This window comes from Salmo trutta, chromosome 21 (assembly GCF_901001165.1).
Source record: "Salmo trutta chromosome 21, fSalTru1.1, whole genome shotgun sequence".
Lineage (NCBI taxonomy): Eukaryota > Metazoa > Chordata > Actinopteri > Salmoniformes > Salmonidae > Salmo > Salmo trutta.
In genome coordinates this window covers 52,523,042-52,651,003 of record NC_042977.1, presented here as the reverse complement: position 1 = coordinate 52,651,003, position 127,962 = coordinate 52,523,042, and the positions used below count along the sequence as shown (strand labels likewise).

The window sequence follows — 127,962 nt, the reverse complement described above, 5'->3', positions numbered from 1 at the left end:
TATTTTGGAGATTTCGTTTTCAAATAACCTAAAGTGAGCGAGAAAAAGGCCATTCTTGAACATGGGGTGAGACATTCTTACTAATTTGTAAGTAAAGTCAGTTTGTTATTTAGAATTATTGATTCCTGTTTTTAGAGGGAGAGAAACCAAAAGCCCACCGTCGCCTCATGGGTCTCCTGGTCGCAGCCGACACGGGTATCGAACCAGCGGCTGTAGCAATACAGTGTCTTAGACCACTGCACCACTCTGGAGGCCCCATCCACAAAGTTTTTAATGCTGATCAACTGCCTTGCACAAAGTATCTATTGTCCTGCTAATAGCCCATAATGGTGCTATACAACGTGACCGGTCGGGAGTAGGCTACAGTATGAGCAAAATAATCCTAACATTTCCACACTCTAATTAGTCTAACCAATACCCAAACAGAGATTGTGAAAATAAAAATCTAATTGATTTATCAAGACCAGTCCCCATGCTTGTCTCAGAGCAGTGCAGTCTTGACCTCTGAATGCTGTCTCTTCCATTAATTTTGAAAGAGTATTTTCCAGTAAGCAACAATTAAATAAAAGACTCCACTTTGCCAGGTGATTAGGGTTAACCCTAACCCACGAAGCTAGCGAGGTGTCTGACGATGATTACGTAAAATAATGCTAAAATATTTGTCTGGAATGTCTCATCATCAGTAGAACACACCTGACTCTCCATCACCAGTCATACAAGGAGAATGTTCTAATGCGTCCCATCAAAAAGAGCTGGCCCAAGCAAGCACAGGTTACACCTGAAACATGAGGACTTGCAGCGAGTTGTGAACTTCAACAACTACGCAGAGGATAATGCAATAGTATTACCAGGACGCCACCCAGGACACAAACACTTTGGTGGAAAGTTTCTGCCACCTCACGTGACAAAAGCAGTGGTGTTGACGCCAAGGAGTGCTCGGACTCAGTCGGGACCAGGTTTCAGCTGCTGCATAACGCTGGCATCCTTCCTCCCATAGATGGTCTGCCTGTACAGGCATCACCTGGACTGGACACAACTAGACATCCTTCCTCCCATAGAAGGTCTGCCTGTACATGCACCACCTGGACTGGACACAGCTAGACATCCTTCCTCCCATAGATGGTCTGCCTGTACAGGCACCACCTGGACTGGACACAACTAGACACCCTTCCTCCCATAGATGGTCTGCCTGTACAGGCACCACCTGGACTGGACACAGCTAGACATCCTTCCTCCCATAGATGGTCTGCCTGTACAAGCAGCACCTGGACTGGACACAGCTAGACATCCTTCCTCCCATAGATGGTCTGCCTGTACAAGCAGCACCTGGACTGGACACAACTAGACATCCTTCCTCCCATAGATGGTCTGCCTGTACAAGCAGCACCTGGACTGGACACAACTAGACATCCTTGCTCCCATAGATGGTCTGCCTGTACAAGCACCACCTGGACTGGACACAACTAGACAAGCACATCTTTTTGAGAAAATCAAGGAGTTTTGTGACAAAGAGGCTATGGACATCACATGCCCTGCACCAAAGTCAAGGGCAGGACAGAAACAGGCTCTCCGAACATAGATTTTCTTGTTCATGCGGTGTTCGGATGGATCAGTTCATCACTGGGGGAGAGTTCCCAGTCATCTGGACTATCTACAGTACCTCTATGCACATTCACATGACTCTCTCCTACCACACACACCATACATTGCTACTATTTTTTTTTTATTTATCCTGCTGCTCATCCACTTTACCCCTGATTGTATGCATATAACTACCTCATCTATCAGCAGTATCAATGATATTGTTATTGTTCTTATACATACTGTATATTATTTTGTTATTTCTCTAATGGCATTGCCACTTGTTATATTTTCTTTATATTGACACTATCTATTTTTGATATTGCTACTATGCAAGTAACCATTTCGCTGTACCGTTTACACCTTCTGTAGAGACCCATCCACTTGGCAAGATGTGGATGGGGGTTATAGCATTTCTTTCACAATTTAGGAAAGTGTTTCTGGGTAAACATCATCTAATATTTATAAAATATTACACTTCCTGTTTATGTGGAATTTTTCCTTATTATAGGCTACTACTTTTACCACTTTTAGTCTTAATCTTTACCACACTACGTTACCTTTAGCACGACCTCACATGTGAATCCTTAAAGAGATGGGTGGGGCTGGCTTAACCATTATGCGGAGGGAATGGCTACACTTTGTATTCGGTCATGTTTCCGGTCACCTTGCCCTGATTAAAAGCAGTGGTTCACGCTTTCAGTTTTGCACGAATGCTGCCATCAAGCCACGGTTTCTGGTTTGGGAATGTTTTAATAGACGCTGTGGGTACAACATCACCGATGCACTTGCTAATAAACTCGCTCACCGAATCAGCGTATTCATTAATGTTGTTGTTCGACGTTATGCGGAACATGTCCCAGTCCACGTGATCGAAGCAATCTTGAAGCATGGAATCCGATTGGTCGGACCAGCGTTGAACAGACCTGAGCACGGGAGCTTCCTGTTTTAGTTTCTGTCTATAGGCTGGAAGCAACAAAATGGAGTCGTGGTCAGCTTTTCCGAAGGGAGGGCAGGGGAGGGCCTTATATGCGTTGCGGAAGTTAGAATAACAGTGATCCAGGGTTTTGCCTGCCCTGGTAGCACAATCGATATGCTGATAGAATTTAGGGAGCCTTGTTTTCAGATTAGCCTTGTTAAAATCCCCAGCTAAAAAAAATGCAGCCTCAGGATATGTGGTTTCCAGTTTACATAGAGTCAAATGAAGCTCTTTCAGGGCCGTCGATGTGTCTGCTTGGGGGAATATACACAACTGTGATTATGATCGAAGAGAATTGTCTTGGTAGATAATGCGGTCGGCATTTGATTGTAAGGAATTCTAAGTCAGGTGAACAAAAGGACTTGAGTTCCTGTATGTTGTTATGATCACACCACGTCTCGTTAATCATAAGGCATCTCCCCCACCCTAATTCTTACCAGAGAGATGTTTGTTTCTGTCGGTGCGATGCATGAAGAAACCAGGTGGCTGTACCTACTCAGATAGCGTGTCTCGAGTGAGCCATGTTTCCGTGAAACAAAGAACGTTACAGTCTCTGATGTCTCTCTGGAAGGCAGCTCTTGCTCAGATTTCGTCTACCTTGTTGTCAAGAGACTGGACATTGGCGAGTAGTATGCTCGGGAGCGGTGCGCCTGTCTACGGAGCCTGACCAGAAGACCGCTCCATCTGCCCCTTCTTCTACGGTGTCGTTGTTTTGGGTCGCCGGCTGGGATCCAATTCATTGTCCTGGGTGGTAGGCCAAACAGAGGATCCGCTTCGGGAAAGTCGTATTCCTGGTCGTAATGTTGGCGAGTTGACGTTGCTCTTATATCCAATTGTTCCTCCCGACTGTATGTAATAAAACCTAAGATTTTCTGGGGTAACAATGTAAGAAATAACACAAAAAAAACAAAATACAGCATAGTTTCCTAGGAGCGCGAAGCGAGGCGGCCATCTCTATCGGCGCCGGAAGTTCCTCATAGACCGAACCAAGGAGGTCAGTCACATACCACAAACCCCCGAGGTGCCTTTTTGCTATTATAAACTGGTTACCACTGTAATTAGAGCAGTAAAAATAAATATTTTGTCATACCCGTGGTATACGGTATTATATACCACGGGTGTCAGCCAATCAGCATTCAGGGCTCGAACCACTCAGATCATAAATTACATTATAAACTGGGTGGTTTGAGCCCTGAATGCTGATTGCCTGATAGCTGTGGTATATCAGACCGTATACCACGGGTATGACAAAGCATTTCTTTTTACTGCTCTAAATAGGTTGGTAACCAGCTTATTATAGCAATAAGGCACCTCGGGGCTTTGTGGTATATGGCCAATATACCACGGCTAAGGTCTGTATCCGCATTGTGTCGTGCCATGAACAGCCCTTGGCCGTGGTATATTGGCCATATACCACACCCACCCGTGCCTTATTGCTTAATTATACATTACACATGACATTACTCTAGTACAGTGATCTGACCATCTGTTTCCACATTTTAAAACATTTTTTATAAACCTTTATTTAACTAGGCAAGTCAGTTAAAAACAAATTCAAGAAGTACGACATTGCTGTAAAGACATCTCTGAGGATCAATTTGTAGACATTGATGTAATATTTAAAATAGTACAATAAAGTAAATCCTATTTTCAATAGATTTGGCCATACAAGCAGAACTTATTGGGCAGCTGCTGCTTAGCACTGGATTTCTTCAAATGCTACTTCCGAAGAAATGACATGCACCTGCATGTTAACTTGCTTGGAACCAAAAACCCACAAAAATAAACCAGCAGATCAGTTGAACTTCCACTTTTATTGAGTCAAACGAGTTAGATATCAGACAGCTGCGTCTAGGTTCTCTACTCTTGGCCCAATGAAATATCGATGTATCAGGAACATTGAAAATAGCAAGGCTGGTAGTTAATCAAAAATATTTATCATAAGAATATAGACCTAGTGAATTGTAAGAAACTTGAGTACAGTAAACTCTAGTATAGTTCAGAACAGTATAGTTCCATGCCGTCCCTAGGAGGGGTGCGTCACTTGAGTGGGTTGAGTCACTAACATGGTCTTCCTGTCCTTGGGACTGGTGTTTTGTGGGTACTATTTAATGAAGCTGCCAGTTGAGGACTGTTGAGGCATCTGTTTCTCAAACTAGACACTCTAATGTACTTGTCCTCGTGCTCAGCTGGGCAGAACAAGAATAGACTGACGAGTTTCAGAAGAAAGTCCTTTGTTTCTGGCCATTTTGAGCCTGTAATCGAACCCACAAATGCTCATGCTCCAGATACTCAACTAGTCTAAAGAAGGCCAGTTGTATTGCTTCTTTAATCAGAACAACAGTTTTCAGCTGTGCTAACATAATTGCAAAAGTGTTTTCTAATGATCAATTAGCCTTTTAAAATGATAAACTTGGATCAGCTAACACAACGTGCCATTGGAACACAGGAGTGATGGATGCTGATAATGGGCCTCTGTACGCCTCTGTAGATATTCCAATTTAAAAAAAATCTGCCGTTTCCAGCTACAATAGTCTACAATAGTCATTTACAACATTAACAATGTCTACGCTGTATTTCTGATTAATTTGATGTTATTTTAAATGGACAAAAAATGTGCTTTCCTTTCAAGAACAAGGACATTTCTAAGTGACCCCAAACTTTTGAATGGTAGACTATATCATACTTCAGACAAAAATGATGACTGTTGATGTAAATCATTGTACAACACCACGGGTAAGATCTGGCCATCATCGTTCAGCTTGAATAAGTGGATTTCTGTGGATGTGGGTGTTTTAACATGGACATCAGCTTTAAGGAGCGGTAATATAGTGGCCAATTGTGATTGAAATTGAGATCAGCTGGGCGGGTAATCTTAGCGCATATTATTGGTTTAACGAGAGATCACCTGGTGTTGAGTGTTGGTTGTAATTGACCCACAAAGTCCTTTTGGAAAAATGTTAACATCCTTGAAGTCTCTCTCCAGTCATGTAATATGAACAAATATGGAGTACGACGGAATAGGAATAAATACTTAACTTACATCTAAAAAGTGATGACTCACTGTATTGTAGTTTGTAGCTATATGGGCTAACCCTAGGGGGTATGCAATACCTTATACAAGAAACAAGCTGTAAAATACCTGGGAAAGACGTGTCTGTGATACATTATGGGGATATCATTGTTTCATTTCTTTGACATTCAGAGGCTGACTTTGCTTGGGAAGTAATCTAATTCTGTCACTATCAATTGATTAAGCTAGTCACTATCTGTACAATAGAAGATGTTTAACCCAGACCATTTTTAGGGAAACACGTATTACCTTCTCTCATTAGGTTAAGCCACGGAAGAAGAGTAGCCAGCAGTTAAAGCTTACATTTTCTGCGTCGGTAGGTCTACTCTGTCAGGGGCGGAAAGGTAGGCTTAACTTTTGAAAGTACCATGCTCAGATTCCTAATGACGTCTCAGATGTAACTATTTTCAAATGGGGATCATTTTGTTGCAAACAAGACACTTTGGCATTGGAGAAATATGTTAAGAACACATAGGCCTATCTCTGTCCATTCTCAGTCTGTAATTTCAGTAATTTGTGGTATTACAAAAAGATTATGCTAATATGTTAAATTACATAGAATTGCATGAAATGTTAATGAAACGCAATTCTTTCTCGGTGCTGCAAATACGATGATAGATTCATCTGATAGCTTCTACTATAAATTAAATCTCTCCCCCCCACTTGTCTACGGTGGCCTGCAACCCCATCAAAATGATCGCCATGCCATGTAATGCTTACAGGACAAAGAACAGTTTTTAAAACGACATATCTAAGGTTTTGGTCTGTCCAGGAAGTAAATTGTAGACATGTTCTCTGCTTTCCATTTCATTTTAATTATTATTCTGGGTATAGGGGAGGGTTCAGGCAGAGCCATCCATTTTCATTTCAGAGATGTCCAATTTTCCCATGTAACCCTTATTATAAATAATGTCCACTCCCTAGCACTAGGGGACATGGGCTAGCCCTAATGTCTTCCTCAACTATGGTATAAAAACCAATAACTCAGTGAATCCTGATGATGTAATCTCTTTAGAACATGCTTAACCTTGTCCTCAGGCTCGATTTCCTGACATATAGAGCCTGGTAACACTGTGCTACAAAGACTTGAAAGGGGTGTAGTTAAAATCGAGGCGTGAGTGGGAGCGAGCCGGCTACAGCTGTATTATGGGAATTTGAGAAATGGCGACGTGTTCGATCACATTAACCATATTATTTTTGGGAAGCTCAACTGATTCTGTGTTCGGGCATATACAGTTTATATGTGAAGAAAGATACTTTCAGATTTTCCTAACTCACTTCGTTGTTTAAATCACTTGCTCTGCTTGGCACATTGAACTCCACAATGTAGGGGGGAGGTTCTAAGGGTTCTGCTAGATGGTGATGGACTGAGCGATCAGCCAATTAAAACTGACTGTTTTCCAGTGGTGGAAAAAGTACCCAATTTTCATCCTTGAGCAAAAGTAAAAAGGTACCTTAATAGAAAATGACTCAAGTAAAAGTGAAAGTCAACCAATAAAATACTACTTGAGTAAAAGTCTAAAATTATTTGGTATTAAATGTACTTAAGTATCAAAAGTATAAATAATAGAAAATTCCTTATATTAAGCAAACCAGACACGATTTTCTTGTTTTTTTAAATTTACAGATAGCCAGGTGTACAGTTCAACACTCAGATATAATTTGCAAACGAAGCATTTGTATTTCGTGATTCTGCCAGATCAGAGGCAGTAGGGATGATCAGGGATGTTCTCTTGATAAGTGTGTGAATTAGACAATTATCCTGTGCAGCTAAGCATTCAAAATGTGATGTGTACTTTTGGGTGTCAGGGAAAATGTAAGGAGTAAAAAGTACATTATTTTCTTTAGGAATGTAGTGGAGCAAAAGTTGTCAAAAATATAAATATTAAAGAAAAGTACAGATACCCAAAAAGTACTTTACACCACTCCTGTTTTCACTGCTCCTGCCATAGACTCCCAGTCAAGTCCAGTTCTGAGGAGCTGTGAAACCAGACGTCGAGAGAGAAAGAGAGAAAGAGAAAGAGAAAGAGAAAGAGAAAGAGAAAGAGAAAGAGAAAGAGAAAGAGAAAGAGAAAGAGAAAGAGAAAGAGAGAGAGAGAGAGAGAGAGAGAGAGAGAGAGAGAGAGAGAGAGATGGCTGGTGGGCAAGACTAGAACATGCTCTCTCTGCGGAAGAGGCGGAGCTTGGTCAGGAAGTTAAAGTAGGTGAATGTCAGGCAGACCAACAGGTTCTTCATTGGGTAAAGCAGCGGTGTGATGTAGCCGTGGACAGAGATCAGAGCGAGCCGCAGCAGCAGGAAAGGCAGGTCCTGCAGGAAAAAGCCAGCTGATGGCAGTAGAGCGCTGTGAGGCGTCACTGCCAGACGGAGACAAGACAGAAATGCCAGGATGTAGACAGCAAACACCCAGCCAGAGTAAAACACGTCTGGAATCCCCGCCACGCGCACCAGCTCCACCACATCCATCCAGAACAGGAAGCTGTGAACAAACACCTCTGACCTCATATCCTGGGACCACAGGACACGGAGCGGGCCAGAGTGGGAGTGTGACGAGGAGTACAGGTAGGCCGCGCTGGCTGGTCGTGAGCCGACTGCTTCCTGGTCCCTCCACCTCCCTGTAGCCGAGCCGTTCCCCAACACCTCGTTCTGCCCCCTCTCATAGTACAGCTGGCCCGACACGCTGTTCACCTGCTCCAGGTGGGTCAGAACAGGACCCGGCATGTCCAGATCCATTTCCATACGGTCTGCTGGAGGAGACAACAGGACATCATTATATAGTAGTATCAGTGGTGCCCACATTGATCGTGTCCCTGCTTAGAAGAATACTTATTTTATAGAAATAGGTCATGCCTTTCATCAAATAGCAGAAAACAGATCATTCAGTCGACACTCTTACCGGTTACAGACTATGGCAATATTGTCTACATCAGGGATGTCAAACTCATTTTGCCCAGGGACCGCATTTGGTCTTCAATGAGGTCTGGAGGGCCACATTGAAAATGTGTTATATTTCCTCGTTGACAAAGTGTGGAAAAAAATCATCTCAATCCATTATTTTGGGAATTCTCGATGCTCTCTGACTGTTTAGCTTTTTCAGCGAGCTGGACCCAGTCAAGAAACAATATGAATGTAGGTCCATCATCATTACCGTAAATTCCGGACTATAAGCCGGAACTTTTTTCCCAGGCTTTGAACCTCGCGGCTTAAACAATGACGCGGCTAATATATGGATTTTTCCCGCTTTCAATTTTTTTTTCTCCAAAAAAACACATTCTGTGACGTGCTCAGTTTTTTGGCGGCATGAAGCTTTCATTAGACCAATGAAATTGCCGAACGGATGAAGGTCAAACAACCTTTTTGTTTACTGTTTAGATTAAATCGAGCGCTCTCAAACTTCCCATCATTCTGATTACGGTAGTCATTTTGTCACCCTTATCATGGCAAAGACAGAGAAATGCATATGATGCAGCTTTCAAGTTGAAGGCGATTGATCTGGCTGTTGGAAAAAGAAATAGAGCTGCTGCACGGGAGCTTGGTCTTAATGAGTCGATGATAAGACGTTGGAAACAGCAGCGTGAGGAATTGACTCAGTGCAAAAAGACAACTAAAGCTTACTGCTAATTTTTTATTTTTTGTTACAAGCCGTGTTTCGTTAAAGCCTATTTATTTTTGTTACAAGCCGTGTTTCGTTAAAGCCTATTTATTTTTGTTACAAGCCGTGTTTCATTAAAGCCTGTGTAAAGTTAATTTGTTTCAATGTACCGGTAGGCACCTGCGCTTATAGACATGTGCGGCTTATTTATGTTCAAAATATATATATATTTTTTAAATTCAGTGGGTGCGGTTTATATTCAGGTGCGCTTAATAGTCCGGAAATTACGGTACTACAGTTTCCATTTGGATTTAGTCATTTCTAAAAGGTCCAATGCAGCTGTCTTTTTATCTCTATCAAATAATATTTGATTCTGTATAATTCTGGCCCCTCTTTGGACACTGTGTTAACTAACCTCCAGACAAGCTTCAATGCCATACAACTCTCCTTCCGTGGCCTACAATTGCTCTTAAATGCAAGTAAAACTAAATGCATGCTCTTCAACCGATCGCTGCCCGCACCTGCCCGCTCGTCCAGCATCACTACCAATGTCCCATATATTACCCACCACTGTGACCTGTATGCTCTCGTTGGCTGGCCCTCGTTTCGTATTCGTCGCCGAACCCACTGGCTCCAGGTCATCTATAAGTCTTTGCTAGGTAAAGCCCCACCTTATCTCAGCTCACTGGTCACCATAGCAGCAATCACCCGTAGCACGCGCTCCAGCAGGTATATTTCACTGCTCATCCCCAAAGCCTATTCCTCCATTGGCCGCCTTTCCTTCCAGTTCTCTGCTGCCAATAACAGGAACGAATTGCAAAAATCACTGAAGTTGGAGACATCTCCCTCACTAACTTTAAGCATCAGCTGTCAGAGCAGCTCACAAATCATTGCACCTATACATAGCCCATCTGTAAATAGCCCATCCAACTAACTCATCCCCATATTGTTATTTATTTATTTTTGCTCCTTCGCACCCCAGTATCTCTACTTGCACATTCATCTTCTGCACATCTATCACTCCAGTGTTTAATTGCTAAATTCTAATTACTTCGCCACTACGGCCTATTTATTGCCTTACCTCATTTGCACACACTGTATATAGATTTTTTTTTCTGTTGTGTTATTGACTGTATGTTTGCTTATTCCATGTGTTGTTGTTTGTGTCGCACTGCTTTGCTTTATCTTGGCCAGGTTGCAGTTGTAAATGAGAACTTGTTCTCAACTGGCCTACCTGGTTAAATAAAGGTGAAATAAAAATATCTGGGTAAGAATTTAGTATCTTACTGTGATTGTTTTCAATCAAAATGGTCAAATATAGTTCTTAGCAACAAGCAATTTCCCAAGCTTGAATTTTGCTAGGACTGTCTGGGAGTGGTATGAGTGGGGAGAGGAAAACTAGCTGTTATTGGCAAAGGCTTGGAACCATCTTTGTTATTGGTCTATTAACTAATGTACCGCCTGGTGATGACACCAGGCAGGCCAAAACTCCATCCCACAAAAACAGAGCTGTTTGAAAAGACCGCCTAACAGTAAAGGGGAATTATCATCAATTTCACACTATCATTCCAACCTCAAAGTGGAAATATACACTACCTTTCAAAAATGTGGGGTCACTTAGATATGTCCTTGTTTTTGAAAGAAAAGCCAATTTTTTTTGTCCATTAAAATATCAAATTTATCAGAAATTCAGTGTAGACATTGTTAATGTTGTAAATGACTATTGTAGCTGGTAATGGCTGATTTTGAATGGAATATCTACAGAGGCCCATTATCAACAACCATCCCTCCCGTGTTCCAATGGCACGTTGTGTTAGCTAATACAAGTTGATCATTTTAAAAGGCTAATTGATCATTAGAAAACCCTTATGCAATTATGTTAGCACAGCTGAAAACTGTTGTCCTGATTAAAGAAGCAATAAAAAAAACTGGCCTTCTTTAGACTAGTTGAGTATCTGGAGCATCAGCATTTGTGGGTTTGATTACAGGCTCAAAATGGCCAGAAACAAAGCACTTTCTTCTGAAACTAGTCAGTCTACACCTCACAAGTCCTTCATTAAATAGTACCCGCAAAACACCAGTGTCAACAGTGAAGAGGTGACTCCGGGATGCTGGCCTTCTAGGCAGAGTTACAAAGAAAAAGCCATATCTCCGACTGGCCAATAAAAATAAAAAATTAAGATGGGCAAAAGAACACAGACACTGGACAGAGGAACTCTGCCTAGAAGGCCAGCATCCCAGAGTAGCCTCTTCACTGTTGACGTTGAGACTGGTGTTTTGCGGGTACAATTTAATGAAGCTGCCAGTTGAGGACTTGTGAGGCATCTGTTTCTCAAACTAGACATTCTAATGTACTTGTCCTCGTGCTAAGTTGGGCACCGGGGCCTCCCACTCTTTCTATTCTGGTTAGAGCCAGTTTGCTCTGTTCTGTGAAGGGAGTAGTACACAGCGTTGTACGAGATCTTCAGTTTCTTGGCAATTTCTTGCATGCAATAGCCTTCATTTCTCAGAACAAGAATAGACTGACGAGTTTCAGAAGAAAGGTCTTTGTTTCTGGCCATTTTGAGCCTGTAATCGAACCCACAAATGCTGATGCTACAGATACTCAGCTAGTCTAAAGGCAGACAGTTGTATAGCTTCTTTAATCAGGACAACAGTTTAACAGTTTTCATCCAGATACTCAACTAGTCTAAAGGCCAGTTTTGCTGCTTCTTTAATCAGAACAGTTTTCAGCTGTGCTAAAATAATTGAATAAGGGTTTTCTAATGATCAATTAGCCTTTTAAAATGATCAACTTCGATTAGCTAACACAACGTGCCATTGGAACACAGGAGTGATGGTTGCTGATATTGGGCCTCTGTACGCATATGTAGATATTCCATTCAAAATCAGCCGTTACCAGTTACAATAGTCATTTACAACATTAACAATGTCTACACCAAGTTTCTGATCAATTTGTGAGGCAGTGAGGCAGTAACAACGGTACCATGCCCAGTGAGGCAGTAACAACGGTACCATGCCCAGTGAGGCAGTAACAACGGTACCATGCCCAGTGAGGCAGTAACAACGGTACCATGCCCAGTCAGGCAGTAACAACGGTACCATGCCCAGCGAGGCAGTAACAACAATACCATGCCCAGTGAGGTAGTAACAACGGTACCATGCCCAGTCAGGCAGTAACAACGGTACCATGCCCAGTGAGGTAGTAACAATGGTACCTTGCCCTGTGAGGCTGCACGGCCGGATCCTCTCGATGATATCAACACAGATGAGAGAGAAGAGCACAAGAGAGATGGGCAGCTCAGAGAAGTGGTCCTGTCTGTACTGTGGTCCCTTATCCACCTGCACCTGAATGGACCAACGTAGAGCGAGATTGAGTTAGGGTTTAGGGCTAGGGGTTAAGGTTAGATGTCAGGGGTTAAGTTTAGGGCTAGGGGTTAAGGTTAGGGTTAGATGTCAGGGGTTAAGGCAGTTCAGAGAAGTGGTCCTATCTGTACTCTGATCCTTTATCCACCTGCACCTGCATGGAGCAACTTAGAGACAGTTAAGGGTTAAGGTTAGGGTTAGGGGTTAGGGATAGAGTTCAAGGGTTAAGGAAGCTCAAGAGTATCTGTCCACTGGCATCAGAGAAAATGTCTTCTGTAACCACGTTTCAAATCAAATCTTATTTGTCACATGCGCCAAATACAACAGGTATTCAGCGCTTACTTAGAAGCCCTTAAACAACAATGCAGTTAAGAGATAAGAACAACAAATAATTAAAGAGCAGCAGTAAATAACAATAGCGGGGCTATATACAGGGGGTACCGATACAGAGTATGTGCGGGGGCACCGGTGTCGAGGTAATTGAGGTAATATGCATATGTACAGTCGTGGCCAAACGTTTTGAGAATGACACAAATATTAATTTCCACAAAGTTTGCTGCTTCAGTGTCTAGATATTTTTGTCAGATGTTACTATGGAATACTGAAGTATAATTACAAGCATTTCATAAGTGTCAAAGGCTTTTATTGACAATTACATGAAGTTGATGCAAAGAGTCAATATTTGCAGTGTTGACCCTTTTTCAAGACCTCTGCAATCCACCCTGGCATGCTGTCAATTAACTTCTGGGCCACATCCTGACTGATGGCAGCCCATTCTTGCATAATCAATGCTTGGAGTTTGTCAGAATTTGTGGGTTTTTGTTTGTCCACCCACCTCTTGAGGATTGACCACAAGTTCTCAATGGGATTAAGGTTTGGGGAGTTTCCTGCCCATGGACACAAAATATTGATGTTTTGTTGCCCGAGCCACTTAGTTATCACTTTTGCCTTATGGCAAGGTGCTCCATCATGCTGGAAAATGCATTGTTCGTCACCAAACTGTTTCTGGATGGTTGGGAGAAGTTGCTCTCGGAGGGTGTGATGGAACCATTCTTTATTCATGGCTGTGTTCTTAGGCAAAATTGTGAGTGAGCCCACTCCCTTGGCTGAGAAGCAACCCCACACATGAATGGTCTCAGGATGCTTTACTGTTGGCATGACACAGGACTGATGGTAGCGCTCACCTTGTCTTCTCCGGACAAGCTTTTTTCCGGATACCCCAAACAATCGGAAAGGGGATTCATCAGAGAAAATGACTTTACTCCAGTCCTCAGCAGTCCAATCCCTGTACCTTTTGCAGAATATCAGTCTGTCCCTGATGTTTTTCCTGGAGAGAAGTGGCTTCTTTACTGCCCTTCTTGACACCAGGCCATCCTCCAAAAGTCTTCGCCTCACTGTGCGTGCAGATGCACTCACACCTGCTTGCTGCCATTCCTGAGCAAGCTCTGTACTGTTGGTGCCCCGATCCCGCAACTGAATCAACTTTAGGAGATGGTCTTGGCACTTGCTGGACTTTCTTGGGCGCCCTGAAGCCTTCTTCACAACAATTGAACTGCTCTCCTTTAAGTTCTTGATGATCCGATAAATGGTTGATTTAGGCGCAATCTTACTGGCATCAATATCCTTGCCTGTGAAGCCCTTTTTGTGCAAAGCAATGATGACGGCACGTGTTTCCTTGAAGGTAACCATGGTTGACAGAGGAAGAACAATGATTCCAAGCACCACCCTCCTTTTGATGCTTCCAGTCTGTTACTCGAACTCAATCAGCATGACAGAGTGATCTCCAGCCTTGTCCTCATCAACACTCACACCTGTGTTAATGAGAGAATCACTGACATGATGTCAGCTGGTCCTTTTGTGGCAGGGCTGAAATGCAGTGGAAATGCTTTTGGGGATTCAGTTCAATTGCATGGCAAAGAGGGACTTTGCAATTAATCTGAACACTCTTCATAACATTCTGGAGTATATGCATATTGCCATCATACAAACTGAGGTAGCAGACTTTGTGAAAATTAATATTTGTGTAATTCTCAAAACTTTTGGCCACGACTACAGTTGAAGTCGGGAGTTTACATACACCTTAGCCAAATACCTTTAAACACAGTTTTTTCCACAATTCCACATCCCAGTAAAAATTCTCTGTCTTTGGTCAGTTAGGATCAACACTTTATTTTAAGAATGTGAAATGTCAGAATAATAGTAGAGAGAATGATTTATTTCAGATTTTATTTCTTTCATCACATTCCCAGTGGGTCAGAAGTTTACATACACTCAATTAGTATTTGGTCAAACGTTTCAGGTAGCCTTCTACAAGCTTCCCACAATAATTTGGGTGAATTTTGGCCCATTCCTCCTGACAGAGCTGGTGTAACTGAGTCAGGTTTGTACATTAGGCCTCCTTGCTCGCACACGCTTTTTCAGTTCTGCCGGCAAATTTTCTATAGGACTGAGGTCAGGGCTTTGTGATGGCCACTCCAATACCTTGACTTTGTTGTCCTTAAGCCATTTTGCCACAACTTTGGAAGTATGCTTGGGGTCATTGTCAATTTGGAAGATCCATTTGCGACCAAGCTTTAACTTCCTGACTGATGTCTTGAGATGTTGCTTCAATATATCCATATAATTTTCCTCCCTCATGATGCCATCTATTTTGTGAAGTACACCAGTCCCTCCTGCAGCAAAGCACCCCCACAACATGATGCTGCCACCCCCGTGCTTCATGGTTGGGATGGTGTTCTTAGGCTTGCAAGCCTCCCCCTTTTTCCTCCAAACATAATGATGGTCATTATGGCCAAACAGTTCTATTTTTGTTTCATCCGACCAGAGGACATTTCTCCAACAAGTACGATCTTTGTCCCCATGTGCAGTTGCAAACCGTAGTCTGGCTTTTTTTATGGCGGTTTTGGAGCAGTGGCTTCTTCCTTGCTGAGCGGCCTTTCAGGTTATGTCGATACAGGACTCGTTTTACTGTGGATATAGATACTTCTGAACCCGTTTCTTCCAGCATCTTCACAAGGTCCTTTGCTGTTGTTCTGGGATTGATTTGCACTTTTTGCACCAAATTACGTTCATCTCAAGCAGACCGAACACGTCTCCTTCCTGAGCGGTATGACGGCTGCGTGGTCCCATGGAGTTTATACTTGCGTACTATTGTTTGTACATATAAACGTGGTACCTTCAGGCGTTTGGAAATTGCTCCCAAGGATTAAGCAGATTTATGGAGGTCTACAATTAGTTTTCTGAGGTCTTGGATGATTTATTTAGATTTTCCCATGATGTCAAGCAAAGAGGCGCTGAGTTTGAAGGTAGGCCTTGAAATACATCCACGGGTACACCTCCAATTGACTAAAATTATGTCAATTAGCCTATCAGAAGCTTCTAAAGCCATGACATGATTTTCTGGAATTTTCCAAGCTGTTTAAAGGCAGTCAATGTAGTGTATGTAAACTTCTGACCCGCTGGAATTATGATACAGTGAATTATATGTGAAATAATCTGTCTTAACAATTGTTGGAAAAATAACTTGTCATGCACAAAGTAGATGTTGTCATGACGTTGGCCTCTTTGGGTACAGGGAGGACAGTTGGCCCCCTCCCCTTTGTACCATCCCCCAACCTACCTTCCCCCCAACCCAGGCCCTGTGTGAAAGGGTTATAAAAACTCTAAGAGGAGAATCTCCTACCACATGTTTCATAGAGAGACAAAGGAAATTCTTCCAACTCATAGAATTGGAGAACCGAGCGACATGTGTGTTCTGGAGAAGGTATGGAAGATTGGTGAAGAATCCAGCTACGAACTGGTCCGCTTGGTACAATTTTGTGATACTCAAAGAGACAATATAGCCATATTACCATAAAACTGTTTATATAATAGCCTCAGCGATGAGACCTGCATCATAATGGTTGTATAAAATGTATTAATAAGGATAAAGCTATTTGTAATACATTGAGATGCTATGTACTGATGTTAATGTGATAGAATTGGATTTCTGTACCAAGCTTCACTCAGCCATCGGCACGCCCCCCAAGGGACACAGACAGGACCAGGCGTCATTTGACAAGCCTGTTCAAGGGTCACTATAAAACTATACCCTGAGCTACATTTCTCCAGACCAGGCCTCCACTCCATGGCCAATAGGTTTACCATCCAATTCCTCTACTGAAAGTGAACTATACCACGTGGTTAACTTTTAGACTATTGATAGAGACAGAATAAGAACAAGTCTTTGATATTAATTATTAGTCTGCAGCTAAGTAAATTATATCGTCGAACGCGAAGACCAACGAAACATCCATTCTATAACGACATTAATGAATGTCGCTTTGAAAGATCCATTCTAACCAAGAGAGAGAGAGAGAGAGAGAGAGAACTCTCCATCAGAACGACGCTCGAACAAGGATCCCGACGACACATGAGCGTAAATATATATTGATTGCAATTGTTCCCGAATGAGTGAGCCTTCAATTGTCAATTGTTAATATTAATGAACTCTGTGTACCTTCTCAGCTGACCGTTTATGACCCATTGTCTAACAGACCAGCCATGCCTGTTAGCCATTAGGGCACATTACTATACCAATCCTTTGTGACGATAATTAATGTTTGTATGTTTTCTGTTAATTACTTAGTGTAGTAAATAAATGATTTTAAGACAATTGATGTATGGATGATTTTAGTAAAGACTGGGTTCGTGCAGATACAACAATTTACGAAGTTTGGAATGAGACTGGACTCGAGGTAAAATACACCATTTAAACCAGAAGATAATCGGCCTATATTATAATATAGGAAAGTTATATTAGGAAAATTATAACTTTGTAATCTGAATATTTTTCTTGGTGCCCCGATCTTCTAGTTAATTACAATTAAACGATTAATCAGTTTAATCGCGTGATAATAATTACAGGGAGTTAATTGATAATCATGTCTTCAGTTTAATGGTACCCCAAAGACACAACAATGTCCTAACCGACTTGCCAAAACTATAGTTTGTTGACAAGAAATTTGTGGAGTGGTTGAAAAATTTGTTTTAATGACTCCAACGTAAGTGTATGTAAACTTCCGACTTCAACTGTAGGTAGAGTTAATAAAGTTGCCATCCAATTTTTATTCAAGTAATGTCATACCATAAAAGTCTGATGGTAACAGAAAGTTTTGGTACAATTTTATAAATGCTGACAGATATTTTGTTCGTTCGACATGGTGGGATATTTTTGTAAATAATTATGCAAGAAATGGCAGTGGAAACACCTTCATGCGGAAATATTGATTTAATAACCATCATATGGAGTAATGTGATGATATGGTGTGTGGTCCTCCTACTACAACTCTGAAAAGCATGGAGTTTATTAGGCTACAGATTAAATAATTTATGAACTTCACAGGCTGGTGAAAGGTCATGAGCTTGGTGCTCCTTTCCAATAAATATTCAAGGGCTGATTCTGGTGACATGATGATCCATGCTTGATTGCCGTTTGACAAAGAAAAATATTCTCACTTTTATCTATTTAATGCAACAGTTTTTGTGACAAAAGCAAATGGTAGAGTTGAAAATGCAATAAACACATTGAACTTTAGATTTTTTTCGGTACATGAAAACTTACGCAAAAAAGTATATTTTGTGTGCACTACATCATCACACTGATTTTTATCTGCAACAACTCAGTTTGGTGGAAACCTATAACCTATACCTAGCTATAGAGAGACGCTGTCAGGAAAACGTCTTCATAGAGACGCTGTCAGGAAAACGTCTTCACAGAGACGCTGTCAGGAAAACGTCATCATAGAGACGCTGTCAGGAAAACGTCATCATAGAGACGCTGTCAGGAAAACGTCATCATAGAGACGCTGTCAGGAAAACGTCATCAGAGACACTGTCAGGAAAAAGTCTTCATAGAGACATTGTCAGGAAAACGTCATCATAGATACACTGTCAGGAAAACGTCTTCATAGAGACACTGTCAGGAAAACGTCATCATAGATACGCTGTCAGGAAAACGTCTTCATAGAGACACTGTCAGGAAAACGTCTTCATAGAGACACTGTCAGGAAAACGTCTTCATAGAGACACTGTCAGGAAAACGTCTTCATAGAGACACTGTCAGGAAAACGTCTTCATAGAGACACTGTCAGGAAAACGTCTTCATAGAGACACTGTCAGGAAAACGTCTTCATAGAGACACTGTCAGGAAAACATCATCATTGAGATAGAGAAATCAAAAATCTTCATTAAAGATTTTGGCAGTGCTAAAACAACATTCCATATTATATGAAGCCATCTGGTTTTATTAACTGTCATAACACCCAGTAAGATCTCATTGAATGTCCTGAACATCAGCGAAGGAGATGCTATGAAACAGGAATGTCCTGAACATTAGCAAAGGAGATGCTATGAAACAGGAATGTCCTGAACATCAGCGAAGGAGATGCTATGAAACAGGAATGTCCTGAACATCAGCGAAGGAGATGCTATGAAACAGGAATGTCCTGAACATCAGCAAAGGAGATGCTATGAAACAGGAATGTAGCTGGTATATTTTGTGACCAAGTGTTGGTTATTAGGGTGAGACGGTCTCACCCCAGCCGTCTCACCCTAATAACCAACACTTGGTCACAAAATATACCAGCTACATTCCTGTTTCATAGCATCTCCTTCGCTGAGACGGCTGGGGTGAGATGGCTGGGGTGAGACGGCTGGGGTGAGACGGCTGGGGTGAGACGGCTGGGGTGAGACGGCTGGGGTGAGACGGCTGGGGTGAGACAGTTGGGGTGAGAGTTAAGGTTAGGGTGAGAGTTAAGGTTAGGGTGAGACGGTTAGGGTGAGACGGTTAGGGTGAGACGGTTAGGGTGAGACGGTTAGGGTGAGACGGTTAGGGTGAGACGGTTAGGGTTAGTGTGAAAATGTAATGACATAACCTTGTGTTTGAATTCCTACTTCATTCCACCGTGAATCAGGTTAATAGTCAACCTGTTGTATTTAGGATTGTTAGTGAGTACCTGACTCCCCGTCACACCCTGTACCTGTGTGTGTGTGTGTGTGTGTGTGTGTGTGTGTGTGTGTGTGTGTGTGTGTGTGTGTGTGTGTGTGTGTGTGTGTGTGTGTGTGTGTGTGTGTATGCGTGTGTGTGCGTGCGTGTAACCAGGTGGCGAATTGCATCTCTGCATGTCTGGCAGACATATCAGTGTGGGTGACGGATCACCACCTCAAGCTGAACCTCGGCAAGACGGAGCTGCTCTTCCTCCTGGGGAAGGACTGCCCGTTCCATGATCTCGCCATCACGGTTGACAACTCCATTGTGTCCTCCTACCAGAGTGCTAAGAACCTTGGCGTGACCCTGGACAACACCCTGTCGTTCTCCGCTAACATCAAGGCGGTGACCCGATCCTGTAGGTTCATGCTCTACAACATTCGCAGAGTACGACCCTGCCTCACACAGGAAGCGGCGCAGGTCCTAATCCAGGCACTTGTCATCTCCCGTCTGGATTACTGCAACTCCCTGTTGGCGGGGCTCCCTGCCTGTGCCATTAAACCCCTACAACTCATCGAGAACGCCGCAGCCCGTCTGGTGTTCAACCTTCCCAAGTTCTCTCACGTCACCCCGCTCCTCCGCACACTCCACTGGCTTCCAGTTGAAGCTCGCATCCGCTACAAGACCATGGTGCTTGCCTACGGAGCTGTGAGGGGAACGGCACCTCTGTACCTTCAGGCTCTGATCAGTCCCTACACCCAAACAAGGGCACTGCGTTCATCCACCTCTGGCCTGCTCGCCTCCCTACCTCTGCGGAAGCACAGTTCCCGCTCAGCCCAGTCAAAACTGTTCGCTGCTCTGGCACCCCAATGGTGGAACAAGCTCCCTCACGACGCTAGGACAGCGGAGTCAATCACCACCTTCCGGAGACACCTGAAACCCCACCTCTTTAAGGAATACCTAGGATAGGATAAACTAACCCACCCCCCCACAAAAAAAATAAAAAAATAAAAGTAAAACTTAAAAAAGATAGATGTACTGTTGTTCCACTGGATATCATAAGGTGAATGCACCAATTTGTAAGTCGTTCTGGTTAAGAGCATCTGCTAAATGACGTAAATGTAAAATGTGTGTGTGGTCACTGTGCACACATACTCCACTCACGAGAGAGTCAAAAAGTCAAGTGACACATGCATTGACATTTATATAATAAAAAAAAAATGATGTTTTACCTTGGAACCGGCGATCAGAATAGAGAAGCATGGTAACGTGCACAGAATCACATAGGCCAATGTTGTTGGTCTCCTGAAAAACAGCATGTTAGTCAATGACATAGGCCAAACTACAACCCAAATACTATACTACATACTACAACCCAAATACTATACTACAACCCAAATACTATACTACAACCCAAATACTATACTACAACCTGAATACTATACTACAACCCAAATCCTCCAATACCGCAACCCTGGCGTTGCAAGTGCCATGCTCTACCAACTGAGCTACACAGGAAAATGTAATACATAATGTATAATGAATAATGTAATGTATAACGTAAAATATAATGTTATAAAACATCAATATTTTGTGTCCATGGGCAGGAAACTCCCCAGACCTTAATCCCATTGAGAACTTGTGGTCAATCCTCAAGAGGCGGGTGGGACAAACAAAAACCCACAAATTCTGACAAACTCCAAGCATTGACTATGCAAGAATGGGCTGCCATCAGTCAGGATGTGGCCCAGAAGTTAATTGACAGCATGCCAGGGCAGATTGCAGAGGTCTTGAAAAAGAAGGGTCAACAATGTAAATATTGACTCTTTGCATCAACTTCATGTAATTGTCAATAAAAGCTTTTGACACTTATGAAATGCTTGTAATTATACTTCAGTATTCCATAGTAACATTTGACAAAAATATCTAAAGACACTGAAGCAGCAAACTTTGTGGAAATTAAAATTTGTGTCATTCTCAAAACTTTTGGCCACCACTGTATAATGTAATGTGTACTGTATAATGTCATGGCTTACTGTATAATGTAATATGTAATGTATAATATGATATGTATAATGTATATGATTTGTAATATGTAATGTATAATATGATATGTATAACATAATGTGATATGTATAATGTAATGAATAATATGATATGTATAATATGATATGTATAATGTAATATGATATGTATAATGTAATGAATAATATATGTATAATATGATATGTATAATATGATATGTATAATGTAATGTATAATATGATATGTATAATGTAATGTATAATATGATATGTATAATGTATTGCATAATATATGCATAATGTAATGTGTACTGTATAATGTAATGTATAATATGCTATGTATAACGTAATGTGTACTGTATAATGTAATATGCAAAATAATGTATAATATGATTGTATAATGTATATGATATGTATAATGAAATGTATAATATGATATGTAATATATTGTATCATGCAAAGTGTGATGTATAATGTCATGCGTAATGTAATATATCATAAAAAGTGTGACGTATAATGTCATATGTCATGTGTAGTATAACATAATGCCATGTATAATGTAATATGTAATGTATAATATTATGTAATGTATAATATAACAATTTAATGTATAAAGTAATGTATAATGTCATGTATAACATATGTCATGTATAACGTAATATGTAATGTAAGGTATAATGTAATGTTTAATATAATGTATAAAGTCATATTTAATATAAGGTTTAATAAATAATGTAATGTCTAATATAATGTAATGTATAATATGTCATGTATAATGTAATGTCTAATATAATGTATAATATGTAATGTATAATGTGTCACGCAAAGTGTAATGTATACTATATAATGTAAAGTGTGATGTATACTCTATAATGTACGTGATGTATAATGTAAAATGTAATGTATAATGCAATGTTGTAATTTATGAATGTGATGTATAATGTATAACACAATATATAATGTAATGTATAATTACATTATGTTTTAGATTGCAGCCCAAAAAAATGCTTCAGTGTTCAAGTAACAGACACATCTTAACATCAACTGTTCAGAGGACACTGCGTGAATCAGGCTTTCATGGTCGAATTGCTGCAAAGAAACCAAGTGAACGGGTGATGCATGAACGGGTGACGCATGTGTGGTTCCCACCGTGAAGCATGGAGAAGGTGTGATGGTGCGTTGCTGGTGACACGGTTTGTGATTTATTTAGAATTCAAGGCACACTTAACCAGCATGGCATCCACAGCATTCTGCAGCGATACGCCATCCCATCTGGTATGAGCTTATTGGGACCATCATTTGTTTTTCAACAGGACAATGACTCAAAACACACTTCCAGGCTGTGTAAGGACTATTTGACCAAGAAGGAGAGTGATGGAGTGATGCATCAGATGACCTGGCCTCCACAATCACCTGACCTCAACCCAATTTAGATGGTTTGGAATGAGTTGGACCGCAGAGTGAAGGAAAATCAGCCAACAAGTGCTCAGCATGTGTGGGAACTCCATCATGTTGGAAAAGCATTCCTTATGAAGCTGGCTGAGAGAATGCCAAGAGTGTGCACTCTGTCATCAACACCAAGCCATAAGACTCCTGAACATCTCATCAATTGGCTACCCAGACTATTTGCATTGCCCCCCCCCACGCCGCTGCTACTCTCTGTTGTCATCATCTATGCATAGTAATTTTAATAACTCTACCTACATGTACATATTACCTCAACTAACCGGTGTCCCCGCACATTGACTCTGTACTGGTACCCCCTGTATATAGTCTCCACATTGACTCTGTACCGGTACCCCCTGTATATAGCCTCCACATTGACTCTGTACCGGTACCCCACAGTATATAGTAAGCATTTCATTGTAAGGCTTACACCTGTTAAATTCGGTGCATGTGACTAATACAATTTTATTTGATTAGGGGCGTCAGTTTGGATGGGGAGCGTCGCTGCACAGCTATTTTCAGGTCTCTCCTGAGATGTTTGATCGGGTTCAAGTCCGGGCACTGGCTGGGCCACTCAAGGACATCCCCACAGCATGATGCTTTCACCACAATGCTTCACCATAGGGATGGTGTCAGGTTTCCTCCAGATGTGACACTAGGCGTTCAGGCCAGAGTTCAATCTTGGTTTCATCAGACCAGAGAATCTTGTTTCTCAAGGTCTGAGAGTCCTTTAGGTGCCTTTTGGCTAACTCCAAGTGGGCTGTTGTGCCTTTTACTTTAGAGAGTGGCTTCCGTCTGGCAAATCTAACATAAAGGACTGATTGGTGGAGTGCTGCACAGCTGGTGTCCTTCTGGAAGGTTCTCCCATCTCCACGGGGGAACTCTGGAGCTCTGTCAGAGTGACCATCGGGTTCTTGGTCACCTCCCAAACCAAGGCCCTTCTCCCCCGATTGCACAGTTTGGCCAGGCGGCCAGCTCTAGGAAGAGTCTTGGTGGTTCCAAACTTATTCCATTTAAGAATGATGGAGGCAACTGTGTTCGTTGGTACCTTCAATGCTGCAGAAATGTTTTGGTACCCTTCCCAGAATCTGTGCCACAACACAATCCTGTCTCGGAGCTCTACGGACAATTCCTTCGACCTCATGGCTTGGTTTCTGCTCTGACAACTGTGGGCCCTTATATAGACAGGTGTGTGCCTTTCGAAATCATGTCCAATCAACTGCATTTACCACAGGTGGACTCCAATCAAGTTGTGGAAACACCTCAAGGATGATCAAGATGCACCTGAGCTCAATTTCGAGTCTCATAGCAAAGGGCCTGAATACTTATGTAAAAAGGTATGTTTTTTATTTTTAATACATTTGCAAAAAATCTCTAAAAACCTGCTTTCGCTTTGTCATTATGGGGTATTGTGTGTAGATTGATGAGGAAAAAATGTATTTAATACATTTTAGAATAAGGCTGTAATGTAACAAAATGTGGAAAAAGGGAAGAGGTCTGAATACTTCCCAAATGCACTGTCTAATGTAATGTACTCACCACTGCGTGATGTCTCTGATGACCGTGCGCTGCTTGAGGACAAGGTATCGGAGTGGAACCCAGACCAGCAGAGATACAGAGGTAACATAGGCTATGGAAGCTGCTACCACCAACCAATAAGCAGTCAGATCTCCTCTGACATGGAGCATCAGGGAAGCAAACCTCTCCATCACCACGAATATTGGAACACTGAGACAAGCGACCTGTAACACCTCGTACACCACCAGCTTGATCATCCGCCCTGATGGCATGTTGTCTTCAACCCTTGTCCCCCAGGGTTTAGATCCAGCCCCTTCCTTTATCAACCTCTCACTCAACACAAGTCTGGTCCGAAACCCTTTCAATTCTCAGTCTGGACTGAAACCCTTTCAATTCTCAGTCTGGTCTGAAACTACCCCTGTTTAGTCTGACTGGAGCAGAAACCAGTGAACCCTCCTGTGGACTCTGCTCACCAACACTGCTTACACATCACTGTGCAGCGTCACACGACTCGGGAAATCATATACTTTTATTACTAAGGCAATAAGGTAGTCACGCTCAACTTCTTATGGGGTCGCAAAAAGAAGCACTCCCATATTGTACTAAGGGGGGAAATATTGTTGAACATTACCAGTGTCAACTAGATTATGTATCCCAACCTAGAACATTATCAATGTCAACTGCATTACCTATCAACCTAGAACACGATCAGTGTAAAAAGAAAAGCCAGTCATACAGAAATTATATAGTAAACCACAATATTCTGGACATTTGGCTTTTAGTTTTATTGTCAATACCAATGAATAAGCATGGTTAAAATAGTAAATATTAACAGCTGGGTAGATTTAACAGAACCTTTACAACTATCATGTTTGAAAGGTAAACCCATAGAGATCCTATTAAATGACAGTTAAACCAGGCATGAAGTTTCAAGGTTGATGCTACACTATACTGTCAGTTGATCCAATGGGCTTTATATCCTCTTAAGGTCTGTTACATGCTCCGAGTATCAGGGATGTATAGGCCAGAGCTAGGGAGCAGTAGAGGATGTGGTGACAGCGTGGCCAGAGCTAGGGGGCAGTAGAGGATGTAGTGACAGCATGGACCAGAGTTAGGGGGCAGTAGAGAACGTAGTGACAGTATAGACCAGAGCTAGGGGGTAGTAGAGGGTGTAGTGACAGTATAGACCAAAGCTAGGGGGCAGTAGCGGATGTAGTGACAACATGGACCAGAGCTAGGGGCAATAGAGGATGTGGTGACAGCATGGACCAGAGCTATGGGGGCGTAGATGATGTGGTGACAGCATGGACCAGAGCTAGGGGGCAGTAGAGGATGTAGTGACAGCATGGACCAGAGCTAGGGGTAGTAGAGAATGTAGTGACTGTATAGACCAGAGCTAGGGAGCAGTAGATAATGTAGTGACAGTATGGACCAGAGCTAGGGGGAAGTAGAAGACAACACAGTAGACGACATTCCCCAGACTTGAAGTGACAGGATTCTTTAGTTGTATAAACACAACCTTCATCCACAGACCTATTGCTCGGTTCTACTTCAGATAAATACAGTCAGGGGCCAATCTATAAGGGGTAGTTAAGGTTAGATAAATACAGTCAGGGGCCAGTCTATAAGGGGTAGTTAAGGTTAGATAAATACAGTCAGGGGCCAGTCTATAAGGGGTAGTTAAGGTTAGATAAATACAGTCAGAGGCCAGTCTATAAGGGGTAGTTAAGGTTAGATAAATACAGTCACAGGCCAGTCTATAAGGGGTAGTTAAGGTTAGATAAATACAGTCACAGGCCAGTCTATAAGGGGTAGTTAAGGTTAGATAAATACATTGAGATGAACAGCAGCTCCTGGATCTAAAGGGTTAAAATGAGAGAACACTTCTTATGAGCTATTTAAATATAGACCTAAAATCAGGAAGGACATTACATTCATTTTCTATCATGACAAATTCTGTAAAGTACTGTGCATGTAAAATAGCATAACAATAATCAAATATAAATTAAAACGCACTATAAAAAAACCTAGCAATTTAACACTGGCAAGAGAAGCTTAAAGACAACAGCAGAATTAGTCAGATCCCTGGAGGCGGATCTCAAATGGAAATCTATTCCCTACATAGTTCAGTACTTTGGCCCGAGCTTCATAGGGCTGCCTCATAAGGCTCTGGTCTAGAGTAGTGTACTTCATGTCCCCAGGGACTACGCCAGTGCTCACATGTCCAGGAGAGCAGGGGCAATTGCTGCTTGTTGTTTTGTTCGGGAAACACACACACACACCCCATCAGACCTGGACAGACAAACTCAGGAAACTATACATGCTATATAATATTACTAGTACAGTACATATACTATATCATTCACTAGTACATTATATATACACACTATCAAATTACTAGTACAGTACATACCACCAGTACAGTATATATACACTATATCATATTACTAGTACAGAACATACCACCAGTACAGTATGTATACTATATCATATTACTAGTACAGTACATATCACCAGTACAGTACACACACTACATAAACAAAAATATGCAGACACCCCTTCAAACTAGTGGATTCAGCTATTTCAGCCACACCCATTGCTGACAGGTGTATAAAAATTGAGCACAGCCATGCAATCTCCATAGATTAACACTGGCAGTAGAACGGCCTTACTGAAGAGCTCAGTGACTTTCAACGTAGCACCGTCATAGGACGGCACATTTCCAACAAGTCAGTTCGTCAAATTTCTGCCCTGCTAGAGCTGCCCCGGTCAACTGTAAGTGGTGTTATTGTGAAGTGGAAACGTCTAGGAGCAACAACGGTTGCCCGAATGCATAGTGTCAACTGTAAAGTTGGTTGGAGGAGGAATAATGGTTCGGCTAGGCTCCTTAGTTCCAGTGAAGGGAAATCTTAACGTGGCAGCATACAATGACATTCTAGACGATTCTGTGCTTCCAACTTTGTGGCAACAGTTTAGGGAAGGTCCTTTCCTGTTTCAGCATGACAACGCCCACGTGGATAAAGCAAGGTCCATGCAGAAAAGGTTTGTCAAGATCGGTGTGGAAGAACTTGACTGGCCTGCACAGAGCCCTGACCTCAAACCCATCGAACACTTTTGGGATGAATTGGAACCCCAACTGTGAGCCAGGCCTAATCGCCCAACATCAGTGCCCGACCTCATTAATGCTTGTGGCTGGATTGAAGCAAGTCCCTGCAGCAATGTTCCAACATCTAGTGGAAAGCCTTCCCAGAAGAGTGGAGGCTGTTATAGCAGCAAAGGGGGACCAACTCCATATTAATGCCCAGGATCTTGGAATGAGATGTTTGAGAAACAGGTGTCCACATACCTTTGGTCATGTAGTGTGTATGTATGTATGTATATATACACTGTACTAGTCATATGATATAGTACAGCACATATGTACTATATCATATGACTAGTACAGTATGTGTCACAAGTACAGAATATATGTACTATATCATATGACTAGTACAGTATACATCACCAGTACTGTATATATGTACTATATCATGACTAGTACAGTATATCACCAGTACTGTATATATGTACTATATCATATGACTAGTATAGTATATTGTACCAGTACTGTATATATGTACTATATCATATGACTAGTATAGTATATAGTACCAGTAGAGTATAAATGTACTATACTATTTCATATGGCTAGTACAGTATATCTCACCAGTACAATATACAGCGCATTCGGAAAGTATTTAGACCCCTTCACTTTTTCCACATTTTGTTATGTTACAACCTTTTTATAAAACAGATTCAATATTTTTTTTTCTTCTCATCAATCTACACACAATACCCCCTAATAACAAAGCAAAAACGGTGTATTCAGACCTTTACTCAGTACTTTGATGAAGGACTTTTGGCAGCGATTACAGCCTCAAGTGTTCTTGGGTATGACTCTACAAGCTTGGCATACATGTATTTGGGGAATTTCTACCATTCTTCTCTGCAGATCCTCACAATCTTGGATGGGGAGCGTCACTGCACAGCCATTTTCAGGTCTCTCCAGAGATGTTCGATTGGGTTTAAGTCCGGGCTCTGGCTGGGCCACTGAAGGACATTCAGAGGCTTGCCTTGAAGCCACTCCTGCGTTGTCTTGGCTGTGTGCTTAGGGTCGTTGTCCTGTTGGAAGGTGAACCTTCACCCCAGTCTGAGGTCCCGAGCAGGTTTTCATCAAGGAGCTCTCTGTACTTTGCTCCATTCATCTTTTCCTCGATCCTGACTAGTCTCCCAGTCCCTGCTGCTGAAAATCATCACCACAGCATGATGCTGCCACCACCATGCTTCACCGTAGGCATGGTGCCAGGTTTCCTCCAGATGTGACGCTTGGCATTCAGGCAAAGAGTTCAATCTTGGTTTCATCGGACCAGAAAATCTTGTTTATCATGGTCTGAGAGCCCTTTTGTCAAATTCCAAGCGGGCTGTCATTTTACTGAGTGGCTTCCATCAGGCAACTCTACTATAAAGGCCTGATTGTTGAGTGATGCAGAGATAGTTGTTTTTCTGGAAGGTTATCCCATCTCCACAGAGGAACTCTGGAGCTCTGTCATCGGGTGGCCATCGGGTTCTTGGTCACCTCCCAGACCAAGGCCCTTCTCCCCCGACTGCTCAGTTTGGCCAGGCGGCCAGCTCTAGGAAGAGTCTTGGTGGTTCCAAACTTCTTCCATTTAAAAATGATGGAGGCCACTGTGTTCTTGGGAAGGTTCAATGCTGCCGAAATGTTTGGTACCCTTCCCAGATCTGTGCCTCGACACAATCCTGTCTCAGAGCTTCACGGACAATTCCTTCCACCTCATGGCTTGGTTTCTGCTCTGACATGCACTGTCGACTGTGGGACCTTAATATAGACAAGTGTGTGCCTTTCCAAATCATGTCCAATCAATTGAATTTACCACAGGTGGACTCCAATCAAGTTGTAGAAACATCAAGGATGATCAATGGAAACAGGATGCACCTGAGCTCAATTTCGAGTCTCATAGCAAAGAGTCTGAATACTTATGTAAATAAAGTATCTTTTTTATTTTTTATACATTTGCAAAAATCTCTAAAAACCTGTTTTTGCTTCGTCATTATGGGGTATTGTGTGTAGATTGATGAGGAAAAAAAGTAATTTAATCCATTTTAGAATGAGGCTGTGACGTAACAAAATGTGGAAAATGTCAAGGGGTCTGAATACTTTCCGAATGCACTGTAGTACATCACCAGTACAGTGTGGGTGAGTATATATCACCAGTACAGTACATTTATACAATGTCTGCATGTTTCACTATTTTCTCATCCTGAAAGTGGCTTCAGTCTTTAGTATTTCTAAAACGATGCAACGATAAGAAAGAATGAAGTAGCATAACATTTTCAGTTTCCTTTAAAAAAGAAAAGTTAAACACGTTGCTGCTTCTCTTCATGATGTGGAACATCACTCAGTCTGTTCATATGCTGGACACTCCACACGGGCTTCATGGTTCTGCTCTTTTAGGGTGAATGAGTGAGAGATTAAATGACAGAGAGAGACGAAATGAGAGAGACAGAGAGACAGAGAGAGAGAGACAGAGAGACAGAGAGAAGACAGAGAGACAGAGAGACAGAGAGACAGAGAGACAGAGAGACAGAGAGACAGGAGAGACAGAGAGACAGAGAGACAGAGAGACAGAGAGACAGAGAGACAGAGAGACAGAGAGACAGAGACAGAGAGACAGAGAGACAGAGACAGAGACAGAGAGACAGAGAGACAGAGAGACAGAGAGACAGAGAGACAGAGAGACAGAGAGACAGAGAGACAGAGAGAGAGAGAGAGAGAGAGAGAGAGAGAGAGAGAGATGAAATGACTGAGTATGCAGAATGTGTCCAAGTCTACTTGTGTATCTGTAAATGTGTACCTGTGTGTGTAGTTTGTAGTGTTTGTTGGGCGTGTGTAGTGTGGGTGTGTGGCGTGTATAGTTTGTAGTGTTTTTGTGGCGTGTGTAGTGTGGGTGTGTGGCGTGTGGCATGTGTAGTGTGAGTTTGTAGTGTGGGTGTGTGTAGTTTGTAGTGTTTGTGTGTAGTTTGTAGTGTGGGCGTGTGGCATGTGTAGTTTGTAATGTGGGTGTGTGTAGTTTGTAGTGTGGGTGTGTGTAGTTTGTAATGTGGGTGTGTGGTGTGTGTAGTTTGTAGTGTGGGTGTGTGTAGTTTGTAGTATGGGTGTGTGGTGTGTGTAGTTTGCAATGTGGGTGTGTGTAGTTTGTAGTGTGGGTGTGTGGTGTGTGTGTAGTTTGTAGTGTGGGTGTGTGTAGTTTGTAGTGTGGGTGTGTGGCGTGTGTAGTTTGTAGTGTGGGTGTGTGGCGTGTGTAGTGTGGGTGTGTGTAGTTTGTAGTGTGGGTGTGTGGTGTGTGTAGTTTGTAGTGTGGGTGTGTGGCGTGTGTAGTGTGGGTGTGTGTAGTTTGTAGTGTGGGTGTGTGTAGTTTGTAGTGTGGAGTGTGGGTGTGTGTAGTTTGTAGTGTGGGTGTGTGTAGTTTGTAGTGTGGAGTGTGGGTGTGTGTAGTTTGTAGTGTGGGTGTGTGTAGTTTGTAGTGTGGAGTGTGGGTGTGTGTAGTTTGTAGTGTGGGTGTGTGGTGTGTGTAGTTTGTAGTGTGGGTGTGTGTAGTTTGTAGTGTGGGTGTGTGTAGTTTGTAGTGTGGGTGTGTGTAGTTTGTAGTGTGGGTGTGTGGCGTGTGTAGTTTGTAGTGTGGGTGTGTGGCGTAGTGTGAAGCGTGGCATAGCGTGGTGTAGTGTGCGCATGGCGTGTAGCGTGGCGTAGCGTGTAGTGTAGCGTGGCGTAGTGTGAGCGTGGCGTGTAGCGTGTGGCGTGGTGTAGTGTGTAGTGTGGCGTAGTGTAGTGTGGTGTAGCGTGGCGTAGCGTGTGGCGTAGTGTGGCGGGGTGTAGTGTGGCGTAGCATGTAGCGTGGCGTAGCGTAGTGTGTAGCGTGGCGTAACAAAGGATGTAGCGTGGGGTAGCGTGGCGTGTAGCGTGGCGTAGCGTGGCGTAGCATTGGGTAGTGTGTAGCATAGCGCGTAGCGTGGCGTAGTGTGTTGCGTAGCGCGTAGCGGGTAGTGTGGCGTAGCGTGTAGGGTAGTGTTGGGTAGCGTTGGGTGTAGTGTGGCGTAGCGTGTAGCATAGCGCGTAGCGTAGCGTAGTGTGTAGCGTAGCGCGTAGCGTGTAGTGTGGCGTAGCGTGTAGCGTAGTGTTGGGTAGCGTTGGGTGTAGTGTGGCGTAGCGTGGCGTAGCGTGTAGCGTAGTGTTGGGTAGCGTTGGGTGTAGTGTGGCGTAGCGTGGCGTGTGGCGTAGTGCGTAGCGTGGCGTAGTGTTGGGTAGTGTTGGGTAGTGTGTAGCGTAGCGTGTAGTGTGGCGTAGCGTGCGTAGTGTTTTCTATAGAAGAGCCTTCTCAGGGTAGGGGTGCTGCTGCGTGTCAGGCGGGGGTGGAAGGCTCTGGCCAGGGATGGAGCTGTAGCTGGATGGCTGATTGGCTGGAGGCTGGTAGGACATGCCCTCTGCAGCTGGACTGTAGACTGGAGGCTGGCCCATGTACATATGGACATCACTAGAACACACACACACACACACAGTAGGTAAAAGGATCTACAAAGTCTACATAAACGGAGCTGACGGATGTCTGTTAGCGTCGCTCTCTATGTAGTTCTACGTACATTTGTGCGGTTGAATTTTTGGAACACAATGCAAACGGACTTCCATCAGCTCCATTTGTGAAGATCCCTTTAGGGTGAGGTGTGTGTGAATGGTTGTTAGGACAGTCACCTGGGCGCTGGCTGGCCAGTCTGTAGCTGCTCCAGAGAAACATGGTATCCCTGCTGTACCCCTCCTGGACCGCTCATCCCATAGGACCCTCCAGACTGACCCGGGTACACCTTGGGGAACGAACACAGAATACTACACATCTATATCTAGATATATATATATATATACACACATACATACACAGTTGAAGTCGGAAGTTTACATAGTCGGAAGTTTACCTTCGCCAAATACATTTAAGCTCCGTTTCTCACAATTCCTGACATTTAATCCTAGTAAAAATTCCCTGTCTTAGGTCAGTTAGGATCACCACTTTATTTTAAGAATGTGAAACGTCCGAATAATAGTAGAGAGAATGATTTATTTCAGATTGCATTTCTTTCATCACATTCCCAGTGGGTCAGAAGTTTACATACACTCAAATAGTATTTGTTAGCATTGCCTTTAAATTGTTCAACTTGAGTCAAACGTTTTGGGTAGCCTTCCACAAGCTTCCCACAATAAGTTGAGTGAATTTTGGCCCATTCCTCCTGACAGAGCTGGTGTAACCGAGTCAGGTTTGTAGACCTCCTTGCTCACACACGCTTTTTCAGTCCTGCCCACACATTTTCTATAGGACTGAGGTCAGGGCTTTGTGATGGCCACTCCAATACCTTGACTTTGTTGTCCTTAAGCCATTTTTCCACAACTTTGGAAGTATGCTTGGGGTCATTGTCCATTTGGAACACCCAATGCGACCAAGCTTTAACTTCCTGACTAATGTCTTGAGATGTTGCTTCACTATATCCACAATTTCCTGCCTCATGATGCCATCTATTTTGTGAAGTGCACCAGTCCCTCCTGCAGCAAAGCACCCCCACAACATGATGCTGCAAAGCAGCCCTCTCCTGTACTTCCTGTTCACCCATGACTGCATGGCCATGCACGCCTCCAACTCAATCATCAAGTTTGCAGACGACACTACAGTGGTAGGCTTGATTACGAACAATGACGAGACGGCCTACAGGGAGGTGGTGAGGGCCCTCAGATTGTGGTGTCAGGAAAATAACCTCACACTCAATGTCAACAAAACAAAGGAGATGATCGTGGACTTCAAAAAACAGCGGAGGGAGCAGCCCCCTATCCACATCGACGGGACAGTAGTGGAGAAATGGAAAGTTAAGTTTCTCGGCGTACACATCACGGACAAACTGAAATGGTCCACCCACACAGACAGTGTGGTGAAGAAGGCGCAGCAGCACCTCTTCAACCTCAGGAGGCTGAAGAAATTTGGCTTGTCACAGATGCGCAATCGGGAGCATCCTGTCGGGCTGTATCACCGCCTGGTACGGCAGCTGCTCCGCCCATAACCGGAAAGCTCTCCAGAGGGTAGTGAGGTCTGCACAACGCATCACCGGGGGCAAACTACCTGCCCTCCAGGACACCTACACCACCCGATGTCACAGGAAGACCAAAAAGATCATCAAGGACAACAACCACCCAAGCCACTGCCTGTTCACCCCGCTATCATCCAGAAGGCGAGGTCAGTACAGGTGCATCAAAGCGGGGACCGAGAGACTGAAAAACAGCTTCTATCTCAAGGCCATCAGACTGTTAAACAGCCATCACTAACATTGAGTGGCTGCTGCCAACATACTGACTCATCTCTAGCCACTTTAATAATGAAAAATGTATATAATAAATGTATCACTAGCCACTTTATATAATGTTTACATACTCTACCTTACTCATCTCATATGTATATACTGTACTCTATACCATCACTGTATCTTGCCTATGCCTTTCGGCCATCGCTCATTCATATATTTTTATGTACATATTCTTATCCATTCCTTTACACTTGTGTGTATAAGGTAGTTGTTGTGAAATTGTTAGGTTAGATTACATGTTAGATTTTACTGCATGGTCGGAATTAGAAGCACAAACATTTCATTACACTCGCATTAACATCTGCTAACCATGTGTGTATGTGACAAATAAAATTTGATTTGATTCTGCGCTTCACGGTTTGGATGGTGTTCTTTGGCTTGCAAGCCTCCCGGTTTTTCCTCCAAACATAACGATGGTCATTATGGCCCAACAATTCTATTATTGTTTCATCAGACCAGAGAACATTTCTCCAAAAAGTACGATCTTTGTCCCCATGTGCAGTTGCAAACCGTAGTCTGGATTTTCTATGCCGGTTTTGGAGCAGTTGCTTCTTCCTTGCTGAGCGGCCTTTCAGGTTATGTCGATATAGGACTCGTTTTACTGTGGATATAGATACTTTTGTACCTGTTTCCTCCAGCATCTTCACAAGGTCCTCTGCTGTTATTCTGGGATTGATTTGCACTTTTCGCACCAAAGTACGTTCATCTCTAGGAGACAGAGTCCTCTCAACCTCTCTTTCGTATCGTCTGAGATTCCCAAAGATTGGAAAGCTGCCGCGGTCATCCCCCTTTGACACTAGACCCAAACTGCTACAGACCTATATCTATCCTACCCTGTCTTTCTAAGGTCTTTGAAAGCCAAGTTAAGGAACAGATTACCGACCATTTCGAATCCCACCGTACCTTCTCCGCAATGCAATCTGGTTTCAGAGCTGGTCATTGGTGCACCTCAGCCACACTCAAGGTAGTATTTATCTTGTCTTATCCGGTGTCCTGTGTGAATTTAAATATGCCCTCTCTAATTCTCTTTCTTTCTTTCTCTCGGAGGACCTGAGCCCTAGGACCATGCCTCAGGACTACCTGGCATGATGACTCCTTGCTGTCCCCAGTCCACCTGGCCGTGCTGCTGCTCCAGTTTCAAATGTTCTGCCTGCGGCTATGGAACCCTGACCTGTTCACCGGACGTGCTTGTTGCACCCTCGACAACTACTATGATTATTATTATTTGACCATGCTGGTCATTTATGAACATTTTAACATCTTGACCATGTTCTGTTATAATATCCACCCGGCACAGCCAGAAGAGGACTGGCCACCCCTCTCTAGGTTTCTTCCTAGGTTTCTTCCTAGGTTTTGGCCTTTCTAGGGAGTTTTTCCTAGCCACCGTGCTTCTTTCACATGCAATGCTTGCTGTTTGGGGTTTTAGGCTGGGTTTCTGTACAGCACTTTGAGATATCAGCTGATGTACGAAGGGCTATATAAATAAATTTGAAGGTACTAAACGACATCATAACCTCCATCGATAAGAGACATTACTGTGCAGCCGTATTCATCGACCTGGCCAAGGCTTTCGGCTCTGTCAATCACCACATTCTTATTGGCAGACTTGATAGGCTTGGTTTCTCAAATGATTGCCTCGCCTGGTTTACCAACTACTTCTCTGATAGAGTTCAGTGTATCAAATCGGAGGGCCTGTTGTCCGGACCTCTGGCAGTCTATGGGGGTGCCACAGGGTTCAATTCTCGGGCCGACTCTCTTGTCTGTATACATCAATGATGTTGCTCTTGCTGCTGGTGATTATCTGATCCACCTCTATGCAGACGACACCATTCTGTATACATCTGGCCCCTCTTTGGACACTGTGTTAACTAACCTCCAGACGAGCTTCAATGCCATACAACTCTCCTTCCGTGGCCTCCAACTGCTCTTAAACGCAAGTAAAACTAAATGCATGCTATTCAATCGATTACTGCCCGCACCTGCTCGCCCGTCCAGCATCACTACTCTGGACGGCTCTGACTTAGATAACGTGGACAATTACAAATACCTGGGTGTCTGGTTAGACTGTAAACTCTCCTTCCAGACTCACATTAAGCATCTCCAATCCAAAATGAAATCTAGAATCGGCTTCCTATATCGCAACAAAGCATCCTTCACTCATGCTGCCAAACATACCCTCGTAAAACTGACCAGCCAACCGATCCTCGACTTCGGTGATGTCATCTATAAAATAGCCTCCAACGCTCTACTCAACAAACTGGATGCAGTCTATCACAGTGCCATCCGTTTTGTCACCAAAGCCCCATATACTACCCACCATTGCGACCTGTACGCTCTTGTTGGTTGGCCCTCGCTTCATACTCGTCGCCAAACCCACTGGCTACAGGTTATCTACAAGTCTCTGCTAGGTAAAGCCCCGCCTTATCTCAGCTCACTGGTCACCATAGCAGCACCCACTCGTAGCACGGGCTCAGGCAGGTATCTCTCACCGGTCACCCCCAAAGCCAATTCCTCGTTTGGTCAGCTGTCCTTCCAGTTCTCTGCTGCCAATGACTGGAACGAACTGCAAAAATCTCTGAAGCTCGAGACTCATATCTCCCTCACTAGTTTTAAGCACCAGCTGTCAGAGCAGATCACTGCACCTGTATAAAGCCCATCTGTAAACAGCCCATCTATCTACCTACCTCATCCCCATACTGTATTTATTTATTTATCTTGCTCCTTTGCACCCCAGTATCTCTACTTGCACATTCATCTTCTGCACATCTACCAATCCAGTGTTTAATTGCTATATTGTAATTGCTTCGCCACCATGGCCTATTTATTGCCTTAACTTACATTTGCACTCACTGTATATAGACTTTTGGTTCTTTTGTTCCACTGTATTATTGACGGTATGTTTTGTTTATTCCATGTGTAACTCTGTGTTGTTGTATGTGTCGAATTGCTATGCTTTATCTTGGCCAGGTCGCAGTTGCAAATGAGAACCTGTTCTCAACTAGCCTACATGGTTAAATAAAGGTGAAATAAAATAAAAATAAACAGAATGTGTCTCCTTCCTGAGTAGTATGATGGCTGCGTGGTCCCATGGGGTTTATACTTGCGTACTATTGTTTGTACAGATGAACGTGGTACCTTCAGGCGTTTGGAAATTGCTCCCAAGGATGAACCAGACTTGTGGAGGTCTACAATTTTTTTCTGAGGTCTTGGCTGATTTCTTGTGATTTTCCATTGATGTCAAGCAAAGAGGCACTGAGTTTGAAGGTAGGCCTTGAAATACATCCACAGGTACACCGCCAATTGACTCAAATTATGTCAATTAGCCTATCAGAAGCTTCAAAGCCATATAATTTTCTGGAATTGTCCAAGCTGTTTAAAGGCACAGTCAACTTAGTGTATGTAAACTTCTGACCCACTGAAACTGTGATAGTGAGTTATAAGTGAAATAATCTGTCTGTAAACAATTGCTGCAAAAATTACTTGTGTCATGCACAAAGTAGATGTCCTAACCGACTTGCCAAAACTATAGTTTGTTAACAAGACATTTGTGGAGTGATTGAAAAACGAGTTTTAATGACTCCAACCTAAGTGTATGTAAACTTCCTGACTTCAACTGTGTGTGTGATATATATATATATATACATACATAAGTATCAAAAGTAAAAGTAGAAATCATTTCAACTTCCTTATATTAAGCAAACCAGACAGGACAATCTTCTTGTTTTTAAAATGTATTTACGGATAGCGAGGGGCAAACTCCAACACTCAGACATCATTTACAAACAAAGCATTTGTATTTAGTGATTCTGCCAGATAAGAGGCAGTAGGGATGACCAGGGATGTTCTCTTGATAAGTGTGAGAGAATAGGACCATTTTCCTGTCAAAATGTAACAAGTAGTTTTGGGTGTCAGGGAAAATGAATTGGAGTAGAAAGTATATTATTTTCTTTAGGAATGTAGTGAAGTAAAAGTTACCAAAAATATAAATAGTAAAGTAAGGTACAGATACCCCAATAAACTACTTAGGTAGTACTTTAAAGTATTTTTATATAAGTACTTTAAACCACTGTACAGGTGTGCCAAGCTTGTAGCATCATACCCAAGAAGGCGCTTCAACAAAGTACTGAGTAAAGGGTCTGAATACTTATGTAAATGTGATATTTCAGTTTTTGTATTTTTATAAAATTGCTAAAATGTCTAAAACTTATTTTGCTTTGTCATTATGGGGTATTGTGTGTAGATTGATGAGGGGGGAAAAAAATGTAATCCATTTTAGAATAAGGCCGTGACGTAAAATGTGGAAAAAGTCAAGGGGTCTGAATAGTCTCCCAGTCCCTGCCGCTGAAAAGCATCCCCACAGCATGCTACCACCACCATGCTTCACCGTAGGGATGGTGCCAGGTTTCCTCCAGACGCTTGGCATTCAGGCCAAAGAGTTCAATCTTGGTTTCATCAGACCAGATAACCTTGTTTCTCATGGTTTGAGATTCCTTTAGGTGCCTTTAGGCAAACTCCAAGTGGGCTGTCATGTGCCTTTTACTGAGGAGTGGCTTCCGAGGCCTGATTGGTGGAGTGCTGCAGAGATGGTTGTCCCATCTCCACAGAGGAACTCTGGAGCTCTGTCAGAGTGACCATCGGGGTCTTGGTCACCTACCAGACCAAGGCCCTTCTCCCCTGATTGGTCAGTTTGGCCGGGCGGCCAGCTCTAGGAAGTCTTGGTGGTTCCAAACTTCTTTCATTTAAGAACGATGGAGGCCACAATGTTCTTTGGGACCTTCAATGCTGCCGAAATGTTTTGGTACCCGTCCCAGATCTGTGCCTCGACACAATCCTGTCTCAGAACTTCACGGACAATTCCTTAAACCTTGGTTTCTGTTCTGACATGCACTGTCAACTGTGGGACCTTATATAGACAGGTGTGTGCCTTTCCAAATCATGTCCAATCAATTGAATTTGGACTCCAATCAAGTTGTAGAAACATCTCAAGGATGGCCAATGAAAACAGGATGCATCTGAGCTCAATTTCGAGTCTCATAGCAAAGGGTCTGAAGACCTATGTAAATAAGCTGTTTTTAATAACTGTGCAAAAATGTCTAAACCTGTTTTCATTTTGTCATTATGGGGTATTGTGTGTAGATTGATGAGGATTTTTATTTAATTTTAGAATAAGGATGTAACGTAACAAAATGTGGAACAAGTCAAAGGTTCTGAATACCAAACGTATAGACCAGAAGTTACCTCGTTAAAAAGTTGAAGATGGTGATCTTGTCAAATAGCTGTATTTCATCCTTACTACTATCACAAACTGGTGGTGGTGGTCTGCTAAGTCAGTAATTACTTCCTTGTAGCTAACCAGTCACCACCAGCCTTCTAGTGCCTGGTTAAGAAACAAGCTGATTTACCAAATTAAAAACAATAGCAGCATTGAGTTTAATAGTAAAGTAACCATCTAGCTACGTTTCTCTCTCCCTTGAGGAGGCTAAAGAAAAGTAGGCCGTCTCAACCCTCCCACGTTACCACTGCCTTTCGTATACAGGTTCTGTAGCCAACTTTCCCTCTTTTCCTTAGAGAAAACTGTGTCTTCGTTCAACAATGTTTAAAATACATTTATAAAATGTGTTTTTAATTGAACCTTTATTTTAACTAGGCAAGTCAGTTAAAAACAAATTCTTATTTACAATGACGGCCTACCCCGGCCAAACCCGGAAGATGCTGGGCCAATTGTGCACCGCCCTATGGGACTCCCAATCACGGCCGGATTTGATACTGCCTGGATTCAAACCAGGGACTGAGTGACTCCTTTTGCACTGAGATGCAGTGCCTTAGACCACTGCACCACTCGGGAAGCAGCAATACATTTGTATCTTTCTACCGTGCATTGGTGGGCCGCATTTTGAGAAAGAACGAGAGAGGGCGAGAAAGAGAGAGAGAGAGATGAGTGACCTACCTGTTGTGCTGTGTTGGCAGATTGATGCATGTAGTACTGCTGGGTCTGTAGCTTTGTGTACATGGCATAGTCCTCATTCATAAGCTTAGCATAAAGAGACAGGGCCTCCATCAACTTCACATTCAGCTCTGACAGCTCTGAATGCTTCCTGAAACACAGGAGCCAGTCAGTCAGTCAGTCAACCAACCAACCAACCAACCAGTCAGCCAACCAACCAGTCAGTCAGCCAACCAACCAGTCAGCCAACCAACCAGTCAGTCAGTCAGCCAACCAGTCAGTCAGTCAGCCAACCAACCAGTCAGTCAGTCAGTCAGCCAACCAGTCAGTCAGTCAGCCAACCAGTCAGTCAGTCAGCCAACCAGTCAGTCAGTCAGTCAGCCAACCAGTCAGTCAGTCAGTCAGTCAACCAGCCAACCAGTCAGTCAGTCAGTCAGCCAGCCAGCCAGCCAGCCAGTCAACCAGTCAGTCAGTCAGTCAGCCAGCCAGCCAGCCAGCCAGCCAGCCAGCCAGTCAGTCAGGTGTAAGCTGAATACCGTACCTGTCAGTGCTCTCAAGCTTCTGATCAATGAGGGGACACATCTGGTTGCAGGCACCTTAGCAGAACAAGAAACACAATGTTATGTAATGTTTTGTAACTGTACAGCGCATTCTAAATGCAATCAGTGTTTTAATTAAGAAACGGGTTAAATAACTTATTAATGACAGTAGTTAGTCAGTCTTACCCACTAGATGCAAGAGTTAGTCAGTCAGTCAGTCAGCCTCTAGCTGTAAGAGTTAGTCAGTCAGTCAGCCTCTAGCTGTAAGAGTCAGTCAGTCAGTCTTACCCTCTAGCTGTAGGAGTCAGTCAGTCAGTCTTACCCTCTAGCTGTAGGAGTCAGTCAGTCAGTCAGTCAGTCAGTCAGTCAGTCAGTCAGTCAGTCTTACCCTCTAGCTGTAGGAGTTAGTCAGTCAGTCTTACCCTCTAGCTGTAAAAGTTAGTCAGTCTTACCATTAGTTAGTCAGTCTTACCGTCTAGCTGTAAGAGTTATAGTCAGTCTTACTAACTAACTCTTACAGCTAGTGTGTTAGTTGGGTAAGAATGACTAACTAACTAACTAACCCTCTAGCTGTAAGAGTTAGTCATTCTTACCCTTAGCCTGTGTTCGTAATGGCTGCTCAGTGAAACGACCTGTCCTGATTTGTCATAGACTATTGCTAAAAAAACTTTAATGAGCAAGCCTTCCTTCATGACCTGGTCTCTGTAAAATGGTATAGAATCAGCTTGATCCCCTCTGTCGAAGACGTTTGGAACTGCTTTTTTAATATTTTCAATGGTATTGTTAACCTGTTGGGGCTAGGGGGCAGTATTTGCACGGCCGGATAAAAAACATACCCGATTTAAACTGGTTACTACTCTTGCCCAGAAACGAGAATATGCATATAATTAGTAGATTTGGATAGAAAACACTCTAAAGTTTCTAAAACTGTTTGAATGGTGTCTGTGAGTATAACAGAACTCATATGGCAGGCCAAAACCTGAGAAGATTCCATACAGGAAGTGCCCTGTCTGACAATTTGTTCTCCTTCTAGGGCATCTCTATCAAAAATACAGCATCTCTGCTGTAACGTGACATTTTCTAAGGCTTCCATTGGCTCTCAGAAGGCGCCAGAAATTGGAATGACGTCTCTGCAGTCTCTGGGCGAAACACAGCAGGAGTTTTTGTGAGTGGTCCGGCTGAGAACAGTGACACTGGAGTGCACGTCCACGAGAGGACTCCATGTTTTTCTTTCAGTCTATGAATGAATATAATGTTTCCCGATTGGAATATTATCGCTATTTTACTAGAAAAATAGCATAAAAATTGATTTTAAACACCGTTTGACATGCTTCTAAGTACAGTAATGGAATATTTTGAATTTTTTTGTCACGAAATGCGCCCGCGCGTCACCCTTTGGATAGTTACCTGAACGCACGAGCTATTTCAATATAACTATGGATTATTTCGAACCAAAACAACATTTGTTGTTGAAGTAGGAGTCCTGGGAGTGCATTCTGACGAAGAACAGCAAAGGTAATCCAATTTTTCTTATAGTAAATCTGAGTTTCGTGAGGGCCAAACTTGGTGGGTGTCAAATTAGCTAGCCATGATGGCCGGGCTATGTACTCAGAATATTGCAAAATGTGCTTTCACCGAAAAACTATTTTAAAATCTGACACCACGATTGCATAAAGGAGTTCTGTGTCTATAATTCTTAAAATAATTGTTATGTATTTTGTGAACGTTAATCGTGAGTAATTAAGTAAATTCACCGGAAGTTTGCGGTGGGTATGCTAGTTCTGAACATCACATGCTAATGTAAAAAGCTGGTTTTTGATATATGAACTTGATTGAACAAAACATGCATGTATTGTATAACATAATGTCCTAGGAGTGTCATCTGATGAAGATCAAAGGTTAGTGCTGCATTTAGCTGTGGTTTTGGTTTTTGTGACATATATGCATGCTTTGAAAATGGCTGTGTGATTACTTTTGGCAGGGTACTCTCCTGACAATCTAATGTTTTGCTTTCGCTGTAAAGCCTTTTTGAAATCGGACAGTGTGGTTAGATTAACGAGTCTTTAAAATGGTGTAAAATAGTCATATGTTTGAGAAATTGAAGTTATAGCGTCCCACCTTGCCCAGGGAGGTTAACAAACACGCCCCCATAAAGAAAATTAGAATTAAAAACAGGTTGAGCCCCTGGTTCGACCGTGATCTTGCAGAGTTACTCCACCTCAAGAATTGCATTGGCGAAAGGCTCGGTAAACGCATACTCGGGCTGACTGGTTCTTGTCCAGGCAAATGAGAAATAAGAGCACTCAGGCTATCCGGAAGGCGAAAGTTAGTTACTTTAAGAAGCAGTTCTCTCTCTGTGGGTCTAACCTCAAGATGTTCTGGAAAACGGTTAAAGACCTGAAGAATAAACCCTCCTCACAGCTGCCCATGTCCCTTAATGTCGATGTGGTTGTTACTGACAAGAAGCATATGGCTGAGCTCTTTAATCACCACTTCATTAAGTCAGAATTCCTATTTGACTCCATGCCTCCTTGACTGTCCAACATTTCCTCATCTCCCACCCCTTCTAATGCGACTATCCCTGATGTTTCTCCCTCTTTTTCCACTGCCCCACTACAAAGTTTCTCCCTGCAGGCAGTCACTGAGTCTGGGGTGCTAAAGGAGCTCTGGAAACTTGACCCCAAAAAACCATCTGGGTCAGATGGTTTAGACCCTTTCTTCTTTAAGGTTGTTGCCCCTATCATAGCAAAGCCTGTCTCTCCTTTCTGGGGAGGTTCCCATTGCTTTGAAGGCAGCCACAGTTCATCCTTTATTTAAAGGGTATCAAGCTGATCCTAACTGTTATAGGCCTATTTCTCTTTTGCCCTGTTTATAAAGTGTTGGAAAAACTTGTCAATAATCAACTGACAGGCTTTCTTGATGCCTATAATATTCTCTCTGGTATGCAATCCGGTTTCAGCTCAGGTTATGGATGTGTCACTGCAACCTTAAAAGGTCCTCAATGATGTCACCATTGCCCTTGATTCTAAGAAATGTTGAATGCTGCTATTTTTATTGACTTGGCCAAAGCTTTCGATACGGTAGACCATTCAATTCTTGTGGGCCGTCTAAGGAGTATTGGTGTCTCTGAGGGGTCTTTGTCCTGTTTTGCTAACTACCTCAGAGTGCAGTGAATAAAGTCAGAAAATCTTCTTTCTCAGCCACTGCAGGTTACCAAGGGAGTACCCCAAGGTTCAATCCTAGGCCCCACGCTCTTCTCAATTTACATCAACAACATAGCTCAGGCAGTAAAAAGCTCTCATTCATTTATATGCAGATGATACAGTCTTATACTCAGCTGGCCCCTCCCCGGATTTTGTGTTAAATGCTCTACAACAGAGCTTTCTTAGTGTCCAACAAGCTTTCTCTACCCTTAACCTTGTTCTGAACACCTCCAAAACAAAGGTCATGTGGTTTGGTAAGAAGAATGCCCCTCTCCCCACAGGTGTGATTACTACCTCTGAGGGTTTAGAGCTTGAGGTAGTCACCTCATACAAGTACTTGGGTGTATGGCTAGACGGTACACTGTCCTTCTTTCAGCACATATCAAAGCTGCAGGCTAAAGTTAAATCTAGATTTGGTTTCCTCTATCGTGATCGCCCCTTTCACTCCAGCTGCCAAACTAAGCCTGATTCAGATGACCATCCTACCCATGCTAGATTACGGAGACATAATTTATAGATCGGCAGGTAAGGGTGCTCTCGAGCGGCTAGATGTTCTTTACCATTCGGCCATCAGATTTGCCACCAATGCTCCTTATAGGACTCTGTATACCCGTCGCAAGACCCACAAGTTGATGCTTATTTATAAAAACCCTCTTAGGCCTCACTCCCCCTTATCTGAGATATCTACTGCAGCCCTCATCCTCCACATACAACACCCACTCTGCCAGTCACATTATGTTAAAGGTCCCCAAGTCACACATCCCTGGGTCACTCCTTTTCATTTCGCTGCAGCTAGCGACTGGAACGAGCTGCAAACAACATTCAAACTGGACAATTTTATCTCAATCTCTTTATTCAAAGACTCAGTCATGGACACTCTTACTGACAGTTGAGGCTGCTTTGCATGATGTATTGTTGACTCTACCTTCTTGCCCTTTGTTGTTGTCTGTGCCCAATAATGTTTGTACCATGTGTTGCTACCATGTTGTTGTCATGTTGTGTTGCTACCATGCGGAGACTTACTTCCGGCGCCAACAGAGATGGCCGCCTCGCTTCGCGTTCCTAGGAAACTATGCAGTATTTTGTTTTTTTATGTGTTATTTCTTACATTGTTACCACAGGTGATCTTAGGTTTTATTACATAGTCGGGAGGAACAATTGGATATAAGAGCAACGTCAACAACATTACGACCAGAAATACGACTTTCCCGAAGCGGATCCTGTGTTTGGCCTACCACCCAGGACAATGGATCGGATCCCAGCCGGCAACCCAAAACAATGTCACCGTAGAAGAAGGGGCAGACGGAGTGGTCTTCTGGTCAGGCTTCGTAGACGGGCACATCGCGCACCGCTCCCGAGCATACTACTCGCCAATGTCCAGTCTCTTGACAACAAGGTAGACAAAATCTGAGCAAGGATAGCATTCCAGAGAGACATCCGAGACTAACGTTCTTTGTTTCACGGAAACATGGCTCACTCGAGACACGGCATCGGAGTCGGTACAGCCACCTGGTTTCTTCACGCATCGCGCCGACAGAAACAAGCATCTCTCTGGTAAGAAGAAGGGCGGTGGTGTATGCCTTATGATTAATGAGATGTAGTGTGATCATAACAATATACAGGAACTCAAGTCCTTTTGTTCACCTGACTTAGAATTCCTCACTATCAAAAGCCGACCGCATTATCTACCAAGAGTATTCTCTTCGATCATAATCACAGTCGTGTATATCCCCCCCAAGCAGACACCGACGGGCCTGAAAGAACTTCATTGGACTCTATGTAAACTGTAACTCTTCCCAAGTTCTCTCACGTCACCCCGCTCCTCCGCACACTCCACTGGCTTCCAGTTGAAGCTCGCATCTGCTACAAGACCATGGTGCTTGCCTACGGAGCTGTGAGGGGAACGGCACCTCCGTACCTTCAGGCTCTGATCAGTCCCGACACCCAAAGAAGGGCACTGCGTTCATCCACCTCTGGCCTGCTCGCCTCCCTACCTCTGCGGAAGCACAGTTACCGCTTAGCCCAGTCATAACTGTTCGCTGCTCTGGCACCACAATGGTGGAACAAGCTCCCTCACGACGCCAGGACAGCGGAGTCAATCACCACCTTCCAGGAGACACCTGAAACCACCTCTTTAAGGAATATCATTGCAGCGAACAACAACATTGACGAATACGCTGATTCGGTGTGCGAGTTCATTAACCTGTTAGGGTATAGGGGGCAGTATTTTCACGGCTGGATAAAAAAATGTACCCGATTTAATCTGGTTACTAATACTACCCAGTAACTACAATATGCATATACTTATTATATATGGATAGAAAACACCCTAAAGTTTCTAAAACTGTTTGAATGGTGTCTGTGAGTATAACATAACTCATTTGGCAGGCAAAACCCTGAGACAGATTCTGACAGGAAGTGGATACCTGATGTGTTGAATTGACTTTAAGCCTTTGCCATTGAAAAACAAAGGGGCTGAGGAATATTTTGGCACTTCCTATTGCTTCCACAAGATGTCCCCAACCTTTACAAAGTGTTTTGAGTCTTTTACTCTGAGATCTGACTGAAGAAGAGCCTTGGAACTGTGATGGCCCATTAGACACCTGGCGTGCGAGTTGATGGTGGGTACTCTCATTCCGAAACGTTTTAAAAGAGAACCCAATGGTCCGCCTTGAATTTTATTCATGTTCTGGTTAAAAAAGGCCCTAATGATTTATGCGATACAACGTTTGACATGTTTGAACGAACGTAAATATATTTTTTCCGTTCGTGAAGTGAAGTCCGGCTGGCTTAGATCATGTGCTAACAACACGGAGGTTTTTGGACATAAATGATGAGCTTTTTTGAACAAAACTACATTCGTTATGGACCTGGGTTTCTTTGGAAGTGACATCTGATGAAGAGAATCAAAGGTAATGGATTATTTACATAGTATTTTCGATTTTAGATCTCTCCAACATGGCGGTTAGTCTGTATCGCAATGCGTATTTTTCTGGGCGCAGTGCTCAGATTATTGCAAAGTGTGATTGCCCAGTAAGGTTAATTTTAAATCTGGCAAGTCCATTGCGTTCAAGAGATGTAAATCTATAATTCTTTGAATGACAATATAATATTTTACCAATGTTTTCTAATATTAATTAATTATTTTGTTGTCATGACTTGACTGCCGGTATTGGAGGGTAACGATTTCCTGAACATCAACGCCATAGTAAAACGCTGTTTTTAGATATAAATATGAACTTGATAGAACTAAAAATGCATGCATTGTCTAACATAATGTCCTAGGAGTGTCATCTGATGGAGATTGTAAAAGGTTAGTGCATAATTTTAGCTGATTTTATGGTTTTGGTGACGCCTGTCTTTGAATCGACAATACATTACACACAGCTATTGTCAATGTACTCTCCTAACATAACCTAACTTGATGCTTTCCCCGTAAAACCTTTTTGAAATCGGACAACGTGGTTAGATTAAGGAGATGTTTATCTTTCAAAGGCTGTAAGTTAGTTGTATGTTTGAGAAATTTGAATTTTGACATTTATTTGGTTTCAAATTTGCCGCTCTTGAAATGCACCTGCTGTTGATAGGGTGCGCCACGGGTGGCACGCTAACGTCCCACATAGCCCCAAGAAGTTAACAAGTGCATCGGTGATGTTGTACCCACAGCGTCTAATAAAACATTCGCCAACCAGAAACCGTGGATTGATGGCAGCATTCGTGCAAAACTGAACGCGCGAACTACTGATTTTAATCAGGGCAAGGTGACCGGAAACATGACCGAATACAAACAGTGTAGCTATTCCCTCCGCAAGGCAATCAAACAAGCTAAGCGTCAGTACAGAGACAAAGTGGAGTCGCAATTCAACGGCTCAGACATGAGAGGTATGTGGCAGGGTCTACAGTCAATCACGGACTACAAAAGAAAAACCAGCCCCATCGCGGATCACGATGCCTTGCACCCAGACAGACTAAACAACTTTTTTTGCTCGCTTTGAGGACAATACAGTGCCACTGACATGGCCCGCTACCAAAACCTGCGGGCTCTCCTTCTCTGTAGCCAGTGAATGAGTAAAACATTTAAACGTGTTAACCCTCGCAAGGCTGCAGGCCCAGACGGCATCCCCGGCCACGTCCTCAGAGCATGCGCAGACCAGCTGGCTGGTGTGTTTACAGACATATTCAATCAGTCCTTATCCCAGTCTGCTGTCCCCACATGCTTCAAGAGGGCCACCATTGTTCCTGTTCCCAAGAAAGCTAAGGTAACTGAGCTAAATGACTACTGTCCTGTAGCACTCACTTCCGTTATCATGAAGTGCTTTGAGAGACTAGTCAAGGACCATATCACCTCCACCCTACCTGACACCCTAGACCCACTCCAATTTGCTTACCGCCACAATAGGTCCACAGACGACGCAATTGCCATCACACTGCACTAACCCATCTGGACAAGAGGAATACCTATGTAAGAATGTTGTTCATCGATTACAGCTCAGCATTTAGCACCATAGTACCCTCCAAACTCGTCATTAAGCTCGAGACCCTGGGTCTCGACCCCACCCTGTGCAACTGGGTCCTGAACTTCCTGACGGGCCGCCCCCAGGTGGTGAAGGTAGGAAACAACACCTCTACTTCGCTGATCCTCAACACTGGGGCCCCACAAGGGTGCGTTCTCAGCCCTCTCCTGTTCTCCCTGTTCACCCATGACTGCGTGGCCATGCACGCCTCCAACTCAATCATCAAGTTTGCAGACAACACTACAGTGGTAGGCTTGATTACCAACAACGATGAGACGGCCTACAGGGAGGAGGTGAGGACCCTCGGAGTGTGGTGTCAGGAAAATAACCTCACACTCAATGTCAACAAAACAAAGGAGATGATCGTGGACTTCAGGAAACAGCAGAGGGAGCAGCCCCCTATCTACATTGACGGGACAGTAGTGGAGAGGGTGGAGAGTTTTAAGTTCCTCGGCGTACACATCACGGACAAACTGAAATGGTCCACCCACACAGACAGCGTGGTGAAGAAGGCGCAGCAGCGCCTCTTCAACCTCAGGAGGCTGAAGAAATTCGGCTTGTCACCAAAATCACAAACTTTTACAGATGTACAATCGGGAGCATCCTGTCGGGCTGTATCACCGCCTGGTACGGCAGCTGCTCCGCCCATAACCGGAAGGCTCTCCAGAGGGTAGTGAAGTCTGCACAACGCATCACCGGGGGCAAACTACCTGCCCTCCAGGACACCTACAGCCCCCGATGTCACAGGAAGGCCAAAAAGATCATCAAGGACAACAACCACCTGAGCCACTGCCTGTTCACCCCACTATCATCCAGAAGGCGAGATCAGTACAGGTGCATCAAAGCTGGGACCGAGAGACTGAAAAACAGCTTCTATCTCAAGGCCGTCAGACTGTTAAACAGCCATCACTAACATAGAGTGGCTGCTTCCAACATACTGACTCAACTCCACCCACTTTAATAATGGAAAAATGTATGTGGTCAATTTATCACTAGCCACTTTATATTATATAATGTTTACTTACCCTACATTACTCATCTCTTATGTTTATACTGTACGCTATACCATCTACTGCATCTTGCCATATGATGTAACTAAATGTATCACTAGCCACTTTAAACAATGCCACTTTATATAATGTTTTCATACCCTGCATTGCTCATCTCATGTGTATATACTGTACTCTATACCATCTACTGCATCTTGCCTATGCCGTTCGGCCATCACTCATTTATATATTTTTATGTACATATTCGTATTCATTCCTTTACACTTGTGTGTATAAGGTAGTTGTTGTGGAATTGGTAGGTTATATTACTTGTTAGATATTACTGCATGGTCGGAACTAGAAGCACAAGCATTTCACTACACTTGCATTAACACCTGGTAACCATGTGTATGTGACAAATACATTTGATTTATTGTCATGTTGTGTTGCTACCATGCTGTGTTGTCATGCGTTGCTGCCTTGCTATGTTGTTGCCTTAGGTATCCCTTTATGTAGTGTTGTCTCTTGTCGTGTTGTCCTCTATTATTTATTTATAATCCAAGCCCCCGTCCCCGCAGGACGCCTTTGCCTTGTGGTGGGCCGTCATTGTAAATAAACATTTGTTCTTAACTGACTTGCCTGGTTAAATAAAGGTTAAATAAAATACCCTCTAGCTGTAGTAAGAGTTAGTCAGTCTTACCCTCTAGATCAGGCCTGGGCAATTATTTTCCATGGAGGGCCACATTAGAATATATTTTTGCAATCGCATCGTGGGCCAGAATCATATTACAGGATTATACATGAAGTGTATGACTGTTGACAGATATATCTACTGTAAATCACATCCAAATATGCTACTTATTTTACTTTTTTAACATGCACAGAAATAAACCACATCCATGTTCTCCTTTTGGTCGGTATTTTCATTATTAAACATGCAATGAACTACACGGGGGGAAAGTACACTGTGCATTCAGCACCACGGACAGAACTCTTGTTAACGGGTTATGCACAAAAACACAAGAAAGAGAGAGAGCTCAACATTACATTTAAACTACTCAATCAATGTGAGGAGTGAAGCCTCTGATGGGCATTGTCTACAGCAGAGAAGTCAGATATAGTTTCTGACGTCGCTATGCGCAGGATTGCTGAGAGGTGAGAGTCAGTAAGAGATGATCTGTGCTTTGACTTGTTATATTTCATCACTGAAAATGTCTGTTCACATAGGTTCACCCAAACAGTACAAACATCTTCTGAACATGACTCCTAATCTTTGGAAAGTTTTGTTCATCGAGAGATGCATAGAACCTCGTCAGTGACATTGTTTTGAATAGTTCTCCAATCACTGCATCAGACTGAAGAGCGATAAGCTCAAGATGCAGGTCAGTGGGAGCGTTATCCACATTGAAGGTGAAATGAGAGGAAACCAACATGTAATTGTAATTTTCCAACACTTTGAAATCCTCAAAACTACGAGAAAAAACTCCCCGTTCAAAGCACGCATCAGCGATATATAGTTCTCACGTTGGTCATCTGATAGGGAACAGACTAGTAGTGTCGGAAGGTGGGTGAGACGGTTGGCTTCACCTTGGCAGGTCAGGAGGAGTAATTTTCCCTTAAGGCTTTGACAAGGCTGTACATCTGACGTGCAAAAAGGCCATTCCCTAGTAGTTGGGAATTCAGTTCATTCATGAGGGCCATGATGTCGATGGTGAAGGCAAAAATCAGCCAACCATTCTTTATCTTGCTGTTGAGGGAAATCCACATATTTTCCTTTCATTTGCAAAAACTCAGCAATCTCCAACTTCAGGTCCCACACCCTTTTAAGCACCTTCCCCAAACTCAGCCATCTCACGTTTGTGTGGTAGGGGAGATCTACATGATCCAACCTTGTCTCTTCCAACAGTGAGACAAACTGCCTGTGGTTTAAAGTTTACTACTTCAGTGACTGTATCCACAACATGGCTCATTTTCAGAACACCTCCTGATGAATAATGCAACGCAGGAAATTACCCTTGATCATTTTCTGATCTGGGTTCAGCTCAGCTACTTGATCTTGTATCCTTTTCAAAAGGTCAATGTTTTTTCCTGTCAAGTTTGGGCACCCATCAGTGGTCACACTGGGTAACTTATCAAAACTCAGTCCCAGCTTTGCCACACACTTATTAACCTCCTCCAATAAATATTTCCCTGTGGTTGTGCTCTTCATTGACTGCACTGAAGCAAACTCCTCTGTAATTTCAAAGTCTGGAGTTATGGAGTTATGGGGTTATGGGGTTCTGGGGTTCTGGGGTTATGCCTCGTAAGAATATCAACAACTGCGCCATGTCACGTGCATCACTGCTCTCATCCAGGGCCAAGGAGAAATCCTTTATCTTGTCTTTCAACTGTGGTTCTATAATTCTCTGCGATGTCCTCAACACGATGTGTCACTGTTCGTCTTGACAGGGAAAGAATTTTCAAACAGCTTTCTTGTCGGGGCAAAGTATTGCTGCAGAGTCAATTAAACATTCTTTAATGAATTCTCCCTCAGCGAATGGCTTGCTATGTTTAGCAATTTTGTGGGACAGTACATAGCTAGCTATCGCAATTCTGTTTGCTGAATGAAGTTTTGTGAAAACTCCTTGCTGCTTTTGCAACTGAGAAAAAAACTCTTGATGCAATTGCCCTCTGCTCAGAAGATATATTCCTATTTTTCTCTGCATGCTTCGTCTGGAAGTGTCGGGACAAGTTCTAGTCTTTCAAGACAGCGATGCTAACTTTGCACACAGCTTTCCCTGGTACCTCAAAGAAATATTTCGATGTATACTCTTGCTGGAACACCCTACATTCATGTTCTACTTTCCCCCAAAAACATTTTTGCCCAATTTCTAGCTAGCTACTATTTGTAACTGTGAAGTGTGTGTCAGCCTGTCAGTCACTGTCTGTCCTTGTGCAGTTGTTATTTATACGTGCCTTTTCATTTTATTTTTATTTCACCTTTATTTAACCAGGTAGGCTAGTTGAGAAAAAGTTCTCATTTACAACTGCGACCTGGCCAAGATAAAGCATAGCAGTGCGACACAAACAACAACACAGAGTTACACATAAACAAGCGTACAGTCAATAACACAATAAAATAACGTTTTTTCTATTTATGTACAGTGTGTGCCAATGTAGAAGAGTAGGGAGGTAGGCAATAAATAGGCCATAGAGGCGAAAATAATTACAATTTAGCATTAATACTGGAGTGATAGATGTTCAGATGATGATGTGCAAATAGAGATACTGGGGTGCAAAAGAGAAAAAATAAATAACAATATGGGGATGAGGTCGTTGGGTGGGCTATTTATAGATGGGCTGTGTACAAGTGCAGTGATCGGTAAGCTGCTCTGACAGCTGATGCTTAAAGTTAGTGAGGGAGATATAAGACTCCAGCTTCAGAGATTTTTGCAATTCGTTCCAGTCATTGGCAGCAGAGAACTGGAAGGAAAGGCGGCCAAAGTAAGTGTTGGCTTTGGGGATGACCAGTGCAATATACCTGCTGGAGCGCGTGCTACGGGTGGGTGTTGCTATGGTGACCAGTGAGCTGAGATAAGGCGGGTCTTTAACTAGCAAAATAAATGTCCCACAAGCGGTGGTAATTAAATCATTACACAAATGCAAGTATTCATTGGACTTTTAATTTGAATAACAAATACTTTTTTCAAAACTTTACTATCGCAAATTCTTTATGTGATCTGAGCATGATTCCACGGGCCGTACTGAATCAGATCGCGGGCCACATACGGCCCCCGGACCGGCCTTTGCCCAGGCCTGCTCAAGCTGTAAGAGTTAGTCAGTCTTACCGTCTACCTAGCTGTAAGAGTCAGTCTTACCGTCTCGCTAGCTGTAAGAGTCAGTCTTACCGTCTAGCTAGCTGTAAGAGTCAGTCTTACCGTCTAGCTAGCTGTAAGAGTCAGTCTTACCGTCTAGCTAGCTGTAAGAGTCAGTCTTACCGTCTAGCTAGCTGTAAGAGTCAGTCTTACCGTCTAGCTAGCTGTAAGAGTCAGTAAGGATGTGCATCTTTCCTTTTCAAGACGATTCAATACGTATCTAGATTAATACAAAAAAACTTTTGTGAAATATTTGTTTTTGTCTGAAGCCAAAAAAAACACTAATTTAACCTTTCAGCATAAGCAGCTAGAGTAATGTGGCTTCATTGATCTAGTGTACTTCAACAGATGTACTCACATTATGATTCAAACCTTCTCTAAAAAAGCCTAATACATAGAGTAGGTTTACCCCATTAATGTACTTGGTAATGTAAATACATTTAGGAACAAAATGTATATTTTTTTCAGCTTTAGAAAAAAAAAAAAATATTTCACTTAACTTTTTTTTGCATTAATAGAACAGATAGATCTCCAATGAGGACATGCTGCATTTCTCACTTTCAATGAGACTGTACTCCTAATTCAAATCAAATTACATCAGCAGATGTCACAAAGTGCTTATACAGATTATATAGTTTCTCCGTATACAAACATTTTATATTGTGACTCACCACCTGGATTTGGTCTTATGTAGCGACATTTGAATTTCTGTTTTTTTTACAATGGATAAAAGTAGAGACTCAGAGCTACAAAATGGTATATCATACACTGCATTTGAGGAAACAATGGGAAAGTAATTCTGCTTTGAAAGTTGATCAACTTGTAAACTCACTTTTGAGAAAACCATCTTTCTATACTTTGGTACAACTATTGGAGAGCCCTTCTTTGTCTACACCCATTCAGCATTGTTCACACTCTCTTAAGCCTTAGACCCACCCATCTCTTTAAGGGTTGATCCTAGCGTTCTGTACTAACTTGCTAGCTACTTCCAGACATCTAAGAGAGAGACAACAGCTCACTGAACCTTACTCGCCCTAGCAGAGCTGGTTAGGCTGTTACAGTATGTTATCCAGCTCGTTGGTGACCGCAACTGTGCTGTCAGATTGTCCGTTTGTAAATTCAGAGCACACTGGACGCTCTGACCTAACGACAGTCAAGCACCCAAGCTAACTGGCTAACATTGGCTAGCTACTTCCAGACACATAATGAGAGAACACCTCACTCTGACCGTTTTACTCCCCCTAGCAGAGCTGGTGGTCCCTAGCAGCAGAGCTGGTGGTCCCTAGCAGCAGAGCTGGTGGTCCCAAGCAGCAGAGCTGGTGGTCCCAAGCAGCAGAGCTGGTGGTCCCAAGCAGCAGAGCTGGTGGTCCCTAGCAGCAGAGCTGGTGGTCCCTAGCAGCAGAGCTGGTGGTCCCTAGCAGCAGAGCTGGTGGTCCCTAGCAGCAGAGCTGGTTAGGCTGTTTTCCAGAGCGTTGGTGACTAACAGTGCTGCTGGCAACAATTGAATTATGCTTTGTTTGCCAAAGTTTATTGACTCTAGACAAATTCAACAGGTGTTGAGCGTTCAAAAATGTATCAGTTATTCTGCACTCTGGGACACTAAAACGAAACTTAGTCGTCTAGAAAGTGGAGAGCATACACATAACGTTAGCTAGTGAGCCAGCTAGCTAACAGTACACTTTAACTTGACATTAGGTTTATGCAGTTTTACTACACGATACATTTTTTAAAAAGCCGCGTTTGACACGATTACCTAGACATACTGACCAGCTCCAAACGACAGAAGCCTGCTATATGGCAGACTAATCCAAACTCATCTCCCGGCATGTCCAGCCCACTCATTATCTCAGCCAATCATGGCTAGCAGGAAGGTTGCTCCCTTTCTCTGTGGCTAAACCAACTAGGCTCGTAACTGAATAATTGTATTCGTATTTACAGATGGCATACAAGTTTGATATTAAGGCACATGAAAGTTCACATGTTCGAGATGTCATTTCTGCCAAAAAAAACACATTTTGATAAAAATGTATTTTTTTTACAATCAAATGGCTCTCCTGTGAAGTCGTGACTTGCGACATACGCCGAGTTTACTGAATCAGGTCACTATTAGCCTCCATGTAATTAGTTAACTCTCCTTCATTGTTTGGTGAAAAAGAAGAGAAAATATTAAATTAAATCAACACCTTTCTCGAATATTGAAATGGAAGGAAGTGTTAATTATTATTTTCTGTAATTTGAGTGTCACGGTTTATAAATTCTAAAACAGAAATAACTTATTTACATAATTATTCAGACCCTTTGCTATGAGACTCGAACTTGAGCTCAGGTGCATCCTGTTTCCATTGATCATCCTTGAGATGTTTCTACAACTTGATTGGAGTCCAGGCACAGATCTGGGGAAAGGCACCAAAACATTTCTGCAGCATTGAAGGTCCCCAAGAACACAGTGGCCTCCATCATTCTTAAACGGAATAAGTTTGGAACCACCAAGACTCTTCCTAGAGCTGGCCGCCCAGCCACACTGAGTAATCAGGGGAGAAGGGCCTTGGTCAGAGAGGTGACCAAGAACCCGATGGTCACTCTGACAGAGCTCCAGAGTTCCTCTGTGGAGATGGGAGAACCTTCCAGAAGGACAACCATCTCCGCAGCACTCCACCAATCAGGCCTTTGTGGTAGAGCGGCCAGATGGAAACCACTCCTCAGTAAAAGGCACATGACAGCCCGCTTGGAGTTTGCCAAAAGGCACCTAAAGACTAAGACCATGAGAAACAAGATTCTCTGGTCTGATGAAACCAAGATTGAACTCTTTGGCCTGAATGCCAAGCATCACGTCTGGAGGAAACATGGCACCATCCCTACGGTGAAGCATGGTTGTGGCAGTATCATGCTGTGGGGATGTTTTGTCAGTGGCAGGGACTCTCCAAATACAGGTGTGACAAGCTTGTAGCATCATACCCAAGAAGACTTGATGCCAAAAGTGCTTCAACAAAGTACTGAGTAAAGAGTCTGAATACTTATGTAAATGTGATATTTCAGTTTTTTTATGTTTAATAAATTAGCAAACATTTCTAAACCCATGTTTGCTTTGTCACTATCGGGTATTGTGTGTAGATTGATGAGGAAAAAAAACAATTAAATCCATTTTAGAATAAAGCTGTAACAAAAAGTGAAGAGGTCTGAATACCTTCCCGAAGGAACTGTATGTCTAGAGTGTATTTACTATGGGTGTGTGTGTGTGTGTGTGTGTGTGTGTGTGTGTGTGTCTGTGTGTGTGTGTGTGTGTGTGTGTGTGTGTGTGTGTGTAAATGATGTATGTACTATGTAGGCACCTGAGCTGAGCCATAAGGGAGACAAGGCCTCTACCACCCCATTAGGGAGGGGGGGAATGTTTTTGTCCCCCTACCGTTTCTGAAATCACCATCACCCACTAATTAACTTGTCATTTTTGCAGATTAAATGTTTGAGCTGCTAATGAATCAATATTTATCGTTTCAATTAGCTATGACATAGCCAATGAATATATAGCACAACTTTCAATTTCATCCCCATCTCAAAACAAAATGGTTTTGACCATTTGGAAGTGTTTAGTGAGCTTCTTTTGTACTCCAGCTTTGGCCTCGCAAAAGCGATTCCTCGTTACAAAAATATGAACTTAACTCTGTATATCTAAAAATGACCATATACACCATTTTATTTTAACAAAACTATTGCTGATGGTGAACCTGAACAATGGAAATAAACTATTGTAAGCCACGTAAAACAGGTATAGCCAGATCAGTTGTGTTTCCGGTAGCTTACTTTTATTCTGGTAAAATAACATTTTTGAAAATGACATAGGTTGTCACTCAACCAATAAAGCCTAATATCGGGCAAGCCATTTTAGCATTTGAATGCTGAAGGTGCAGTGCAGGTGTGCAAGATCAGGAAGAGGCCGCCCTACTCGCTTTGGCAGCGCGAATCTGGGCACAGTGCGCAGTTTGACTAGGCTACTGATTTTCCCTAGGTTGTTCTGCATGCAAAATTACTTGTAGATCAATGTCTGTTAACACAGTTACATGCTTAGCTCGACACCAGAGGAGATCAGGTATTTTTGTAAGGAAGAAAGTAATATGAGCCAAAAATGTTGGTGAATTTGAAATTTGTATATATTTTTTTTAATGTTTTTTTTTCTTTTTTAAAAAAAAAATCCGTTTTGGGGTCCACAAACCATCTTAAACATTGAAATCAGTGACTGATGCGCATCGGTGAATTGTTACATACCTATTAGTTAGTCAGTCTTAACCTCTAGCTGTAAGAGACAGAGAGATAGATGGATGGATAGACTTAGCATTTAGCTTTAAGAGTTAGTCTTACCCCCTCTAGCTGTAAAGGTTAGTTTGTCTTACCCCCTCTAGCTGTAAAGGTTAGTTTGTCTTACCCCCTCTAGCTGTAAGAGTTAGTTAGCCTAACCCCCTCTAGCTGTAAAGGTTAGTTGGTAATAGTTGTTCAGTAAGTCAATCTTACCCTCTAGCTGTAAGAGTTAGTTAGTAATAGTTGTTTATTAACCTGTCTGGGCTAGTGGGCAGTATTTTCACAGCCAGATGAAAAACGTACCCAATTTAAACAGGTTACTACTCTGGCTCAGAAACATTTGGATAGAAAACACTCTGAAGTTTCTAAAACTGTTTGAATGGTGTCTGTGAGTATAACAGAACTCATATGGCAGGCAAAAACCTGAGGGAAAAAATCCAACCAGGAAGTGGATTGTAGTTTTTCAAGACTGGGCCTATTCAGTATACAGTGACTTAGGGTTCAATTTGCACTTCCTAAGGCTTCCACTAGATGTCAACAGTCTTTTGAACGTGTTTCAGGCTTTTGCAGTCAACAGAGGGCGAACAAGACCTCCTGGAGTCTGATGACCGAGAGAATGACAGGCCACAATTACGCACGTTCACGTGAGGAGGTAGCTGTGTTCCATAACGTTTTTCAAGACATTGGAATCGTCCGGTTGGAATATTACTGAAGTTTTACTTTAAAAAGGCCCTAAAGATTGATGTTTTACAACGTTTGACATGTTTCAACTAACGTAAATAACTTTTTGTCGTGGAATCTTCGGGGCGCTTCCTACATTTGGAGTAGCTTACTGAACGCGCAAACAACAAGGCGTTATTTGGACATAAATTATGGACTTTATCGAACAAAACAACATTTATTGTGGACCTGGGATTCCTGGAAATGCCTTCTGATGAAGATCAAAGGTAAGTGAATATTTCTAATGCTATTTATGATTTTAGATGACTCCAAAATGGCGGGTATCTGTATTGCCTTGTGTATTTTTCTGAGCTATGTACTCAGATTATTGCAAAGTGTGCTTTCCCCGTGAAGCTTTTTTGAAATCTGTCACAGCAGTTGCATAAAGGAGATGTTCATCTATAATTCTTTGAATAACAGTTTAATAGTTTATCAACGTTTATGATGAGTATTTTTGTAAATTGTTGTGCTGATTCACCGGCAGTATTAGAGGCAAAATATTTTCTGAACGTCATGCGCCAATGTAAAATGCTGTTTTTGGATATAAATATGAACTTTATCGAACAAAACATACATGTATTGTATAACATAATGTCCTAGGAATGTCATCTGATGAAGATCGTCAAAGGTTAGTGCTTCATTTAGCTGTGTTTTGAGTTTTATTGACACATGTCCTTGCTTAGAAAATGGCTGTGTGATTATTTGTGTCTATGTACTCTCCTAACATAATCTAATGTTTTGCTTTAGCTGTAAAGCCTTTTTGATATCGGACAATGTGGTTACATCAAGGAGACGTGTATCTTTAAAATGGTGTAAAATAGTCGTATGTTTGAGAAAGTTGAATTATGACATTTTGTTGTTTTTCCAATTTGCCGCCCTGATATTTCACTGGCTGTGTCCCGCAGGTCACCTAGCCCATAGAAGTTAAGTGAGTATTACCCTCTAGCTGTTAGATTAAACAGATGGTAATAATGACTAAGTAACTCTCACAGCTAGAGGGTAAGAATGACTAACTAGCTGTTAGTAATAGTTGTTCAGTAAGTCAGTATTACCCTCTAGCTGAAAGAGTTAGTAATAGTTGTTTATTAAATCAGTATTACCCTTTAGCTGTAAGAATGACTTATTTAGTAATAGTTGTTTAGTAAGCCAATCGTAAGTCAGTCTAGCTGTAAGAATTAGTAAGTTGGTCTCACCCTCTAGCTGCAGCAGCTCACAGGCATCAGACTGGTTGTCTGTTGGATCTGCACTCTGGATCATGTGCAGCAGCTGGTCCATTTTCTCCTGGAGAGGAAAAATAACCAAATAGAACTTCAGAAGAGCTTTTTTTTATAAAAGGAAGTAAAACATTACAACTATAAGAGTATACACTGAGTATACCAAAGAGTATACACTGAGTATACCAAAAGAGTATACACTGAGTATACCAAAGAGTATACACTGAGTATACCAAAGAGTATACACTGAGTATACCAAAGAGTATACACTGAGTATACCAAAGAGTATACACTGAGTATACCAAAGAGTATACACTGAGTATACCAAAGAGTATACACTGAGTATACCAAAGAGTATACACTGAGTATACCAAAGAGTATACACTGAGTATACCAAAGAGTATACACTGAGTATACCAAACATTTGGAACACCTTCCTAATAGAGTTGTGGCCTTTTGCCATCAGAATAGCCTCCATTCGTCGGGCCATGGACTCTACAAGGTGTCGAAAGCGTTCCACAGGGATACTGGCTCATGTTGACTCCAATGCTTCCTACAGTTGTGTCAAGTTGGCTGGATGTCCTTTGGGTGGTGGACCATTCTTGAGACAAAAGGGAAACTGTTGAGCATGGAAAAAACAGCAGTTCTTGACAACCCAATGCTTCTGGCACCTACTACTATACCCCGTTCAAAGGCACTTAAATATTTTGTCTTGCCCATTAACCTTCTGAATGGCACATATACACAATCCATGTCAAGACTTAAAAACATCTTTAAATTTGTCGCCCCCACTTCATTGAAGTGGATTTAACAAGTGACATCAATAAGGGCTCATAGCTTTTAGTTGAATGCATTCAGTTGTACTCGGTATCCCCCTTTTCCTTTCACCTGGATAGTCTATGTCATGGAAAGAGCAGGTGTTCTTAATGTTTTGTATACTAAGTATATACACACTACATGACCAAAAGTATGTGAATACCTTCTCATTGAACATCTCATTCCAAAATTATGGGCATTAATATAGAATTGGTCACCCCTTTGCTGCTATAACAGCCTCCACTCTTCTGGGAAGGCTTCCCCTAGATGTTGGAACATTGCTGCGGGGACATGCTTCCATTCAGCCAGAAAAGCATTAGTGAGGTTGGCACTGATGTTGGCCATTTAGGCCTGGCTCGCAGTCGGCGTTCCAATTCACCAAAAAGGGGTTCAATGGGATTGAGGTCAGGGCTCTGTGCAGGTCAGTCAAGTTCTTCCACACCGATCACGACAAACCATTTCTGTATGGACCTCGCTTTCTGCATGGGGCATTGTCATGTTGAACTAGGAAAGGGCCTTCCCCAAACTGTTGCAACAATGTTATAAGCACAGAATTGTTGAGAATGTCATTGTATGGTGTAGTGTTAAGATTTCCTTCACTGGAACTAAGGGGCCCGAACCATTGTTCCTCTTCCACCAAAGTTAACAGTTTGCACTATGCATTGAGTTCTACTGGCATCTGCCAGGTGGTGAAGCGTTATTCATCCCTCCAGAGAACGCCTTTTCAATAATCCAGAGTCCAACGGCGAGCTTTACACCACTCCAGCAGACGCTTAGCATTGTGCATGGTGATCTTAGGCTTGTGTGCGGCTGCACGGTCATGGAAACCCATTTCATGAAGCTCCCAACGAACAATTATTGCGCTAACGTTTCTTCCAAAGGCAGTATGGAACTAAGTAGTGAGTGTTGCAACCGAGGACAGACGATTTTTATACGCAATGCGCTTCAGCACTAGGAGTTCCCATTCTGTGAGCTTGTGTGGCCTACCACTTTGCGGCTGAGCCGTTGTTGCTCCTAGACGTTTCCACTTCGCACCTACTGCCGACCGGGGCAGCTCTAGCAAGGCAGAAATTTTACAAACTGACTTGTTGAAAAGTTGGCATCCTATGACGTTGCCACGTTGAAAGTCACTGAGCTCTTCAGTAAGGCCGTTCTACGGCCAATCTTTGACTATGGAGATTGCATGGCTGTGTGCTCAGTTGTATACACCTGTTACAGGTGTGGCTGAATTAGCCGAATCCACTAATTTGAAGGGGTGTCCATATACTTTTGCATATACAGTGCATTCGGAAAGTATTCACACCCCTTGACTTTTTCCACATTTTGTTACGTTACAGCCTTATTCTAAAATGTATTAAATAAATAAAACAATCCTCAATCTAAACAATACCCCATAATGACAAAGCGAAAACAGGTCTTTAGAAATGTTAACAAATTTATTACAAATAAAAAAATAGATACCATATTTACATAAGTAAGCTTCAAGGCCGTTACAACACTCCTTCCATGGCCTCCAACTGCTTTTAAATGGTAGTAAAACTAAATGCATGCTCTTCAACTGATTGCTGCCCGCACCCTCCCGCCCAACTAGCATCACTACTCTGGATGGTTCTGACTTAGAATATGTGGACAACTACAAATACCTAGGTGTCTGGTTAGACTGTAAACTCTCCTTCCAGACTCACATTAAGCGTCTCCAATGCAAAATTAAATCTAGAATCGGCTTCCTATTTCGCAACAAAGCCTCCTTCACTCATGCCGGCAAACATACCCTCGTAAAACTGACTATCCTACCGATCCTCGACTTCGGCGATGTCATTTACAAAATAGCCTCCAACACTCTAATCAGCAAACTGGATGTACTTGATCACAGTGCCATCCGTTTTATCACCAAAGCCCCATATACTACCCACCAATGCGACCTGTATGCTCTCGTTGGCTGCCCCTCACCACATATCCGTCGCCAAACCCACTGGCTCCAGGTCATCTATAAGTCTTTGCTAGGTAAAGCCTCGCCTTATCTCAGCTCACTGGTCACCATAGCAACTGGTCATCCATTGCACTGGTCATCCCCAAAGCCAACACTTACTTTTGCCGCCTTTCCTTCCAGATCTCTGCTGCCAATGACTGGAACGAATTGCAAAAATCTCTGAAGCTGGAGTCTTATATCTCCCTCACTAACTTTAAGCATCAGCTGTCAGAGCAGCTTACCGATCACTGTACCTGTACACAGCCAATCTGTAAATAGCCCACCCAACTACCTCATCCCCATATTATTACTTACCCTCTTGCTCTTTTGCACCCCAGTATCTCTACTTGCACATCATCATCTGCACATATATCACTCCAGTATTAATGCTAAATTGTAATTATTTTCACCTCTATGGCCTATTTATTGCCTACCTCCCTACATTTGCACACACTGTACAATCATCTTTCTATTTTTATTTTATTTTGTGTTATTGACTGTACGCTTGTTTATGTGTAACTCTTGTTGTTTGTGTCGCACTGCTATGCTTTATCTTGGCCAGGTCACAGTTGTAAATGAGAACTTGTTCTCAACTAGCCTAACCTGGTTAAATAAAGGTGAAATATACATATCTTTTTAAGTAGTCAGACCCTTGGCTATGAGACTCAAAATTGAGCTCAGGTGCTGTTTCCATTGATCATCCTGGAGATGTTTCTACAATTTGATTGAAGTCCGCCTGTGTTCAATTCAATTGATTGGACATTATTTGGAAAGGCACACACCTGTCTATATAAGTTGACAGTGCATGTCAGTGCAATAACTAAGCCTTGAGGTCGAAGGAATTGTCCGTAGAGCTCCGAGACAGGATTCTGTCAACGCACAGAGCAGATGTCGACCGATTAATCGGAATGGCCGATTAATTAGGGCCGATTTCAAGTTTTCATAACAATCGAAATCGGTATTTTTGGAAATCGGTATTTTTTTTTTTAGACCTTTATCTAGGCAAGTCAGTTAAGAACACATTCTTATTTTCAATGACGGCCTACGAACGGTGGGTTAACTGCCTTGTTCAGGGGCAGAACGGCAGATTTTTACCTTGTCAGCTCAGGGATTCAATCTTGCAACCTTACGGTTAATTAGTCCAACGCTCTAACCACCTGCTTTACATTGCACTCCACAAGCAGCCTGCCTGTTACACGAATGCAGTATGAAGCCCAGGTAAGTTGCTAGCTAGCATTAAACTTCTTATAAAAAAACAATCAAATCATAATCACTAGTTAACTACACATAGTTGATATTACTAGCTTATCTAGCCTGTCCTGCGTTGCATATAATCGCTTAGGTACACGTTGCTCCAACCATAAACATCAATGCCTTTCTTAAAATCAATACACAAGTATATACACTGCTCAAAAAAATAAAGGGAACACTTAAACACAATGTAACTCCAAGTCAATCACACTTCTGTAAAATTAAACTGTCCACTTAGGAAGCAACACTGATTGACAATAAATTTCACATGCTGTTGTGCAAATGGAATAGACAACAGGTGGAAATTATAGGCAATTAGCAAGACACCCCCAATAAAGGAGTGGTTCTGCAGGTGGGGACCACAGACCACTTCTCAGTTCCTATGCTTCCTGGCTGATGTTTTGGTCACTTTTGAATGCTGGCGGTGCTTTCACTCTAGTGGTAGCATGAGACGGAGTCTACAACCCACACAAGTGGCTCAGGTAGTGCAGCTCATCCAGGATGGCACATCAATGCGAGCTGTGGCAAGAAGGTTTGCTGTGTCTGTCAGCGTAGTGTCCAGAGCATGGAGGCGCTACCAGGAGACAAGCCAGTACATCAGGAGACGTGAAGGAGGCCGTAGGAGGGCAACAACCCAGCAGCAGGACCGCTACCTCCGCCTTTGTGCAAGGAGGAGCAGGAGGAGCACTGCCAGAGCCCTGCAAAATGACCTCCAGCAGGCCACAAATGTGCATGTGTCTGCTCAAACGGTCAGAAACAGACTCCATGAGGGTGGCATGAGGGCCCGACGTCCACAGGTGGGGGTTGTGCTTACAGCCCAACACCGTGCAGGACGTTTGGCATTTGCCAGAGAACACCAAGATTGGCAAATTCGCCACTGGCGCCCTGTGCTCTTCACAGATGAAAGCAGGTTCACAATGAGCACGTGACAGATGTGACAGAGTCTGGAGACGCCGTGGAGAACGTTCTGCTGCCTGCAACATCCTCCAGCATGACCGGTTTGGCGGTGGGTCAGTCATGGTGTGGGGTGGCATTTTTTGGGGGGCCGCACAGCCCTCCATGTGCTCGCCAGAGGTAGCCTGACTGCCATTAGGTACCGAGATGAGATCCTCAGACCCCTTGTGAGACCATATGCTGGTGCGGTAGGCCCTGGGTTCCTCCTAATGCAAGACAATGCTCGACCTCATGTGGCTGGAGTGTGTCAGCAGTTCCTGCAAGAGGAAGGCATTGATGCTATGGACAGGCCCGCCCGTTCCCCAGACCTGAATCCAATTGAGCACATCTGGGACATCATGTCTCGCTCCATCCACCAACGTCACGTTGCACCACAGATTGTCCAGGAGTTGGCGGATGCTTTAGTCCAGGTCTGGGAGGAGATCCCTCAGGAGACCATCCACCACCTCATCAGGAGCATGCCCAGGCATTGTAGGGAGGTCATACAGGCACGTGGAGGCCACACACACTACTGAGCCTCATTTTGACTTGTTTTATAAGGACATTACATCAAAGTTGGATCAGCCTGTAGTGTGGTTTTCCACTTTAATTTTGAGTGTGACTCCAAATCCAGACCTCCATGGGTTGATAAATTGGATTTCCATTGATTATTTTTGCGTGATTTTGTTGTCAGCACATTCAACTATGTAAAGAAAAAAGTATTTAATAAGTTTATTTATTTCATTCAGATCTAGGATGTGTTGTTTAAGTGTTCCCTTTATTTTTTTGAGCAGTATATTTTTAAACCTGCATATTTAGTTAATATTGCCTGCAAACATGAATTTCTTTTAACTAGGGAAAATGGGTCACTTCTCTTGCAACAGAGTCAGGGTATATGCAGTAGTTTGGGCCACCTGGCTTGTTGCGAACAGTGAAGACTATTTCTTCCTAACAAAGACAGTCGACTTCGCCAAACGATGATCTCACCATCACGGTTGACAACTCCATTGTGTCCTCCTCCCAGAGTGCTAAGAGCCTTGGCGTGACCCTGGACAACACCCTGTCGTTCTCCGCTAACATCAAGGCGGTGACCCGATCCTGTAGATTCATGCTCTACAACATTCGCAGAGTACGACCCTGCCTTACACAGGAAGCGGCGCAGGTCCTAATCCAGGCACTTGTCATCTCCCGTCTGGATTACTGCAACTGCCTGTTGGCGGGGCTCCCTGCCTGTGCCATTAAACCCCTACAACTCATCCAGAACGCCGCAGCCCGTCTGGTGTTCAACCTTCCCAAGTTCTCTCACGTCACCCCGCTCCTCCGCACACTCCACTGGCTTCCAGTTGAAGCTCGCATCTGCTACAAGACCATGGTGCTTGCCTACGGAGCTGTGAGGGGAACGGCACCTCCGTACCTTCAGGCTCTGATTGCAAACAAGGGCACTGCGTTCATCCACCTCTGGCCTGCTCGCCTCCCTACCTCTGCGGAAGCACAGTTCCCGCTCAGCCCAGTCAAAACTGTTCGCTGCTCTGGCACCCCAATGGTGGAACAAGCTCCCTCACGACGCCAGGACAGCGGAGTCAATCACCACCTTCCGGAGACACCTGAAACCCCACCTCATTAAGGAATACCTGGGATAGAATTAAGTAATCCTTCTAACCCCCCCTACCCTCCCCCCCAAAAATATATAGATGTAAAGTGGTTGTTTCACTGGATATCATAAGGTGAATGCACCAATTTGTAAGTTGCTCTGGATAAGAGCGTCTGCTAAATGACGTAAATGTAAATGTAATGATTTAACAAAAGCGCATTTGCGAAAAAAGCACAATCGTTGCACGACTGTACCTAACCGTAAACATCAATGCCTTTCTTAAAATCAATACACAGCTAAAAGAAATCCAGGTTAGCAGGCAATATTAACCAGGCAATATTAACCAGGTGAAATGGTGCGTTCATTGCACGCAGAGTCAGGGTATATGCAACAGTTTGGGCCGCCTGGCTCGCTGCGAACTAATTTGCCAGAATTTTACGTAATTATGACATAACATTGAAGGTTGTGCAATGAAACAGGAATATTTAGACTTAGGGATGCCACCCGTTAGATAAAATACGGAACGGTTCCGTATTTCACTGACAGGAAAAACGTTTTGTTTTCGAGATGATAGTTTCCGGATTCGACCATATTAATGACCTAAGGCTCGTATTTCTGTGTGTTATTATGTTATAATTAAGTCTATGATTTGATAGAGCAGTCTGACTGAGAGGTGGTAGGCAGCAGCAGACTCGTAAGCGTTCATTCAAACAGCACTTTAGTGCATTTGCCAGCAGCCCTTCGCAATGCATTGCGCTGTTTATGACTTCAAGCCTGTCAACTCCCAAGATTAGGCTGGTGTAAACGATGTGAAATGGCTAGCTAGTTAGCCGGGTGCGCGCTAATAGCGTTTCAAACGTCACTCGCTCTGAGACTTGGAATAGTTTTCCCCCTTGCTCTACATGAGTAACGCTGCTTCGAGGGTGGCTGTTGTTGATGTGTTCCTGGTTTGAGCCCAGGTAGGAGCGAGGAGAGGGACGTAAGCTATACTATTACACTGGCAATACTAAAGTGCCTATAAGAACATCCAATAGTCAAAGGTATATGAAATACAAATCGTATAGAGAGAAATAGTCCTATAATTCCTATAATAACTACAACCTAAAACTTCTTACCTGGGAATATTGAAGACTCATGTTAAAAGGAACCACCAGCTTTCATATGTTCTCATGTTCTGAGCAAGGAACTTAAACCTTAGCTTTCTTACATGGCACATATTGCACTTTTACTTTCTTCTCAAACACTTTGTTTTTGCATTATTTAAACCAAATTGAACGTTTATTTATTTGAGGCTAAATTGATTTTATTGATGTATTATATTAAGTTAAAATAAGTGTTCATTCAGTATTGTTGTAATTGTCATTATTACAAATAAAAACATTTTTTTTAAAAAGGGAAAAGTAAAAAAAATACCAAAAAGAAATCGCCCGATTAATCGGTATCGGCTTTTTTGGGTCCTCCAATAATCGGTATCGGCGTTGAAAAATCATAATTGGTCGACCTCTAGCACAGATGTGGGGAAGGGTACTTAAGGTACTAACCCCCAAAATATATGCAGCATTGAAGATCCCCAAGAACACAGTGACCTCCATCATTCAAACCAAGACTTAACTCTTTGGCCTGAATGCTAAGTGTCACATTTTGAGGAAACCTGGCACAAACCCTACGGTGAAGCATGGTGGTGGCAGCATCATGCTGTGGGGATGTTTCACAGCGGCAGGAACTGGGAGACTAGTCAGGATTGAGGGAAAGATGAACTAAGAAAAGTACAAAGAGATCCTTGATGAAAACCTGCTCCAAAGCGCTCAGAACCTTACACTGGGGCAAAGGTTCACCTTCCATCAGGATGACGACCCTAAGTACAGCCAAGACAACGCAGGTGCCGCTTCGGGACAAGTCTCAATGTCCTTGAGCGGCCCAGCCAGAGCCCGGACTTGAACCCAATCGAACATCTCTGGAGAGATCTGAAAATAGCAGTGCAGCAAAGATGCCCAACCAACCTGACAGAGCTTGAGAGGATCTGCAGAGAAGAATGGGAGAAACTCCCCAAATACACATGTGCAAAGCCTGTAGAGTCATACCCAAGAAGACTCGAGGCTGTAATTGCTGCCAAAGGTGCTTCAACAAAGGAAAGAGTAAACAGTGCATCTTTTATATTTTATAAATCTGCTAAAATGTATTTAAAAACTTTTGCTTTGTCATTATGGGGTAGATTGATGAGGGAAAAACCCCAATTCAATCCATTTTAGAATAAGGCTGTAACGAACAAAACGTGGAAAAAGTCAAGGGGTCTGAATACCTTCCAAATGCGCACACACAGTCAAAAGTCTTAGAACACCTAATTTAAGGACTTATCTTTATTTTTATTATTTTCTACATTGTAGAATAATAGAAGACATCCGAACTAGGAAATAACACATATGGAATCATGTAGTTACCAAAAAAGCGTTAAACAAATCAAAATATATTTTATATTTGAGATTCTTCACAGTAGCCACCCTTTGCCTTGATGACAGCTTTGCACACTCTTGGCATTCTCTGAACCAGCTTCATGAGGTAGTTACCTGGAATGCATTTCAATTAACAGGTGTGCCTTGTTGAAAGTTCATTTGTGGAATTTCTTTCCTTAATGCGCTTGAGCCAATCAGTTCTGTTGTGGCAAAGAGGGGTGGTATACATAAGACAGCCCTATTTGGTAAAAGACCAAGTCCATATTATGGCAAGAACAGCTCAAATAAGCAAAGAGAAATGACAGTGCATCATTACTTTAAGACATGAAGGTCAGTCAATATGGAACATTTGAAGAACTTTGAAAGTTTCTTCAAGTGCAGTCGCAAAAACCATCAAGCGCTATGATGAAACTTGCTCTTATGAGGACCGCCACAGGAAAGGAAGACCCAGAGTTACCTCTGCTGCAGAGGATAAGTTCATTAGAGTTACCAGCCTCAGAAATTGCAGCCAGATAAATGCTTCACAGAATTCAAGTAACAGACACATCTCAACATCAACTATAATGTGTGAATCAGACCTTCATGGTCATATTGCTGCAAAGAAACCACTACAAAAGGACACCAATAATAAGAAGAGGCTTGTTTGGGTCAAGAAACACGAGCAATGGACATTAGACCGGTGGAAATCTGTCCTTTGGTCTGGAGTCGAAATTGGAGATTTTTGGTTCCAACCACCGTGTCTTTGTAAGACATAGTGTGGGTGAAGGGATGATCTCCGCATGTGTATTTCCCACCATGGAGGAGAAGGCGTTGGGGGTGTGGGGGTGCTTTGCTGGTGACACTGTCAGTGATTTATTTAGAATTCAAGGCACACTTAACCAGCATGGCTACCACAGCATTCTGCAGCGATACACCACCCCATCTGGTTTGCACTTAGTGGGACTATCATTTTTTTTCCAACAGGACAATGACCCAACACACCTCCAGCCTGTGTAAGGACTATTTTACCAAGACAGAAAGTGATGGAGTGCTGCATCAGATGACCTGGCCTCCACAATCCCCCGACCTCAACCTAATTGAGATGGTTTGGGATGAGTCGGACCGCAGGCAGAGTGAAGGAAAAGCAGCCAACAAGTGTTCAGCATATGTGGGAACTCCTTCAAGACAGTTGGAAAAGCATTCAAGGTGAAGCTGGTTGAGAGAATGCCAAGAGTATACAAAAAACTGTCATCAAGGCAACGGGTGACTATTTGAAGAATTTCAAATATAAAACATATTTTGATTTGTTTAACACATTTTTGGTTACTACATGACTCCATATGTGTTATTTAATAGTTTTGATGTCTTCATTATTATTGTACAATGTAGAAAATAGTAAAAAATTAAGAAAAACTATTGAATGAGTAGGTGTGTCCAAACTTTTGACTGGTACTGTACATAAAGCTGTAGAATAAAGCTGCCATACCTCATCTATGTAGACCGGTTCAGGCTCAGGCTCTATGCTCTCCACCTGGACCTCCTCACTGAACTGCACTGTCTTCTTTTCTGTCTTCACTGTGGACACAGGACAGTCAGGGGGACAGTCAGGGGGACATGGAGGCAGTCATGGTTTTATTTTGATTTATTTAACCCCTATTTAAATCAGGTAAATTGTCTGAGAACATATTCTCATTACAGCAACAATCTGGGGAATAGTTACAGAGGAGACATGGAGACAGCCAGGGGGACAGTGTGTGTGTGTGTGTGTGTGTGTTTGTACAGGCACATGTGTGTGTGTCAGGTTTTCCGTTAAGTGGTAATAGGTGGCTTTTGGTAGATAAATAAAAAATTGGCTCCTGCCAATTGTCCAGGAGAAGAAAAAATATATATAATTGCGAAACACTGCTTTTTAGCCTATTAGTTGATGGAAATACCAGTTAAATACATTTCACTGGGCATGCCCATCAGTCTATAGGTTAATTTCCATAATTTAGTGGAATTAAATTGGTGCATGTGTAAATTCGTTACATGAATCTTATTCATCACACAGGCACAGCATTCAGATACAGAGCCTTTGAGTGGAAAATATGTCAGAGGGCTGCTGTTACAGCATCTCAAACTGGTAATTCGTTGGATGTTTCGAGCCAAATCATTGCGCAACCATTCTAAATGCAATCCCGTGTTGAGCGACTATTTATTTTTCTCAAGTGGTGATTGAAGTGTGCTTCCAATTCACCATTCAAATGTATAGGCAACGGAAGGCAGCCTTCATCAGCGCATCACACACCACTTTGCAATGAGCTGAAGGTAGCATGCATTTTGAAAACAATTGTTTGAAACCTGAACGTTTTTACCACATATTATGAGGCATGTCTCACCTTGCTTCAAAGTAGCCTAGCCAAAATCAGACCATATCCATGGAGGTAATTATTATTATTATTTTTAAATACTCCCATATGCCATTGAAACCAATAGTCAATTATTTTATAGACTTCCACATGCCATTGAAACCAGCATTTTTATAATGTTCTATAGGTTTTCAAATCAACGTTATTTTCGTGCAGCACCCAAAGGTATAATCCTAGTCATATTAGCAATCCATGCTAGTTGATGATAATCCTAGTCATATTAGCAATCCATGCTAGTTGATGATAATCCTAGTCATATTAGCAACCCATGCTAGTTGATGATAATCCTAGTCATATTAGCAACCCATGCTAGTTGATGATAATCCTAGTCATATTAGCAACCCATGCTAGTTGATGATAATCCTAGTCATATTATCAACCCATGCTAGTCATATTATCAACCCATGCTAGTTGATGATAATCCTAGTCATATTATCAACCCATGCTAGTTGATGATAATCCTAGTCATATTATCAACCCATGCTAGTTGATGATAATCCTAGTTATATTATCAACCCATGCTAGTTGATGATAATCCTAGTCATATTATCAACCCATGCTAGTTGATGATAATCCTAGTCATATTATCAACCCATGCTAGTTGATGATAATCCTAGTCATATTAGCAACCCATGCTAGTTGATGATAATCCTAGTCATATTAGCAACCCATGCTAGTTGATGATAATCCTAGTCATATTAGCAACCCATGCTAGTTGATGATAATCCTAGTCATATTATCAACCCATGTTAGTTGATGATAATCCTAGTCATATTATCAACCCATGCTAGTTGATGATAATCCTAGTCATATTATCAACCCATGCTAGTTGATGATAATCCTAGTCATATTATCAACCCATGCTAGTTGATGATAATCCTAGTCATATTATCAACCCATGTTAGTTGATGATAATCCTAGTCATATTATCAACCCATGTTAGTTGATGATAATCCTAGTCATATTATCAGCCCATGCTAGTTGGTGATAATCCTAATCATATTATCAACCCATCTTTAGATCATCTTTAGATGATTGATGCATCTTTAGATCTCCCCTCTTTCTACATTTCTAACAGATATTTTCATCTATGTCACATGAAACCGCTTGCGCGCTTTTGACAACTGTGTTTTCCCGCTAATTGCATTATGGAACGAACATTAGCACATAGCCTACTGCCTTGTGAACATTGCTGCAGTTATAATGTGAAGAAATAATAGTTTATCAACATTAAGCAAAACGTTATTATCTGTTGCAACAGACTCCTTGCTTGCTTTAAAATGTTTGTTTATTTTTATGTAGCCTAGGCCTACAGGTTGTATGCATTTGGGATCTCCCGTCCCACAACTGTCCCAGAGTCTGTTTGCAATAGGATATTACTTTCTCAACAAACTTTTCTACTATGGGGATAGTTAGATTGACATAGGCTTGTGATTTTGCTGTTCGTTACTTGTCTTGTTGGCTGAGGAAAAGTACATGTGGAATGTTGCTCTAACATCTTCAAAGTGCGCATCGGAATTCGGTAAGGACACCATGCTCGTTGCATTCTCGACTTGGCTGTTTTATTTAGATTAATGACCACAATGTAAATGTGATTTCTGTCATTCTGAGCACCGTGAGTGGATGCCCTAATCCGGTTACATTTGTCAAATGTCCGGTAAATTAAAATGCTGGAGTCTAATGACCGCCGCCACATTTTCCCAAACAGAAACCCTGGTGCATGTGAACTCACTCATCTCAGGCTCTGCAGTCAGATCAGCCGTTACAAAGTTTGAGGGGAAAAGTCCAACTCCCTGATACGTTTCTCCTTTCCACCAGTTGGGGTCACTGAAATCCCAAAATACAGCCTGTTAGTGAACAGTAAGGACTGGTTTCCCAGACACACTACAGCCTAGAAGAACCACTACCCCTGGGCTAAACAGGGCCCACTGCTCCTGGACTAGACAGGGCCCACCGCCCCTGGGCTAGACAGGGCCCAATACTCCCCAGTAGACACACTACTCCTGGACTAGACAGGGCCCAATACTCCCCAGTAGACACACTACTCCTGGACTAGACAGGGCCCACTACTCCTGGACTAGACAGGGCCCACTACTCCTGGACTAGACAGGGCCCACTACTCCTGGACTAGACAGGGCCCACTACTCCTGGACTAGACAGGGCCCACTACTCCTGGACTAGACAGGGCCCACTACTCCTGGACTAGACAGGGCCCACTACTCCTGGACTAGACAGGGCCCACTACTCCTGGACTAGACAGGGCCCACTACTCCTGGACTAGACAGGGCCCACTACTCCTGGACTAGACAGGGCCACTATTCCCCAGTAGACCCATTACTCCTGGACTAAACAGCACACTGTGGTATGGCAGGGAAATGGTTTAGGGTTGGTATGGTAGGGATAGGGTTCAGGGGTTAGTGGTATGGCAGGGTTAGTGGTATGGCAGGGATAGGGTTCAGGGGTTAGTGGTATGGCAAGGATAGGGTTTAGGGTTGGTATGGCAGGGATAGGGTTGAGGGTTGGTATGGCAGGGTTAGTGGTATGGTAGGGATAGGGTTTAGTGGTATGGTAGGGATAGGGTTCAGGGGTTGGTATGGCAGGGATAGGGTTGAGGGGTTAGGGTTTGTATGGCAGGGATAGTGGTATGGCAGGGATAGGGTTTAGGGTTGGTATGGCAGGGTTAGGGTTCAGGGGTTAGTGGTATGGCAAGGATAGGGTTTAGGGTTGGTATGGCAGGGATAGGGTTGGTATGGCAGGGATAGGGTTGAGGGGTTAGTGGTATGGTAGGGATAGGGTTCAGGGGTTGGTATGGCAGGGATAGGGTTGAGGGGTTAGGGTTTGTATGGCAGGGATAGTGGTATGGCAGGGATAGGGTTTAGGGTTGGTATGGCAGGGTTAGGGTTCAGGGGTTAGTGGTATGGCAAGGATAGGGTTTAGGGTTGGTATGGCAGGGATAGGGTTGAGGGTTGGTATGGCAGGGTTAGTGGTATGGTAGGGATAGGGTTCAGTGGTTGGTATGGCAGGGATAGGGTTTAGGGGTTGGTATGGCAGGGTTAGTGGTATGGCAGGGATAGGGTTGGTATGGCAGGGATAGGGTTGGTATGGCAGGGATAGGGTTGGTATGGCAGGGATAGGGTTGAGGGGTTAGTGGTATGGTAGGGATAGGGTTCAGGGGTTGGTATGGCAGGGATAGGGTTGAGGGGTTAGGGTTTGTATGGCAGGGATAGGGTTGGTATGGCAGGGATAGGGTTGAGGGGTTAGTGGTATGGCAGGGTTAGGGTTTAGGGTTGGTATGGCAGGGATATGGTTTAGTGGTATGGCAGGGTTAGGGTTTAGGGGTGAAATGGTAGGGATATGGTTTAGTGGTATGGCAGGGATATGGTTTAGTGGTATGACATGGTTAGGGTTTAGGGGTGGTGTGGTAGGGACAGGGTTTAGGGGTGGTATGGCAGGGACAGGGTTTAGGGTTGGTATGGTAGGGATAGGGTTGGTATGGCAGCGATAGTGGTATGGCAGGGACAGGGTTTAGGGTTGGTGTGGTAGGGACAGGGTTTAGAGTTGGTATGGCAGGGACAGGGTTTAGAGTTGGAATGGCAGGGACAGGGTTTAGGGTTGGTGTGGTAGGGACAGGGTTTAGAGTTGGTGTGGTAGGGACAGGGTTTAGAGTTGGTATGGCAGGGACAGGGTTTAGGGTTGGTATGGTAGGGATAGGGTTGGTATGGCAGCGATAGTGGTATGGCAGGGACAGGGTTTAGGGTTGGTGTGGTAGGGACAGGGTTTAGAGTTGGTATGGCAGGGACAGGGTTTAGAGTTGGAATGGCAGGGACAGGGTTTAGGGTTGGTGTGGTAGGGACAGGGTTTAGGGTTGGTGTGGTAGGGACAGGGTTTAGAGTTGGTGTGGTAGGGACAGGGTTTAGAGTTGGTATGGCAGGGACAGGGTTTAGGGTTGGAATGGCAAGGATAGTGATATGGCAGGGTTAGTGGAATGGTAGGTATTGGGTTTAGGGTTGGTGTGGCAGGGATAGGGTTTAGAGTTGGTGTGGTAGGGACAGGGTTTAGGGTTGGAATGGCAAGGATAGTGGTATGGTAGGGACAGGGTTGGTGTGGTAGGGACAGGGTTTAGGGTTGGTATGTTAGGGACAGGGTTTAGGGTTGGTATGTTAGGGACAGGGTTTAGGGGTTAGGGTTGGTGTGGCAGGGATAGGGTTTAGGGTTGGTGTGGCAGGGACAGGGTTTAGGGTTGGTATGTTAGGGACAGGGTTTAGGGTTGGTATGTTAGGGACAGGGTTTAGGGTTGGTATGGCAGGGACAGGGTTTAGGGTTGGTATGGCAGGGACAGGGTTTAGGGTTGGTGTGGCAGGGACAGGGTTTAGGGTTGGTGTGGCAGGGACAGGGTTTAAGGTTGGTGTGGCAGGGACAGGGTTTAGGGTTGGTATGGTAGGGACAGGGTTTAGGGTTGGTGTGGTATGGACAGGGTTTAGGGTTGGTGTGGCAGGGACAGGGTTTAGGGTTGGTGTGGCAGGGACAGGGTTTAGGGTTGGTGTGGCAGGGACAGGGTTTAGGGTTGGTGTGGCAGGGACAGGGTTTAGGGTTGGTGTGGCAGGGACAGGGTTTAGGGTTGGTGTGGCAGGGACAGGGTTTAGGGTTGGTGTGGCAGGGACAGGGTTTAGGGTTGGTGTGGCAGGGACAGGGTTTAGGGTTGGTGTGGTAGGGACAGGGTTTAGGGTTGGAATGGCAGGGTGAGCTGACCTGTCGTCCAGGATAGTGATGATCTCTCCAGACTTGAAGGTGAGCTCGTTGTCCTCTGCAGCCTCAAAGTCATAGATGGCTCTGACCTTCCTGCCCTCAGCCCTCTGGGAAGAGAGGAAAGAGGCGCTGGGGTACAAACCAGACCCAGACAGCCCTGACCCGGGCTGACTACGCTGCTCCTTTAGAGATAACTCTATGGCTGGGGGGAGGAGAGGAGAATGGAAGACAGGAGAGAAGACAGAGGGGGGGCAGAAGACAGGAGGACATGGTCAGAGATTTACAATGACATTTTGCACTAATATACATTTAGAGGAATGGCCAACTGTGGCAAATCACATAGTAATATGCTAATTCCATGATCATATCGTCACAAACTTTATTCCAGAACAAGTAGTCTATTTACCTTTGGCCAGGTCTAGTTTTAATCTAGGACCCAGTAGTCTCTTTAGCCCGGTCTAGTGGGCGCCTTTACCTTTAGCCCGGCCTAGTGGGCGCCTTTACCTTTAGCCCGGCCTAGTGGGCGCCTTTACCTTTAGCCCGGCCTAGTGGGCGCCTTTACCTTTAGCCCGGCCTAGTGGGCGCCTTTACCTTTAGCCCGGTCTAGTGGGCGCCTTTACCTTTAGCCCGGTCTAGTGGGCGCCTTTACCTTTAGCCCGGTCTAGTGGGCGCCTTTACCTTTAGCCCGGTCTAGTGGGCGCCTTTACCTTTAGCCCGGCCTAGTGGGCGCCTTTACCTTTAGCCCGGCCTAGTGGGCGCCTTTACCTTTAGCCCGGCCTAGTGGGCGCCTTTACCTTTAGCCCGGTCTAGTGGGCGCCTTTACCTTTAGCCCGGTCTAGTGGGCGCCTTTACCTTTAGCCCGGTCTAGTGGGCGCCTTTACCTTTAGCCCGGCCTAGTGGGCGCCTTTACCTTTAGCCCGGCCTAGTGGGCGCCTTTACCTTTAGCCCGGCCTAGTGGGCGCCTTTACCTTTAGCCCGGCCTAGTGGGCGCCTTTACCTTTAGCCCGGCCTAGTGGGCGCCTTTACCTTTAGCCCGGCCTAGTGGGCGCCTTTACCTTTAGCCCGGCCTAGTGGGCGCCTTTACCTTTAGCCCGGCCTAGTGGGCGCCTTTACCTTTAGCCCGGCCTAGTGGGCGCCTTTACCTTTAGCCCGGTCTAGTGGGCGCCTTTACCTTTAGCCCGGCCTAGTGGGCGCCTTTACCTTTAGCCCGGCCTAGTGGGCGCCTTTACCTTTAGCCCGGTCTAGTGGGCGCCTTTACCTTTAGCCCGGCCTAGTGGGCGCCTTTACCTTTAGCCCGGCCTAGTGGGCGCCTTTACCTTTAGCCCGGTCTAGTGGGCGCCTTTACCTTTAGCCCGGCCTAGTGGGCGTCTTTACCTTTAGCCCGGCCTAGTGGGCGTCTTTACCTTTAGCCCGGTCTAGTGGGCGCCTTTACCTTTAGCCAGGTCTTCCTCCTCCTTCTTGTTGGTTAAGGTGGATGGATCCTTTGCCACTAAAGCAGGACTTGCTTTCGCTTTCTCTGCAGCCTAAACAGACCAATATCCAAGAATGAATGCAGCCCTATTCTGCTCCAGAATGAATGTAGCCCTATTCTGCTCCAGAATGAATGCAGCCCTATTCTGCTCCAGAATGAATGCAGCCCTATTCTGCTCCAGAATGAATGCAGCCCTATTCTGCTCCAGAATGAATGCAGCCCTGTAACAGCAACATGTTTAATCTCTAATGTTTTATAATCACACAGTAGCCCCCCCCAGTGCACCCACCTGAGAGCCCACAGCAGGGAAGGTGACCCCCTGTTCCCTGAGGTTCTTGATCATGGCTGAAATCAGGCTGAGCTGAGGGTCATTCCTAAAGTCCTCTGCCCACTCTACCATCAGTGCCTTCAGCTTCTCACATACCTTAGGGTGGCCCTGGACACACACACACACACACACACACACACACACACACGTGTTTTCCACAAGTATATAAAGTAGCCAGCCAAATAGAAAGAGTAGCCAGCTACGTGCCCAGGGGCCGGGGGGTTAAAGTCTTATTTACAGTTGTTTTACTTCAAGATATGAATTGCCACAATGTTTGTTTTTCGAATTACGTACACTACCATTCAAAAGTTTAGGGTCACTTAGAAATGTCCTTGTTTTTGAAAGAAAAGCACATTTTTTTGTCCATTAAAATTACATCAAATTGATCAGAAATACAGTGTAGACATTGTTAATGTTGTAAATGACTACTGTAGCTGGAAACGGGTGATTTTTTAATGGAATATTTACTATGTAGGCGTACAGAGGCCCATTATCAGCAACCATCACTCCTGTGTTCCAATGGCACGTTGTGTTAGCTAATCCAAGTTGATCATTTTAAAAAGGCTAACTGATCATTAGAAAACCCTTTTGCAATTATGTTAGCACAGCTGAAAACTGTTGTTCTGATTAAAGAAGCAATAAAACTGGCCTTCTTAAGACTAGTTGAGTATCTGGAGCATCAGCATTTGTGGGTTCGATTACAGGCTCAAATTGGCCAGAAACAAAGGACTTTCTTCTGAAACTCGTCAGTCTATTCTTGTTCTGAGAAATGAAGGCTATTCCATGCGAGAAATTGCCAAGAAACAGAATAGAAAGAGGAGTGGGAGGTCCCGGTGCACAACTGAGCACAAGGACAAGTACATTAGAGTGTCTAGTTTGAGAAACAGACACCTCACAAGTCCTCAACTGGCAGCTTCATTAAATAGTACACACAAAACACCAGTCTCAAAGTCAACAGCAAAGAGGCAACTCCAGGACGCTGGCCATCTAGGCAGAGTTGCGAAGAAAAAGCCATATCTCAGACTGGCCAATAAAAAGAAAAGAATAAGATGGGCAAAAGAACACAGAGACAGGAATATTGGACAAAAAGTGTTATGGACAGACAAAACTAAGTTTGAGGTGTTCGGATGACAAAAAACAACATTCGTGAGACGCAGAAGAAATTAAAAGATGCTGGAGGAGTGCTTGACGCAATGTGATGGTCTGGGGGTGCTTTGGTGGTGGTAAAGTGGGAGATTTGTACAGGGTAAAAGGGATCTTGAAAAAGGAAGGCTATCACTCCTGCTCCCACAACAGTTCAATTGGGTTGAGATCCGGTGACTGTGCTGGCCACTCCATTATAGACAGAATACCAGCTGACTGCTTCTTCCCTAAATACAGTGGGGGAAAAAAGTATTTGATCCCCTGCTGATTTTGTACGTTTGCCCACTGACAAAGAAAGGATCAGTCTATCATTTTAATGGTAGGTTTATTTGAACAGTGAGAGACAGAATAACAGCTCCCTCCACAGAAAATATAGACCGATCCTTTCTTTGTCAGTGGGCAAACGTACAAAATCAGCAGGGGATCAAATACTTTTTTCCCCCACTGTATTTAGGGAAGAAGCAGTCAGCTGGTATTCTGTCTATAATGGAGTGGCCAGCACAGTCACCGGATCTCAACCCAATTGAACTGTTGTGGGAGCAGTTTGACCGTATGGTACATAAGAAGTGCCCATCAAGCCAATCCAACTTGTGGGAGGTGCTTCAGGAAGCATGGGGTGAAATCTCTTCAGATTACCGTAATTTCCGGACTATAAGCCGCTACTTTTTTCCCAGGCTTTGATCCTCGCGGCTTAAACAATGATGCGGCTAATATATAGATTTTTCCCGCTTTCAATATATATATATTTTTTTTTAAACACATTCTGTGACGTGCTCAGTTTTTTGGCGGCATGAAGCTTTCATTAGACCAATGAAATTGCCGAACGGGTTAAGGTCAAACAACTTTTTTGTTTACTGTTTAGATTAAATCGAGCGCTCTCAAACTACCCATTATTCTGATTACGGTAGTCATTTTGAAACCCTCATCATGGCAAAGACACAGAGAAATGCATATGATGCAAGTTGAAGGCGATTGATCTGGCTGTTGGAAAAGGAAATAGAGCCGCTGCACGGGAGCTTGGTCTTAATGAGTCGATGATAAGACGTTGGAAACAGCAGCGTGAGGAATTGACTCAGTGCAAAAAGACAACTAAAACTTACTGCTAATTTTGTATTTTTTGTTACAAGCCGTGTTTCGTTAAAGCCTATTTATTTTTGTTACAAGCCGTGTTTCGTTAAAGCCTATGTAAAGTTCATTTGTTTCAATGTACCGGTAGGCACCTGCGGCTTATAGACATGTGCGGCTTATTTATGTTCAAAATAATATATATTTTTTTAATTCAGTGGGTGCGGCTTATATTCAGGTGCGCTCAATAGTCTGGAAATTACGGTACATCAACAAATTGACAACTAGAATGCCAAAGGTCTGCAAGGCTGTAATTGCTGCAAATGGAGGATTCTTTGACGAAAGCGAAGTTATTATTTGAATTAAAAATCATTATTTATAACCTTGTCAACATCTTGACTATATTTCCTATTCAGTTTGCAACTCATTTCATGTGTTTTCATGGAAAACAAGGACATTTCTAAGTGATCCCAAACTTTTGAAAGGTAGTGTATTTATTCAAACAGAACAATGAAGTAAAGGTCTAATGCAGCAGTTTTTTATCTCAATATCAAATTATTTCTGGGTAACAATTAAGTACCTTCCTATGGTTGTTTTCAATTAAAAATTGTAAAAAATAAAAAAATAATAAGTAGCTTCTTAGCAGGACTGTCTGGGAGTGTTCTGCGTGGGGAGGAGAAACCTAGCTGTTATTGGCAGAGTCATGTTTGACAAATATAATGAAGGATAATTAACAACGTATAAAGGCTTGATTCTGTCGACATACTCAAGGCGCGGTCTATTATTTTATAAAAAGACTTCATATGCCATTGAAACCTGCATTTTTATAATGTTCTATAGGTTTTCAAATCAACGTTATTATTGTCCAGCAGCCAAAGGTATAATCCTAGTCATATTAGCAACCCATGCTAGTTGATGATAATCCTTGTCATATTATTCAACCCATTCTTATCGGCAGAATCAATAGCCTTGGGTTTGTCAAATGACTGCCTCGCCTGGCTTACCAACTACTTCTCAGATAGGGTTCAGTGTGTCAAATCGGAGGGCCTGTTGTCCGGACCTCTGGCAGTTTCTACGGGGGTACCACAAGGTTCAATTCCTGGGCCGACTCTTTTCTCTGTATATATCAATGATGTCGCTCTTGCTGCTGGTGATTCTCTGATCCACCTCCACGCAGACGACACCATTCTGTATACATCTGGCCCTTCTTTGGACATGGTTAACAAACCTCCAGACGAGCTTAAATGCCATACAACACTCCTTCGTGGCCTCCAACTGCTCTTAAATGCTAGTAAAACTAAGTGCACGCTCTTCAACCGATCGCTGCCCGCACCCTCCCGCCCGACTAGCATCACTACTCTGGATGGTTCTGACTTAGAATATGTGGACAACTACAAATACCTAGGTGTCTGGTTAGACTGTAAACTCTCCTTCCAGACTCACATTAAGCATCTCCAATCCAAAATTAAATCTAGAACCGGCTTCCTATATCGCAACAAAGCCTCCTTCACTCATGCTGCTAAACATACCCTTGTAAAACTGACTATCCTACCGATCCTTGACTTCGGCGATGTCATTTTCAAAATAGCCTCCAACACTCTAATCAGCAAACTGGATGTAGTCTATCACAGTGCCATCCGTTTTGTCACCAAAGCCCCATATACTACCCACCACTGCGACCTGTATGCTCTCGTTGGCTGGCCCTCGCTTCATATATTCGTCGCCAAACCCACTGGCTCCAGGTCATCTATAAGTCTTTGCTAGATAAAGCCCCGCCTTATCTCAGCTCACTGGTCACCATAGCAACACCCACCCGTAGCACGCGCTCCAGCAGGTATATTTCACAGGTCATCCCCAAAGCCAACTCCTCATTTGGCCGCCTTTCCTTCCAGTTCTGTGATGCCAATAACTGGAACAAATTGCAAAAAGCACTGAAGCTGGAGACTTACATGTCCCTCACTAACTTTAAGCATCAGCTATCAGAGCAGCTTACAGATCACTGCACTTGTACACAGCCCATCTGGAAATAGCCCACCCAATGACCTCATCCCCATATTGTTATTTATTTTTTCTCTTTTGCACCCCAGTATCTCTACTTGCACATCATCATCTGCACATCTATCACTGCAGTGTTAATGCTAAATTGTAATTATTTCGCCACTATGGCCCATTTATTGCCTTACCTCCATAATCTTACTACATTTGCACACACTGTATATAGATTTTTCTATTGAGTTATTGACTGTACGTTTGTTTATCCCATGTGTAACTCTGTTATTTCTGTTGCACTGCTTTGCTTTATCTTGGCCAGGTCTCAGTTGTAAATGAGAACTTGTTCTCAACTGGCCTACCTGGTTAAATAAAGGTGAAATAAAAAATTATTAGTAACCCATGCATCTTTAGATCTCCCCTCTTAATTTCTAACAGATATTTTCATCTACGTCGCATGTTACCGCTTGCGCATGCGGTGCGCTTTGGAGAATTGTGTTTTCCGGCTAATGGCATTTTGGAAACTTTGCCCGTAGCCTACAGCCATGTGTGCATTGTTGAGCTTATAATATGAATAAATAAAACTAAAATGGAAAAAGTAGCCAGCTGAAAATGGGCCTGTAACACACACACTTACATTAGTATGGCCTTTCAAATTTTATACAACACGTTTCATACAACAACATTCTTCGAAGTAGATATTTCTGTAACATTACATATAATGACAGTGCATATCCAGACCTTGTTTAGAACGTTGCTGACCTCACTGGCAAACTCTCTGGAGCACACTTCTAGATGAAATATCTTCCCACAGTTTGAAACACAGGCACCAAGTAGCTGGGAGGGGGAAAAACAGATTTACTTCAATAATGTAAAGACAAAGCTTTCTTAAGCTGTCATAAAGCTCTATGAAATATATTTATAGCATAAGGCAGCTTTATGAAATATACACTATATCTATAAAACTATGTGGACACACCTTGAAATGAGTGGATTTGGCTATTTCAGCCACACCTGTTAATGACAGGTGTAAAAATCGAGCACACGGCCATGCAATCTCCATAGACAAACATTGGCAATGACTTTCAACGTGGCACCGTTATAGGATACCACCTTTCCAACAACTCAGTTCATCAAATTTCTGCCTAGCTAGAGCTGTCCCAGGCCAACTATAAGTGCTGTTATTGTGAAGTGGAAACGTCTAGGAGCAACAACGACTCAGCCGCAAAGTGGTAGGCCCCACAAGCTCACAGAACAGGACCGCCGAGTACTGAAACGCGTAAAAGCTGTCTGTCCTCAGTTGTAACACTCACTACCGAGTTCCAAACTGCCTCTGGAAGCAAAGTCAGCACAAGAACTGTTCGTTGGGAGCTTCATGAAATGGGTTTCCATGGCCGAACAGCCGCACACAAGCCTAAGATCACCATGTGAAATGCAAGGCGTCGTTGGAGTGGTGTAAAGCTCACCGTCATTGGACTCTGGAGCAGAGGAAACACATTCCCTGGAGTGATGAATCACACTTCACCATCTGGCAGTTTGACGTACGAATCTGGGTTTGGCGGATGCTAGGAGGACGCTACCTGCCCCAATGCATAGTGCCAACAGTAAAGTTTGGTGGAGGAGGAATAATGGTCTGGGGCTGTTTTCCATGGTTTGAGCTAGGCTCCTTAGTGCCAGTGAAGGGAAATCTTAACGCTACAGCATACAATGACATTCTAGATGATTCTGTGATTACAACTTTATGGCAACCGTTTGGGGAAGGTCCTTTCCTGTTTCAGCATGACAATCCCCTCGTGCACGAAGGTCAATACAGAAATGGTTTGTCGAGATCGGTGTGGAAGAACTTGACTGGCCTGCACAGAGCCTCAACCCCATCGAACACATTTGGGATGAATTGGAAGGCCGACTGCAAGCCAGGCCTAATCGGCCAATATCGGTGCCCGACCTCACTAATGCTCTTGTGGCTGAATGGAAGCAAGTCCCCGCAGCAATGTTCCAACATCTAGTGGAAATCCTTCCCAGAAGAATGTAGGCTGTTATAGCAGCAAATGGGGGACCAAGTCAATATTAACGCTCATGATTTTGGAATGAGATGTTCGACGAGATGGTATCCACATATTGTTGGTCACGTAGTGTATTTATAGCATAATACAAGAGCTTTATGACAGCTTAAGACCGCTTTTTGAAATATATTTACACAACAGACAGTTTTTCCTCCAAGCACCTGTTGTAATACATAGCTGTGTTGTCTGTGTTTACCGTCAGAGCCTGCATGGCAACATGTGGATCCTTGTGGTTGACTCGTCTCATAATGGACCGAAGACATTCTTTAGGCCTTGAACAGAACACACATCAACCTTCATTATGATCATCAACAACACATAACTTCATCAACAACATACATCCTCATCAACAATGCTTTAGCGGGATTCGTTCTCTTCAGAACTGGCTACGTGATTTTTGCAGCTCAACGGGTGTAACTTTTGTTGACAATTTCGAACCTTCTGGAAACAAAACATGTTTTATAAGGTTTGAATCCACCCAAATATTTTGGGTTCCTGGATCCTTTCACAGCATAAGGCTGTGTTGAGACAATGACTTAATGACTCAAGCCCAGCTCAGTTAATCCCTACCATTGTGATGCTAGGTTATCATAATGCTTGGGAAATTGTACATTATACCAGGAGCGTTGGTAGACAATGTAAGTAACCTCATTTTACATCTCTCTAACTGCCCTGAATGCCTCTGCTGATCCTACAGCTATTGTATGCAGTAATCATGTGCCTATGAACCAGATTTATACTGTTAACACTGAGGTGGTGTGCCCTAGTAGGAAGTCCACTGTGTGCAGCTCACCCTGCAACATGAGCACATCTACTTCTGCTAAGCTTCCCAGTAAAGCAATGAAAACAGTAAGCATCCCAGAAGAAAAGTGCTCAAAATAGCCCACGTTAACATATGTAATTTAAAAAAATCTATAATATGTAGCTTAAGAAACAAGGTTCATGAAATCAATAATTTGCTCGTAACAGATGACATTCATATTCTGACTATCTCTGAAACTCACTTAGATAATACCTTTGATGATACAGTGGTAGCAATACAAGGTTATAACATTTACAGAAAATACAGAAATGCCAATAGTGGAGGTGTTGCTGTTTATAATCAGAACAACATTCCTGTAAAGCTTAGAGAGGATCTCATGTTAAATACTTTTGAAGTAATATGGCTACAGGTCCATCTGCCTCACCTAAAGCCCATTCTGGTGGGAAGCTGCTATAGACCAAGTGCTAACAGTCAGTATCTGGATGACAAGTGTGAAATGCTTGACAATGTATGTGATATCAACAGAGAGGTATATTCTCTGGGTGATTTAAATATTGACTGGCTTTCATCAAGCTGCTTCAAACTGTAACCAGTGCCTGCAACTTTAGTAGACACATCTAGGAAAACCAAAGTCCCAAAGGCTGGGCCTAATATATAGTGTATAAGAGGTCATACAATACGTTTTGTAGTGATTCCTATGTTGTTGATGTAAAGAATATTTGTTGGTCCGTGGTGTGTAATGAGGAGCAACCAGACGGTATACTAAACACTAGAGGTCGACCGATTAATCAGGGCCGATTTCAAGTTTTCACAACAATCGGTGATCGGCATTTTTGGACACCGATCATGGCCAATTACATTACACTCCACGAGGAGACTGCGTGGCAGGCTGACTACCTGTTATGCGAGTGCAGCAAGGAGCCACGGTAAGGTGCTAGCTAGCATTAAACTTATCTTATAAAAAACAATCAATCTTAACATAATCACTAGTTAACTACACATGGTTGATGATATTACTAGTTTAACTAGCTTGTCCTGCGTTGCATATAATCGATGCGGTGCCTGTTAATTTATCATTGAATCATAGCCTACTTTGCCAAACGGGTGATTTAACAAGCGCATTCGCGAAAAAAGCGCCTTTGTTAAAATCAATACACAAGCATATATTTTTAAACCTGCATATTTAGTTAATATTGCCTGCTAACATGAATTTATTTAAACAAGGGAAATTGTGTTACTTCTCTTGCGTTCTGTGCAACAGAGTCAGGGTATATGCAGCAGTTTGGGCCGCCTGGTTCGTTGCGAACTGTGTGAAGACTATTTCTTCCTAACAAAGACAGCCTACTTCGCCAAACGGGGGATGATTTAACAAAAGCGCATTTGTGAAAAAAGCACAATCGTTGCACCAATGTACCTAACATAATCAATTCCTCTCTTAAAATCAATACACAGAAGTATATTTTTTTAAACCTGCATATTTAGTTAAAATAAATTCATGTTAGCAGGCAATATTAAACTAGGGAAATTGTGTCACTTCTCTTGCATTCATTGTACGCAGTCAAGGTATATGCAACAGTTTGGGCCGCCTGGCTCGCTGCGAACTAATTTGCCAGAATTTCACGTAATTATGACATAACATTGAAGGTTGTGCAATGTAACAGGAATATTTAGACTTATGGATGCCAACCGTTAGATAAAATACGGAACGGTTCCGTATTTCACTGCAAGAATAAACTTTTATTTTCAAAATGATAGTTTCCGGATTTGACCATATTAATGACCCAAGGCTCGTATTTCTGTGTGTTATTATGTTATAATTAAGTCTATGATTTGATATTTGATTGAGCGGTCTGACTGAGCGGTGGTAGGCAGCAACAGGCTCGTAAGCGTTCATTCAAACAGCACTTTCGTGCGTTTGCCAGCAGCCCTTCGCAATGCTTCAAGCACAGCTCTGTTTATGACTTCAAGCCTATCAACTCCCGAGATTAGGCTGGTGTAACCGATGTGAAATGGCTAGCTAGTTAGCGGGGTGCGCGCTAATAGCGTTTCAAACGTCACTCGCTCTGAGACTTGGAGTAGTTGATCCCCTTGCTCTGCATGGGTAATGATGCTTCGAGGGTGGCTGTTGTCGATGTGTTCCTGGTTCGAGACCAGGTAGGGGTGAGGAGAAGGAAGGAAGCTATACTGTTACACTGGCAATACTATAGTGCCTATAAGAACATCCAACAGTCAAAGGTATATGAAATACAAATGATAGAGAGAGAAATAGTCCTATAATAACCTCAACCTAAAACTTCTTACCTGGGAATATTGAAGATTCATGTTAAAAGGAACCACCAGCTTTCATATGTTCTGAGCAAGGAACTTAAACGTTAGCTTTTTTTACATGGCACATATTGCACTTTTACTTTCTTCTCCAACGTTGTTTTTGCATTATTTAAACCAAATTGAACATGTTTCATTATTTATTTGAGGCTAAATTGATTTGATTGATGTATTATATTAAGTTAAAATAAAAGTGTTCATTCAGTATTGTTGTAATTGTCATTATTACAAATACATTAAAAAAATTATATATATATATATATATTCGGACGATTAATCGGTATCGGCTTTTTTTGGTCCTCCAATAAATCGGTATCGGCATTGAAAAATAATAATCGGTCGACCTCTACTAAACGCATTTATGAAATTGCTCATTCCAGTTACTAATAAGCACACATCCATTAAGAAAATGACTAAAAACTGTTAAATCCCTATGGATTGATGAGGAATTGAAAATTATATAGTTGGGAGGGATGAGGCAAAAGGAATGGAAAATAAGTCTGGCTGCACAACCGATTGACAAACTTTTAGCAAATTGAGAAATCATGTTACTAAACTGAATAAACAGAAAAAAACTACACTATGAAACAAAGATAAATGTGAATGATAGTAAAAATCTTTGGAGCACCTAAAATTAAATTGTGAAAAAAGGCTAAATCAGCTTCATCATTCATTGAAACAGATGGTTTTGTGTTGAATGAGCCAACTGATATTGCCAACTACTTTAATGATTTTTTCATAGGCAAGATTAGTAAATTTAGGCATGACATGCCAGCAACAAACACTGCCACTATACATCCAAGTATATCTGACCAAATTATGAAAGACATGAATTGTACGTTTGAATTCCGTAAAGTTAGTGTGGAAGAGGTGAAAAAATGATTGTTGTTTATCAACAATGACAAACCACCGGTGTCTGACAAGTTGGATGGAAAATTACTGAGGATGATAGGGGACGATATTGCCACTCCTATTTGCCATATTTTCAATTTAAGCCTACAAGAAAGTGTGTGCCCCCAGGCCTGGAGGGAACCAAAAGTCATTCTGCTACCCAAGAATAGTAAAGCCCCCATTACTGGCTCAAATAGCCGACCAATCAGCCTGTTACCAACCCGTTGTAAACTTTAAGAAAATTGTTTGACCAGATACAATGCTATTTTAGAGTAAACAATCTGACAGACTTTCAGCACACTTATAGGGAAGGAAATTCAACGAGCACAGCACTTACACAAATTACTGATTATTGGCTGAGAGAAATTGATAAAAAGATTGTGGGGGCTCTTTTGTTAGACTTCAGTGTGGCTTTTGACATTATCGATCATTGTCTACTGCTGGAAAAATATGTGTTATGGCTTTACACCCCCTGCTATATTGTGGATAAAGAGTTGCCTGTCTAACAGAACACAGAGTGTGTTCTTTAATGGAAGCCTCTCCAACATAATCCAGGTAGAATCAGGAATTCCCCAGGGCAGCTGTCTAGGCCCCTTACATTTTTATTCAATCTTTACTAATGACATGCCACTGGCTTTGAGTAGTGTGTCTATGTCTGCGGATGATTCAACACAATACACGTCAGCTACTACAGCAACTGAAATGACTGCAACACTTAACAAATAACACATGGAATTACGTAGTAAACAAAAAAAGTGTTAAGCAAATCAAAATATATTCTATATGTTAGATTCTTCAAAGTAGCCACCCTTTACAGCTTTGCACACTCTTGGCATTCTCTCAACTAGATTCATGAGGAAGTCACCTGGAATGTATTTCAATTAACAGGTGTACCTTGTTAAAAGTTAATTTGTGGAAATTCTATCGTTCTTAATGCATTTGATCCAATCAGTTGTGTTGTGACAACATAGGGTTGGTATACAGAAGATAGCCCTATTTGGTAAAATACCAAGTCCATATTATGGCAAGAACAGCTCAAATAAGCAAAAGTCAATAATCACTTTAAGACATGAAGGTCAATCAATCTGGAAAAATGTAAAGAACTTCGAAAGTTTCTTCAAGCGCAGTCGCACAAACCATCAAGCGCTATGATGAAACTGGCTCTCATGAGGACCGCCACAGGAAAGGAAGACCCAGAGTTACCTCTGCCGCAGAGAATAAATTAATTAGCGTTAACTGCACCTCAGATTGCAGCCCAAATAAATACTTCAGAGTTCAAGTAACAGACATCTCAACATCAACTGTTTTTTTTAATAACTAGGCAAGTCAGTTAAGAACAAATTCTTATTTTCAATGACGGCCTAGGAACAGTGGGTTAACTGCCTTGTTCAGGGGCAGAATGACAGATTTTTACCTTGTCAGCTTGGGGATTCGATCTTGCAACCTTTCGGTTACTAGTCCAACGCTCTAACCACTAGGCTACCCGCATCATTCATGGTCGAATTGCTGTAAAGAAAGCACTACTAAAAGGACACCAATAAGAAGAAGAGACTTGCTTAGGCCAAGAAACACAAGCAGTGGAAATCTGTCTTTTGGTCTGAGGAGTCCAAATTTGAGATTTTTGGTTCCAACCGCCCTGTCTCTGTGAGACTCAGAGTAGGTGAACAGATGATCTCTGCATGTGTGGTTCCCATCGTGAAGCTTGGAGGTGGTGTGATGGTGCTTTGCTGGTGACACGGTCTTTGATTTATTTAGAATTCAAGACACACTTAACCAGCATGACTACCACAGCATTCTGCAGCAATACGCCATCCCATCTGGTTTGCGCTTAGTGGGACTATCATTTGTTTTTCAACAGGACAGTTACCCAAAACACACTTCCAGGCTGTGTAAGGACTATTTGACCAAGAAGGAGAGTGATGGAGTGCTGCATCAGATGACCTGGCCTCCACAATGACCCGGCCTCAACCTAATTGAGATGGTTTGGGATGAGTTGGACCGCAGAGTGAAGGAAAAGCAGTCAACAAGTGCTCAGCATGTGGGAACTCCTTCAAGACTGTTGGAAAAGCAATCCAGGTGAAGCTGGTTGAGAGAATCCAAAGAAAGTGCAAAGCTGTCATCAAGGCAAAGGGTGGCCACTTTGAAGAAACTCAAATATATTTTGATTCGTTTAACACTTTTTTGGTTACTACATGAATACATGTGTTATTTCATATTTGTTGATTGATGTCTTCACTATTATACTACAATGTAGAAAATAATAAAAATAAAGAAAAACCCTTGAAAGAATAGGTGTGTCCAAACTAACATCAACACATATATCAACATCATCATCAACACATAAATCTTCATCATCACCACACACATCATCAACAACACATAAATCTTCATCAACACACACATCATCACCACACACATGCATCAACATCAACAACACATACATCATCATCAACACCACATACATCATCATCATCACCACATACATCTTCATCACCACATTAATCTTCATCAACACATTCATCTTCATCAACAACACATTATTATTACAAACATCACACCTTCATGTGGCCTACTTCTAGACATGCATATTCTAACCCTACTTCTAGACATACATACTCCTATTACAAATACTCTATTACTGACCCATCTTATTACTGACCTGTTAGGAGACTGCCCTATCTGGATATACAGTATACATATAATTGATTGACGTATTGATAGACATATGTGACTGACCCGGAGCGAGACTGTCCTATCTTATCACAAAGGTCCAGGATGAGGCCCCAGTCCTCCGCTGTGTTCATCTCACTGGTGGCTTTCTCTGAAGAACAACAAACACAAACATCAGCTCAGTGTTGAAGTAGGCTATAACACACACACATCCAGTTAGGGTAAGAATGTGGGGAACCACTTGTCACATATAGAGTCAGAGCTCTAACCGGATATGGCGCATCAGTTACCGATACTCAACGTGTATTTATTCCTTATGTTATTATTTTTCTATTTATTCCCTGGGTTATTATTTTTTACATTTGTTCAACTATTTCTCTGCATTGTTGGGAAGGGCGGTAAGAAAGCATTTCACTGTTAGTCTACACCTGTTGTTTACGAAGCACCTGCGGTGCTTAATTAGAGCCGGATCCTGCCGGAACCTCTTCGTTTCGGACTGTTTTGTTTCTAAACATATTTGGCTGGATTCCATACCTCTCCTGGCATAAGAAATCATTTTCACTTATTTGTAACGTAAAATGTTTAATAAAAGCGATCAAAGTTCATTTGAGTTCTCTTAGTTAATTCTCCAGCCACCACAAAAAAACGTAATGTGAAAAAGTCGATTTTTAGACCGAGCCTAATATTCTAAGAGTTTATTTGGGTTGGGCCGGCCGGGTTTTATGTTTGCGCAACTTTGTAACCTATGGCAAGCGGTACCGGAGCGCCAAGTCTAGGACCAAAAGGCTCCTTAACAGCTTCTACCCCCAAGCCATAAGACTGCAGAACAATTATTCAAATGGCCACCGGACTATTTACATTGACCCCCCCCCCCCCCCCCCCATTTGTTTTGTACACTGCTGCTACTCGCTGTTTATTATCTATGCATAGCCACTTCACCCCTACCTACATGTACAAATTACCTCAACTAACCTGTACCCCCACACACTGACTCGGTACCGGTGTTGTACTGAAAATCTCCCCCCTGCTGGAATTCTCCCCCCTCACGATCTTAATTTCTGCAACTTGCTTGCTTAGTTGAGATTTCTGCTCTTCACTCCATTCTCAGTTAAGCCTACATTTCACTCATCTTAGTAGCAGAAAGCATTTTTGTCTGCAGTTTTCGGTTAGGCTATTTGTTTCATGTGTATGTGGCGATTCTAGCTTGTATGGCACCCCGGGCAAATTCCCCCTTTAGCGCCTGCACCCGGTGCCCGCTTGCCCTGGCCGGCTGACCATGTCGCCGGTACATAAATCCGCTACTTATGTGTTAGTCTATAAATAAATCTCTTTGCCAAAATTCGTGATCTCTCCCATGTCTTATTCCACTAGTCTTTTTGAAAGTGTAAGGATAATAATTCAGCCATAGTTGTTCTGAAATGTTTACTGCTTTCCAACATTGCACTCCCTCCCTATGCTTAATATAACACACATACATTACATATTCATTTCGGTTGCCTATCCTGACGTGAAGTTTGTTCTATAGAAAGTATTTGACTCTTGGAAATTAGAGGGGGGGGGGGGATTTTCGGCACAACACCGGTACCCCCTGTATATAGCCTCTTATTGTGTTACTTTTTTACTTTAGTTTATTTGGTAAATATTTTCTTAACTCTTCTTGAACTGCACTGTTGGTTAAGGGCTTTTAAGTAAGCATTCCACGGTAAGGTTCACTCGTTGTATTCGGCGCATGTGACAAATAACGTTTGATTTGATTTATGTTTGAGACCAATGCGGACTGTGTGAGAAGCGCGCCAGCATGTCTCACATAACTAGAATGAGATTAATTTTCTATGACATCTCTCCCTCTTTCTACTCTGATAGACATGAGCCTGCATCTCATCTCTCTCGTTGCACTTCATTTATTTCCTTATATAATCCTAGCCACGCGAAGGGTTCTGAAAGAATTGCGGCACCCCTGACACATTTAAATATACTTGCCAAAGCCATAGAATTACTGCCGTCTGTTCAGAAATAAATGAAACCATTCAGAATAGGCTACTACACCATGACAAGGCCTATAATTTATCGACAGAGGAATATTCCTGATCCCCTTCCAGTGTTGTCAATAACATCTCTTCCAGTCTCATCTTCTCCTGTGTAGCTACGTCTTCCAAAAAGTCCTCATGTCCATCCTTTGACCTGGCGATAGTTAGCTTGCAAGCTACCATAGCTAGATAGCTACCCCCTTCACTAATCTATGCTTGATACACACAAATCCAAGTTAACGTTAGCAACGTGTTTAGCTTCTTTGCCTGCATAGTTAGTCATTGTAGTGGCTAGTGTAGCTGACGTTTTTAGCTGCAGATAAAATGCAACGTCACCTTCTCCGTCTGGCACCATGGAGCATCAGTTTGCTGCTAGTTACATCTTGACTGTCGCTTATCAAAATGGTCTAACTTTATCAACTAGCATCAACATTCCATAGGCCAGGTGTCTGGCTAACAACACTTAAGTAGTTAGCTAGTGAATGGGCTATCCCTATTGCTCTTACCAGCTAACGTTAGCTAGCCATGTTGACTGCCAGTGAGCTAACTAACAAACTAGTTAACTAAGGAAGGGTGTAGCTAGCTATGGCTACAAAACTTAGACGACGTGCTACTAACGTTAGCTAACAATGTTAGGAAAATCAACTCAGAGCTGGATAACGTTCAGGTACTATAGCTAGCAAAACACAAACAAAGGCATTAGTTTAGCTAACGTCAGCGCTCACAACTTACCAACATCTTGCTCAAATGGATTGGACGTGAAGAGAGGCATTGCCGCAATTATGTCAACCACAGTGTTGTAGTTCTCTTATTCTTTACACTCGGCTATTCACTAACGTTAGTTATTACATTAAAATGCATAGCTAGTACCAAAAGTAGGGCATATGTACTAGCTAGCCAGCTAGCCAGTCAGTCACTCCTCGATCAGCCAGCAACAAACTAGGCATTCTGGGTAACGGAGATCCGCGTGACCAACAAAAGTGGAATCGGCGGTTCGCCTTCAAACTAAAAGTTCCCCATTGAAACTGATACAAACGGATAAAAATTATGCAATCATGCCACAATTGGACTAAATAATGCTAAACAAGGTTGGAATGTTGTTATATACATTCAACAAAAGACAGTTATTAGTTGAAATTGCACAGGATGTATTTGAATTCAGAATTGCATTGGGGGCATACTCTACTATTGCAGCATTGAGGCTGAGACGGGGTCGGGCGACACTACCCCCGGACAGGGCCAACCAGGCAAGATACAACTCTACCCACTTTGCCAAAGCACAGTCCCCACACCACTAGAGGGATATCAACTGACCACCAACTGACTACCCTGAGACAAGGCTGAGTATAGCCCACTAAGATCTCCTCCACCGCACGAGCCCGACGAGGCGCAAAACCGGACAGGAAGTCGAGTAGAGCGAGTAGAGCGAAAAAAGCCTGGCACAAAGTGATGTATCCCTCCTGGGGCGGCATGGCAGAGCACTAGTCAGCCAGTTACTCAGCTCCCGTGATAGGGTCAGAGGCAGAGAATGTATTATTCTATTTATTTAACCTTTATTTAACTAGGCAAGTCAGTTAAGAACAAATGGGACCTATGGGACTCCCAAACACAGCCGGATGTGATACTGAAAGAGAGCTGGGAGCCGGCCAGGGGAACCGGCCAGGCAGAGACAGCAAGGGCGGTTCCTCACTTCAGTGCCTTGCCGTTCATCTTTGCACCCCTGGGCCAGACTACACTCAACCATAGGACCTACTGAAGAGATGAATCTTCAGCAAAGACTTAGGGCCGAGACTGAGTCTGCGTCTCTCACATGGATAGACAGACCATTACATAAAAATTGAGCTCTATAGGAGAAAGCCCTGCCTCCAGCTCTTTGCTTAGAAATTCTAGGGACAATAAGGAGACCTGCATTTTGTGACAGTGGCGAATGTGTAGGTATGTACGGCAGGACCAAATCGGAGAGATAGGTAGTAGTAAGTTCATGTATAAGAGTCATTGGACAAAGGCGTATTCTGTACGAGGGAGTTTTGCTAAGAGCCCGATGCTCAATCTGAACATTAACATGTTTAGCTAGCGGTACGGTGTTGGAAGCATAAGGACCTTATCTTTCATATCAGCAAGAAATCATTTTCTAAAAACAAAAGGTTGAATTGATACACACCTTGATAGGGTTAGAGTTCCCACACGGCCATCCATATCTCCATGTTACAGCACTTGTTTACAGAAGACAAGAGGCCACCACATTTGCTAATTTGCTCTCTAATCGTAACTCGGGAAGTGTAGCGGAAGTGTAGTTTCGTCAGATGAAGGCACCCATAGCTGTATGGATCTGTAACTACTACAGTGTAGTTTAGTAGGATGAAGGCACCCATAGCTGTATGGATCTGTAACTACTACAGTGTAGTTTAGTAGGATGGAGGCTCCATAGCTGTATGGATCTGTAACTGCTACAGTGTAGTTTAGTAGGATGGAGGCCCCATAGCTGTATGGATCTGTAACTACTACAGTGTAGTTTGGTAGGATGGAGGCTCCATAGCTGTATGGATCTGTAACTACTACAGTGTAGTTTAGTAGGATGAAGGCACCCATAGCTGTATGGATCTGTAACTGCTACAGTGTAGTTTAGTAGGATGGAGGCTCCATAGCTGTATGGATCTGTAACTACTACAGTGTAGTTTAGTAGGATGGAGGCCCCATAGCTGTATGGATCTGTAACTACTACAGTGTAGTTTAGTAGGATGAAGGCACCCATAGCTGTATGGATCTGTAACTACTACAGTGTAGTTTAGTAGGATGGAGGCTCCATAGCTGTATGGATCTGTAACTGCTACAGTGTAGTTTAGTAGGATGAAGGCCCCATAGCTGTATGGATCTGTAACTGCTACAGTGTAGTTTAGTAGGATGGAGGCTCCATAGCTGTATGGATCTATAACTGCTACAGTGTAGTTTAGTAGGATGAAGGCTGTATGGATCTGTAACTGCTACAATATAGTTTGGTAGGATGGAGGCCCCATAGCTGTATGGATCTGTAACTACTACAGTGTAGTTTAGTAGGATGAAGGCCCCATAGCTGTATGGATCTATAACTGCTACAGTAAGGGAATCTTTTTTAGTTGAAGGATTCTTTCTTATGAATGAAAGATAAGGGCTATATGCTTTAAAAGTGATGATTATTGACATTACTAAATGTTAAAACACAGCACCGGGATTGTAGTTCACATGAGGCAGTTGTGGGTGAAGCTAATGGCTAAAAACTGTAGGGAGTTTGAGAGAAAAATGATATGCACTGTACAGCTTCAGCTATGGATTGTGCACCCGTGAAATGGGGTTTCAGCCTACACTGTGACACCCACAGAACACGACTGTGTAGAGTGTACACACAATTAGTTTCTTAGCTCTTATTGCAGGACTTTGATTGTGGTAAATCACCTTTCCAGTCAGTCTATCGTGTGTACATTCATACAGGACTGTACAGCCTAACCTATTGATTCATATTGGACTGTACAGCCTAACGTATTGATTCAGTGTGTCTACTGTGTGTATTGTATATATGACGCAATAATGACAAATTACATCAGAAACAATGTTTTAATCAGTTATGGCTTTTTTCAACCTTTGCCATATCATGGATTCAGAGCTATCTATCTAATATCTAAGGGTTTCTTTAATGGAAGCTTCTCTAATGTCAAACATGTAAAGTTGGTGTACCGCAGGCCAGCTCTACTCTTTTCACCAATGACCTGCCACTGGCATTAAACAAAGCATGTGTGTCCATGTATGCTGAGGATTCACCCATATACAGTGCATTCGGAAAGTAAAAAAGTAAAGTAAAAAATGTAAAAATGTATTCAGATGCCTGGACTTTTTCCACATTATGGTACGTTGCAACCTTATTCTAAAATTGATTAAATAGTTTTTTTCCCCTTAGCTACACAGAATACCCCATAATGACAAAAAAAAACGTTTTTTAGAATTTTTTGAAAATGTATTAAAAAAACACAAGTATTCAGACCCTTTACTCAGTACTTTGTTGAAGTACCTTTGGCAGCGATTTCAGCCTCGAGTCTTCTTGGGTATGACGCTACAAGCTTGGCAAACCTGTATCTGGGGAGTCTCTTATTCCTCTCTGCAGATCCTCTCAAGCTCTGTCAGGTTGGATGGGGAGCGTTGCTGCACAGCTATTTTCCAGTCTCTCCAGAGATGTTTGATCAGGTTCAAGTCCGGGCTCTGGTTGGGTCACTCAAGGACATTAAGCGACTTGTTCTGAAGCCAAACCTGCATTGTCTTGGCTGTGTGCTTAGGGTCATTGTCATGTTGGAAGATGAACCTTCACCCCATTCTGAGGTCTTGAGCGCTATGGAGCAGGTTTTCATCAAGGATCTCTCTGTACTTTGCTTCGTTAATCTTTCCCTCGATCCTGACTAGTCTCGCAGTCCCTGACACTGAAAAACATCCCCACAGCATGATGCTGCCACCACCGTGCTTCACTGTAGAGATGGTACCAGGTTTCCTCCAGATGTGATGCTTGGCATTCATGCCAAAGAGTTCAATCTTGGTTTCATCAGACCAGATAATCTTATTTCTTATGGTCTGAGAGTCTTTAGGTGCCTTTTGGCAAACTCCAAGCGGGCTGTCATGTGCCTTTTACTGAGGAGTGGCATCTGTCTGGCCACTCTACCATAAAGGCCTGATTGGTGGAGGGCTGCAGAGATGGTTGTCCTTCTGGAAGGTTCTCCCATCTCCACAGAGGAATTCTAGAGCTCTGTCAGTGACCTTCGGGTTCTTGGTCACCTCCTTGACCAAGGCCCTTCTCCCTCGATTACTCAGTTTGGCTGTGTGGCCAGCTCTAGGAAGAGTCTTGGTGATTCCAAAGTTCTTCCATTTCTTGGGGACCTTCAATGCAGCACACAGCACACTGTGCCTCAACACAAATAACGAGGCTATATACAGGGGTTACTGGTACCGAGTCAATGTGCGGGGGTACAGGTTGGTCAAGGTAATTTGTACATGTAGGTGGGGTAAAGTGACTATGCATAGCTAATAAACAGAGAGTAGCAGCAGAGTCAAAACAAATATGGGGGGGGGTCAATGTAAATAGTCCGGGTGGCCATTTTATTAACTGTTCAGCAGTCTTATGGCTTGGGGGTAGAAGCTCCGGTACCGCTTGCTGTGCGGTAAACTGTCTTTGACTTGGATGTCACGACTTCCGCCGAAGTTGGTGCCCCTCCTTGTTCGGGTGGCGTTCGGCGGTCGACGTCACCGGCTTTCTAGCCGCCACCGATCTATGTTTCATTGTCTATTTGTTTTTTCTTGATTGTACACACCTGGTTTCCATTACGTTATTATTTATTCCCTATTTAACCCTCTGGTTCCCACATGGTTTTGTGCATGTTTGTTCGTTGTTAAGTGTTCGCTATTTTCTGTGAGCTGGAGTATTTTCACTGCGTGGAGTTATTTTGTGATTGATTCGAGTAAAGTACGTTTTTACTCAGTTCTGTGTCCTGCGCCTGACTCCGTCCTACCCGCTGCACACTGACACTAGACATTGGATGACTGGAGTCTTTTACAATTTCTTGGGCTTTCCTCTGATGCCGTCTAGTAAATAGGTCCTGGATGACAGGAAGCTTGGCCCCAGTAATTGAGCTTAGCGTTCAACAACATAGTGTCTACGATCCTGGCCTTCCTGACGGGCCGCCTCCAGGTGGTAAAGGTAGGCAACAACACATCTGCAACATGGATCTACAACACTGTACTAATACAGACAAAAGGAGCCTGTCCAAACTACTGTCATGACTGTCCTGATCAGGTCAGGGTAGAGGAGACCACCACCCTACAGATTATCTCCCAAACCCCCAACAGAGGAGGAGAGATCTAGGGGTCTGAAGATGTGGGGGTTTTATGACACCTCATGCCCATAATACAGAGAAATTCCTTTGTCCTAACAATGGAGAACTGGCCTCAGAACATTAAACATGCAATAAAGGGACTTTGGAACAATGGTTTCCGTCAGCCACAATGGTGGTTATGACGAAAAGTGGAATATTAAAATGTATGTAACTTTTGTATTTGTTTTTAAAGGTTAAGAGATGACGTTATTATGAAAACATTGTACCTTTAAGAGTTTTCCCAGTATATGCCTGATGTTTATACATTGTACGCTGTTTGGAAAATATCCAAATCAAACAGAATGTTTTGATAAAGATGAAATGTGAAGTTAGTGTCTAAAATCGGATTTTTAGCCAAATCTAAGCCTTGCCCCCTTTACTTGGTCCGCCCAGAGAATTGCCCTAAAGGCTGTTACACCCACTTCTGACCCGAGGGTATAAGACAGGAGAGTGAAGAATTAACATAGAAGACTATTGACCCCAAGCTGCAGCTAAGGTCTAACAAAGTCGACGAACCCCAAAACGAAACACAAGGTTGAAGACAAAGAAATATTTTTCTACACGAGCTACGGACGAGTAGCTGTGTCTAAGCGGGTGAATTCAAGCCGAACCACCCAGCCTCCACTCTCCATTGAATCGTGGTATCGACACCATTCGAGCCGAAGCTGTGAGCTCTGAGCTACAGAGCTGTCTGTCCTCAGAAGACCCCTTTCCGATCAAGGGTGAGGATCAGACCACTTAGCCAAGAAGGACACTGACATCGTGAGGACAACCAGAGAGTTGCGCCGGAGAACTGCGTCATTTAGAAGCCTAAACGACCCACGCGGAGCTTCCCACCTGAGAACTCCAACACGTAATTACATCATTATATTCTGACCCATAAGAGCGGCAGTTCGGGGCAAGGCTAATTTTAAATAAGCATGGCTGACAAATGAACCCAAATGTATATTTCTCTCGTGTACTTCCTTTCTTTCTCTCTCTTTAAAATCCCCATTTTGGGTAACAAGCGCCATAGTGTGTTGGCCCGTTATACTAAGTCCTAATCAATAGCTAGACTGTGTTTTGTGTATGTGCATTTTTATCATCATTTTAGCTTGCTAGTAAATAAATAATCAACTAAGATTGGTGTGGTAAATTCAGTGGTAAAGCCCGGGTCCGTGCAGATTCCCGGATTATACGACTTTCAGATTATGAGACTGTAGAGGAAATTGATTAATTTAGCGACTGTTGTAATCGATATTCTGATATCCTTTGAGTTAATTTGGGAAATAGAAACTCAATCAAAACAATGTTCCCATGGTGCCCCAGGTTAATGAGTTAATAATTGCTTGATTCATTGCTTAATTCATTTAATCACGTAATTATAAACCGTTAATCATTCGATGAGCAACAGTCGTCACATTAACTAATACAACGTCACGACATATGGCGCCCCCTGTGAGGAATCTAAGATAGGACTAGGCCGCACTGTTGTGTTATTCCATATCAATTGTGTAGCAATATATATACATTCCATTAATAGCTATAGGCAGGACTAGTGCGGGAGAGAGGTGTGTGTGTCGTTCCATTTGACCCAGATACTGGTCGGGAGAGAACGACCCCTGTTGTATATCTGACCAAAGCCAGTGGGAAGGGGGTCTACTGAATGCTACGAGCTAGGGCATATGTACCAGCCGATGCAGGCATTCTGAGAAATAATACTAGTTGGGCCTAACGTAGTGTTATTTCTGTCGATCGCTTTCAGGAGTGATCTGACTCGGTCATAAGTAATTCCTAGAGCAGAGGACATATGAGCCAGCCATTACGGAAATTAGAGTAGATATATTCGTTTGACCGAAGCGAAGTTATTATCTCTCTACCTCTCGCGTTGGGTAACGGGGAGAGGTTAAGGGTTGAACGTGAGACGTCACCAAGTAAACCCGTTCCCTTGTTGGAGGGAACATCCCTTGTGCGGCGAGGGGGAAACCCCGCGCAAGGAAAGCTAAGCATTGCGCCAGATGCTAAGCTAACAAAGGGGAGCAGCCATTTTTGTTTTCCTCTTTGTTCATAGTGAATTCCCGCGTTAGACGGGAATCCTGTGTGATCTCAGCTTGGGCTATCCGTAACCTCTGGCGAAGAATCGCCAGTCATTTTTCGTGAAATAAGTCAGGTTACGCTGTAGGATATCAAACCAGTCTTAACTGATTAGATATCATTGTCTTGTTCAATTTTATACATACATTAAATTGATACACTACCTCTCCAGGTTGGTTATGGGAATAATACACACACGAATGTGCCATAACCAATGAGACATGGTTAAACTGTTCCACGTTAACTTAGATATAGCAACTATTTCAGGTTAATTAAAGCTAATTCCTTTAGCCTATACGGGGTTGACTAATCATTCAAATTGATTAATAGATTAAAGCTGTTTTACCAGCTTAATGGTGTTTAGGTAGACTTTTTAACAGTTTTGTAAAATTCTATTTTCACTGGTACCCTGTCGATTTTAGCTTGTGTTAACAGTGACCTCCGGTGGTGAAGAATCACCAGTAATTATTTTTAAATAATTCAGGTTATGCTGTACGATATCTAACCAGTCTCAACTGATTGGATATCATTGTCTCGTTCAATTTAATATACATTAAATTGCTACACTACCGTTCAGGTTGGTTATTGGAATAATACGCAAACTAATGTGTTCTAACCAATGAGACATAGTTAAACTTTTCAATGTTAACTTAGATATAGCAATTACTTCAGGTTAATTAAAGCTAATTCCTTTAGCCTATACGGGGTTGACTAATCATTCAAATTGATTAATAGATTAAAGCTGTTTTACCAGCTTAATGGTGTTTAGGTAGACTTTTTAACAGTATTGTAAAATTCTATTTTCACTGGTACCCTGTCGATTTTAGCTTGTGTTAATAGTGACCTCCGGTGGTGAAGAATCACCAGTAATTTTTTTTTTTTTTAATAATTCAGGTTATGCTGTACGATATCTAACCAGTCACAACTGATTGGATATCATTGTCTCGTTCAATTTAATATACATTAAATTGCTACACTACCGCCCAGGTTGGCTATTGGAATAATACGCAAACTAATGTGTACTAACCAATGAGACATAGTTAAACCTTTCAACGTTAACTTAGAGATAGCAACTCTTTCAGGTGAATTAAAATAAAAATTCCCAAATAGCCGATACAGGTTAGATTTATCATTAAAATCGATTTAATCAATTAAACCTGTTTTGGCAAGTTCAGTAATAACCAACTCACATTACTGACCCAGTCTTGATGATTCATTGACGTTTACAAACTGAGTTAAATCGTGTTTGCAGCCTCCAACTAAAAACCCCAAACATTACGTAAATTGAAATAACTGACAATCATAATAATGAGCAATCCATCAGATGGGTTTCCACCCATTTCCCCTCTAATCAGTGGACCTTCACCCACGGAAAGATTGATCGCGGACCTCAGCAACGATGCAAATCCTAACTATGCCGAGGGGCTGAAAATGTTAGATTTCAATGCCATAAGCGAGAAAAATGCAGACATTGCGACAGACGCTCTTCAAAATAGACCATCAGGCGGAGGCCTTGTGAAGGTTCTCTCCAGTTTAGCCCTCAACTACGCCCACCAGCAGAGATGGACAGTGCACCAGTACCTCAGTGCCCAGCAGAGGCACGAGCAGGAAGCTGGGGAGTTCAAGGTACAGGTGGAGAGAACCAGGGAGCTGGCATCGAAAGCCGAAAAAGATAAGCTACTGCTAGCCAAGGAACTGTGTGTGAGAACAGATAAATTGGAAGATCTGTCTAACACTTATAACAAAGAACGCGAACAAACTCTTGACCAAGTCCGTATTCTAAAAGAACAACTCGGTTTAGCCAAAACTAAATACGATGAAGTCCACGCGAAACTAGATGAATCGGACGAGCTAGCTAGAAAACGGGGCGAGCAAATTGATGCCCTACAAACGGTTGTGAATGAAACCACTCAAAGCAATAATGCTCTATTCCAAAAGCTGCAGACCAAAGACAATCAGTTAATGAACACAATGACCAAGTTGGAGGACAAAACAGCAGAACTCATTGAAGTCGCTGATTTAATGAAGGATGAGAAAGACCAGGTGAGAAAGTTGGAAAATGTGACCTCTAAACAAAAGGAGGACATCGCATCACTGGATCTCTCACTCCACACTCGCGACCTCTCCCTGCAAACCATGACAGATAAGTATGAGGCCGAGCGAAGCAAGGGCGACACCTACGTGTCGAAAATAAACACCCTCAACTCCCAGGTGGACTCTGCGATGCAGCATAACACCACCCTTAGGTATCATCTGGAGGAACTCCAGAACAGTCACGCGCTATCGCGGGACAACCAAACCAAGCAACCTAGCTCACATCCGGAGCTAAGAGAACGAGGGAATGTAGATGACAGGAGATTTCAGCCTCTTTCTCTTGGCCATTCGGCCCACAGTGAATTGGGGCCTCCTCGCCAACACAACCACAGCTTGACTTTTCCTCTTGGCCTCTCGGCCGACAATTCTCCACGGGAGAGTGCAGATGCTCCCCGCGCACTTGGCGGGGATCGCCTTGACAAAATCGTCAAAAACTTCCGCCTCTTCGACCCCGTTCCGGGAAAGCCAAACGACACTGAGACATTCTTAGCAGACATAGAGGACGCCTTGGATGGCTATCCAAACGCTACGAATGCAGACAGGCTCTATCTTTTGAAGCGAACGTCCAACAGACACGTGACAAGGTTCATCCGTCTACAAGAGCAACACGTGCAAAACGACTATGCTAAACTTGCCACGGTTTTGAAAATAGAATTCAGTGGTTCTGCGACTCGCAAACACGATAGTTCGTTGGCTAACAATATCAGACAAGCTCGAAATGAACACCCACAAGCCTACTATCACCGGCTTCGTTCAGCTTACTTTGGCATGCTCACTGAAACAGGAATGGAAGACCTATTACCGTTCAAACAACTTTTTCTGTCAAACATGTCTCCCAACTTCATTAACTACTTGGGCCCTACTGCCCACGTCGGGTTGCCAATCTCGACGCTCCGAGAGCTGGCAAGCACCGCTTTTGAAGCATCAAAAGCAAGCCGGGCTAAGAGCCCGGACACCTCGACTTTCGAGCTTAGGCGGGAACCATCACTCGAATTAGAAGGGGCTGCATCAGGGACATATGCTGTAAAAGAGGACGATCAAAGGGGGTGGCTACCAAGTAACCACCACCCCGACAACCACCGCCGTAACAATAGCTACGATGAACGTCCCCAATCTAACAGGTCCCGTAGAGATCAACCTAGCCGACATGCCCCTCCGCCTAACTCTCACAAAGGGTCAGGACACAAGGGTAACAAGCGTAACAAGGGCAACAAAGTGTTCAACAATGATTTAAACGCTAACCGAAATGATATAGAAGCTCTGATAAAAGATGTACTGCATCGTAAGAAATTTGAGAAAGAGGACAAGGATAAATCCTCAGGACTAGGCGTAAAATCGTTGGAAACCGAGTCCGCCGAAATTCATGCAATTCAAGAGGACGCAAACATTTCCATTACCCCCGCCCCCACTCGAATCCCTGTCCAGGTACTGCCCGTTCTAGACACAAGCCCGCAGGTTTTGTCTACAGACTTGGACACGGAGGTGGAGATGCACGAGATAAGCAGCTTTGCAACAGATGATTCCTCTACCATTCCGATAGAGGACCCACTGGGTCACGTAGGTAACTTATCTGTCTTGGAAATCGACGCAGATTACAAACCGCTCCGTTCTCCCAACCCACTCCATTTTGTTGGGGATATGACGAGAAAAACCAACTCGAACAGGCCATACCTTAGAACAGTCCTGGAGGACTGTGTGACCTGTCACGCTCTGATAGATTCGGGTTCAACAATTTCCCTCATATCCGAAACCTTGCTGGATGAACTAAAAAGGGCAGTGGACCCAACAAAACGTTGGTTGAAAACGGAACATTGCGATACGAATCTTCGAGGTTTCACTCAAGCTACCTCGCCCCTAACCAAACGTCTCCTACTTAAACTCAACTTCGAAAGAGTGTCACTGATACACCCCGTGTATGTGACTAGCATCGAAATCGAACGAATGCTTATTGGGAGTGATTTAATTGACCGTTTGGTACCACTAATGGATTGGAAATCCAAATCTGGTCACAAATACCTATGCCTACTCCGTTGACTTCGCCGCATTCTTCCAAGGCTACCTGCCTTACATTGTGCAACGACGAGGGTCCGACGTCAGCATCTGACGCAAACCCTGTGAACTTGGCCATGAGCCCGCCATTTGTGGCAAAGGACAATGTGAGTTCGACTCGGAACTTAACCGAACATGTGGTTTTCTTGTGCTGCTTGGGTGATTCACCAGCCGACACTTACCGCCCTCCTCTGATAGGGGGCGTGTGCCTAAACGGCACTAGGGCTGAGGATACCAGGCTGGCCACCTGGTCAGAAAAATCCGCAATCAGTTTGGAAATGTTCAACGAAATTTCGAAAACGGCTAACTGCCATCCCCTTGTGCCGAAAACGTTTAGATTTCCACTGGGAACGACTCCCCAGACAACACTCACCGCAATAGGGGTGTGTGCGCTATCGATCCGCATTGGAACCAAGGAATTATCCCACTACCTACTGGTTGTCGCGGACCTCCCACATACAGTCTATGTGGGAGCGGACATTTTGGTAAGATTGGGTGTTAACTTGGTGTAAGGTATCACCCAATTGAACCTCCCCAACCAGACTGTTTTTGTTACGGTACCAGAGGGGGCGATTATTCACGTAGACAACCTCACTCTATACCACCTTCCCGACGACCGGATAGACACAGAGATTGAAATGCCGGACGCTTTTGCTAAACGTTCCCTTGAGTTACCACAAGCCATTCAATACCAAATCCAGTACGAGGGACCCATGACTGTCGATCTTAGCGTACTGGATGAGGCACTGTTAGTCGACCCGACTGACTACAGACCAAAAGATTGGTCTGTCGCCCGCTCTTGGACGGTGCCGGACAGTATCCTGACTGTTACCATGATCCTTGGTCTCATTTCCCTTGGCGTGTGCACCTACTACGTACACAGGCGCACACGTGCAATGGAAGACTTAATGAGGTCTTATACTAGGATCACCCGTGGGACGGAAGCGATCCCGATTTTTGGAAAGGTGGCAATGGATCCGGAAACCCTCTTACAGGGCCCAGTCCCAGCCTCCTCTCCCGAACTCGCTAGGTCAGCCCAGTAATGTCCCTAATGTAAGCTTTGGCCTTCAGGGGCCAAGTTTTTCCAAGTGCCTTAACTACCCACCTGCAAATAGGATCAACCTAGACATGACATTAGAGACAATGCCATGATAGAGCTATTTGGCCAAGGCCTTGGACATATATAGAACATAGTCCATATTAGATGATTAAGGTGTGGTAGACATATTTTGTATACTTTTATGTTTTTATTCCAATTTTTCGTTTCATTACCTTTGACACTTAGGAAGCCTTAGAGCCAAGACACCGCTCGTTTGGGGAGGAAATGTAATGATGTATTGCCTGAGTGTTGTGCGTTATTAACGTCTGCCAAGTTACTGCCTAGGTCCACTAACCGGGATAACCGGACGACGGGCCGGAACACAGAGCCACTGCCAGACCTCCTTGATCCATTCTGGTGGTGATCCACAGCTTGCGGAAAGCCTACCAGGGGGAACCACTAAAGGGGGGGGCCTGCTCTGATGATCCACAGACCAGGACATCCGATGGTCATTCTTATGGTGGGTTGCAACATGCAGAATCATTCCAAGTTGAACCTACCAGAGGGGGACTGTCATGACTGTCCTGATCAGGTCAGGGTAGAGGAGACCACCACCCTACAGATTATCTCCCAAACCCCCAACAGAGGAGGAGAGATCTAGGGGTCTGAAGATGTGGGGGTTTTATGACACCTCATGCCCATAATACAGAGAAATTCCTTTGTCCTAACAATGGAGAACTGGCCTCAGAACATTAAACATGCAATAAAGGGACTTTGGAACAATGGTTTCCGTCAGCCACAATGGTGGTTATGACGAAAAGTGGAATATTAAAATGTATGTAACTTTTGTATTTGTTTTTAAAGGTTAAGAGATGACGTTATTATGAAAACATTGTACCTTTAAGAGTTTTCCCAGTATATGCCTGATGTTTATACATTGTACGCTGTTTGGAAAATATCCAAATCAAACAGAATGTTTTGATAAAGATGAAATGTGAAGTTAGTGTCTAAAATCGGATTTTTAGCCAAATCTAAGCCTTGCCCCCTTTACTTGGTCCGCCCAGAGAATTGCCCTAAAGGCTGTTACACCCACTTCTGACCCGAGGGTATAAGACAGGAGAGTGAAGAATTAACATAGAAGACTATTGACCCCAAGCTGCAGCTAAGGTCTAACAAAGTCGACGAACCCCAAAACGGAACACAAGGTTGAAGACAAAGAAATGTTTTTCTACACGAGCTACGGACGAGTAGCTGTGTCTAAGCGGGTGAATTCAAGCCGAACCACCCAGCCTCCACTCTCCATTGAATCGTGGTATCGACACCATTCGAGCCGAAGCTGTGAGCTCTGAGCTACAGAGCTGTCTGTCCTCAGAAGACCCCTTTCCGATCAAGGGTGAGGATCAGACCACTTAGCCAAGAAGGACACTGACATCGTGAGGACAACCAGAGAGTTGCGCCGGAGAACTGCGTCATTTAGAAGCCTAAACGACCCACGCAGAGCTTCCCACCTGAGAACTCCAACACGTAATTACATCATTATATTCTGACCCATAAGAGCGGCAGTTCGGGGCAAGGCTAATTTTAAATAAGCATGGCTGACAAATGAACCCAAATGTATATTTCTCTCGTGTACTTCCTTTCTTTCTCTCTCTTTAAAATCCCCATTTTGGGTAACAAGCGCCATAGTGTGTTGGCCCGTTATACTAAGTCCTAATCAATAGCTAGACTGTGTTTTGTGTATGTGCATTTTTATCATCATTTTAGCTTGCTAGTAAATAAATAATCAACTAAGATTGGTGTGGTAAATTCAGTGGTAAAGCCCGGGTCCGTGCAGATTCCCGGATTATACGACTTTCAGATTATGAGACTGTAGAGGAAATTGATTAATTTAGCGACTGTTGTAATCGATATTCTGATATCCTTTGAGTTAATTTGGGAAATAGAAACTCAATCAAAACAATGTTCCCATGGTGCCCCAGGTTAATGAGTTAATAATTGCTTGATTCATTGCTTAATTCATTTAATCACGTAATTATAAACCGTTAATCATTCGATGAGCAACAGTCGTCACATTAACTAATACAACGTCACGACACTACAGACAATATGAGCCTGTCCACAGACAAGATGAGCCAGTCCACTCTACAGACAAGATGAGCTTTTTTACTCTACAGACAAGATGAGCCAGTCCACTCTACAGACAAGATGAGCCTGTCCACTCTACAGACAAGATGAGCCAGTCCACTCTACAGACAAGATGAGCCTGTCCACTCTACAGACAAGATGAGCCTGTCCACTCCACAGACAAGATGAGCCTGTCCCCTCAACAGACAAGATGAGCCTGTCCACTCTACAGACAAGATGAGCCTGTCCACTCCACAGACAAGATGAGCCTGTCCACTCTACAGACAAGATGAGCCTGTCCACTCCACAGACAAGATGAGCCTGTCCCCTCAACAGACAAGATGAGCCTGTCCACTCCACAGACAAGATGAACCTCTCCTTTCCACAGCTACAGAAAATATTAACCTGTCCACTCTACAGACAAGATGAACCTGTCCACTCCACAGACAAGATGAACCTGTCCACTCCACAGACAAGATGAGCCTGTCCACTCCACAGAAAAGATGAACCTGTCCACTCCACAGACAAGATGAGCCTGTCCACTCCACAGACAAGATGAACCTCTCCTTTCCACAGCTACAGAAAATATTAACCTGTCCACTCTACAGACAAGATGAACCTGTCCACTCTACAGACAAGATGAGCCTGTCCACTCTACAGACAAGATGAACCTCTCCTTTCCACAGCTACGGAAAATATGAACCTGTCCACTCCACAGACAAGATGAACCTGTTCACTCTACAGACAAAATGAACCTGTCCACTCCACAGACAAGATGAACCTGTTCACTCCACAGACAGGACCAACCTGTCCACTCTACAGACAAGATGAGCCTGTCCACTCTAGATACAAGAAGAGCTTGTCAAGTGAACTACTACAGACAAGATAAGACAGTCCAATCTAATGCTAAAGACAAGATGAACTAGTCCACTCAACAGAGAAGATCAACCTGTCCACTCAACAGACAAGATGAACCTGTCCACTCAACAGACAAGATGAGCCTGTCCACTCTACAGACAAGATGAGCCTGTCCACTCTACAGACAAGATGAGCCTGTCCACTCTACAGACAAGATGAGCCTGTCCCCTCAACAGACAAGATGAGCCTGTCCCCTCAACAGACAAGATGAGCCTGGCCACTCTACAGACAAGAGGAACCTGTCCACTCTACAGACAAGATGAACCTGTCCAGTCTACAGACAAGATGAATTTGTCCACTCTACAGACAAGATTAACCTGTACAGTCTACACACAATTTGAGCCTGTCCACTTTACAGACAACATGAGCCTGTCCACTCTACGGACAAGATGAGCCTGTCCACTCTACGGACAAGATGAGCCTGTCCACTCTACAGACAAGATGAGCCTGTCCACACTACTGTCCACTCTACAGCAATATGAGCCTGTCCACTCTACAGACAATATTAACCTGTCCACTCCACAGACAAGATTAGCCTTGTCAACTTTACTTAAAAGAAGAGCCTGTCCACCTTTTTTAATTGTATTTTAATTTCACCTTTGTTTAGCCAGGTTGCTAGTTGAGAACAAGTTCCCATTTACATCTTCGACCTGGCCAAGATAAAGCATAGCAGTTTGACACATACAACAACACAGCATTACACATGGAATAAACAAACAAACAGTCAATAATACAATAGAAAAAGTCTATATACAGTGTGTGCAAATGAGGTAGGATAAGGGAGGTAAGGCAATAAATAGGCCATGATGGCGAAGTAATTACAATATAGCAATTAAACACTGGAATGGTAGATGTGCAGAAGATGAATGTGCAAGTAGAGATACTGAGGTGCAAAGGAGTAAGATAAATACAGTATGGGGATGAGGTAGTTGGATGGGCTATTTACAGATGGGCTATGTACAGGTGAAGTGATCTGTGAGCTGCTCTGACAGCTGGTGCTTAAAGCTAGTGAGGGAGATATGAGTCTCCAGCTTCAGTGATTTTTGCAGTTCGTTCCAGTCATTGGCAGCAGAGAACTGTAAGGAAAGGTGGCCAAAGGAAGAATTAGCTTTGGGGTTGACCAGTGAGATATACTTGCTGGAGTGCGTGCTACAGGTGGGTGCTGCTATGGTGACCAGTGAGCTGAGATAAGGCGGGGCTTTACCTAGCAGAGACTTGTAGATGACCTGGATCCAGTGGGTTTGGCGAAGAGTATGAAGCGAGGGCCAGCCAACGAGAGCGCATAGGTCGCAGTGGTGGGAAGTATATGGGGCTTTGGTGACAAAATGGATGGCACTGTGATAGACTGCATCCAGTTTGTTGAGTAGAGTGTTGGAGGCTATTTTGTAAATTACATCGCCGAAGTCGAGGATCGGTAGGATGGTCAGTTTTACGATGGTATGTTTGGCAGAATGAGTGAAGGATGCTTTGTTGCGAAATAGGAAGCTGATTCTAGATTTAATTTTGGATTGGAGATGCTTAATGTGAGTCTGGAAGGAGAGTTTACAGTCTAACCAGACACCTAGGTATTTGTAATTGTCCACATATTCTAAGTCAGAACCGTCCAGAGTAGTGATGCTGGACGGGCGGGCAGGTGTGGGCAGCGATCGGCTGAAGAGCATGCATTTAGTTTTACTTGCATTTAAGAGCAGTTGGAGGCCACGGAAGGAGAGTTGAATGGCATTGAAGCTCGTCTGGAGGTTAGTTAACAGAGTGTCCAAAGAAGGGCCAGAGGTATACAGAATGGTGTCGTCTGCGTAGAGGTGGATCAGAGAATCACCAGCAGCAAGAGCGACATCATTGATGTATACAGAGAAGAGAGTTGGCCCAAGAATTGAACCCTGTGGTACCCCCATAGAGACTGCCAGTGGTTCGGACAACAGGCCCTCCGATTTGACACACTGAACTCTGTCTGAGAAGTAGTTGGTGAACCCGGCGAGTCAATCATTTGAGAAACCAAGGCTGTTGAGTCTGCCGATAAGAATGTGGTGATTGACAGAGTCGAAAGCCTTGGCCAGGTCGATGAATACGGCAGCGCAGTAATGTATTTTATTGATGGCAGTTATGATATCATTTAGGACCTTGAGCATGACTGAGGTGCACCCATGACCAGCTCTGAAACCGGATTGCATAGCGGAGAAGTTACGGTGGGATTCGAAATGGTCGGTAATCTGTTTGTTAACTTGGCTTTCGAAAACCTTAGAAAGGCAGGGTAGGATAGATGTAGGTCTGTAGCAGTTTGGGTCTAGAGTGTCTCCCCCTTTGAAGACGGGGATGATCGCGGCAGCATTCCAATCTTTGGGAATCTCAGACGATACAAAAGAGAGGTTGAACAGGCTAGTAATAGGGGTTGCAACAATTTCGGCAGATCATTTTAGAAAGAGAGGGTCCAGATTGTCTAGCCCGGCTGATTTTTAGGGGTCCAGATTTTTAAGCTCTTTCAGAACTTCAGCTATTTGATTTGGGTGAAGGAGAAATGGGGGAGGCTTGGGCGAGATGCTGTGGGGGGGGTGCAGGGCTGTTGATCGGGGTAGGGGTAGCCAGGTGGAAAGCATGGCCAGATGTAGAAAAATGCTTATTAACATTTTCAATTATAGTGGATTTATCGGTGGTGACAGTGTTTCCTAGCCTCAGTGCAGTGGGCAGTTGGGAGGAGGTGCTCTTTTTCTCCATGGACTTTACAGTGCTCCAGAACTTTTTTGAGTTTGTGCTACAGGATGCAAATTTCTGGTTGAAAAAGCTTGTCTTAGCTTTCCTGCCTGTGTATATTGGTTCCTAACATCCCTGAAATGTTGCATATCACGGGGACTATTCGATGCTAATGCAGAATGCCACAGGATGTTTTTGTGCTGGTCAAGGGCAGTCAGGTCTGGAGAGAACCAAAGGCTTTATCTGTTCCTGGTTGTACATTTTTTGAATGGGGCATGCTAATTTAAGATGGTGAGGAAGGCATTTTTAAAGAATAACCAGGCATCCTCTACTGATGTGATGAGGTCAATATCCTTCCAGGATACCCGGGCCAGGTTGATTAGAAAGGCCTGGTCGATGAAGTGTTTTATGGAGCGGTTGACAGTGATGAGTGGAGGTCGTTTGACCGCGGACCCATTACGGACGCAGGCAATGAGGCAGTGATCGCTAAGATCTTGGTTGAAAAGAGCAGAGGTGCATTTGGAGGGCAAGTTGGGTAGGATGATATCTGTGAGGGTGCCCGTGTTTACGTATTTGGGGTTGTACCTGGTGGGTTCATTGATAATTTGTGTGAGATTGAGTGCATCAAGCTTAGATTGTAGGATGGCCGGGGTGTTAAGTATGTCCCAGTTTAGGTCACCTAGCAGCACGAGCTCTGAAGATAGATGGGGGGCAATCAATTCACATATGGTGTCCAGAGCACATCTGGGGGCAGAGGGTGGTCTACAGCAAGCGGCAACGGTGAGAGACTTGTTTCTGGAAAGGTGTATTTTTAAAAGTAGAAGCTCGAATTGTTTGGGTACAGACCTGGATAGTAAAACAGAACTCTGCAGGCTATCTCTGCAGTAGATTGCAATACCGCCCCCTTTGGCAGTTCTATCTTGTCGGAAAAATGTTATAATTAGGGATGGAAATTTCAGGGTTTTTAGTGGTCTTCCTAAGCCAAGATTCAGACACGGCTAGGACATCCGGGTTGGCAGAGTGTGTTAAAGCAGTGAAAAGAACAAACTTAGGGAAGAGGATTCTAATGTTAACATGCATGAGACCAAGGCTTTTATGGTTACAGAAGTCAACAAATGAGAGCACATGGGAAGTAGGAGTGGGGCTAGGCACTGCAGGGCCTGGATTAACCTTTACATCACTAGAGGAACAAAGGAGGAGTAGGATAAGGTTACGGCTGAAGGCTATCAGAACTGGTCGCCTAGTATGTTCGGAACAGAGAGTAAAAGGAGCAGGTTTCTGGGCGCGATAGAATAGATTCAAGGCATAATGTACAGACAAAGGTATGGTTGTGAATACATTGGAGGTAAACCTAGGCATTGAGTAATGATGAGAGAGATATTGTCTCTAGAGACGTTTAAACCAGGTGATGTCACCGCATATGTGGGAGGTGGAACAAACCTCTTACATCTACACGTTCCGCTAGCGGAACGTCTGCTCCAATATCCAATGATGGGCGGGGCGCGAAATACAAACTCCTCTAAAATCCGAAAACTTCAATTTTTCAAACATATGACTATTTTACAGCTATTTAAAGACAAGACTCTCCTTTATCTAACCACACTGTCCGATTTCAAAAAGGCTTTACAGCGAAAGCAAAACATTAGATTATGTCAGCAGAGTACCCAGCCAGAAATAATCAGACACCCATTTTTCAAGCTAGCATATCATGTCACATAAACCCAAACCACAGCTAAATGCAGCACTAACCTTTTATGATCTTCATCAGATGACACACCTAGGACATTATGTTATACAATACATGCATGTCTGTTCAATCAAGTTCATATTTATATCAAAAACCAGCTTTTTACATTAGCATGTGACGTTCAGAACTAGCATTCCCACCGAACACTTCCGGTGATTTTACTAAATTACTCACGATAAACGTTCACAAAAAGCATAACAATTATTTTAAGAATTATAGATACAGAACTCCTCTATGCACTCGATATGTCCGATTTTAAAATAGTTTTTCTGATGAAGCACATTTTGCAATAATCTAAGTACATAGCCCAGCCATCACGGGCTAGCTATTTAGACACCCAACCAGTTTAGCCTTCACCAAAATCACATTTCCTATAAGAAAAATGTTCTTACCTTGCTTGTTCTTCGTCAGAATGCAGTCCCAGGACTTCTACTTCAATAACAAATGTAGGTTTGGTCCCAAATAATCCATCGTTATGTTCCATCAAGACGTTTTGTTCGTGCGTTCTAGACACTATCCCAACGCTAAATCTCGGCCACGAGCATGACGCAGAATGTGACAAAAAAATTCTAAATATTCCATTACCGTACTTCGAAGCATGTCAACCGCTGTTTAAAACCAATTTTTATGCAATTTATCTCGTAGAAAAGCGATAATATTCCGACCGGGAATCTGCCTGTCTGTATACTGAGGGAAAAACCGAAAGCCGGGGGCGGGGCGGGTCGCGAGCGTAAGGCTTAGTCCACTGAGTGACCACTTAGCTTTTGCTCTCCTTTGTTTCAGCCAGGGCTTTGAATTACGTCCTTCCTGTTTTTCCCGGGCTCTGAGACTCCATTGGAGACGTGGGAAGTGTCACGTAACAGCAGAGATCCTTAGTTTTTGGAAGAGATGTCAAAGAAAGAAAATAAAAGGTCTGACAGGGTACTTCCTGAACAGAAGCATCTCAGGTTTTTGCCTGCCATAGGAGTTCTGTTATACTCACAGACACCATTCAAACAGTTTCAGAAACGGTGGAGTGTTTTCTCTCCAAAGCTAATAATTATATGCATATTCTAGTTTCTGGGCAGGACTAATAATCAGATTAAATCGGGTACGTTTTTTATCCAGCCGTGAAAATACTGCCCCCTAGCCATAAGAGGTTAATGGTTGGTATAAGCATATTGAGCAGGGCTAGAGGCTCTACAGTGAAATAAGACAATAATCACTAACCAGGACAGTAATGGACAAGGCATATTGATATTAGGGAGAGGCGTGCATAGCCGAGTGATCATATGGGTCCAGTGAGTGGTTGGGCTGGCTGGAGACATGGCGATTCAGACAGCTAGTAGGCCGGGGCTAGCATAAGGGCCTTAGAGGGACGTCGCGATAGAGGATAGTGTGATTTAGCCTCTGTGTGCGGTGACGTCGATACACCAGTCGTGATGGATTAGTAGGGTTCCGAGTAGCAGAGGGGTTCAAGTCCAATTGGCAAAATAGATATAGTGGCCCAAGAAATTGGCCGATGGATCTATTCAGCTAACAGTCCAATATGCTCTAGACAGCTAGCAGGCCTTGGCTAGCAGCTAGTGGGCCGCGGCTAGCAGCTAACGGGCAGCGGCTAGCAGGCTAGCAGATGGGCATTCAGGGGATGTCGCAACATAAGGGCCAGTTGAGTACCCCATCGAGCAGGTTACGTCGGTGGTCCAGTCGTGAAGGATCGGCGGGGTTCCATGCCCCGTACCGGCAGTAGAAGGGGTCCAGGTATTGTAGCCCAGGAGTGGCTGATGGGCCTCTTCAGCTAGCCGGGAGAATGGGCCTAGCATGGTCTAGCTCCATGCTAATTGGTGCTTGCTTCGGGACAGACGTTAGCCAGGAGTAGTCACTCGGATTGCAGCTAGCTAGCTGCGATGATCCAAGTGAAAAGTTTCAGAGCTTGCGGTAGGAATCCGGGGATATGGAGAGAAAATAGGTCCGGTATGCTCAGGTTTGAGTCACGTTATACAAACTGGCAAGAGCTTTCCGAGCTAAAGGTTAGCTGATGACCGCTAGCAGTGGTTAGCTGACTACTAGCAACTGTTGGGGGATTCCGATTCCGAGGTAAATAAAAATACTTTAGAAAAAACAGATCCAAACCACATTGGGTGAGGCGGCTTGCAGGAGAGTATTATGAAGTTGAGGTTTAGAAAAATATAAAAAAGACATGCGAAGAAAAAATGTAAAAAGATATACAAATGGGACACGACAAGACCAAGGACAAAGACGTCTGACTGCTACGCCATCTTGGTTAAAGCAAGACACTCTTCAGACAACATGAGAATGTCCACTGTTCAGACAAGATGAGAATGTCCAGTCTACAGACAAGACGAGCCTGTCCACTCTACAGACAAGACGAGCCATCCACTCTACAGACAAGATGAGCCTGTCCACTCTACAGACAAGATCAGCCTGTCCACTCTACAGACAAGACGAGCCTGTCCCCTCTACAGACAAGACGAGCCTGTCCACTCTACAGACAAGATGAGCCTGTCCACTCTACAGACAAGATGAGCCTGTCCACTCTACAGACAAGATGAGCCTGTCCACTCTACAGACAAGATGAGCCTGTCCAATCTACAGACAAGACGAGCCTGTCCAATCTACAGACAAGACGAGCCTGTCCAATCTACAGACAAGACGAGCCTGTCCACTCTACAGACAAGACGAGCCTGTCCACTCTACAGACAAGATGAGCCTGTCCACTCTACAGACAAGATGAGCCTGTCCACTCTACAGACAAGATGAGCCTGTCCAATCTACAGACAAGACGAGCCTGTCCAATCTACAGACAAGACGAGCCTGTCCAATCTACAGACAAGACGAGCCTGTCCACTCTACAGACAAGACGAGCCTGTCCACTCTACAGACAAGATGAGCCTGTCCACTCTACAGACAAGATGAGCCTGTCCACTCTACAGACAAGATGAGCCTGTCCACTCTACAGACAACATGAGCCTGTCCACTCTACAGACAAGATGAGCCTGTCCAATCTACAGACAAGACGAGCCTGTCCAATCTACAGACAAGACGAGCCTGTCCAATCTACAGACAAGACGAGCCTGTCCACTCTACAGACAAGACGAGCCTGTCCACTCTACAGACAAGATGAGCCTGTCCACTCTACAGACAAGATGAGCCTGTCCACTCTACAGACAAGATGAGCCTGTCCACTCTACAGACAACATGAGCCTGTCCATTCCACAGACAAGATGAGCCATCCACTCTACAGACAACATGAGCCTGTCCACTCCACAGACAAGATGAGCCATCCACTCTATAGACAAGATGAGCCGGTCCACTCTACAGACAAGATGAGCCATCCACACTACAGACAAGATGAGCCGGTCCACTCTACAGACAAGATGTTCCTTACCATTCTAAGACAATATGAGCCTGTCCACTCTGCTGAAACAAAGAAGATGAGATTGTCCACATTACAGACAAAATGATCCTGTCCTGTCTACAAGACAGAGTTAATGACTGTAATGGAATGGAAGTAGTTATTGTTGTGTCAGCTCTGTAACCTGCACATAAAATATATCTACTGTAGTTGTGTACATTCTCAACCTAGCCGTACTAACCCAGCCTTACCAACTCAGCCGTACCAACCCAGCCGTACTAAGCTAGCCGTACCAACCTAGCCGTACCAACTCAGCCGTACCAACCCAGCCTTACTAAGCTAGCCTTACTAACCTAGCCGTACCAACCTAGCCTTACTAACCCAGCCTTACTAACCTAGCCGTACTAACCCAGCCGTACCAACCCAGCCGTACTAACCCAGCCGTACTAACCCAGCCGTACTAACCCAGCCTTACTAACCCAGCCTTACTAACCCAGCCTTACTAACCCAGCCTTACTAACCCAGCCGTACCAACCCAGCCGTACTAACCCAGCCGTACCAACCCAGCCGTACCAACCCAGCCGTACTAACCCAGCCTTACTAACCCAGCCGTACTAACCCAGCCTTACTAACCCAGCCGTACTAACCCAGCCTTACTAAGCCAGACTTACTAACCTAGCCGTACCAACCCAGTCGTACCAACCCAGCCGTACCAACCTAGCCGTACCAACCCAGCTGTACTAACCCAGCCTTACTAACCCAGCTGTACTAACCCAGCCTGACTAACCCAGCCTTACTAACTCAGCCATACCAACCTAGCCATACCAACCCAGCCGTACCAACCTAGCCGTACCAACCCAGCCTTACTAACCCAGCCTTACTAACCCAGCCTTACTAACCCAGCCTTACTAACACAGCCTTACTAAGCTAGCCGTACTAACCCAGCCGTACCAACCCAGCCTTACTAACCCAGCCGTACCAACACAGCCGTACCAACCTAGCCGTACCAACCCAGCCGTACTAACCCAGCCTTACTAACCCAGCCTTACTAACCCAGCCTTACTAAGCCAGCCTTACTAAGCTAGCCGTACCAACCCAGCCGTACCAACCCAGCCGTACCAACCTAGCCGTACCAACCTAGCCTTACTAACCCAGCCGTACCAACCTAGCCGTACCAACCTAGCCTTACTAACCCAGCCTTACTAAGCCAGCCTTACTAACCCAGCCTTACTAAGCCAGCCTTACTAAGCTAGCCGTACCAACCCAGCCGTACCAACCCAGCCGTACCAACCTAGCCGTACCAACCTAGCCGTACCAACCTTGCCGTACAGCGTAGCTACATCTCCTGACTCCTGCCCTGCTCCAAGATCACAGCCATAGTCATATATTTCAGCAAATAGCTGTTCAATTATTAACCGGTAGTGCTATTTACAGGAATATGCTCTGTCTTTAAATATACATAAGGTGTCTATAAAGGATGTGATGTCTTCTCACCACTGGTGGAGTGACCACAACTAGCACAGAGCTGTTCACACACACACACACACACACACACACACACACACACACACACACACACACACACACACACACACACACACACACACACACACACACACACACACACACACACACACACACACACACACGTCAGCCACTTCTGTGTGTCAGCTCTCCAGTGTTTCTAAAAGAGGAATGGGACATCTGTCATCCTGACCAAGCTGGTCTCTATTAAAAATAATGCTATAAAATGGTGACGTTCCACTCTACAGGCCAGATGAGCCTGTCCACTCTTCTGCTAGAGACAAGATGAGAATGGCCTCTATTAAACATGATGCTATAAAATGGTGACGTTCCACTCTACAGGCAAGATAAGCCTGTCCACTCTTCTGCTAGAGACAAGATGAGAATGGCCTCCATTAAACATGATGCTATAAAATGGTGACGTTCACAAATGTTGAATGCAGAAATAACCTGTTGTTGACAGTGGAATGTGTGGTCCTCGGAATGTGTTGACCAGCATAGAACTAACCATGTGTGGTCCTCGGAATGTGTTGACCAGCATAGAATTAACCATGTGTGGTCCTCGGAATGTGTTGACCAGCATAGAACTAACCATGTGTGGTCCTCGGAATGTGTTGACCAGCATAGAACTAACCATGTGTGGTCCTCGGAATGTGTTGACCAGCATAGAATTAACATTACATTTACATTTTAGTCATTTAGCAGACGCTCTTATCCAGAGCGACTTACAGTAGTGAATGCATACATTTCATAAATTTTTTGGTCCTCGGAACATGTTGACCAGCATAGAATTAACCATGTGTGGTCCTCGGAATGTGTTGCCCAGCATAGAATTAACCATGTGTGGTCCTCGGAATGTGTTGTGTTTGGGGTCTAATATATAGTGTAAGAGCAGGGAGAGTTGGTAAGGGTTTAACTGCTGTAGCAGAATGTCAAGAACCTACCAACCGTTAGTCAGACTGGTCTTATTTCCTTCTTAACACAACAGTTAGAGCGGCCATTCTATCCACTATTCATTCAACACCTTGTTTTAGGGTTTAACTGTTGTAGCAGATAATATTCTAAGAAACACAGTATCACAATAACACAGTCCTGTATCGACAATCAGGTTGGCAGACAGTCAGAGCGGTCCTGTATTGACCATCAGGACATTATCCAGACAGTTACGAGTGGTCCTGTATCGACAATCAGGACAGCAGATAGACAGAGTGGTCCTGTATTGACCATCAGGACACCAGACAGTCAAAGTGGTCCTGCACCGACCATGGAGGAAAGCAAACAGACAGTTAGAGTGGTCCTGTATCGACCATGGAAGACAGCAGACAGTCAGAGTGGTCCTGTATCAACCATCAGAACAGCATACCGATAGTTAGTGGTCCTGTATCGACAGTCAGGTCGGCAGATAGTCAGAGCGGTCCTGTAGTAACGACTATGCCATTGCTTCCCTGCTCCATCTATTGCTGTTCACTGGACCCCATGATCACTTGGCTACATAGCTGATGCCTGCTGGACTGTTCATTTTTCAAGGTACTCCATTTTGTTGATTTTTTTTGTTTATTTGTCGGCCCTAGCCCCGAACTCAGGCCCTGTGTGTAGTTAACCGACCCTCTCTGCCCATTCATCGCCATTTTACCTGTTGTTGTTGTCTTACCCATTGTTGTCTTAGCTAGCTCTCCCAATCAACACCTGTGATTGCTTTACGTCTCTCTCTAATGTCAATATGCCTTGAATACTGTTGTTTAGGATAGTTATCATTGTTTTAGTTTACAGTGGAGCCCCTAGTCCCACTCTACATGCCTCAGATTCCTCCTTTGTCCCACCCACCACACATTTAAAAATATATATTTTACCTTTATTTAACCAGGTAGGCAAGTTGAGAACAAGTTCTCATTTACAATTGCGACCTGGCCAAGATAAAGCAAAGCAGTTCGACGCATACAACAACACAGGAGTAAACACATGGAGTAAACAAGTGTACAGTCAATAATACAGTAGAAAATATGTCTATATACAATGTGAGCAAATGAGGTGAGATAAGGGAGGTAAAGGCAGAAAAGGCCATGGTAGCAAAGTAAATACAATATAGCAAGTAAAACACTGGAATGGTAGATTTGTAGTGGAAGAAAGTGCAAAGTAGAAATAGAAATAATGGGGTGCAAAGGAGCAAAATAAATAAATAAATACAGTAGGGGAAGAGGTAGCTGTTTGGGCTAAATTATAGATCGGCTATGTACAGGTGCAGTGATCTGTGAGCTGCTCTGACAGCTGGTACTTAAAGCTACTGAGGGAGAAACAGACGACCTCCAGACGAGCATCAATGCCATACAACACTCCTTCCGTGGCCTCCAACTGCTCTTATACGCTAGTAAAACCCAATGCATGCTTTTCAACCGATCGCTGCCCGCACCCGACCGCCCGACTAGCATCACTACCCTGGACAATTCTGACCTAGAATATGTGGACAACTACAAATACCTAGGTGTCTGGCTAGACTGTAAACTCTCCTTCCAGACTCATATTAAACATCTCCAATCCAAAATTAAATCTAGTATCGGCTTTCTATTTCGCAACAAAGCCTCCTTCACTCACGCCGCAACGTATGGTAATTTGGTAAAATTTTGCAGATGTTTACTGACACCGGCCATATTCAACTGGTGTTGTACACACGTCACAAAGTTAGCTAACGAGCCAGCCAGTCAACGTTAGCTAGTTAAACAATGAACAGTGCCAACAATGCCACATTGCTGGGAGCTAACCAACCATGTTCAACATTAGCTAGCTAACATTAGACTCTAACTAGAACAGCACACGGTTCTGGGAAACAAATAATAACGTCAGCTAGGGAGCCAGCCAGCTAGCTAACTTTAGCTTAGCAGTACACTTTAGCTTAAGACGTATAGCTAGCTGGTAAACAATGTACCTTGCTAGGTAAACAAAGTGTAAGTTCACACATGTCACATAACGTTAGGTAGCGAGCCAGCCAGCTAACGTTAGCTAGTTAAACAACAAATGAACAGTACCAACAATGCCACAGTGCTGGGAGCTAACCAACCATGTTCAATGTTAGCTAACTAGAACAGAAAACGGCTCTGTCAAACGAATGATAACATCAGCTAGGGAGGAAGGCAGCTCACGTTAGCTAGCTAGCTAACAGTACACTTTAGCTTGAAATTAAACCACTTTCCTCCAAAATTAGAAAATGTGTAATACCTGAAAATGTAGCTAGCTAATGCTATCTTACCTGTGTACATCATCCCTGTCAGGAATGCCATGCCATGGTTGCCCTTAGTTTGAAGATGTAATCCGGAGACAGGTGTTTCCTCCATCTCTTTAGCTATCATACTCTAATTCCACTGATTTCAAAACATGATCCTCCAGAAAGTGGAGAGCCATACTTATGCAGCTTCACTACACAATACATTTTTTTAAAAGCAGCGTTTGACAGGATTACCAACACAGACTGAGGAGCTTCTGTCAGACCAATCCGAACTCCTCTCTCGGCATGTCCAGCCCACTCATTAGCTCAGCCAATCATGGCTAGGGGGAAGGTTGCTGACTTTCTGTGGCTTAACCAGCAAGGCTCGTAATTTAACAATTTTTTTTCATATTTAGAGATGGCATACAAGTTTGTTATTACACATGAAATTTCACATATTCAAGAGGGCATTTCTGCCAAAAAATGCATTTTGATAAACACATTTTTACGTTCAAATGGCTCTCCTGTGAATTCGTGACTTGTGACACATGCCTAGTTTCCTCAATCGGGTCATATTTGGTGTTTGTACCATTTATTGTGAATTCTTGTTTGGTGAGGGGCAATGGGTTCTAGAACTGATTCAAGTATTTTTTAGCTAGATCCTAATTGGGATGTAGAATTTTATGTCCTTTTGATGGCAAGAAACTTGTATTTGTGGTCCTGGTAACTGGACTTTTTTTGGAACACCATTATTTTTGTTTTACTGAGATTTACTCTCAGGGCCCAGGTCTGACAAGATCTGTGCAGAAGATATAGGTGCAGCTCTAGACCCTCCTTGGTTGGGGAGAGAAGCACCAGATCATCAGCAAACAGTAGACGATTTGACTTCAGATTCTAGTAGAGTGAGACCGGGTGCTGCCGAATTCTAGGGCCCTCGCCAATTTGTTGATATATATGTTGAAGAGGGTGGGGCTCAAGCGGCATCCCTGTCTCACCCTACGACCCTGTGGAAAGAAATTTGTTTTTTGACCATTTTAACCGCACACTTGTTTGTGTTCATGGATTTTTTAAATATTGTATGTTTTTCCCCCAACAATGCTTTCCATCAGTTTGTATATCCGACCCTCGTGCCAAATTGAGTCAAAACCTTTTTTGAAATCAACAAAGCATGAGAAGACTTTTGGTTTGTTTGTCTATCAATTACGTTGTGCAGGGTGAATACGCGGTCTGTCGTATTGTCATAGTCTTCGTCGTCTGAAGAGGAGAAATCATCGGACCAATATGCAGCGGGTATAGTGCTCATTTTATTCTTTATTAAGGAAAACGCACTTAAACAAAAATAACGATGACAACAGCCCAGTAAGGTGCACAGACTATACTAGGAACAACCACCCACAAACACAAGTGAAAACAAACACACTTAAATATGGCCTCCAATCAGAGATGACGACAAACAGCTGCATCTATTGGAGGTCATTGACAAAACTAACATAGACATAGAAAAACTAGAAAACCACATAGAAATAGAAAACAGAACATAAACACCCCCTGCCACTCCCTGACCAAACTACAATAACAAATAACTGCTTATACTAGTCAGGACGTGACATGTATGGTAATTTGGTAAAAAGCCAATTTGACATTTGCTCAGTACTTTGTTTTCACTGAGGAAATGTACGGGTCTGCTGTTAATGATAATGCAGAGGATTTTCCCAAGGTTGTGTTGACGCATATCCCACGGTAGTTATTGGGGTCAAAGTTGTCTTCCCTTTTGGGGATTGGGGTGATCACTCCTCGCTTCCAAATATTGGGGATGAAGCTAGAGCTGAGGATGATGTTTAAGTATAGCCAATTGGAATTTGTGGTCTGTATATTGTATCATTTCATTAAGGATACCATCAACCTCACAGGACTTTTTGGGTTAGAGGGTTTGTATTTTGTCATGTAGCTCATTCAATGTAATTGGAGAATCCAGTGGTTTCTTGTAGTCTTCAATAGTTGATTCTAAGATTTGTAATTGATCATGTATATGTTTTTGCTGTTTGTTCTTTGTTGTAGAGACAAAAAGATTGGAGAAGTGGTTTATCCATACATCTCCATTTTGGATAGATAACTCTTCATTTTAGTGTGTTCCAATTTTCCCAGAAGTGGTTTGATTCTATGGATTCTTCAATTACATTGAGCTGATTTCTGACGTGCTGTTCCTTCTTTTTCAGGTAGTTTATTTCTGTATTGTTAAAGTGATTCACCATAGTGAAGGCGTAGGCTCTGCTTTTTTGGGTCTCTAAGTTTTTTGGCTTGATAGGTTTCTCAATTCCTTTCTTAGGTTTTTGCATTCTTTCTAATCGACCTGGCCCTGGTATCCTGGAAGGATATTGACCTCATCCCGTCAGTAGAGGATGCCTGGTTATTTTTTTAAAATGCCTTCCTCTCCATCTTAAATAAGCATGCCCCTTTCAAGAAATTTAGAACCAGGAACAGATATAGCCCTTGGTTCTCCCCAGACCTGACTGCCCTTAACCAACACAAAAATATCCTGTGGCGTTCTGCATTAGCATCGAACTGCCCCCGCGATATGCAACTTTTTAGGGAAGTTAGAAACCAATACACACAGGCAGTTAGAAACGCCAAGGCTAGCTTTTTCAAACAGAAATTTGCTTCGTGCAACTCCAACTCTAAAAAGTTCTGGGACATTGTAAAGTCCATGGAGAATAAGAACACCTCCTCCCAACTGCCCACTGCACTGAGGATAGGAAACTCTGTCACCACCGATAAGCCCACTATAATTGAGAATTTCAATAAGCATTTTTCTACGGCTGGCCATGCTTTCCACCTAACTACCCCTACTGCATTCAGCAGCACTGCACCCCCCACAGCTACTCGCCCAAGCCTCCCCCATTTCTCCTTCTCCCAAATCCATTCAGCTGATGTTCTGAAAGAGCTGCAAAATCTGGACCCCTACAAATCAGCTGGGCTTGACAATCTGGACCCTTTCTTTCTAAAATTATCTGCCGAAATTATTGCAACCCCTATTACTAGCCTGTTCAACCTCTCTTTCGTGTCGTCTGAGATTCCCAAAGATTGGAAAGCAGCTGCTGTCATCCCCCTCTTCAAAGGAGGTGACACTCTTGACCCAAATTGCTACAGACCTATATCCATCTTACCCTGCCTTTCTAAGGTCTTCGAAAGCCAAGTCAACAAACAGATTACCGACTATTTCGAATCCCACCGCACCCTATGCAATCTGGTTTCAGAGCTGGTCATGGGTGCACCTCAGCCACGCTCAAGGTCCTAAACGACATCGTAACCGCCATCGATAAGAAACAATACTGTGCTGCCGTATTCATTGACCTGGCCAAAGCTTTTGACTCTGTTAATCACCACATCCTCATCGGCAGACTTAGTAGCCTTGGTTTCTCAAACGATTGCGTCGCCTGGTTCACCAACTACTTCTCTGACAGAGTTCAGTGTGTCAAATCGGAGGGCCTACTGTCTGGACCTCTGGCAGTCTCTATGGGGGTACCACAGGGTTCAATTCTTGGGCCAACTCTTTTCTCTGTATACATAAATGATGTCGCTCTTGCTGCTGGTGAATCTCTGATCCACCTCTACGCAGACGACACCATTCTGTATACTTCTGGCCCTTCTTTGGACACTGTGTTAACAACCCTCCAGACGAGCTTCAATGCCATTCAACTCTCCTTCCGTGGTCTCCAACTGCTCCTAAACACAAGTAAAACTAAATGCATGCTCTTCAACCGATCGCTGCCTGCACCTGCCCGCCCATCCTGCATATCTTCTCTGGACGGTTCTAACTTAGAATTTGTGGACAACTACAAATACCTAGGTGTCTGGTTAGACTGTAAACTCTCCTTCCAGACTCACATCAATCATCTCCAATCCAAAGTGAAATCTAGAATTGGCTTCCTATTTCGCAACAAAGCATCCTTCACTCATGCTGCCAAACATACCCTCGTAAAACTGACCATCCTACCAATCCTCGACTTCGGCGATGTCATTTACAAAATAGCCTCCAATACCCTACTCAACAAGCTGGATGCAGTCTATCACAGTGCCATCCGTTTTGTCACCAAAGCCCCATATACAACCCACCACTGCGACCTGTATGCTCTCGTTGGCTGGCCTTCACTTCATAATCGTCGCCAAACACAATGGCTCCAGGTCATCTACAAGACCCTGCTAGGTAAAGTCCCCCCTTATCTCCGCTCACTGGTCACCATAGCAGCACCCACCTGTAGCACGCGCTCCAGCAGGTATATCTCTCTGGTCACCCCTAAAGCCAACTCCTCCTTTGGTCGTCTCTCCTTCCAGTTCTCTGCTGCCAATGACTGGAACGAACTACAAAAATCTCTGAAACTGGAAACACTTATCTCCCTCACTAGCTTTAAGCACCAGCTGTCAGAGCAGCTCACAGATCACTGCACCTGTACATAGCCCATCTATAATTTAGCCCAAACTACTACCTCTTCCCCTACTGTATTTATTTATTTTATTTATTCTCCCAGACCTGCGAGACCCTTTCCCGAAGGACCTGAACCGAACCCACGCCAAGAGGACCTTTACTCATGTGTGCTACCTATATTCCCCCAATAGAATCCCCATACTTTAATGAAGACAGCTTCTCAATCCTAGAGGGGGAGATCAATCCTTTCCAGGCCCGGGGACAGGCTTGCTTTCACCCGCTGTGTGGTGGCAGGGTGAAAGTATTTTCGTGTAGCAGGGTGGAGATAACCACTTGTGCGTTAGGAAAAGTGGAAGAAGCTTTTTCAATCACTCCCTTGAGTGCTGTGGACACACTTTCCTGCTGGGCCCTAAAGTCATTTGTGCCTGTGTGAATTATGATGTGGCTGAGGGACCCTAGTCTGTCCTCTGACAACAGATCCAGGGAAAGGGGGATACCTAGTCAGTTTTACAACTGAATGCATGTGTTCCTCTTCCTCCTCCTTCACTGCTATTAGCTGTGAAATGTGTTTCTCTCCCTCCTTCACTGCTGTGTCATGTGTTCCTGGGTCGGTTCAGTGCTGGTGGGGGTGACTCTCTTCTTGGGGCTGCTCGTCTGCAGGGCAGTTTGAGAATGAGGTGTGATCACACTCACTCAGGATGAGGCTGTCGTCACCAAGAGAGCTTTTCCTGCTGTACTCTCTCTTTGATCACATAAAAGTTCTGCTGAAACTGCATGAGGATGCCCTGCACCATTACTGTTCCAGATGTGTGTAGACAGAGGTTGTTTACATATTCTCAATGTCCAGTATTCTGAGTTTCCAACCTCGGCCAATACCCTTTCTCTTGACATAGGGGTAGTGTGCTCTTATAGCACTGTGCCATGCCAGGGGATGGTCTGTGTGGAAAACTAAGTTGTGTTATTCTACCATCCATGATAGGATGGTAGAATAAAGGTAGGCAACAAAACTAAAAAACTCACCCAAATGTATAGCCCGTTGGAAAATATAAATGTACTGTTTGAAAATGTGAAGAATTTTTTTTCTAAAATGTGAATCACCCCCGACAGCATTGTGTGTTTTGGATGATAGGAGGCTAGAATAAAGGTAGTGGTAGGTCAGTGTTGTAGATGATAGGAGGCTAGAATAAAGGTAGTGGTAGGTCGGTGTTGTAGATGATAGGAGGCTAGAATAAAGGTAGTGGTAGGTCGGTGTTGTAGATGATAGGAGGCTAGAATAAAGGTAGTGGTAGGTCGGTGTTGTAGATGATAGGAGGCTAGAATAAAGGTAGTGGTAGGTCGGTGTTGTAGATGATAGGAGGCTAGAATAAAGGTAGTGGTAGGTCGGTGTTGTAGATGATAGGAGGCTAGAATAAAGGTAGTGGTAGGTCGGTGTTGTAGATGATAGGAGGCTAGAATAAAGGTAGTGGTAGGTCGGTGTTGTAGATGATAGGAGGCTAGAATAAAGGTAGTGGTAGGTCGGTGTTGTAGATGATAGGAGGCTAGAATAAAGGTAGTGGTAGGTCGGTGTTGTAGATGATAGGAGGCTAGAATAAAGGTAGTGGTAGGTCGGTGTTGTAGATGATAGGAGGCTAGAATAAAGGTAGTGGTAGGTCGGTGTTGTAGATGATAGGAGGCTAGAATAAAGGTAGTGGTAGGTCGGTGTTGTAGATGATAGGAGGCTAGAATAAAGGTAGTGGTAGGTCGGTGTTGTAGATGATAGGAGGCTAGAATAAAGGTAGTGGTAGGTCGGAGTTGTAGATGATAGGAGGCTAGAATAAAGGTAGTGGTAGGTCGGTGTTGTAGATGATAGGAGGCTTGAATAAAGGTAGTGGTAGGTCAGTGATAGGATTGTAGGACAAAGGTCGTGTTAAGACAGTATTTGTTACTTTTATTTTCCATTTTCTACTTATTTATTTTTTTAATGAACACTTATTTACATTTTTGAAGCATTGTTGGTTAAGTGTCTGTAAGCATTTCACTGTAAGGTCTACACCTGTTGTATTTGGTGCGTGTGACAAATAAAATGTGATTTGATTTGAAAGTGTTGGAGATTATGATATAATGGTAGAATACAGGTAGTGGTAGGACAGTCTTGGACAGTATTGTAGATGATAGGATGGAAGAATAAAGGTGGTGTCAGGACAGTATTGTAGATGATAGGATGGTATGACAAAGGATGTGTTAAGACAGTATTTGTTGTTTTTGTTTTCTATTTTATAATATCTTTTTTACCAACACTTGATTTTTTTTTTAACTACTTAAAGAATTGTTGGTTAAGTAAGCACTTCACTGTAAGGTCCACACCTGTTGTATTCGGAGCATGTGACAAATACAGTTTGATTTGACAGTGTTGGAGATTATGATATAATGTTAGAATACAGCTTGTGGTAAGACGGTGTTGGAGATGATAGGATGCTAGAATACAGGTAGTGGTAGGACGGTGTTGGAGATTATGATATAGTGGTAGGTCAGTGTTGGAGATGATGGTAGTGGTAGGTCAGTGTTGGAGATGATGGTAGTATAAAGGTAGTGGAAGGTCAGTGTTGGACATATCAACATATCAAGACTGTTTCAAGGACAGCTTTTTTCCATCTTTGTAACATTGTAAAAATAAGAAATGTTCTGTCCACAAATGATGCAGACAAATTTGTCCATGCTTTTGTAACTTC

General features: G+C 43.4%; 2 protein-coding genes across 4 annotated transcripts; both read right to left on the bottom strand.

Moving 5' to 3' along the window:
* Positions 1-7,498: 7,498 nt before the first annotated feature.
* On the bottom strand, positions 7,499-25,952 carry tmem236 (transmembrane protein 236). 2 transcript variants are annotated; one of them, XM_029706152.1, is made up of 4 exons: positions 24,566-25,952; positions 20,789-20,861; positions 12,442-12,571; positions 7,499-8,378 (listed from the first exon to the last, which is right to left on the bottom strand). In XM_029706152.1, exons 1-4 carry the CDS (start codon positions 24,814-24,816, stop codon positions 7,783-7,785), a joined length of 1,050 nt encoding a protein of 349 aa, XP_029562012.1. In that variant the 5' UTR covers positions 24,817-25,952; the 3' UTR covers positions 7,499-7,782. The 2 variants fall into 2 exon arrangements, with proteins under 2 accessions (XP_029562012.1, XP_029562013.1); XM_029706153.1 differs by having other exon boundaries at positions 7,499-8,375.
* A 5,898-nt stretch (positions 25,953-31,850) lies between these two features.
* Positions 31,851-93,107, bottom strand: stam (signal transducing adaptor molecule (SH3 domain and ITAM motif) 1). Of its 2 annotated transcripts, none has more exons than XM_029706151.1 (14): positions 92,872-93,107; positions 90,179-90,263; positions 83,660-83,735; positions 82,163-82,237; positions 77,165-77,311; positions 76,837-76,927; positions 75,408-75,606; positions 72,391-72,485; positions 69,737-69,825; positions 59,241-59,328; positions 40,480-40,534; positions 39,942-40,089; positions 32,349-32,458; positions 31,851-32,133 (listed from the first exon to the last, which is right to left on the bottom strand). In XM_029706151.1, exons 1-14 carry the CDS (start codon positions 92,909-92,911, stop codon positions 31,962-31,964), a joined length of 1,470 nt encoding a protein of 489 aa, XP_029562011.1. In that variant the 5' UTR covers positions 92,912-93,107; the 3' UTR covers positions 31,851-31,961. The 2 variants fall into 2 exon arrangements, with proteins under 2 accessions (XP_029562011.1, XP_029562010.1); XM_029706150.1 differs by having other exon boundaries at positions 82,142-82,237; positions 92,872-93,106.
* Between the last annotated feature and the right edge of the window lie 34,855 nt (positions 93,108-127,962).

What these genes read in the sequence shown, in the direction of transcription:
- tmem236 (XM_029706152.1), bottom strand. Translation starts at nt 24,816, where the DNA reads ATGCCATCAGGGCGGATGATCAAGCTGGTGGTGTACGAGGTGTTACAG. An exon ending in ATCAGAGACATCACGCAGTG is followed by an intron (nt 20,862 to 24,565) that starts GTGAGTACATTA and finishes GCTGTTTTTCAG; the next exon opens with GAGACCAACAACATTGGCCT. An exon ending in GTGCAGCCTCACAGGGCAAG is followed by an intron (nt 8,379 to 12,441) that starts GTACCATTGTTA and finishes TGTCTCCTCCAG; the next exon opens with CAGACCGTATGGAAATGGAT.
- stam (XM_029706150.1), bottom strand. Translation starts at nt 92,911, where the DNA reads ATGCCTCTCTTCACGTCCAATCCATTTGAGCAAGATGTTG. An exon ending in TCCCTGCTGTGGGCTCTCAG is followed by an intron (nt 76,928 to 77,164) that starts GTGGGTGCACTG and finishes TGGTCTGTTTAG; the next exon opens with GCTGCAGAGAAAGCGAAAGC. An exon ending in GACTGCAGAGCCTGAGATGA is followed by an intron (nt 69,826 to 72,390) that starts GTGAGTTCACAT and finishes CTGTGTCCACAG; the next exon opens with TGAAGACAGAAAAGAAGACA.